At 42.3% G+C, this 144,179-nt stretch overlaps 2 protein-coding genes across 2 annotated transcripts; both read left to right on the top strand.

Moving 5' to 3' along the window:
* The first annotated feature begins 43,577 nt into the window (after positions 1–43,577).
* Positions 43,578–78,934, top strand: tmem47 (transmembrane protein 47). The gene is made up of 3 exons (XM_033033211.1): positions 43,578–44,051; positions 58,404–58,544; positions 77,824–78,934. The coding sequence occupies exons 1-3, from the start codon at positions 43,832–43,834 to the stop codon at positions 78,000–78,002; spliced, it is 540 nt and encodes a 179-aa protein (XP_032889102.1). The 5' UTR covers positions 43,578–43,831; the 3' UTR covers positions 78,003–78,934.
* Positions 78,935–95,455: 16,521 nt separating this feature from the next.
* Positions 95,456–97,930, top strand: LOC116980236 (the record flags this gene model as incomplete). Its single annotated transcript, XM_033032290.1, has 1 exon — positions 95,456–97,930. A coding segment is annotated over exon 1 (2,475 nt), but the record flags the coding sequence as incomplete, so codon positions are not given.
* Between the last annotated feature and the right edge of the window lie 46,249 nt (positions 97,931–144,179).

The following is a 144,179-nucleotide window of genomic DNA, read 5'->3' as shown; positions in this document are numbered from 1 at the left end:
TTAGAAAGAATGTGAAATCTATAGAAAATTGTTATGTTCAGCTTTGGATTGTTTTATCGCAGTTTTATCTCCATGTTTTTTCCATTGCATAATAAAGGAAGAGATGAATGGGAGAAGATGTTTGGTAGAATGCAATTCCTGTTTACAAGAATCATCAAATTTCTCAAACTCCATGATGGTATGGTATTTTATTTGTCACCTGTACTGAGGTACAGTGAAATACATTTTTGTATACAGTGCAGTACAAGTATCACCATATATAAGCACTTGAATACTTCTTAGATAAGCATCTCAGATACAGTACAAGTGCATAGCAGTAGTACACTGAGACAGTACACAGAGTCGACAGTTTTTGGTGCTATTTCTGGCAGAGTCAATTTACAAAAGATTGCTTTTCCAGTTTTAAGCAAGTAAGTTATTTGATCAAAATCAACAATCATGATGCCATGTTTCACTAAACGGTAGGGAAAGATTGTACCTAAGTAAAAAGGACATAATTTTTAAAATGCCTGGCAGATAAAATTACACTGGTAGAAAAATGGGTAGCACAATTTTTAAGTTAATTCTATTGAGTTTGAAAGAAATCAAACGTGTGACCTTTCCTCACTCCCCACTTACAGCCTCAGTGGAATATATATGCTAAAGCCAAAGTACTGAAGAAATTCATCGAATCCAACTAGTACTTGAGTATTGTTAAAGTCACTGAAACATGATAGAATTTACAAGCCTGTCAGCTGGCAGGTTCTCAAATAATTTTCCAGGGTTAAAACAGCCCAAACGTCATTTCCTAAGCACCATGGAGTTTTCAACCTGTCCTTGTATTCATTCCCCAGGAGCATATCTATAATCACGGAGAAATATTACGTTTTCTGCATGGTATAGTGCAGAAAATTATTCATAATATTGAGTTTGAATCATACATGAGAAATATCGCTCAATTCAGCACAAGTACCTTTCCTGGCCAAAAAAAAAATCAGATGCCCAAATGTTCTTTTGCTCCAGCCAAACTGCTTCCAGGAAAGGGAGCACAAATACAAGATTAATCTTGTCCTTTAATTATTGATTTTAACAGGTTGAGTTTCTTCTCATTAAAAATTGTGAAATGACAGGTTGTGCCTGAACTGAGGAGGGTGGGGATCTACACCCTGGCAGCGAGATTTGCTGGTGCTAATCGGAAGGGTTTCAGCTAGTCTGGCAGGGGAATGTGACCCAAAGCAACTGTGTGGGAGATGAGAAAGTTGAGAGAATAGGGCATCTTAAAGATCAATGGTGTTTTACGCAGGTGAGTGAGATCTTAAATTAGTAACACTCATCCGTCATTACCATGGAGAGGGTCCGTGGTGTCTTGAAATATGTACAATTTTAAATCTGTGTGTTTCTTGAGTCATTCACAAAAATGGAGGTAATAAAATGCAGCTCAATAGTAAAATAAAGCTTTACAGGGCTTTTGAGGGATTTCTGTTGACCGTCAGAAGCTATATTTAAGAGGGAGTTAGATGTGGCCCTTGTGGCTAAAGGGATCAGGGGGTATGGAGAGAAGGCAGGTACGGGATACTGAGTTGGATGATCAGCCATGATCATATTGAATGGCGGAGCAGGCTCGAAGGGCCGAATGGCATACTCCTGCACCAATTTTCTATGTATCTATGTACAGTATCTATGTATCTATTCTGTATAGCAATCACAAGAATCTAGCCAGCACCTAAAACAAGATCTGATCCTTGATTGTACCACTGTTTGAGAGACCTTTCTCTGTGCATATGGACTGTTGGTGTTCTGCCATTTATATCAGTGATTCAAAATTATTTAATTGGCTACAAAATGGTTTGTAATAACCCGAGGTTGTGAAAGGCAGAATATGAATCCATGCACAGTATATTTTTTAGCATGACACATTGTATTAAAAATGGAAAGTTTTTTTCCAAATATTTTTCAGGCTTATTGCAATTTTTCTAAATGAGTCTTGAGAAGACAAGGTGTAAAAGATGTAGGAATTTCCAAATATAGCACCTTGAAATATTCAAACTTGAGCATCAAACAGGAGGAACCGAGAGAGTCCTTTAACAATTCAATGCTTTGATGGCTCCTTATTATCACATGTACCAAGGTGCAGCGAAATTCTTTTTTTTGCATACAGTTGAGTCAATTATTGCTATACATAAACACAATCCTAGATTAAGTACAAAGTGTATAGAAAAAGTCCACTGAGACCATATACAAGAGTCATTTTGGTGCCATTTTCCAAATCCAAGTTGCTTTAAGTGCAGCTAGTCATAAAGGCTGTTGTTCTGGTGATGTTGCAGGGTCGGCCTGGCCAAGTGAAGTTGGAAGCATCCTCCACCGCTGTTCCACCGCTCTGTGCCGCTGCAGGTCATGTCCAATTCAGACGCTCAGTCTCCTGGTGCGACACCCAATTCAGTCGATCCCCAGGCTGCTGCAGGGCCTCCAGCCGTCGCAATGATCCGGATCAGCCAGCGAACCATCGACCCTCCCCTCGCCGAGCCACTATTCAGCCTTTGTGCTCTGGGGGAGTCTCCCGCAGCTGACCTTGAAGGCACGGAATGTATGAGCCCGGTTCCTCTTAACGGCCCTTCATTCTTGCATTCGCTGCCATTTTGACTCTCACCACTCTCCTCTTCAGTCCTCGGGGATGGCCAGGCACTGCAGCTTCTCTCTTCAGGGCGAGTTTCCCAGTTCCGTGGCGGGCGATTTATGCCTGCTGCCAGGGGATGACCGCGGCACTCTGGTCTTCCAGCATCTGCGGCCCATCATGTCTCAATATTCATATTCAGCTGCAAGATTAGATATATTGATTAGATAGATAGGTAGATACTACATGGATAGATTAGATAGAAAAATTAGATAGATAGATAGATAGATAGATAGATAGATAGATAGATAGATAGATAGATAGATAGATAGATAGATAGATAGATAGATAGATAGAAAAAAGACAATGAAAGATAAGGAAAGTTAGGAAGAAAGAAAGATAAGGTAATATAAAAGAAAGAGAGAAAGAGGTAGAAATGTTGATGGGTTTATCAATGTGTATAATGCAAATTCAAATATTTTAATCACATTATATTTCCAACTTAATAGTAAATGCAAATATAAAAAGAACAATGTTCTTTTCTGACAAAGATTATTTTTGCTTAGTGCTCTAGAATTATGCAAAGGTGTGTTGACAATTGCACTTTGAACAGAAGTGCAGAGGATTCCAATTGTAGCTAAATTAATCTATTGAATTTTTTTGGGCACAAAAACAAGCATACACTGTTTTTGTCTATTACTTTTGTCATATTACAAATATTAAAGTTGAAGCTGTTACATGTCAATACAACTATGATTTGGCAATTTTATTGTAACTTCTAAGTTTTCGAGCTTTTGCCAACCAATTAAAAAAACTTCCTATATGTTCATAAAATGCCAGTAAATTGTAGATCGATCAGTCAATTAGAGAAAAGCTACATCTTTTTACATGTACAGTACCACAATACTAAATAATCCCATCATATTTCTGGAAACAAAACAATGGATTCAAAAATTACCTTTACAGGTAATTGCATGCTGGCTCAGTGAAAGTCTTTTCACCCATGTTTCTGTATGGTTGTGGTTTCAAACCCCATGATGCCAATACTGGAATAACTATAATTGAGACAAATGTTTCAGTAGACTGCTCGAGAGCATTTCACTGACACTGCTGCATATTCGATGAGATTAGACTGAAGCATTATCTGTTTATTCCACCAATACTATTTTTTTTTAAAAAGAGCAAAAGATGTCTTTGAGCCAACAATTATCAGCCAACTAACCTCACTAAAACCAGATGAACAAGTTACTTTTAATTGGTGTTAGTGGCACTCTGTTGTGTCCAAGTTAATTTCCCATTCGCAAATGAAAAAAAACAGCGAACAACAAAATCAGTAATTTGCAATTATGTAGTTTACGATGTTATCAGGATGACAACTTATTCTAATCTTTAAAAATAGAGGCAAAAATGATGGAAGAAATACTCCAAAGACATATAGGTTGGGAGATAATTTAGCTTTGGTAAAACAGTAAATTGTCCCTAGTGTGCAGAGATCGCTGGTTGGCGTGGACCTGGTGGGCTGAAAGGCCTGTTTCCGTGCTGTATCTGTAAATTAAACTAAACTAAACTAAGCAACATTTGGTGCATCTGTGTCTTTGCAGCAGTAGTCAGCTTGGGTTCCATTGAGATCATTTGAGCTCAGATCTCATTGTAGCCCAGGTCCAAAGGTGGATATAAGATTCATTGGCAACATCTATAAAACCGGCACCGACCAAACCCCCCCCAACCTTCTACTCTCCCTAACTCCAGGAGAAGGATAGCAGATGGATGGAAAGAGCATCCTCAAATTCTTCACACACCATCTCAGATACTTATTGGTGTTCCTTCATGGATGTTAGGAATACTTTGGGAGGACTCCAAAGTGTTAAATTCCTCGCAACAACCTTCACAAAGAGAAACTAAACCAGACAAAATGCCAACTTAGAGAGAGAAGCCTACATTCTAACATATCAAAAAATAAAATTGTGTTTTCACAGATTACCTGTTAACTTCATTTGTGATTGACTATAATTGATGAGCAGATTGTTTAGGAAAAGGCTATACCTTTAATTACATCATTTAATGTATCTTTATTTACTAATTGTAACAGATGCTTATTTAATTTGCATCTTATTTCGTGATGAGAATAGCAAATTGATTCCCAGATATACACTTGCTAACAAATGCAGCTGGTTTTTAATACTTTGGTAAATTACTCATTAAAACGAACTAGTTTCTTATATTATTAATAATACAATTGTCATTAAATATTTTATCTCAAGGATATTATACCACAACTAAGAACATATGGGCAGTTTGTTGGAAAGAAAATCACAGTAACATTACTGAAATCCTCCTGCAAAAAAAAACACACGATAATTTATTTAAAATTTATGCCCATTCGTTACCAATTTCATTTGACTAATGCATGTTATACACAGAATACTTTAGAGAATTAAAGGATATGCTCTGCATTGCACTTATATTGTAGATTGCAACTCTATATGGAAAATGAATCAGGATTAATGCTTGTCAAGTGGGCTTAATGTGAGCTCATTGATATGACTGCTCTCCGAAACAAAGCAGTCAATTAACACTGATTGAGCAACTGGCACCAACGTATTGCAGCAATGGTCACTATTAACTTGGAACAAACTAGGATTGAGAATTTTACTAGATCTTTGTGAGTATATAACTATAATAACTAAAGGACTTTTCACTAACACTACAATGGCTTGGTTTTAGGTGTATTGTGGCTCATTAATTGGGTCTGTTTCAGTTTCAGATTGCTCTCTTTAGCATTACAGTGAAGTAGATATAAGGGCCTGTCCGACTTAGGCTATTTTTTAGGCGACTACAGGCGATTAGGCTGTTGCCACATGGTTGCCGTTGTGTCGCCTGTTTGGTCGTGAGTAGTCTCCTCAGTCGCCCAAAGAGTCGTAGCGTCTTTCTGGTCGCTGCTGGATTTTCAACATGTTCAAAAATTTGGGGCGACAGTGGGTTGAAGCCAATGAGCGTAGCTTTACTTCTCCTGACGTAGGTGCTGTTGTAGGTTGTCGCCAGGTGACGTAGGTTGTCGCCGGTGCTGACTTTGGTGAATTCTATCGGCGACTACCAACATCAACCTACGTCAACCGGCGACAGGTACTGGCGACTGAATTGTCTTCAATTGTCACCAACAGGGTCGTAGCTTGTCGTGGGTGGATGTAGGTTGACTTTGGTTGTCGTAAGTTGTGCCTGTGTGGTCATAGGTTGTTGTAGGTGGACGTCCTAATGGGTAGCCGGTTGTCGATAGCTTGCTGTAGCTTGACGTCGACTAGGTGGTAGGTTGTTGTAGCTTATCGGAACATTGTCGGAGACATTGTCGTAGGGGGGGTCCAGTCACCAGTTTTTCCGCGACCTACTATGACAGTCACCAGCAGTCGCCTAAAAAATCGCCTAAGTAGGACAAACCCTTTAGTTGTATTCAGAATAACAGTTTTATCATAAAGTTCAACATTGCAATATCTGGATACTTAATATGGTGACATAATCACAGTCTTTATCATTCAATTTATCTTTTGAGTGATAAGAAAAACGTATAATCTCTTTTACAGTATAGGCAAGGCAAGGCAAGGCAAGTTCATTTGTATAGCACCTTTCAACAACAAGGTAATTCAAAGTGCTTTACATAAAACATTATAAGCATTTGAAAGAAACACATATAAAATGACATTTATGTGTAAAACGATTATTAGATTATTCAGATAAAATAATTACAAAATTAAAAGCAATCAAAAAAAATATTTAAAATAGAATAAAACCAGGAATAGAAGTTACAGTGCAATATAGGTAATTAATAAATTGTATTGTTTACTGAAAGGCAGCGGCAAACAGGAAAGTCTTCAGTCTAGATTTAAAAGAGCTGAGAGTTGCAGCAGACCTGCAGTTTTCTGGGAGTTTGTTCCAGATATGTGGTGCATAAAAACTAAATGCTGCCTCTCCATGTTTAGTTCTGACTCTGGGGACACGGAGCAGACCTGTCCCAGACGATCTGAGAGGTCTGGGTGGTTCGTAGCTAAGCAGAAGATCAGAAATGTATTTTGGCCCTAAACCATTCAGTGCTTTGTAAACCAACAGTAGTATTTTGAAATCAATTCTTTGACAGACAGGAAGCCAGTGTAAAGACCTCAGAACTGGAGTAATGTGATCTACTTTTTTGGTCTTAGTGAGGACTCGAGCAGCAGTGTTCTGAATTAACTGCAGCTGTCTGATCGACTTTTTAGAGAGACCTGTAAAGACACTGTTACAGTAGTCGAGCCTGCTGAAGATAAATGCATGGACAAGTTGTTCCAAATCCTGCTGAGACACAAGTCCTTTAATCCTTGATATATTCTTTAGGTGATAGTAGGCTGACTTTATGACTGTTTTTATGTGGCTGTTGAAGTTCAGGTCTGAGTCCATGACTACTCCTAAGTTTCTGGCTTGGTTTGTTGTTTTTAGCATTACCATTTGAAGCTGGGTGCTAACTTTTAATCGTTCTTCCTTGGCTCCAAAAACAATTATTTCAGTTTTTTCTTTGTTTAATTGGAGAAAATTCTGGTTCATCCAATCGTTGATTTGCTCAATGTATCTACTCAGTGCTTGTATTGGACTATAGTCTCCTGGTGATATTGTTATGTAGATTTGTGTGTCGTCTGCGTAACTATGGTAACATATTTTGATGTTTTTCATGATCTGAGCCAGTGGAAGCATGTAGATGTTAAACAGAAGAGGCCCCAGAATGGAGCCCTGGGGAACTCCACATGTAATTTTTGCACGCTCAGATGTGTAATTACCTATAGACACAAAGTAGTCCCTGTCCTTCAAGTAGGATTCAAACCATTTTAATGCTGTGCCCGAAAGTCCCACCCAGTTTTCCAGACGGTCTAGTAATATGTTGTGATCGACTGTGTCGAATGCAGCACTGAGATCTAGTAATACTAAGACTGAAATTTTGCCATTGTCTGTGTTTAAGTGAATGTCATTGAAGACCTTAACAAGAGCCGTCTCTGTGCTGTGGTGTGGTCTAAATCCTGACTGGAAGACATCAAAACAGCTGTTCATTAACATGAAATTGTTCAGCTGCTTAAAAACAGCTTTTTCAATGATTTTACTGAGAAATGGGAGGTTTGATATTGGTCTATAATTGATCTGTAGTGAAGTGTCTAAGTTTTACTTTTTTAAGAGAGGCTTGATAACAGCAGTTTTCAGGGCCTGTGGGAAGACACCTGAGAGAAGGGACGTATATGGGTGTACTTGACTTTAGTGTGGAAATACTTTTATTTCAGTTCAAAAATAATACTTCCCTCTCCAGGTTACATCTTGAAGGATTCATTTCTCATCCTTATAAATCTGTCAATATTTTGAAATTAGAATTTGCGATTTTGAAATGTTATTATCAAATTAGGACAGATAATTAACACTGGAGGAGATTGAAAAAGTTGGGATTGGTTTTAATTGAGAAATGTGCCAGAAATTGTGAGACTATATAGTTTGTGAGGAGAATGCTCCATGGAAAATAACTCTCCAAATGGTTAGATGGGCTAATATTTATACATTGCTAAACATGTGATTTTAAAAGCCCTTGTAATTTTTGTAAATATAAAAATAGCACTCTCTCCAGTGGTGGAAATTCCAGCAGAGGGATTGTATTAATCTTAAAGCCCCTGTCCCACTTACGTGTCCTTGACACGCTAATTATGCAAACTCGTGGTCGCGTTGAGGCGCCAAGGTCGCGCCCGATTTCATGTGCCCGCACAGCCGTCTCGAGTGCGTGACGTCATTTGAAGATGGACACAAAATGCTGGAGTAACTCAGCGGGACCGGCAGCATCTCTGGAGAGAAGCAATGGGTGACGTTTCTTGTCGAGACTCTTCTTCAATCTGTCCCACTTTGGTTGTCATTTCCGCAACAGGCCGGTGGCGCGCGAAGATTTTGCTCGCTACAATATTTCGGAGCCCCGCGCGATACCGCGGACATACCCCTCCGCGCTTCTCAGTGGTACCGCCCCACGCGGCCACACGATGCCCGTGCGCCTCAACGCGACGACAAGGTCACGTAATTTGCGTGCCAAGGACACGTAAGTGGGACAGGGCCTTAAGTAGCCTGTAGATCTCCATGGGTATACTGTGAATAGTTTTGGTTTCCATATTATCAGGAGGCATTTGAATAGATGCAAAAACTGATGTCCAAGAATTATGCCAGAATGTATAAGTTCTACCTTGTGAAAGATTTGCAGCTTGTGGGTCTGAGATGGGAAAGTCCAATAAAAATCTTGAAGATGAGAGGGTTGATGTGAAGTGAAAGTTGGTCAATTCAATAACAGCCAAAAACAGTTGCAAAGGATTGCCGTACAATTACCCTGAACTCTTTGTTTCAATGGCAACAATATGCAACTTAATTTATAGGGTATTGTAACATAGTGACTATGTACTGAATTCACCTCATCTTCTCAAGATAACTTATTGCAGCAGTTAAGGAATTAATAGTCAGTTAAATAAAAAATGAATCTGAGATAACATTTTGTTACCAAGTTTCGTATCCATGAAGCTCCTGGATGTCAAAATAGACTCTGTGCTTCTACTTTCAGGACTTGCACTGTCTTAGATCGACACGTTAGGGCGGCGCGACAGCTCAGCGGTAGAGTTGCTGCTTTACAGCGTTTGCAGCGTCGAAGACCCGGGTTCGATCCCGACGACGGGTGCTGTCTGTACGGAGTTTGCACGTTCTCCCCATGACCATGTGGGTTTTCTCCGATATCTACAATGTGTAGGTTAATTAGCTTGGTATAAGTGTAAATTGTCCCTAGTGTGTGTCGGATAGTGTTAATGTATGGAGATCGCTGGTCGGTGCGGACTCGGTGGGCCGAAGGGCCTGTTTCCACGCTCTATATCTAAAATAAAACCAGAGCCAGAGTGATGTGCTTGACTTGTCAGCCACTCAGATGTACCAAGCTTCCAACAAAAACAATAATGACCAAGATGTTATGGAGGAATGTAATCTGTTCCATCAGGTCAATTTCCAGATAGTTCATTCTGTGCGATGTACTAAGCTAAGTTAGGATTTTATTAGACGGCCAGGTCAGTGCAAATGCTCTGCCAGTGCCAAGAAATTCTGGGTGAATAGGAGAATCAGATGAGCATCCTGCATCCACTGAAGCTGTGGGAATTGCAGAAAGCAGAAAGTTATTTTGGCTTAGAAAAATCTGGATAACTTCAAGAGTCACAATCTAGATAAACAGTGCTCTGCTGTAATCATATTCTCAGAATTGTAATTTCCAGCCAATGTCCCAGTTCACTGGGAGTTGATTGTGGCATGGCCTGCATTCTATAATAGGCTACAAGGTGAAGTCAGGCAGTATCACTGGTAACAATGCATACTTCCCCTACATGCTTAATGCATTATACTCTCCTTTTGAATAGAAGGTTACTGATAGCCTAAGGAGTATCTGTACCATGGTCACAGTCACAGGTGTTAGATCAGCCTTTCTGAGAATGAACCAGCAGAAAGCAATTGGCTTGGATGCAGTTCCCAAACATTTCCACGGAATTTCCATAGACCAGCTGGTTGGAGTATCCCTGGACATCTTTTAGATGTTTCCATTGTCCATTCTGAGGATACCATCTGCTTTAAGAAACCCACTGTCACTGTGGTGCCAAAGAAAACCTAGAGTCAAGGGTTTTTAATTTGTCATATGCACCAAAACAGAATAATGAAATTCTTACTTACAGCTCCTCCTCAGGTTTCTAAACACAATAGATAGCATAAAAAACAAGAACAAGTTCAATAAAAAAAACAAAACAATATAATGCAGAACAAAAAAGGCCAAGGTGCAATCAAGACTGTTCGTAGTTTGTAGGTTAGTTGATATTTGCAGAGATCAATAGCCTAATGGTTGTTTGGAAGAAGCTGTTCTTGAACCTGGAGGTCACAGTTTTCAGACTCCTTTTACCTTTTCCCTGATGGCAGGAGTAAAATGAGAGTGTGGCCATGGTGTTGTGGGTCCTTGATGATGCTGGCTGCTGTTTTCAGGCAGTGCCTTCCAAAGATCACTTTGATGAATATCTCTTTTTGTAATCTCCATCAATCTTGGGCATTTGAGTTGCCGAATCAGGCTCTGATGCAGCCAGTCAATATGCCCTCTACCATACACCTGTAGAATTTTAAAAGAGTATTCATCATATCGAACGTATCTCCTCAATTTTCTAAGAATGTAGAGGTGTTCATGGGCTTTTATGAGCATCTGTCAGCTGCCTCCAGGACAGATCTTCAGAGATATGGATACCAACAAACTTGAAGTTGTTGAATATCTCCCCCAACAACCTGTTGATGAGGACAGGTTTGTGGATCCTCAGCCTTCCTCTTCTAAATCAGCTCCTTGGTTTTACTGATGTTGAGAGCAAGGTTATTGTTCTGTCATCATTCAATCAGACAAACAATCTCCCTCCTGTACTCTGACTCATTATTACGCAAAATTCATCCAACAACAGTGATGTCATCAGAGAATTTAAAGATGGAGGTGGAACTGGGTCTGGCTACACAGTCATGAGTATAGAGTGCGTAAACAGAAGATTGAGCACATAGCATCCTGTCCAGTGGCTTTGACACCCGCCATCATGAAGTGCTTCGAGAGGCTGGTCAGGGTGCACATCAACTACAGCCTCCCAGACAGCCTTGATCAACTGCAATTTGCCTACTGCCACACCAGGTCCACAGCAGATGCCTTCTCCCTGGCACCATACTGACCCCTGGAACAAAGAAGATTGTAAAAAATGGTGATCACTGCCCAGTCCATCACGGGTACTGACCTTCCCACCATCGAAGGGACCTACAAGAATGACTGCCTCAAAAAGGTGGCCCCCATCATCAGAGACCCACACCACCCTGGCCAGACGCTCATTTTGCACCTGCAATCAGGAGGAAGGTATAGGGGCCTGAAAACTGCAATGTCCAGGTTTAGGAGCAACTTCATCCCAACAACCAACCAGGCTGAGTCTGGAGGTTCGGGCGTAGAAGGCCTTGTAATGTCTGCCGGAGGGAAGTAGTTCGAACAGTCCGTTACAAGGGTGTGAGGAGTCTTTATGGATGCTGACGGCCTTCCTGAGGCACCGTGTGTGGTAGATGCCCTCCAAGGCTGGTAGCTGTGTCCCAATAATCCTCTGCGCTCTGTGGACGACGTGCTGAAGAGCTCTCCTCTCCGCCTCCGTGCAGCTGAGATACCACACAGAGATGCCATACGTTAATATGCTCTCTGTGGTGCAGCGGTAGAACGTTGTCAGCAGCTGTTGGGGAAGACCAGTCTTTTTTAATGTCCTCAGGAAGAACAGTTGTTGCTGTGCCTTCTTGACCAGCGCAGCGGTGTTGGTGGACCATGTGAGGTCCTCTGAAATGTGAGTGCCCAGAAACTTAAAGCTGGACACTCTCTCCACACTTTCCCCGTAAATGGAGATTGGGGCGTATTCTCCATTATGGGACCTCCTGAAGTCAATAATCAGCTCCTTGGTCTTGGAGGTGTTTAGTGACAAGTTGTTATGTGCGCACCTGTCCGCCAGGTTCCTAAACACTACAACCTCCTCCTGCTTCTGCAAGTAAAAATTATTTGTACCATTTAGGGACGTGTGACAATAAAACATTCTGGACTCTTGACATCTGGTTAACAAAGACATCAATGTCTGATTCCTATATATTGATCACAGTGCTGCTTTCAAGAATCAAGAGTGCTTTATTGGTATGTGTCCCAAACAAAACCATGACATTCTTATATGATAGATACAAAATGCTGAAGTAACTCAGCGGGACAGGCACCGTTTCTGGAGGGGTCAAAACTATTCTTCAGACTTAAGCCCCTGTCCCACTTACGTGTCCTTGGCACGCTAATTACGCGACCTCGTGGTCGCGTTGAGGCACGACAGTCCCATGAAGGCCACGCGCAATTTCATGCGCCCGCACAGCCGTCTGGAGCGCGTGACGTCATTTTAAGATGGACACAAAATGCAGGAGTAACTCAGCGGGACCGGCAGCATCTCTGGAGAGAAGCAATGGGTGATGTTTCGGGTCAAGACCCTTCTTCAGTCTGAAAGAAGGGTCTTGACCCGAAACGTCACCTATTCCTTCTCAACGCGACGACGAGGTCGCGTAATTTGCGTGCCAAGGACATGTAAGTGGGACAGCCCCTTTACTTGCAGCAAGCAAATTCTTACTTGTAGCAGTACACCAAGTACTCTGTCTTTCAAGATTCAAGAGAGTTTATTGTCATGTGTCCCAGATAGGACAATGAAATTCTTGCTTTGCTTCAGCACAACAGAATATAGTAGGCCATGAATACAGAACAGATCAGTGTGTCCATATACCATTATATAAATATATACACACATGAACAAATAAACAGATAAAGTGCAAATAAACAGATAATGGGCTATTAATGTTCAGAGTTTTGTTTGAGTTGAGTTTAATAGCCTGATGGCTGTGGGGAAGTAGCTATTCATGAAACCGGATGTTGCAGTCCTCAGGCTCATGTGCCTTCTTAGAAATATAGAAACATAGAAAATAGGTGCAGGAGTAGGCCATTCGGCCCTTTGAGCTTGCACCGCCATTCAATATGATTATGGCTGATCATCCAACTCAGTATCCTGTACCTGCCTTCTCTCCATACCCCCTGATCCCTTTATCACAAGGGCCACATCTAACTCCCTCTTAAATGTAGCCAATGAACTGGCCTCAACTACCTTCTGTGGCAGAGAATTCCACAGATTCACCACTCTCTGTGTAAAAAATGTTTTTCTCATCTCTGTCCTAAAAGACTTCTTATCCTTAAACTGTGACCCCTTGTTCTGGACTTCCCCAACATCGGAATAATCTTCCTGCATCTAGCCTGTCCAATCCCTTAAGAATGTTGTACGTTTCTAAAAGATCCCCCCTCAATCTTCTAAATTCTAGCGAGTACAAGCCGAGATATCCTTGGCTATATTTCTTTATTCCATGTGATATTATGAAATAACTGGGTGACTTATAACAAAGAGTTTAGGCCCTGATGACATTCTTCTACCTGAAGATGAGTGTGTGGCCAGGATGGTGTGGGTCCTTGATGATGCTGCCAGCCTTTTTGAGGCAGTGACTGTGATAGATCCCCTCGATGGACGGGAGGTCGGAGCCGATGATGGACTGGGCAGTGTTTAAAACATTTTGTAGTCTTTTCCGCTCCTGGGTGCTCAAGTTGCCGAGCCAAGCCATGATGCAACCAGTCAGCATGCTTGGACAAGGAGAGATCTTCAGAGATGTGCATGACCAGGAATTTGAAGCTATTGACCCTTTTCACCATCGACCCGTTGATATAAATGGGACTGTGGGTCCCCATCCTACCTTTTCCAAAGTCCACAATCAGTTCCTTGGATTTGCTGGTGTTGAGGGCCAGGTTATTGTGCTGGCACCATTTGGTCAGTCAGTCCATCTCTCTTCTATACTCTGACTCGTCCCCATCAGTGATACGTCCCACAACAGTGGTGTCGTCAGCGAACTTGATGATGGAGTTCGCACTATGACCGGCTACGCAGTCATGAGTATAGAGTGAGTACAGCAGGGGGCTGAGCATGCTGCCTTGAGGTGCCCCCATGCTGATTGTTATCGAGGCTGACACATTTCCACCAACGGTCTTTCATTTCTGGTTTATAGTCTTTCGGCACTATAATCCCAATCAAATTCATCTCCAATCTCCAGGATTTACAATTCAGCATACCTTTCAGCAATTGAATCTCTGATTTCCTGACCCATTGACTGCACTCAGTAAGGCTGGGCAATAAAACATCCTCCACTGTAGTTCTCAACACAGGTGCCTCACCAGGATGCATTCTTAGCCCCTCGCCCTATACACTCACGGCTGACAGGTGAAATTGTGCTTTGTCAATTTACAAGATAAGGCAGTGTACTGGTAGAAGATTTTAGTTTAGTTTAGAGATACAGCACGGAAACAGGCCCTTTGGCCCACTGAGTCTGCACCAACCAGCGATCCCCACACATTAACACTATCCTACACACACTAGGGACAATTTACACTTATACTAATTATACAAACTCAAGCCAATTAACCTACAAACCTGTACATCTTTGGAGTGTGGGAGGAAACCGAAGATCTCGGAGAAAACCCATACGGTCACGGGGAGAACATACAATCTCCGTAGCAACTCTACTGCTGCATCACCGTGCCGCCCATAGAGGGCTTCGTAACAAAGTGTCAAGACGACAACCTCTCCGTCAATGTCAGCAAAATAAAGGAGTTAGTCATCAACATTGGGAAGCAAGGTGGAGTACGCACTCCAGACTGTATCAGTGATGCTGAAGTGGAGATGGTGGAAAGCTTCAGCCTTTAAGGTGTAACTATCATCACCAATTTGATCTGGTCCAACTACACTGGTGCTTGGCCAAGAAAGCAAAACCAATGCCCTACTTCCTCAGAAGATGAAAGAAATTTGGCATGTCTCCAAATACTCTCATCAATTTCTACTGATGAACCAGAGGATGCATCCTATCATGATGCATTGCACTTGGTTTGGGAACAGCTTTGCCCAAGACTGCAATAAATCACAGAGAGTTCTATACGCAGCCCAATCCCTCCCCACTCATTTTGAATGATGACATGGGTGCCAAAGATTAAAAACTAAAACATTTTCTTCAACCTCCCAATGGTCCAGTGTAACAGAAGCTAGTCCTTGCTTTATTCCATGTGACATTAAGAAATAACTGAGTGACTTATAACAAAGGGTTTAGGCCCTGATGACATTTGTTACACTGAACAGAAGACTATGTGCAAATCTGGCACACTTACTCAACTACAGCAACAAATTTGGCATCTACCCATCCATATGGACAATTTCCCAGATACTTCCTGTGCATTGAAAAGAACAAATTCATTCTGGCCAAGTGCAGCCTTTCAATATGTCCTCAGTAGCATTTATAAACAAAATGATGTAAATAATCATCAACAATGCTATCAAGTGATACGTGTTCATCAAGTATCTGCTGATCTATCTGATGTTTTTGTGGCTCATTTCCTGACCTCATTGCAACTTAACGCAAACATGAACAAAGACAAAGATTGAGATGAGGTCAATGTGATTCCCATAAGCAAAAAACAACCTGATCTAGGGTGGTGACAAGGGAAATTGAAGACAATGGAATTCAGGGAGACACTCTTTTTCTCACGCCAGAGCTAACAAAGGAATGATGACTACTATTGGAGGTTTATCATCTCAACCGCGCAACTTCTTTGGGGATGCATCCTAGGCCCAAACTTTCTCAGTTGTTTCATTCATGATCTTCCTTTAATCGCTTTGTTCCCGAATCAGGACACCATGTTTAATATCATTCAAAATATTTCCAGATAATAAAGCAGTTTGCGTCTGCAGTCACCACGACCTTGGTGAAGCTCCAACTTTGCTGATAAATGGTAAGTGTCAGGCAATAACCATTCGAACAAGAAAGAGTTTATGATCATTGAGTTGCTCTGCCATCAATCACCTGGGAGTCACCATTGACAGAGATTAAGTTGGCAACCAGATGAATACTATACATAAAGTAACATGGCAGGAACGGTCCTGTATTGAATGTCCCACCGCACGAGTCAGTAAAGCCTGTCAACAAACTACAGTTCACAAGACAAGAATGTGATATTATATACTCTACTTAACTGGTTCTATCGTATTGATACAATACGATAGAACTTTATTTATCCCAGGTGGGAAATTGATCTGCCAACAGTCATAAAACACAAAATACATGAAACATGAAATTAAAGCGATGAATGGAAAGGATTGGCGATGTGCAAACATTTAGGGGGAGAGGGAGGAGCTGGGGGGGGGGGGGGGGTCAGTCTACCCCATGAAAGACGGGGGAGGAGTTGTACAGTTAATAGCCGCAGGGAAGAAGGATCTCCTGTGCCGTTCTGTACTGCATCTTTGTGGAACCAGTCTGTTGCTGGACGTATTCCAAATGAGTATTATTCCAAAGAAGATCATCAAAAAAGGAGAACAATTAAAGGAGCTCAACAGGTCAGGCAGCATGTAGAGGGAAATGATTGATTTCGGGTTGAGGCCCTTCATGTCGACTGGCCACTAATCACAGCATCTGCAGTTTCTTCTGCCTCTGTACAAGAGGATTAATTCCATTGAAAATAAAGTGGCCTATATGTTTGATAACATATTCTCCATCTTTAACTGTCACTGTCCTTTGCCTTTGCAACTTTGCCGTAGTTTGCGCTGTTTAGAAAATGCATTCCAGCGACATAAGATTTCTTCACCGGAGCTTCTGAACTTGTGACACCAACTGTTTTAAAGGGCAAATACTTTAGGTACCAGTGGCTGTAAGTTCCACTCTAAGTCACATACCAATCATACTTGGGAATATATTGCCATCCTTCCATTGTTGTCTGGTCGAAACATTGGAACTACCTGCCCACCAATATTGTCTGGGTGTATCTTCATCAGATAGACTGCAGCAGTTTAAGACGATCATTCATCCTCCCTTTAAGTGTATTTGAGGATGGACAATTATTGTTGTCTTGCCAATGATACCCACGATTGCCTTTATCTTGTATCTGTACACTGTGGATGGCTTATTGTAATCTTTTTGCTGCCTAGATAGCATACAACAATAAGCTTTTCACTATATCTCAGTATACATGACAATAATAAATTAAACTAAACTTAATTTTAAAAATATGCGCGTCGTCATTTCTGCAATGGGTTTTACAATTTTTGAGCAGGAGAACTAACAGACCATGGAGACACAAGAAACAGCAGATGCTGTAATATTGAGCAAAAAACTAAGTGTTGCAGGAACTCAGTGGGTCAGGCAGCACATGACCAGTTGAGTGAGTCCCATCAGCACTTTGTTATTGGCAAATAAATAACAAAACAGTAAAGTCAGGTTGTATCAAACTGTTAACCTCATACATACTTCTATGCGTAGAGATGCTCGTACATAATTCGGTCAGTGAATGTAATGCCTGATCAGTTTTCCAGAGGAGCCATGTCATGTCAACTGAGCCAATGACATAAAATATGATTGGGTAGGTTCTACTGTCTGTAAAATGTAATGATTCTTTAGAAGTATTACACTCACTCCCAAATCCGCTATCAATTGACCATATGCAAAAGCACCACCTCCGCTACATGTATCTCTGATTCTATGTTTACAACAAAGAATCATGTGCAAGTTATGTCATTTATTACAAACATACCACAGGGAACAAGTTTCAAAAGACTCACACAGCGAGCGTAATCTCGAAACTTCCGAACCTTGGTCTTGGGACCTTCATCTGCAACTGGGTTCTGGACTTCCTGACTGGCAGAGCTCAATCATTTGGAAATGATCATAACACTTGCTCCACCCTGACCTTCAACACTCATGCCACTCAGTTGTGTGTTCAATCCCTTGGTCTATTCGCACTATACCCATGACTCTACGGCCAAGTACACTGTAAACTCGTTCTTTAAGTTAATTGAAGAACACACTGTTGCCGGCAGGATCTACAACAATGATGAGACAAAGTACAAGAAAAAGATCGAGAACTTAATATTATAATGTCAATATAATAATAAGCTAACCCTTAACGTCAACAAGACGGAAGAGTTGGTTATTGACCTCAGCAAGCGAGGGGGTGAACACTATCCTCTCAACAGCTGCTGGAGAGATTGGTGACAGCTTCATTTTCCCAGGCATTCATATCACCAGCATCCTAACCTGGTCCCTTCACACTGCATTGATCAAGAAAGTTTTCTGACACAGTCCAGTTGTGCACGGTTATAACAACTAATCTTGGCAAATTATTTATGAAGGTATAGTATTACAGAAGCAGGCCCTTCGGCCCACCATGTCCTAGCTGAACATCACAGTTATTGGTATTTGCCAAGATATATCCCAATATTTTAGGGGAGCTTTGTACTTATTTCCAATCTTTTGTTAATTATGCATCATTTTCAAAATTGACTATTTAGCACAAGGTCATGTGGAAGTTGGATTGAAAGAATATTTGAGGGTTATTTGTTGGCCGCATGATTCCTTTTAATAATTAATTGTACAGGCAATTCTGTCACTGTGCTCAACCAGCTTGGAGCTTAGCATTAACCAGAAACTCAGTTGGACTGGCCACGTAAATACTGTGCATTCATGACCAGGTCAGAGATCGCATATTCTATATCGATCTTCAGGGACCCAGAAGCATTTCAGCAGCTGTAATACACGTGTCTGTGATGGAATACCCCCACTTGTCTGGAACAGTGGAACTCCAAAAGTATGATAGACTCTGGACATAATTTAGGAAAAAAACACTAACACCACAACCACTGTAAATATTTGGTGTTTACCATCTTGCAAAAGTTCACCCAGGCTACTCCATCTCACTTCCCAAACCTACAGCCTCTAGCTTCTTGAAGGACAAGGGAATAAACAAATGGGAATACTTTCATCTCTGGGGTCCCCCTTCAAGATGCACACCTTCCAAAATTGGAAATATATTCCTGTTCATTCATTGCTGCTGAAGTACTGCAGCAGGTCAAAAGGATGGCTCACCGACATCTTTCAAAGCCAATTAGTTAGTAGTAAATGGTTGTGTTGGCTTTAATAGAGTGGCCCTGAAAGCTAAATAAATACAACTTTCTAGTTACATTATAATTCAATGCACTAATCAGTTCCAGAAATTGAACAGATGATCCAATATGTAATGAAATAAATTTTTATCTTGTTGAATTATTACAGAAATTTCAAGCACACATATTAACACCTTGGAGAAAATAAGCTATTACATATTCAAATTCATTTCTGTTTCTGAGAAAACAAAAAATGTAAGTCATCATTAATCATTAATATAGTTAAAATATATAGTTTTCCAGAATGATGCCTTCTGTAGTATTCCGCATCAATTTTTATCATGGAACTTTACAGCACAACACAAAAATTTTCAGACTCCACTCATTAAAAATTGACACAGATCAGGAAATAAGGCAACCAGACACAACGTCAGCCAGTCAGGCAGCATCTCTGGAGAGCATGGATAGGTGACGTTTTGGTTCGCAACCCTTCTTCAATCAGCCTGACTCATGAATCACTCCGACCTTCCAAATGGGTGTTTAAAGGTAAAAATTGAATTGCACCATCAAATGAAACCACCTTCTAATTAAAAGTCTAAGACCCCTTGCCACATCTTCCATTTTCTTCTAATTCTGATCTCAAATTATAGATCTTTGATCTTGTACGCTAGACACTGGGGAGTTTGCATCATGTTATTCCAGAGAGCTTCTTGAATGGATACAGCAACTGTTGCTTATGTTTCAATCAGACATGTTTAACGCCTTTACTGCATTTGATTCCAAGCATTTATCACTGAGCCCTGGTTTATAGTTTTGTGTTCCATTGCCCCACCTGTACTTCTGCTGGCCTTAGCATGGTGGAGTCAAGCATATGAAAATGGTGATTGTTTTAACAATCTGAGTAGGCTATTAGTTTAGTGGAGGGATTTATCAGGGTGAGGATTTTTTAATGAGATAGTGAAGGCATTTGGGGGATTTTGCTGCTACAGAGTATATATGTAGACCTCTCCATATAATGTCAGGGAAGGTTTGACGTCTCTGTCTGAGCTACTCATGACAGGATTTGATTGTGTTGTGCCATCTACTGCACAATACCTTCTGGAAGGCACTTGAAATCATGAATAGATTTTCATGTCAGTACAGCATTAAGCCTTCACACTGTCAGATCCTTCCAAGCCACACAAGAGAAATCCACCTTATCAGGCAGTCTGCAGTGCACAGATGTATTAAGCAAGTGACAAATGTTATGCTGGGGAGAGTATAATATACTTATCAATTTTCTGTGCAAAAAGCTGGGTAGTATTCTTAGCTTTAATCAGGAGCTGTTTCATTTCTGAAAGAAAAATTTCAGACTACAGTTATTGTCCATTCATCCCCTCCAGTCTATGTGGACATTAACCTCTCATATTCCCCCATATAACCCCCCTCTCCATTGCCCCACGTCCACACAACTTTAACAAAGAGCCCAAGTCATGTTTTGCTGCCTTGTTCCTGTAAACCTTCAACATTTGTCCTTCAGCCATTTCTCCAATCTAACCTGAATAGCTGACTCAAATGTGAGAAAGCTGCCTCAAATCTGAGAAATGAATCTCACGGGCTTGCACTCCTTATTTCCTTGAGCCCTTGACCATTGGCCACATTTCTCTCAGATATCTCCTATTTAAACCCTTTCATATTTTCAAATTACATGAACTTATTTTCTAAGGATAAAATAGAACCTATTTTACTTGTGTATAAATTGTCACGCAACCATCGAACACTGCATTCTAATTTCAAGGCCTTCAAAAACTGAAGGCAATTCCACTAAAATAATATTCAGGTGCCATCTAGCCACAGAGCCAAAATAATTCAAATCAGTCACAACTCTCTGGAAACCATCCATGCTGTAGAAAACGTGCAGTTTTGCATGAACGCAGCGTATAGCAAAACTATCTGGAGGACAGGCAACTCTCCCCCTCTCATAGCTGCTAATGTACTGAGGAAAAGCGCCAACAATGAAAGAGAAGTTTTTATGAAACGCCTTTTTGCTTTTTCCTTGCTGCTCATGTTCCTCATGTACAATGAAAGGGTGCAATCAACTCTGTAAGGGCCTGCCTCTGTTGTATGCATTAATAAGGGATATCTCAAAGTACAAAGTCTGATTCAGACCAACCAACACAAAGTTAGAACAAGTAGCTCCTTGCCTGGCAAACATATTGAATTTCTTTACGGAGGTTGGTTACAAACCAGGTGTATAAAGGTGAGACAAAGGAAGCTTTTTAATCTGGATTTCAGGAAGGCACTCTGACCTGAGATGTTTGTCCATGAAACTTATGGTAAATTATTCAACTGGATTTAGAGGTAAAACTTGGCCGCAAGGTAAAATGTGTAACATGGTGGCACAGCGTTTAGAGCTCCAATGAATCAGGTACAGTCCTGACTTCCGGTGCTGTCATCGGCTATAATCAGGAACTGCTTCATCGGTTATTTTCAGTATGTCTAAATATATGTTTTAATGTCTCTCTGTATGTTTTATGTAGGGGGGTGCTGAGGCAACCATTTCCAGTCACTTACCTCGACGGAGATGCGACTTCTCTCCGTGTCGCATTTTCGCCCCGCTCGCGGCCTAACAACTGGATTCGTGTGGCCTTTCCAAACCGGAGACCGGCCCAGAGCCCAGAGCTTCAGCAGCAGGCGCAGCGTGGACTTTAACATCGCAGAGCTGCGATCCTTTGCTGAGGATCGCTAGTGTTGGAGCTCCGACCGCGGGAGCCTGCTGACTTTAACACCGTGGGGCTTGGTCTGTGGAGCTTCTCACCTCAGACGCGGCGAGGACTTTAACATGTCGGAGCTGCCTGAAGAAGTGCTCTGACCGCAGGGCCTGTGGACTTGGCATCATGAAGCCGCCATCTCCGGTAGGAAGTGGCCGATTCGGAAATTCCAAGCCGCGGAGTGTTCCAATCTATCCCAACATCGGATTCTCGATCATCCCGGCGAGAGGGCCTGTACATCGGGCCGTCCGTAGCGGCGACTGCGGAGGGTTCAGGACCACGAACACGGATGAACGGGAGGAAGATTGACTGGACTTTTGTGCATTCAATCATAGTGGGAAGTATTGGTTCCACTGTGGTGGATGTTTATGTCGAAATGTTTATGTTGTGTTCTTTCTTTCTTTGCTAGGAGAGGACTGCTCATCCGCCTAGCTTACTTATGAGTAAAACTGTATCATGATGAATGGCCAACACAGCACCAGGGTTTCAGCCCCTGATTATACTACATCAACTCTCTGGTCAGAACTAGCACACTAGCTGGGGACGGAAGAGAATGGCAGGACATCATGAAGTAGATGGCACCACTCAACCCCGAGTTGGAGTGAATACCCTAGATAAATTTTCCCAACATCCCCTCTCCAGCATCCCCCAACCCCCTACTCCCCCCCTCCACAGCACATCAACAAATAGTTCAGTCACATTCTGCTGCCCTGTTCCTGTAAATTTTCAACATTTGTCTTTTAACCATCAATCCAATCTAACCTGGAATGCTGCCTCATACAGAGGGCGTCTGTATAGTCTCCCTTTGACCACATTGTTTTATATGATGGGCACTACCTTGCAGTCCTACATGGTCCACTGCGGATGGTGAAGTTCTTTTAAATCTTTCCTGTCAAATTCCAGGTTATGCTTGCTCATGCCTAAAATCAGACTTCTAACTAGCATGAATACATTCAAAGCTGGATATCAAGATCTTCTCATGTCAATCATGAATGCAAAGTATATAAGGAATAACAGTCTTCTATGAGTCGAAGGTTACACTTTCTGAAGAGGCAAACACATTGCCGATGCCCACTGTCCTTCTGATCTCTTGCACTGAGTTATTTCCTTTCCAAATAACCTTTAAAAAAATGAAAATTCTTGTGACCGTATTTATATCGTTTTGTTTTATGTGCAGCTATTTGCTAAGTGGCCGCTGATTAATTTATTTTAAGTGCCACAGTCTTAGGTTTCATGTGTCTCCTTTTATGCTGCAATCCAAACATGACTACAATAGAGAAGGGAATATGGTTTACTTATGTCAATAACCTGCCACATTAATTGCAGTGATGTCAGGTACTTCAATCAACATAATTGGCACATGTGCATTCTAAATGCTGGTTCATTGGCCTTGCATTCAGAGAAACAGTATTTTAATTTCAATATGGTGAGACTACTCTATCACAATTGTATCACAATTGCATCTGTATATAAATGACACTACATATCACTAGACTTTAAAAAGGAAAAAATTGGTACGAATTCAAAGTACCACAAATAAATCATAAGATCGACATGTTCAAAGGATATCGCTGGATGAAAGTGTTTTATTTATTTCGATCTATCCCTCGAATGAGGTGAAGCCAGCACCATGTTATTGAGGTTCAGAAATAGCCTGGAGCACAAAATAAACTGCTGGAGGAACTCAGTGGGTCAGGCAGCATCTGTGGAGACAGAGGGATGGTCAAAGTTTCAGATCAAGACCCTGCAGCTTTCCTGCTGCTTGAACTCTGAACTTGGCTGCTTGAGTTCTAGCAGTTAATTCTAGTCATTATTATTTTTCCTCCCGATTCCAGCATCTGCAGTCTCTTGTGTCTCCATTAAAGTGTGGCCTTTTCCCCCACATGCTCATGAGTATACTACAGGGCCACACGGTCCATATGTTAAGAATGTTCGCACTGTGAACAATCTTAACATATGCAACTTATCAAAAGAAAATGAGTATATTCAGAATGGAGGGTTACATTAACAGGGGTAATTATTCAGAAAAATAAAACAAGGTGGAAGCTACTGAATCTTCAAAATAATAATTTACTAATTACCAACATTTAATGCTGGATATGTTTTAATGAGTTGCTGGATAGCAAATATTTTCTGTTCATACCCAGTTAGTGGGAGCTGGTTACTTTTGCTTTCTTTATGTATTCCATTTACTTATGAATTTAATTAAATTAACAAAACAAATTCTTTAATCTCATTACTAGTCATGCCAGTGCCCCCCGATGCAGTGTAATGCTGGGTCACAAATCCCTGCAGGAAAAATCTTATCTAAGTGAAGCAGTAAGATAAGCGCAAGTAAATAATTGTGAAACCTTAGCTTGTGAGTGAAAAGAGGCCTATCAGTTTGGCAGATTGGAAGTACACTGATATAAATCTCACAGGTGGAAGAAGTGAGATATGAGAAGATGGACCATTTGCAGAAGATACTGCGGTTGCAGCTGCATTTTCTGTACCAAGTGCTTGATTGTCACATAATTCAAGCATCTCCTTTTTTCAGTGGGCATTTATTGATTTCTCTGCCTTTACACTGAGCCTGAATAACTGATTTCCAATGTAATCATATAAATAATGAACTGATGAGACAACACTCAAATGATTTGTCACCTTGTGTCATGCACGATGTTCATGAGTTCTAATTGGGGAATATTTTGGTCCCTCAGAGTTGTTGCTTTCCTCAGGAACACCTCGGGCGTCTCTCCATGGAAGGAGACAGTTCTGGGAGACTCCACAGGCAGATAGATCATCAATTTGAGAAAAAATAGTCGTCCTTCTTTTGGAATGCATCAGCCCATTAAGAGTTTCCGAAATCCGAATCGTGTGCATTCCAAGGCAATTCAATATTCCTTATGCATAAGAAAATTATGCATGACATTCATTGAAATTCTACAAATTACTGAGTTGGCTGTGTTTGGCAGCATCACACTGCTACTCTGCTGGCATGTGTGCAATTTGCAAGGGCAATCCAATGTCATTTGCCCAATTCCAGAATTGATCCAAATGTATCAACATTAAGAAGGTTTATTAATTTCCTTTATAGAATTTTAAAAAGCGAAACGAATGAGATCAGTAAACTACAGAGTGTTCATGTAAAGCAAGAGATACCACATCCAAAGACAGATGGCACCGAATTGCAAGAGCTGCAATATAATTATTTGAATACAATTTCTGGCTTAAAGTGGCCAGACAAAAAAATACATGACAACAGAGGCAGCAGTGGTTACAGATTGGAAATGTGTGAAGTCAAATATAATTTCAGATTGTCATTGCACTGATTAATGATAATAAGGAATTTATTTCGATAATTTAATTAAATACATAAATTAATGAATGCAAGGCTGTTTTAATGGATACACAAAAGACTGCAGATGCTGGAATCTGGAGCAAAAAATCAACTGTGAGAAGGACTCATGGTGTCAAGCAGCTGAGTTCCAAATTCAAGCAGCAGGATTAATGTTGATTCAAAGCGCCGACCATCCACAGATGTTGCCGGACCTGCTGAGTACCTCCAGCAATTTATATTTTTGCTCCATGCTAGTTTAACTTCTGAACCTCAATAACATGTTACTGACATCACATTACTATACGGACAGATAGGAATAAGTGGAAAACTGGTTCATGTAAGTCAGGCTTGAGATTTCTTTGTGGTGCTTTAAAATTGTATCTATTTTTTTTTCTCTTTTAATTGTAGTGATATCTAAGGTCAATTCTACTGATACAACTGTGACTAGTTACTCTTACCCTATTGAAAGTAAAATATTGATTCTTTGAATGTAAGGCTAATGAGCCAGCATTTGGAAATCTCATATGCCAATTATGTTGATTGAAGTATCTGACCTCAGTACAATTAATGTTTGGTTATTTACATAAGTAAATGATGCTCCCTTCTCTGCTTTGGTCATGTACAGATTGCATCACGAAGGGGGACTCATGGAATCTCGTCAGTGGCAATTAAAAGGCTCTCTAGAACTTAATCACAGACCACTTTTAGGTATATACTAAAGAGAGCCTACAGAGCCTTCACATCCTGTAATGGGGCCACCAGAACTCCACACAATACTCCAAACGTGCCTCACCAAACTCCTACAAAGTTGCAACGTGACTTCCTGACTCTTATCCTTACTGCCCCCAACTGATGAAGGCTTACCATCTGCCTGCTTTCCTACTCTACTTGTTAATAAAAGGGGAAGTCATTATCTGACCAATTCCAGAGCTATCAGGAGGAGTCATGCCATTCACTTTGCTTCTACTTCTGGGCATTTGATGGGTATCCTACACTGAGGAACACATCTCCTTACAACCCCCACAGTGTTGTTTCACTATCTATGAATCACAAGCCATGTACATAATGGAATACTCTCCATTTGGTTAGGTGAAAGCTTGTTATCTATATCAGCGATTTGGATGATAATGTACAAGGCATGGTTAGTAAATTTGCAGATGACACTACAATAGCTGATAACAATCATAGTGAATAAGGTTATAAAAAATTACAGTGGGATCTTGATCATGTGGGAAATAGGTTGAGGATTGACAAATGGAGTTGTATTCATATAAGTGCGAAGTGTTGCATTTTGAGGAAATCAAACCAGGGTGGGAATTTCACAATGAACGGAGTCGGGTCCTGGGAGTGTTGCGGAACAGAGGGAACAAGGAGTATAAGATCATAGTTCCCTGTAAATGGCATCGGTGGTAGACAGAATGGTGGGAAAGGTTTAGGTACACTGGCTTTCATCAATAAGGGTATTGAGCATTGGTGCTGGGGTGTTATGTTGCACTTGCAATAATTTGGAGAGGCTGCACTAGAGGTATTGTGTTCAATTCTGGGAAACCTGCTATAGGAAAGATGCCAATAAACTGGAAAAAGTGCAGAAAAGATTGATGTTGGCAGGACTCAAAGGACTAAGTTATAAGGAGCGGATGGGTAGACTGGGACTTTATTCCTTGGAGTGCAGGAAATTCAGGGGTGTTCTTGTGGAACTTTGTGTATTAAGGGGTATATGTAGGGTGAAGTTAAGCTGCCTTTTTCCCACAGTTCAGAATCAAGAATCAGAGGGCATAGGTTTAAGATGAAAGTGGAAAGATAAGATAAGATAAGAACCTGAGGGACAGCTTTTTCACACAGAGAGTGGTATGTATATGGAATGAGTTGCCAGGCTAACTTGCTGGGTCAGGTACAATAACAATATGTCACAGACAATTGGACAGGAAAATGGATAGTAAAAGTTCAGAGAGATACGAGTCAAACGTGGATAATGGGGAAATACTTGCTTTAATGGGCTCTTGGTTGGCATAGACAAGTTGGGCTGTTTGATGCTGTATGTCCCTCTGGCTTTAATGCAACTTCAAACATATTTTTAAAAAGCACGATCAGGAAGGTGTCAAGTTTGCAGCATTCCTGTCTCTTGCAATATGAAGGGTGGATGTCTTTAAAGTGAGAATAATATGGTGCTCCTGCAGTTTCATCCGTTGTGGAGGAGAACTCTCCATCCCTGGTTAATGAATTATTTTAAAATATAAGATTCCAAAATGAAACATCGACTCTCTGAATTTTTATAAAGTCCACATGCAGCAGAAATTGGTTTGCAAGTTTAATAAGGTTAATCCTTGAGCTTTTTAAATATTTTAGGCTCAGGTTTATTTCGGGTAAATTGTGTAGATCCCAGAGCATTCTTTCATAGTGGTCACGTTTCTTTCTGTGTGGAGATTGCCCAGAAGATTACCTGGAACTTGTAAACCAATTCCTGAAGATGGACTGATAAAACAAATTAGGTTAATTTCCCGTTACTGACTCACAGAGGGAAATTGCACATTCACAGTAATGTTGGCTTGTATTTGATGATTTATGCAGCCAAGATTCTTCATTCTCGTGAGTAAAGCTTCCCACTGGGAAACTGGGGTTGGAGAATGGTCTCCGTGAGGCATGACTAACAATTCTTTGAATTATCCTTATCTTTTGCTTGACTCTTGTATCAAGACAGAATGCAAGTTTTCCGAAAAGCTAAATAAAAACATTCATTGTTGGAAATCTGAATTCAAACCAGGAAATGCTGGAAATACTCCGCAGGTTAGACAGAAACCATGGGGAGAAACAGTGTTTGGACCTTCATCAAAATTGGGGCAAGTGACAAAGTAAGTGTGTTGTAAGGAAGAAGGATAGAGAGAATAAAGAGAATATTTGTGACAGGTTGGAGACCAAACAATTCCAGATGACACTGATGCTGTTGCTGCCATCTAAGCGAGGGTGGTGAAGGCTTGCTAACCACATCTGATCTATCTGAAGGAGGTACAAATAATGAGTTCAGCATACAGATGCAGAATACCACAGCTGCTGGATATCTAATATGAAACACAAACAAAAAGTTCAGGATGCCCAAAAGCACCTGGAGAATAAAAAGGGTTAATATTGCAGATAGACTTGTTGCAATGATGTGAATGGTTATGGATGCAGAGGTCAGAGTTAATAATAAATACTTTATTGATCCCCTCAGGGAAATGCAGATGTCCAGAAGCCCCCAACCAACAAACCCACAGATTCAAAACGAACGCAGACAGAAAATACATAGAATACAATGTGGACACTACCTGAGAGCAATAAATACTTAAAAAGACCAATAATTAACAATTAAAAATTTAAAATTGCAAAATGCATCCCCCTACAGCCTAGCGGTCCGAATTATAAAATCTAATGGCTGCAGGGGTGAAGGATCTCCTAAACAGCTCCGTTCTACAGGGCAGGGAGAGGAGCCGGTTGTTGTTCCGAGTGCTCTTTTGACTCTCCAGAATTACATGGAGGGGTGGCCCGGGGTTTTTCAGGATGGGGATAGAGGATAGAGCTTTAAAATTAACATGACAGTAGAAGTTCAGGATCACTCTTGTAGACTGAATGGAGATGCTCTGCAAATAATCTGTGCAGGTTTCACCAATGTAGTGAATTCACCCAGTTTCTCCACCTCCATCACAAATGTTGGGGTCAAGGAAAGAGCGTTTACGTTCCGGCCCTGTTTCCACCAATCTTTCCACCACCACGCACAAGAAGCACAAGACGGACATCAGACGGATGCTGAGAAGTGTGTCCTCTGGCGGAACAGTTTCTAATCTTGTGTGTGGACTCGACAAGAAGAAGATCACATACGTTGTGATGATGACTCCCAGTCTCAGTTGTATCTAATCTGATGACAACATTTCAATCACCAGTACTTCTGGGATGTCTTACTCTTTCCTTAAAAACATTGTCCCCTCTACCAGAACGAACAGTGCTCACAGCAACACCAGCACTACTTGCTAAACTTATGTTCTCAGCTCCTCACCTCCCACCAGGAGCAGGAATGGGGTTCTCTTTGTCCTCATCTTCTCCTCCGCATTCAACATTCATATTCTGCAATGTTTCTCACCGTCAGATGCATCTTCCCTTTCCTTTCCAACATTCGGGTGGGACCAATCCTTCTGCATCTTTCTGCATTAGACAAATCAACGTTCATTCCGCTGGGTTGTAAGCTGCCCAGGCGAAATATCAGGTGATGTTTGCAAACTGGGAGATCACGTCTGAACGCAAGTGTTCAGCGAAACAATCGCCCAGTCCGTGCACGGTCTCGCCGATATCTAGGAACAATGGATACAGTAGAAGAGGTTGGAGGAGGTGGAAGTGAACCTCTGTCTCACCACTCTATTTCTCAAATAAGAAAATATCTGCAGGAAATGGTACACCTGCCCTTTTACCTCTTCTTACAATTCAGGGACCTAAAAATTCCTTCTACATGAAGCAGCAACTCACGTGTTTCATCCAATTTAATGCACTGCATGAAGAATCCATAGGCATTTCAGAATATTGTTTCTGTTGACAAGGTGGACCCAAGTTTCCAGTTATCTGAAGTTTTAATTCTCCATTCCCTCCGACTCTGATGTCTCTGTTTTTCTCTCTCCAGATATGCTATTTCCAGCATTCTCTGTTTTTATATAAGCTTCTCTGCTGCAAAGGTTGGAAAAGGATCTTTGGGACATTTTGCTAGTATTTATAGATAGATATATATATATAAAACATACAGCAGAATAATCTTTGCTGTAGTTTTCAAGAGTATGATTTATCTCTAATGTGTATAACTGTGCTGTCATTGCACTGACCCAGGTGAAATTAAGATTAAAAGATGTGTTAAATCGTCTGATGAATAATGGATTTTTCGGGGTAACATAAAAATCACAACGAAAAAGAGAGCTGAATTTTTTTTTAATAAACTGCTTAAATATTCCCCTCAATATTCCCAAAATGAAATTTTATAGTGGCTACCTTTATTATTTTGTTGTAGGAAGGAACTGCAGATGCTGGTTTAATTCAAAGATAGACACAAAATGCTGGAGTAACTCAGCGGGACTGGCAGCATCTCTGGATAGAAGGAATGGGTGATGTTTCAGGTCGAGTCCCTTCTTCAGACTGATGTCAGGGGAGTGGGAGGTACATAGATAAGGAAGTGTAAGGTGTGAAAAACCCAGTATGGGAATGGGAAGAGGAGTTAAAATGGAAACCGGGGGATCACGTCAGCCAAGGTGGCCTGAGCGCAAGTGTTCAGCGAAATAATCGCCCAGCCTTTGCTTGGTATCGCCGATATGAGGATATCTTGCCAATATTGCTGAGCCCCAGCTTACACGCCAGCGAACATATGAACATTGACTTCTCTAATTTCAAGTAACACTTGCTTTCCCTCTCTCTCCATCCCCTCCCCTTCCCAGTTGTCCGACCAGTCTTACTGTCTCTGACTACATCTTATCTTTTTGCTTTGTTGTTACCTTCTCCCAACTAACAATGATTTGTTCAACATTTTCCTTGCTCCACATTCCATTTGATCTGTTTTCACACCTTACACTTTCTTATCTATACACTTCCTTATCTATGTACCTCCCACTCCCCTGGCATCAGTTTGAAGAAGGGACCCGACCTGAAACGTCACCCTTTCCTTCATGTTGCCTGTCCCTCTGAGTTACTCCAGCATTCTGTATCTATCTTTTATTATTTTCTTCATTATTTCCACACAGTACACTGATTCAGCAAATATTTTCTAAATAGATGCTTCAAATTGAAAATACACAGAAATGGAAAAGCAACAGAAGCTATGGAGATACTCGGCAGTAGGAGCTTACTACATTGCTCCTGCTCTTCTAAGAAATTATTATTTTAAAAAGAGCAGTATGGTGAAACATCTTTATAGTTAAAACCAGTTTGATTCTAAACATGTCATTATTACATGTTTCACTACATGAGGAGGTTGGCCAATTGAGCATGATCGACCGTTGGCCAAAGTGGAGTTATGAAGAGGTGGCATTCATAAAAGTACTTCAATTCCTGTTGATGCACGTATGCTTGTACTTTTGAAATGCTTTCCTGAACTATAGCTGACCCTAATTTGGGTTGGATTCTTCAATTTTTTTCTGACCGTGAAACTGATCTTAATGTTTATGTGTTTTATTGGCATGGGCTGAAAAATGTAAAGTTCACCAAGTTTCCTTATTCTGTCATTAAAAAATTTGGTATCATATCTGATCATGTTTCAACAGGCCATGAGGAATAAAAAAAAATGCTGAGAAATTTTGATCTCTGGACTCCCGTTGCATCAATCAACCAAGTCATTGAGATAATCACTAATGTCAATGCTGTAGGGAATCCTACAGAAAGAAGTTCAGATAAAAGGCCATTTCTTTTAATTGACATGAATAAGCAATCTTCCAATTTATAATCTAAAGGTGGTTTGAGTGCAATATGCATGAAATAAGGTCAAACTCACCAGCTTAGAATAGTCTAAAGTAAGACCCATTGCTCATTGGGAACTAAGAATAAAACAACTAAATTTAGTTTAGGCTTCTCATGCATATATATATGGTCAGAAACTGAATGGGGCCTGGTCAGATGCATTAATCAGCAGGCCAAAGGTCATTTTGTTTAAGGGTCAGTATCTGGAATATTTAAACAATGCGAGGTCCGTGTACTACTGAATAGAACTTGCCTAGTGAAAGGTATTTCCTATATGAATGCAAGCTAGCCATTCCCAGATGTACACAACCACTACAGAACAAAGATAATCAAATACTTTCTGGTCTGAGGAGCAAGGCAATTTGGTATTTGTGGAGGTGATGTGTGATTGGATTGAGGGATTAGAATAGTAGCAGCCTGGTATGATCTGCTGAGTGGGACAAGTTAGGTCAATAGGAGAATGGTTCCTGTGTAAGACAGAACTGCAGATGCTGGTAAAATCGAAGATAGACACAAATTGCTGGAGTAACTCAGCAGGTGAGGCAGCATCTCTGGAGAGAAGGAATGGGTGATGTTTTCGGGTTGAGACCCTTCTTCAGACTGATGTCAGGGGAGGGAGTGGGACAAAGATAGAATGTAGGCAGAGACAGTAAGACTAATGGGAGAAGTGGGAAGGGGGAGGGGATGGAGAGAGAGAAAGCAAGGGCTATCTGAAGTTAAATGAGAATGGTTTGTGCAGTGATTTGGAGCAGACAAGAGTCACAAGGGTATGGGTCAGACCAGAATGGTTGGGGAATGGTTTGGTTGGGATTGGAGAGATCATGGTGGACAAGGAGATTTGGTGAAGAGTTTGTAGTCCCAATGTAAAGTCATGTAATAAAATTAATTTATTTATCTGAGGCAGGTTCTTGATGGATGACTCCAAATCCTGGAAACCTGGTCAGACAATTCAATAAAGCTGAAGGAGACTGCAAGAGTACTGTGAAGGCCTCCTTTCGCACGAGTAGACTATGTTTGTCACGTGCCATTCACATTTGTCAGAACTCCCAGAGTGACGTCCACTGAATCCTGGCATCCAGCATCTGAAGAACCTTGTAGACTATGCAATTTGTATCCAACCAACAAATACTTGGTTTTCCTTGATGGGTAATCTTTATTTTATTGTATTGTGCAGCGCAAGTAAGCATGGCACCATATAATTCACCTTAAGTCATTACCTGGCTGCTATGCATAATACACGAATGTACACTAAGGATTATTAAAATATCCACAAAAAGGCAATTATAAAATGGAGATCGAATCAAATATAATTGGCCTGTGTCCAAACATTATTAACTGGTGGTGCAGCTCCCTATCTGTGCAGCATGACAGTAATCAATGACACACATTTTGTGACACTTTATGACACAAATATTGTCAACAGTAATATCATGTCAATGCTTATAATGATAACATCCTGATCAGCACTTATTTTGGTCAAGCAGCCTCAGTTAAATGATGAGGAAATCTGGAAGAATAGGAGGCACCGTGGTGCAATGGTAGTGACCCGTTTCGATCCCGACCACAGATGCTGTCTGAACAGAATTTGTACATTCTCCCCGTGGGTTTTCTCTGGGATCTCCAGTTTCCTCCCACACTCCGAAGACGTACAGGTTTGTAGGTTAATTGGCTTTGGTATAATTGTAAATAGTCCTTAGTGTGTGTGTGTAGATAGTGTTAATGTGCGGGGATCGCTGGTCAAGTGCGGACTCGGTGGGCTGAAGGGCCTGTTTCCGCGCTGTATCTCTAAATTAAACTAACCTAGATCTATTTTGGGCTTTGCCATACTTAATGGCGAATCTCATTCATGTATTTTGTCTCTATTTCGAAGCTGAAACCAGGCTGATTGTGAGACCGTCTGGTTGCCAGCTTGATGAATGTTTAGTTTAATTTAGAGATACAGCACGGAAACAGGCCCTTCGGCTCAACGAGTCTGTGCTGACCAGCGATCCCCTCACACTAACGCTATCCCACACACACTAGGGACAATTTACACTTACAGTATACCAAGCCAATTAACCTTTGGAGTTAAAATATTTAAGTAGTAACTGGCCTTTGAGGAACAGATTGTTGGCTTGAAAAGCACATACACTCTCCCTAGCCCACCTGCATAAAAATAGGTAGGACTGAAACAAAATGGATTGAAATGTTATCTTTCTAATGCTTTTACATCCCACCCGATACAATCCCACACAATTTATGGTGTTAAAGTCTCTTCAATAAGCAAACATTTTATAATGGTAAAATCGTTTTTAAAAAGTTAAATCGTTCCAAAGTTCATTTATCTTTATCCACAATCTAATAACAGGATGAATGTCCTGTAATGACAAAATTTCAATAAATTCAGATTCAGCGGCGTGGAAAATGTCTTTCCAGTGGGTTATCCAACAGGAGATAATACCCCTTTCCCTGATTTGCCCCCTACACGGTTGTTGAATTTTTCCTCTTTATGTCATTATGTCAGGAGTCACAACAACAAGCATTGTGTCAATGTTTTAGAATGCAGAACTCTAATTCAATTGCTCACTTCAGAATAGAGAAAATACTTTGTCAGCATTTGGAAACTGCAAAACCCTATTTCAGTGTTTCAGCATTTATAATGAATACGTGTGTTAACATTTTAACCTTTCAGTGAGTCAATATTTAAAATGTAGACAATATCTCACAATAGCAAAGATCTATTGCAACAGAATAGTATTTACAAAGGAATGCAGTGTAATAGTAGAATCTATTTAAACAGTATAATATGTGCAATGAGAAATAGCGTTTATATTCTATAATGGCAAACTCTACCTTGTTAGCGATGGAATATGGTGTGTCAAACCATCTTTGGAATGTGATATTCATCTGAAGCCCTGTCTACTCTCTTAATCAAACATAAAATATCCTATAGTGTCATTTCAAAGTGAAGTTATGGAGACCATCCCTGGTGCCTGGCCAATGTTTAATCTGTTGTCAACATTATTAACCACAGCAATCCAGCCACAAGATTAACAGCAGAAGGGCATTCTGGGGGCAGCATGAGGTATAATTTAAAAATGTGATGCCATTCTTGTGAACATTTACAGCCTACAATAGAGCTAAACAATCCCACAATCAAAGGAAAAGATCAAAGCTTTGCTGTCTGACTAGTTTCGAGTGGGTGGACAGTTAAACAGCAAATGGAAGGATGAGGCCAAGAAAATGCCCATTCTCATTCATGGCAGGACCCAATGGGTTGAGTGCTAAAGACAAGGCTAAAGTGTTCAAAACCTTGTTCACCCAGAAGGATGCACATGCATTTAGATGGACAAGGGATGATTATGGATAGTCAGCATGGTTTTGTATGTGGGAGGTCATGTCTCACAAATCTGATTGAGTTTTTTGAAAATGTGACACAACAGGTTGATAATGGCAGAGCTGCAGATGTTGTATATATGGACTTCAGCACAGCATTCAACAAGGTTCCACATGGTAGGCTGCTTGCATGAAATCCAAGAAGAGATAGCTGAATGGATAGAAAATTGGCTTCATGCAAGGAAGCAGAGGGTGATGGTGAAAGATTGCTTCTTGGACTGGAGGCCTGTGACTAATGATGTGCCAAGGTTCGGTGCTGGGCCCATTACTATTTGTCATCTATATGAATGATTTGTATGAGTAGCAAATTTGAAGATGATACAAAAGTGGGTGGTATTGCAGATAGTGAAGATGGTTGTCAAAAATAGATGCAAGATCCAGGTGGATTGAGGAATGGTTGATGGAATTTAATACAGAGAAATGTGAGATGTTGCATTTTGGAAAGTCTAATGTGGGCAGGACGTACACGGTGAATGGTAGGACTCTGGAGCGGGTTGTAGAGCAGAGGGATCTAGGAGTGCAGGTACATAGTTCCTTAAAGGTGGCATCACAGGAAGATAGGGGGGTCAAAAGGGTTTTGGCCTTCATCAGGAATGATTGGGTAGATGCACAGAGTCTCTTGCCCAGAATAGGGGAATCGAGAACCAGAGGACATAGGTTTAAAGTGAAGGGGAAAAGATTTAATGGGAATCTAAGGGGTAACTTTTTCACACAAAGGGTGGTGGGTGTATCGAACGAGCTGCCAGAAGAGGTAGTTTAAGCAGGGACATTTGCAACATTTAAGAAACGATTAGACAGGTAACTGGATAGGACATGTTCAGAGAGGTATGGGCCAAACGCAAGCTGGTGGGACTAGTGCAGATTTTGGTCGGTGTGGGCAAGTTGGGCTGAAGGGCTGTTTCTACACTGTATGACCCTATCACTCTGTTAGTTCTAAATAGACAATTCATCCCAGTTTTCTCTGTTAATTTTCACCATCACAGACACTAATCTATCGCCTATTTGATTCATCCCACTTGATAATAAGCCATGCCTGACAGCACTACCAGCTGTACAGCAGTACAGAAGACCTGCACTCCAGCACTACCCACAGCTCTAGCTAAGCTGTTCCAATAACATTGCAACATTGGCAACCACCCATCAATGTACAAAATTATCCATTTATGTTCTGTTCATAAAAAATAAATGTGAACCAGTTAATTACTTTCCAATTAGTGTACTGTCAATCACTAACATAGTGATGAAAGGTGTCATCAACAATGCTATCAAGCAACCATTACAGACTCTGTGGGTCAGGTAGCATCTGTGGAGGGAAAAGGTCAGTTGATGATTGGATGATGACCCATCATCTAGAGGGGAGGTAGCCTGTGTTAAGACACAAAAAGCTGGAGTAACTCAGCGGGTCATACAGCATCTCTGGACAAAAGGAATAGGTGACGTTTCGTGACGGGACCCTGTCCGACCCGCTGAGTTACTCCAGCTTTTTGTGTCTATCTTCAGTTTAAACCAGTGGCTGGAGGTCCTTCCTACACATTTAGCCTGTTAAGAGGGCTGGGGTGAAGGGTGGAGCGAGAATGACAAATACAGGTGAGCAGCGATTGATTGGCAAATAAGAGTGAAGTGAATGAGGGAAAGGTGGAGATAGCAACAGAGGCTGGAAGATGATGAGTGGACAACAAAAGGCTGCAAATTCTGGAATCTGTTAGGAAAGAAAGGTGAAGAATGGAACTGGAATGAAACGGAATGGAACGGGATATGGAAAGGTGATGGCCGATGGGAATAAAAGAGGGAGTGGGTGGATGAACAATGATGGGGAAGGGAATTCAATGGGAGCAGTAAGGGGAGGGCGGAGTGGTAAAGTGAAATTGTGATAAAGGGTGGTGGGGGATAAGGTGGGAAGATGGGCATGTGAGAAGACTAGGGTAGATAGAAGGAGGGAGATAGGGAGAGAGGGGTGAAGGTTACCTGAAATTAAAGAATTCAATGTTTATGATGTCAGGTCAGGTTCCTCTAGTTTGTGTTTGGCCTTAACCTGCTAGTGGAGAAGGCCAAGGCTAGACAAGTTAGTGTGGGAATGGGAATTAAAATAATTGACAAACAGGAGATTCAGGTGGACATGTGGATCAAATACATGTGTTTGGCAAAGCAATGGCCTAGTTTGCATTTGAACTCAGTGATGTAGAGGAACCCACATTGAGAGCACCAAATGCAATATATGAGGTTGGAGGAGGTGCAGGTGAATCTCTGTCACAGCTGGAAGGGCTCTTCAGGTCCCTGGATGAATGTGTGGGAGGACGTGTAGGGACAGAGGTAATATCGCCAATAGTGCTTGGGGAAGGAGAGAGATGGATAAGGAAGGATGAGTGAACCAAAGAGTCATGGCAAAAATGTTCCCTGCAGAAAGCAGAAAAGGTCAGGGAGATGATGAAGGGAGCATGTTGCAGCTGGCAGAAATAGCAAAGAAATCATGTTTCTGAGAAAGACATCTGTTTCTTTCCTGTAACGTGTAGAAGAAATGATGGTCTTTCACTAATAATTAAAGTATAGAATTCCCAAGATTCTGCCTTCACAATAATGTAACCCAATTATTGATTAAACTGTTCAGAAATTATTTTTCACATACATAGCTGAGGCTTCAACCAATTGCAAGCCCATCTGCTCGATAGTGTAATGTTATTGATGTGCTCCATTTTGCCTGTTAAACTGATCAATTTGCTATTAGACTTCAATCAAAGATTGATGCCAATATCTGTTAATTCTGATGCAAGTTGCATTAACATTGGTCAGATTGTAATAAACATTTTAAATATATAGATTTGCAATTATCAATTTCACAAAATACAGCTTTCAAATATTTTTGAAACGGCACCAAATGAACACACTAAAAAGGCATCTTGGAGACACAGAGAAGATTAACTTTACTACTGAAGCAATTCTAATGGTTCCTTCATGTATTTATTTATAGCACAGTGGTGTTCATAAATACTGATTGGTGATTACCAGTGATTGTTGAAATAAAAACAAAAAATATTGGAAGCACTAAGCAGGGCAGGCAGAATCTGTGGAAGGTGACAGTTAATGTTTCAAGTCAAAGACCTTTTGACATATTGGGAAAAATGGAAAAGCAGGTCAGTTTTAAATTAAAGAGAAGATTGGGTGCAGGATAGTACAAATTGAATGCCTGTGAAAGGTGAGGCCATAGGGATCAAATTGAGTGTGATAAGACAGAGTTCGGTGGGCCGAATGGCCTGTTTCCACACTGTACCTCGAAACGAAACTAATGCAGCCAAAGAAGTGTAAAATGTTGCAAAATGTTGGGCAGCCTGACATGCCCAGCAGGTTGGGCTGTGCGAGTGAAGAGAGAAAAACTGAACCAAAGTTAGAGATGAAAGAAAAACTGAGCCAAAGTTAGAGATGAAAGACTTATCCGAACAGGTAGCACGGCAGAAATACCAGTTCGGACACCGGCACAGAAGGTGAGTTACTGGATGTTGTAGAATTCAATACTGGGTCTGCAAGGCTTCAGTATGGCCAGATGGAAGATGATGTGTCATTTCCCAAACTTGCATTGTGCTTCAGTGCATCGATAGAGGAGGTCAGAGACAGAGACAGATGGGTCAGAGTGGGAGTGGTATGGAGAGTTAGAGTAGCAGGTAGCATGGAGCTGATGGTCACCTCTGCAGACTAAACACTGCTCCTGTTCAAATCAGATTATCCTAGCGATAGGATTTTAATGTCAAACCAATCCAAAAGAAACATAATTTAACACACTCATTCATAAAGCTACTACAGTATCGTTAAACATATTTAATGTTTATTTTGTAATGCAAACTATAAAAACTGCAAATGCTCAAACAGCTTCTATACAGAGAGAAAGAGTTAATGTTTCAGGTCAATAACCTTTCACAACTGTGCTAGCGCACATTGCAAGCTCTGCTGTCACAGCAGACACGTCATCCAAATTGAAAGACATAAACTAACATGTTTGCCTCTCCACTGTTTAAGAAGGTGGTATAAAATGGGCAAAATCACCTACAAAGTAAGTGGTGAACAAATGCAGCTAAACATTCAATCCCTGAAGGGTAGAGTGTTGCTTACTCTGTCATTCAATCATGGCTGATATCTATCCCTCCTAACCCCATTCTCCTGACTTCTCCCCATAACCTCTGATACCTATACTAATCAAGAATCTATTTATTTCTGCTTTAAAAATATCCACTAACTTGGCCTCCGCCCAGCCTTCTGTGGCGAATTCCACAGATTCACCACCCTCTGACTTAATACATTTCTCCTCATCTCCTTCCTAAAAGAACATCCATTAATTCTGAGGTTATGACCTCTAGTCCTAGACTCTCCGACTAGTTGAAACATGTTCACAGAAGGTGCTCCACATCCTCTCTATCCAAGCCTTTACTATTCTGTATATTTCAATAAGGTCCCCCCTCATTCTTCTAAACTCCAGCGAGTACAGGCCCAGTACCGACAAACGCTCATCATAGGTTAACCAACTCGTTCCTGGGATCATTCTTGTAAACCTTCTCTGAACCCTCTCCAGAGCCAACACATCCTTCCTCAGATATGGTGCCCAAAATTGCTCACAATATTCCAAATGAGGCTTTACTAGCACCTTATAGAGCAGGGGTCGGCAACCTTGGTCTGCATGTTTGTGAGCGGATGGCGGGCCACATCTATCACGTGTACACAAGGATCCTGCCCCCATCCCGCCCCGGATGGCTGGCATCAAATCACATGTTCACAGAAAGTAGACAAAAATGCTGTAGAAACTCAGCGGGTGAGGCAGCCACATGCAATCCTTGCAGGTCTCACCCGCTGAGTTTCTCCAGCACTTTTGTCTAACTTCGATTTTTCTAGCATCTGCAGTTAATTCTTAAACGTGTTCAGAGAAGGTGCGCGGCCGTGCGGTACAGCCAGAGCTCAGCCGCGCTCGGGGAGCGGCTGTTTGGGGCGCTCAGTCGCTGCTCGGGGCGCCCGGCCGCTGCTCGGGGCGCTCGGCGGGCCGGATGATTACGGTGGAAAAAATCCGCCTGTGGGCCGGATGATTTTGAGTTACGGGCCGCATTCGGCCCGGGGGCCGTAGGTTGCCAACCCCTGTTATAGAGCCTCAGCATTACATCTCTGTTTTTGTATACAAGCCCTTTTGAAATAAATGCTAGCGTTGAGTTTGCTTTCTTTACTACCGATTTGACTTGCAGATTAACTTTTTGGGAATCCTGCACCAGCACACACAATGCCTCTTGCATCTATGATTCCTGGATTTTCTTCCCATTTAGAAAATAGTCTATGCCTTTATTCCTCCCACCAAAATGCGTGACTCCACACTTTGCTACGCTATATCCCATCTGCCACTTCTCTGCCCACTCTCTCAATCTATCCAAGTCCTTCTGCAGAGTCCCTGCTTTCTCTACACTACCTGCCCTTCCACCTATTTTCGTATCATCGGCAAACTTGGCCACAAAGCCTTCTATCCCCTCGCTCAAATCATTAATATACAGTATTCTAGTATATCATTAGTGTATCCGCATATATCTCACACCTATTTCAACTAAACTCCAATAAGGAAGGAGCAACATGCTTTCAGAGCAATGCAACCAGTAGTGGAAACATTGCTTTATGTTCAATGTCACAAGGGATGGAAGAATGGCTTGCATGTTTCCTCTTGTGCAGGGTGCATAGAAACAAGGAATCACCCTTTGGTCTGGCATGCTGCCTCAGAAATAAAGGTCACAGTTGACTTTTGCAGGATGAATAGTTAGGGATAATCAAGAATAATGCCAAGTGTGGGGAGTGTGGTTTTGTTTTTGCTTTTGCTTGCAGACCTCGTGATCATTCAGGGAGTGAATTTTCTTGCAGCTTCTCTACACCTTTACATTCTTGTGTGGTGTCTTCAAAATGGTATGGGTGTTGTTATGAAGCCCTAGCATCACTGGGAAACTTGTGGCCTTTGACAATCTGTGGCCCTTGCGCTGCCAACAGCTCTCCAACCAGGGGGAAGAAGTTGAATCTGTATGTTTTTGGTATGTGTGTCAGTAGGGCAAGTAAATGCATGCTTTCATAAGCAGACTGAAGATTCACCGCAGAACCGGGATCAGAAATGGTTAATTAAAACATTGCAAAACAATGTTAAATCACGTGTAGAGATGAAACATAGAGGGAGAGAATGACTGATTTCAAAAAACAAATGATAAAGTATGAAAAATAACCTTTTACTAGGTGAACAACTATCAATAACAATGGAAGGAATGGTATTACCTGGCTGTTAAAGTCATTTTTCAGTGCACTAGAGGTGGTAATTAAGGCTCACAATATATTGGAAGAGTATTAGGGTCGATTAACTCCATCATCCGCAGACCACAGTCTGTTCAAATTGGCAGAAATACTTCATCCTCAGTAACAATCAGTATGTGAGCCCCTCAAGGCTACGTGCTCAGCCCCCTGCTTTACTCACTCTATACCCATGGCTGTGTAGCCGGGCATAGTGCGAACTCCATCATCAAGTTCACCGATGACACCACTGTAGTTGGGCAAATTACAGATGGAGTCTATACTCTATAGAAATGAGATCGACCGATTGACCAAATAGTGCCAGCACAATAACCTGGATCTCAACATCAGTAAAACCACATAACTGATTGTGGACTTTGGAAGGGGAAGGATGAGGACCCACAATCCTGTTTATATCAATGGGACGATGGTGGAGAGGGTCAAAAACGTTGAATTCCTGGGCGTGCATATTTCCAAAGATCTTTCCTGGAAACAGCACACTGATGCAATTATAAAGAAGGCACATCAGCGCCTCTACTTCCTGAGAAGATTACGGAGATTCTGTATGTCAAAGACTATTCTCTTGAACATCTACAGGTGCACAGTAGAGAGCATGCTGACTGGTTGCAACGTGGCCTGGTTCGGCAACTTGAACCTCCAAGAGCGAAAAAGACTGCAAAAAGTTGTGACCACTGCCCAGTCCATCATCGGCTCTGACCGCCCCACCATTGAAGGGATCTATCAAAGTCGCTGCTTCAGAAAGGCAGCCAGCATCATCAAAGACCCACACCATTCTGGCCACACACTCATTTCACCATTGCCATCGGGAAGAAGGTACAGGAGCCTGAAAACTGTCATGTCCAGGTTCAGGAACAGCTTCTTCCCGACAGCCATCAGGCTATTAAACAAGACAACAAATAAGCTCTGAACTACAACAGACTATTATTATTATTATTGCACTATATTTATTTAATTATTGAGTATGTGTGCATGTGCATATATACACACTGAACTTTTATTCTCCTGTTATGTACTATATTTACATATTCTGTTGTGCTGCAGCAAGTAAGAATCTCATTGTCCTATCTGGGACACATGACAATAAAACACTCTTGACTCTTGACTTGACTCTTGATTAAATTTTACAGGCAAGTTTAGTCTGCATTATAATGTCAGTACAGGAATTTTGCATCAGTCAAAGTGTGGAAAAGATTTCCAGATGGTGAGTTCTCATGTCCACTCAACCTCCACAGGAATGACACATCTCAGAAATAACGTACAGATTGATGAAAAAAATATTGCACCTTCCCTTTACACATTTGCACCATTAGCCAGCACAACATCTAATCCTAATTTTAAAAAGCCCAAATCTTTTGTCTTGTACTTGAAAGTACATTTACAATATAGATACAAAAGAGCAAAATTGCTTGTCTATTAATAGACGTGCTTCAGATGTTATTTCAAAAACATGCCGAACATTCACTGGAGCCATTTGCTTTGAAACGATAAAGAGTTAGAAAAAGATGCTTTGGTTAACATTCATCTTTCAACTGTATCTACTCAGGGATTAACAAGAAAGGAAAAAGGATTTATTGTGCCTTAGAGAATCTCAGCCATGGGCTCCATGCCAATCAGGAACCAACTTGCTGAGTAAACATTTTTTTTAAATATATCAGTATGGTATTAATTTTAATGATTTCCTAATTTTTCTCTTTCCCATAAATCTCCGTCCTGAAAACGGATGGTTTCCAAAGACCATATCCCAGGAACCCATGAAGAAGATTGCACACATCCTAACATAGTTGAAAAGTTCAACAAATCAACTTTTTCATGCCTGCTTTTTGCTTAGTTGGTTTAAAGGGTAGAAAGAGAAGGTCGATTTCTACGTAAAGGCATTAAAATCAGTGGGTGTCCACAAGCAGAATTCAACATCACTGAGCATGAATCCTGAAAGGTGGCACCAAACTTGAGAATTAACAGTGGGCGAGGGGGAGGCATTGGGGTGAGAAGATGATTTGGAGGAAGGCATGGTGGTGGAGCGATGGCTGGGAGGGTGATCACAAGGCGTTGGGTGCAGAGGATGACTTTGGATGGCATGTTTGAAACCAAGGGGGTGATTGAAGGAAAGGAGGCAGAGGGGCATGTCTGTGAGAGTGACCTGGTGGAGGACGATCACTGGCGGGGAGGGTACTTCCCAGAGCCATGTTGGGGAAGAGGCGTCAGGGCCAGAGGGTGGGACGGGGGAGGTGTTGACGTTCAGCGCCTTCCCACCAAGAAGCTGACTCACACGGTGACTGCAGAAAGTCCGAGAGATTTTGTGAGAGAGGTGGAGAAAAGCGAGCAAGGGAGGGAAAGAGAAAGAGAGAGAGAGAGAGAGAGAGAGAGAGGGGTTGAGACGAGCGGGACGGACTGACTGACGGAGTGAAGCGCCAGCCAGAGGCGGGAGCGTGCACTTTGGACCAGCCCGGGCGCCGGCAACACCATGTCCACGACGGAGGAGAGCCGAGTGACGGCGGTGACTCCGCTCAAACTGACCGGCTTGGTGTGCGTGGTCATTTCGCTCTGCCTGGACGTGGTGGCCTTACTGAGTCCCGCCTGGGTCACCGCCGACGGCCACTTCTCCCTCTCCCTGTGGCTGAGGTGTTTCCGAGCCAGCCCGCTCCCCGACGCCGACTGGCACTGCAAGTGGGCGCTGGACAGCGGTAAGCAGCGCGTCTCCCTCCCTCCCTCCCTCCTTCTGCCGGGGGACAGCAGGGGGGAGCCGGGGTCCCGGGAGGGGAGGGGAGGGGAGGGGAGGGGAGGGTGGGGGTCTGTGTCTGTCACCGGCTGGACGATCAACAGCGAATTTCTAACGGGTTTGGAGAGCGGCCGAAATGTTGCAGGAACTGAGAGGCGGATTGGACATTCGGGAACTAATTCGCGAACAACTGCGTGCAACAGAATACTCACTGGGCTGCGAGGAGGCAGATAAATAAATAGCTTTGCAGGGACCGGACATAAACAACTGAATCGGTGCCAGGCGGAGTTGAGTTGGGGCAGATTTCACAACCAGAAAGGAATGGTGTACAGGCGCTTCGAGCAGTTGGCGAGAACTCTTCGCTAGAAACATTAACCGTTAGAATTATTACCCAAAGGACGCTCTGAGGAGGAACTGTACGCAGGCAATGCAAATAATAGGCTCGTGTTGTGTTGTTGGCAGAAACCCTGACTTCTGCAGTTAACAGCGGAGAAACACAGGGCTGTGGAGGCAGGAGCAGACAGCATGGGGATTGCTGCATGTTGACAAACAGGCTCTGAACTCAAAGAATCGGAGACACTCGCTGTGACAGAAGCATCCGCTGGCATTCGGTTCGGAAACATTGTTGATTTCAAATATATTTCAACTTGTTAGATATTGGCAGCGAGAAGCGTCACTTGGACAGTTGTACATGGCACGCTATTTACAGGCAATATTGCAAACAAGTAAAATGCCGTTAGCTTCGAAAGAAAACAGATTGAATCAAAACAGGAATTAGACAGGAAGAGATGTTGCCCACCGATGGACAAATAAGGAGAAATGAGTACATTGACAGGTCGATATAATTAGACAGGTGTTAAGAAATTACAGACTGACATAATGTGGTCTTGAGATGGAAGAATCGTGGTGACAGTTGTATTCAGGGCAGCGTGCCAACAGACCAAAGGGAAAAATATTGATAATAATAATGGAAAATGCCGGAAGCACCCAGCAGGTCCGGCAGCAACTGAGGAAAGAGAAATAGTTAACGTTTCAGGAGTGGGACTTTTATTTTCAGTTAAGCATATATTATGTCTTATAGCAATCAATAAGTGTCTAATAAAATGTGGAAATTACTAAATACAATAAAGAGTTAGAGTAAACAAGTATACATACAAGCATACTCTCATAAACATTGTATTAACGCCACAGCTGCGCAGATGTGAAATTTAACACTGGCCGTAGACATATCTGGGTAGAGAGTAGAGATTGAGGGGAAAGAAAAAGAAACAGGCAGATAACACGTAGACTGTGAATGGCTTGAATGCAGCAGTGAGATGGGGAATAATAGAGCACAGGGATTGGAAGGAATACTCAGAAAGAGCAAGGAGTGCACACTGCGTGACTTGAAGAATGTGAGAACAGAATAGGTGAGCAATGGAGACATCTAAAATGCACACTAAATTCAAAGTAGAGATTGAGAAAATGAGAATCGTGGAGTGAAATAGTGAGGACAAAGCAATAAAATAAAGAATAACTATTTTAGAGTTAGAGTAGAATAGAGACTGATGAAAAAACAGATAAGGCTGAAAACAGAACTGCCCCCCCCCCCCCCCCCAACCCCCCCCCCCCAAAAGGAGAAAGAGAAACAAAACAGTACGGCAAGGCTTATACTTACTGCTTTGGTAACTCAGTATGGTGTGAACTGGCCTGCTAAAATGGGCCTGGAACTGTAGGACATCAGAATGCAAAAGAGTTTGTTATTCTGCCACTTTTTCTTGAATTTCAACCTTAATCATCAAGACAAAAGTTCGACTATAAAAAATATTTTAACTTGTAAAGACGAAGGCTCTATATCGCTCATTTATATTTGTAGTTTGCAGGATAATAACAGCTTAAGAGAAATATAGAATGATTGACTGAAATTCAGCAAAAGAGAAAGCAAGAATGCTGAAACCAATTGCTAATAATCATTGCCGATTGTCGTTCATAACTAATCCACTGCTGCACTCTCTGTTTTACTTGCATATTTGATATGTATTTTAGATTTTATGTCCTTATGAAAGTGAATTGTCAGCTAGTCTCTGAAAATAAATTCTTCTTCAGAGGAATTCAATAACTGCTCTTTCTTCTGTTTTCATTTTCACTTTGCACAGATGTTTAATGAACTGCCTTCATCAACAGTTTTATTTGTAGCTATTCATTAATCAGAAGTAACAGATCAGCAGTAAAGGTCCCTCAGAAAAATGTCAATTCATTTTGCATTTGCATTGACCATTTACACTCCCCTGTTGTTTACAACCTCACCTCCTGGGTTTGCAGGCGTGAACAATTGTGAGGCCTCTGGACCTTTCCCAGGCTGTGCATCAGACAATGTGGAGTTTAGTTAGAGTGGTGCAGCTTGTGGTTTCCTAGGAGACTTGCCATCTAACTAGCTCTGTTTATTATTTGTATGAAGTCTCTTGTCTGATAATACAAGTCACATAATGCTCAACAATTGACAAGTTAATGGTGCCCATTTGTAAAATATGAATAATCCACATCTACTACATTAAAAAAAACATTCAATTGCTGGGGGAGTGAAAGGAAAACAGCGGCAGGATGATTTGCGACAAATGTTAACTAGCTGTAAGGAAGAAGAAAGCCGTTTGCATTCCCTTTTTCCCGATATTTACAGGTGTCTTCTTTTAAAGCAATAATTGAGCTGCTTTTCAAAGATATTCTTGTCATAGAGTCATAGAGTGATACAGTGTGGAAACAGGCCCTTCGGTCCAACTTGCCCACACCGGCTAACATGTCGCAGCTACACTAATCCCACCTGCCTGCATTTGGTCCATATCCCTCCAAACCTGTCCTACCCATCTACCTGTCTAACTGTTTCTTAAATGTTGGAATAGTCCCAGCCTCAACTACCTCCTCTGGTAGCTTGTTCCATACGCCCACCACCCCATGTGTGAAAAAGTTATCCCTCAGATTCCTATTAAATCTTTTCCCCTTCACCTTAAACCTATGTCCTCTTGCCTTTGATTCACCTACACTGGGCAAGAGACTGTGCATCTAGAGTCTCTTGTGTTGTGATGCTCCTCACACAGCAGTGTGGCTTATAAATAGAAATAATGCTTCATTATTCGAAGTGCCTCCAGACTGAAGTGAGCCAAGGTTATTGAACTCTTGCTAGAAGTCAGCTTCTGAATATGGTCCTTGGTCCTGACATTTTTGCTGTTATGTTTTGTGGGAAATGCCAAGTTTTATTTTGCTGAAATGATGTCCAGAAATAGTAAGTAGACAAAAAATGCTGGAGAAACTCAGCGGGTGAGGCAGCATCTATGGAGAGATGGAATAGGTGATGTTTCGGGTCGAGACCCTTCTTCAGACTGATGTCGGGGGGGGGGGGGGGGGGGGTGAGGGGGGGAAGAAAGGGAGGATGAGACAGTAGGACAGTGGGAGAACTGGGAAGGGGGAGGGGTAGGAGGGAAAAAGCAAGGGTAATCTGAAATTAGTGAAGTCAATGTTCATACCGCTGGGGTGTAAACTACCCAAGCGAAATATGAGGTGCTGTTCCTCCAATTTGCGCTGGGCCTCAATCTGACCTTTCCCCTCCTCCCAATCCCAATCTGACCTTTCTGTCCTGGGCCTCCTCTGACAATGGAGGAGGCCCAGGACAGAAAGGTCAGATTGGGATTGGGAGGGGGAGTTGAAGTGCTGGGCCACCAGGAGATCAGCTTGTTTAAGACGGACTGAGCGGAGGTGTTCAGCGAAACGATCACCAAGCCTGCGTATGGTCTCGCCGATATAGAGGAATTGACAGCTTGAACAGCTCCGTGCAGTAGACGAGGTTGGAGGAGGTTAAAACGTTCATTAAAAATTATATGTTCTTATATGTTTTCCTGCTGAGTTGTATTGGGATAGTGATTATAATAACATTAAATGTGGACACTGTGCTATACTGGGTCATAGTGTTTTGATCAATCGAGAACATTCCACAATTTAGGGAGGTTTCCTGTCTCTGGACATTCAGTGAGTTGAACTCAGTTTCCAGTAAGAGTTGTTATAGAACATAAATCTTTGAAATAATTTGGCACTGATTACTAGCCTCAGAGAGACACTGTGATAGAGATTGACAATAAAACATTCTTAATTGTGCAATGAAGAGTACTTCTCCATAGTTAGGCATTTTGATACATTGGACCTGAAGTTAGACTGCAGAATGCAAGTTAAATAAAGAGAGGCTTTTCAGACAAACAAGAGTGTACAGCTTTCTATTGGCAGGTATTATTCAGGTATGCCAGGAAGAACTTTAGGTTGTAATACCCACACCATTTCTGCAAAAATGGACAGATGCTCATTGGAATCACCAAAAATCAAATTTTCATTAAAATATCTTAATTTAGTCTATGTTATTGAGATTGTGGCATTGAAATAAGAAATATTACAATACAGTTTATTGTTGGGTCTGTGGGGCACATACAAATTATTGACTTAATGGGAATAACAGAAGAGAACAATAGACAATAGACAATAGGTACAGGAGTAGGCCATTCGGCCCTTCGAGCAAGCACCGCCATTCAACGTGATCATGGCTGATCATCCCCAATCAGTACCCCATTCCTGCCTTCTCCCCATATCCCCTGACTCCGCTATCTTTACGAGCCCTATCTAACTCTCTCTTGAAAGTATCCAGCGAACCGGCCTCCACCTGAGGCAGAGAATTCCACAGACTCACAACTCTCTGTGTGAAAAATCCGAAGGAGCAATAATCTAAAGATAGACATAAAAAGCTGGAGTAACTCAGTGGGTTTTGGATCGAAGTCCTTCTTGAGACCCAAAACGTCACCTATTCTTTTTCTCCAGTGATGCTGCCTGACCTGCTGAGTTACTCCAGCATTTTGTGTCTATTTTCAGTGTAAACCAGCATCTGCAGTTCCTTCCTACACACTTGACTCTGGAGACCTTGGGATGGGATTAGCAGTGAAATGTCATCATTCAAATTCTAAATACCTTTGAATAGGTGCCTGGCAGCTGTGATGTGATAAGATGGATAGAAAGATCCAGCTGACTCAAACTGATCCATTAAAGCATGCCCATTTAGGGACAACTGTTGCTAAGCTTTTACTATCTAGCTGAGCTTTCAAACAATGAAGGCAAATGTAACTTCTGTATAATGAATGCATTGAGAATAACAGATACAGAATTGTATTATGACAATGATATGGTCTGGAAGATATTGGTCTTTGTTGAGGTCACAAAGTTTATGTAAGGAGTCCCAGGAGAACCATCCACTGTGCTCATGAACATTTTGCCCATATTTCTCCTTGGAAACATTGCTTACGGCAGCTGTACAGAGGGTTACAGTGAGTTTTATCCAGTGATTAACAGAGATACAGCAGAGATAATTTCAAGGAGATAAAGACTTTTTAGCAGTTGCGAGCACAGGGCTCCTTAAAGAGAAGGAATGATGTTAGTGAGATAGCCCACAGAAACATACATTGTCTGGTGAGGCCTGATTCAGTTGAAAATAAAACTAGCCCAGCATAGGGCTAATTAGTCCCCAAAAATACGTGTGTTAATAAAGATTAATTAAAACTTGCTTTCTTGGACGCAGGTTTGACATTTAATTCCATTTAGCTCCCAGCATTTACTTCTGTCATTGTCGACTGTTCCTATTTTTGAATGTTAGCTGTTCATTGCTTTTTCTCACAATTGTTGCTGTGAGCAATTTTGTATGGGTGTGGGCTGTAATTCCTGTGGCTTGACGATTTAATTCAGCAAGGCAAGTTTGCAAGGGTTAACAGATGCAGGTGAAATGATGCCTGAAGATTTAATCCTTCTAAAGCCACTGCCTTGGGAGTTGTACTTACAGACCATGGTAATCTTAAATTGGCATGGCAAAAAAAGAGCTGTCTTTGCTGTCTTTTACCTCGTAAGAGACGTTCTTACTGAGCTGCGCCATATGTTTCCGATTGACCCAGCAGATAGCTGCTTGAACAAGGAAGTGTCCTCCCTTGAATATAAAAATCATCAATGCAATGAGGTTATATGGCACTGCATTCGTCCATGCCCCAGCAGAAAACGTGACAGATCACCTGCTGTGCACAACAGTATGCCGCGCAGTGTCAGGCCAATGACAGATGCTTTGTTCTGAACCAGCGACACACTTATCACTTCTCCTGTGAAAATGTGGCATATGTTGAAGGAGAAATAAGGGCAAAATGTTCCTGAGTACGGTGGATGGTACCCCTGGGACTCCTCACACAAACCTTGTGACCTCTATGAACACCAACGTTTCCAGATTGTTATCATTGTCATAATACAATTCAGTATCTGTTATTCTCAATGCTTTCATAATGCAGAAGTGACATTTGCCTTCACTGTTTGAAAGCTCAGCTAGATTGTAAAAGCTCAGCAACAGTTGTCCCGAAACGGGCTTGTTTGAATGGATCAGTTTGAGTCAGCTGGATCTTTCTATCCATCTTATCACATCACAGCTGCCAGGCACCTATTCAAAGGTATTTAGAATTTGGATGATGATATTTCACTGCCAACCCCATCCCAAGGTCTCCAGAGTCAAGTGTGTAGGAAGGAACTGCAGATGCTGGTTTACACTGAAGATAGACACAAAATGCTGGGGAACTCAGCGGGCCAGGCAGCATCTCTGTAGAGAAGGAATGGTTGGTGTTTCAGGGTGAGAAGGGTCTCGACCCGAAACGTCACCCAGCATATTTGTGTCTCTTTCTCTCTAAAGTCAAACCTGTCATGTTTGCAGGGACAAAAATATCAGTAACCCCAATTACAGTATTAGAAGAGTCCTCATTAAGATAAGGCTACTCTGAAATTGTATGTAAGACAGACATTTACTCTGTATTGGATTTCTTTAGAAAGTAAGGAATTATTGAAATAAAATGCGGTGCTCACAATTATGCTCATTATGTCTTATTGAAACATAACACTGTCGTAATGTAGGAAACCTGGCAGTAATTTTGAATAAAACAAGTTCCCACAAAGGACATTGCACCAATGACCAAAGTAGCAGTATTGATTAACAGATAAATATTAGCCACAACGCCTCCTTTTATTCAAAATAAAGCAATGGAATGTTTTGTGACCATTTAAATGAGTGTAATGAGGTACTGGTTGTCTATCCAATAGAGTCATAGAGTCCTACACTGTGGAAACAGGCCTTTTGGCCCAACTTGCCCACAACATGTCCCATCTACACCAGTCCTGCCTGCCTGCATTTGGCCCGTCTCCCTCTAAACCTGTCCTTTCCAAGTACCTGTCTAAGGATCTGAAAGATAGCACCTCCAATGGTATAGCAGTCTATCCGTACTGTTCTGAAATGCTAGCCTAGATAGTTACATCTTGAGCCCGTAACTCCTTGGGGCAGAGAAGTGATACACATTCATCGATGGGAGTTGTGGCATGTTCAAGCTGCTCCAAAGGATGTCATGAGAATCTTTTGTTCTTCAATCAATTGTCTTCTGAAGTTAAGCCAACTAAGATATTGATCCATTGATCCATGAATCAATTTAAGAAAGGTGTCTGGTTGGAATTATTGGCAAAGACATCACTTTTCCTTGCTCTTCCTTATTTTTAATCTTGGACTTGGACTTCTTCCTTGTGCTCATTATCCATATGATTAAAATGGTTCTTCAGGAGAAAATAACAGGATTCAATATTAAGTGTCCGAATATTTGGCTGCACAAGCTATCTCAAGCCAATCTTTGGTAAACAAAATTAATCTTGGACTGATTTCTCAAATTGATTAATGGCTTTAAATTTTAAAATCTTAGCGTCATTATGCTTTTGCTTACATTACAGTTTGGCCTCTTTTGAGGGGAAAAAACACATCATCCAGTTGACATGTATTTTGAAGCAGTATGTTTAGATTCTGAGGCCAGTGCCAGTTCAGAACATCTAGCAGTTATCTGTCTCCCTGCAAACATGTCAATTAAAAACTTTTCTGAAATAGCATAGGAATATAGAAAGTTCATTGGTATGTTAAAGCATGGTAACGCCCAATGTTGAATCTGCCAAATGCACTCGGAGAAAGCATGAACCCAATGGTTCATCAATGGTAAATAAAGGTGGTTTACAATATCTCGAAATTCCAGGCCAATGTTTTATGGTCAAATAATCATTAACAGTGGATTTGAATAGGCCATCTGTTGGGAAAAAGTCAATGAAATTACTTCCCAGAATGGTAACAAAATGGTAACAAAAAGTTCCCACGCAAGACTCACGATACACTGTGTATCATGAGTCTTGCGTGGGAACTTTTTAACTCAGCGGGCAGGCAGCAGCAGATTGTCGCTCCCTTCAGTTTCACCCCACCTACACCCCTCTGCTTCCCGGCCATGTGTGTGACCCCTTCCCTCCCCTCTCCAGCTCCCCGCCCATTGCACCGGCGCGGGGGCTTTGCACTGTCTTCACGTCGGCGATGCCAGCAGGTCAGTGCCAGTCACCGGAGACGTCAGGACCAACGGGACACCGACCCCCAGGCCCACTGCAAGCACGGAGATCCCAGAGACCCACAGCCAGCAGCAGCCCAGCCCCGCTCCAACTCCAGAGGAACACGCTCCCTGTAGGGGCAGAAGCTGATGGTGTGCAAGGTACGTCTTGTTCTTGGGGTGGCGCAGCTCGGGCTGTGGGCGAACTGCCACTTGTCGCCGTAGCGGCCCATTGGGGAGAGGATTCCTCTGGAGTTGGAGGGACAGGGAGACACAGTGGCTTTTGAGAATGGTGGGCAATCACTTCCAAAGTTCTGCCCACACAGTCAGTACACCTCTCCTACACTTGTCTCCCGCACTAAGATCATCTCGCAGAGAATGATCCCAGCCTAACCCTCCCTATTCTCTCCTATTCTGCAAGAAAAAACTACATTGAAGACTCAAACTCGCGATCGAGTAACTGCCGGGATCGAGGCGCAAACTCGCGACCTTGCGGATATGAGCCGAGCACTCTACCACTGAGCCAGCCGTTAAAATCTACGCTAAAAATCTTCCATTCCGACAGCCGAAAAATTCCGAATTACGAAAAGTGTCTGGTCCCAAGGCTTTCGGATAAAAGGTTGTGCACCTGTACTATGTTCTCTGGTCAGAATCTCACTGTATGCCAATTAGCTGCCGATTTCCATACATTACAACAAGTAACTATGTTTAAATTAAACTTCATTGGCAATGAAATGTCCTGGGTTAGTTTAAAGTTAAAGGCAATATAATATCTTGTTTTCTAGATGAAAAATCTGACGAACAAGCTGTTTTTTCCCTGATTCAGTGCAGAACATAAACTCGGTATGCAAAATAATTGGCATTATCTGTATCTTGAGTTGCAGAAGGCCACTAGCCAAACAATCAGACAATGAAACCACCTGATGTACCTTTTGTTCATGTACTGTGCCCTCCAAAATGTTTCGGACAAAGACCCATCATTTATTTATTTGCCTCTACTCCACAATTTGAGACTTGTAATCGAAAAAAAATCACGTGGTTAAAGTGCACATTGTCAGATTTTAATAAAGGCCATTTGTAGTCATGTTTAGTATTTTGTTGCATATCCTTTGCATACAATGACTGCTTGAAGTCTGCAATTCATGGGCATATCTCTAGTGATGCTCTGCCAGGCTTGTTTGGGGGCTAGTCCCCTTCAGTTTTCTCTTCAGCATATAAAAGACATGCTCAATTGGGTTCAGATCAGGTGATTGACTTGACCACTCAAGAATTGGCCATTTTTTAGCTTTGAAAAACTCCTTTGTTGCTTTATCAGTATGTTTAGGACCATTGTCTTTCTATAGAATGAACTGCTGGCCAATGAGTTTTGAGGCATTTGTTTGAACTTGAACAGATAGTATGTGTCTATACACTTCAGAATTCATTTTGCTACTACCATCAGCAGTTGTATCATCAATGAAGATAAGTGAACCAGTACCTTCAGCAGCCATACATGCCCAGGCGATAACACCCCCACCACCTTGTTTCACAGATGAGATGGTATGCTTTGGATCTTGGGCAGTTCCTTCTCTCCTCCATACTTTGCTCTTGCCATCACTCTGATATAAGATAATCTTCGTCTCATCTGTCCACAAAACCTTTTTTCCAGAACTGTGGTTGCTCTTTTAAGTACTTCTTGGCAAACTGTAACCTGGCCATCCTATTTTTTGCAGCTAACCAGTGGTTTGCATTTTGCAGTGTAGTCTCTGTATTTCTGTTCATGAAGTCTTCTATGGACAGTGGTCATTAACAAATCCACACCTGAAGAGTGTTTCTGATCTGTCGGACAGGTGTTTGGGGATTTTTCTTTATTATAAAAATAATTCTTCTGTCATCAGCTGTGGAGGTCTTCCTTGGCCTGCCAGTCCCTTTGTGAGTAATAAGTTCATCAGTGCTCTCTTTCTTCTTCATGATGTTCCAAACAGTTGATTTTGGTAAGCCTAAAGTTTGGCTGATGTCTCAAACAGTTTAATTCTTGTTTCTCGGTCTCATAATGATATCTTTGACTTGCATTGGCACAACATTGGTCCTCATGTTGATAAACAGCAATAAAAGTTTCCAAAGGTGATGGAAAGACTAGGTGCTGAGAACTCTCTTATACCTGAATTAAGGAGGCAATTAAACACACCTGAGCAATTACAAACACCTGTGAAGCCATGTGACCCAAACATTATGGTGCCCTGAAATGTGTGACTATGTATAAACACAGCTGTAATTTCTACATAGTGAAACCAAAATGTATAAAAAATACCCTTTAATATAATCTGACAATGTGCACTTTAACCACATGAGATGTTTTTTCTATTACAAATCTCAAATTGTAGAATACAGAGGTAAATAAATAAATGATGGGTCTTTGTCCCAAACATTATGGAGAGCACTGTAGCTGTGCAGAGTTCTCCAATAAATTCTCTCATATGCCTACTATTGCTCTGTGACCATCACACAATGTTGCTTGCAAGGATTTCTGATTAAACCAATCCTGCATTTCTCACATTTGTTTGTTAGTGGAAATGATTAGCAAGAAAGATATGTGTTCTCATCTCTAGCTATTGCTCCCTATTTCAGGTGGCAGAATAAAAATCAATTTACATTGTTGCACCCCCACTCAATCTCCTCCTTATTTTTAACAAATTGCAGTAAAATGTTATAAATGTGCACATTAACTGTTCACATTTGTTTTATTTCATATGCTGATTACATCTAATTTTTTTTTATCAAGTCAAGCAATTTGTCTGTTAAAAATGGGAAACTGATTTCTAGATCAGCTGCTGACTTTGAAAAATCGTGTTGAAAATATCTATTTCAGAGATGTGTTGCTGTCATTTCCTTGGTGAGTTGTTCATTGTGGAAATAAAACAGACATTTTCCAAATGTTCATTACTGCACATCTGAGGAGTGATGAAAGTCATTTCATAAAGGGGAAGATTTAAAGCATTCTCTCCGCTTCAGACAGTTTACACAAAACAGCTGATACATAGTTTCATGCATTTTTACAAGTTAATGTAAACTTAACAAGAGAGGCAAGTTAATGTAACTTGCTGAATATATAATACCAGATTTGGTCTTCTCCTGTGAAGCACCTTGCCTCTCACTTGCGGCTGATTTTGTGGTTGGGTTAATCAGTGACTATCATCTGACTATTGTGATGATATCCTGGGCGTTTTTAGGGATTTTAATTTTACCTCTTTTGGAGATCATAGGTGATAGGAGCAGAATTAGGCTATTCGGCCCATCAAGTCTATTCCAACATTCAATCATGGCTGATCTATCTCTCCCTGCAAACCCCATTCTCCTGCCTTCTCCCCATAACCTCTGACACCCATACTAATCAAGAATATATCTTTCTCTCTGCCTTAAATATGAATGAATGAATGAATGAATGAATGAATGAATGAATAAGTTTATTGACCAAGTATGTTCACATACAAGGAATTTGCCTTGGTGCTCCGCTCGCAAATGACAATATGATATACAGTGACAAATAAGAATGACACATAAAACATTAAACATTAATAATAAAACATTATCGATTAAACACGTGAATTAAATAAAATACCAGAGCAAAAGGAGGCTACAGATTTTTGGTTATTGAGTAGAGCTACTACTCGTGGAAAAAAGCTGTTTTTATGTCTGGCTGTGGCAGCTTTGACAGTCCGGAGTTGCCTTCCAGATGGGAAGTGATTCAAAGAGTTTGTGGCCAGGGTGAGAGGGGTCAGAGATGATCTTGCCCGCTTGCTTCCTGGCCCTTGTAGTGTACAGTTCGTCAATGGAGGGAAGGTTGCAGCCAATCGGACGATTCGCTGCAGCCTCCGGGTATCGTGCTTGGTGGCTGAGCCAAACCAGGCCATGATGGAGAAGGTGAGAACAGACTCTACGATGGCCGTGTAGAATTGGACCATCATTGCCTGTGGCAGATTGTGCTTCCTCAGCTGACTGTGGAGTAGATGGTTCATTTAAGGTCCTTGGAGATGATGGTTCCCAGGAACTTAAAGGATTCCACAGGTTTGACTGTGGTGTTGTTGATTGTGAGAGGGGTGAGGGGAGGGGGAGCTCTCCTAAAGTCCACAATCAATTCCACTGTCTTAAGAGCGGTGAGCTCCAGGTTGTTGCGATGGCATCAGGACGCCAGCTGTGTCACTTTGTTTCTGTTGGCAGATTCCTCCCCATCCTGGATCAGTCCAATCAGGGTTGTGTCGTCCACAAACGTGAGAAGCTTGACAGAGGAGTCCGTGGAGGTGCAGTCATTGGTGTAGAGAGAGTACGCAGCCTTGCGGTGCTCCTATGCTGAGGGTCTGCGGGCCCAAGATGTATCCGACTAGCCTCACATGCTGCTTTATGTCTGTCAGGAAGCTGGTGCTCCACCGACAGAGGGGTTCAGGCACAGTCAACTTGGAGAGTTTGGAGTGTAGTAGCTCTGGCACAATGGTGTTGAATGCAGAGCTAAAATCAACAAACAAAATCCTCGCTTAAGTCCTCTGGCGGTCTAGGTGCTGGAGGATGAAGTGCAGGCCCAGGTTGACTGCGTCATCCACAGATCTATTGGCCCGGTATGCCAACCGCAGAGAGTCCAGCAGCGGGTTAGTGATGTTTTTCAGCTTGGCCAGCACAAGTCTTTCACGGGTCTTCATGACTACAGAGGTCAGTGCAACAGGCCTGTAGTCATTAAGACCAGTAATCCTTGTCTTTTTGGGTACAGGGACAATAGTGGAGACTTTGAAGCAGGCTGGGACAATACATGTTTGCAGGGACTGGTTGAAAATGTCTGTGCAGACCGGTGCCAGTTGTTCGGCACAGAGCTTGAGAGTAGAGGGGGAATCATTGTCCGGTCCTGGAGATTTCTGGTTTCTCTTTCTTCTGAACAGCCTCTCCACCTCCTCAATTTCTATTGTTGGTGATGGAGAAGTGGCCAGATTGATGTTGGATGATTGATATATCCACTGACTTGGCCTCCACAGACTTCGGTGGCAATGAATTCCACAGATTCACCGCCTTCTGATTAAATAAATTCCTCCTCATTTCCTTCCTAAAAGAACGTCCTTTAATTCTGAGGCGATGACCTAGACTCTCCAGCTTCTCCCAGCAGGACTCTGCAGCTGGAGAGCCTCAAATCAAGCAGATTATACACATACAGGAATGAACGTATCTCCTTAATCTGTTGAATATTTATTAAATTGCGGACGTGATTGTATCCATCCTCCCTGGATTTCCAGTCTCAAAACATGTCAGCTTACTAACACTCCTGGAATACAGCCAGCGCCATTGTGGACTCTTTGTATTCCATGGAAAACCTTATTATTATCCGCAGGGTACATCTACATTGATGTACATGGCGTTACTCCCTTTATCGTGTATCTATCTGCACACTGTGGATGGTGCGATTGTAATCATGTATAGTCTTTCTGCAGACTGGTTAGAATGCAACAAAAGCTTTTCACAGTACCTCAATAAACTAAACGAAACTGCCTTGGTGGACTACAACCCAAAACTTTGAATTTGGGGAATGGGTATAGATTTACTTCTACCTGCGACAGATAACCTCTGATGTTACATGCAGGCAATGAATTGAAAATACATGGGAAAGGGAAGAAGCATTGATAGGCGGAGGGGGGGGGGGGGGGGGGGCTGCTTCTCTTGTGTGTGACAGATTGACAGCGCTACCATGCTATATTTTGAACATTACAGTCTTAAACCTGCTGTTCAAATTTAACAAATTAACAGTGCAGCATATGTTTGTTTTTCCATGTATCCATATTTGTGCACTCATTTTAGTGAATGGTGTAGGTTTATATCAGGCAATTAACTGTGTCTTCAGGACTCTCAGATGGTACTGTTTATCTTTTATGTTACAGACTGGGAAATTGCCACAGTTGCCTTGCTTCTAACTGGAGCGGCCATTATTCTTATTGCCTTTCTCGTGGCTTTGATCTCAATCTGTCAGGGGACCCGCCGAAAATTCTACAAACCTGTGGCCATCCTGTTATTTTCTGCAGGTAATTTGTTTAAAAACATCTGAATGATATACATGTCAATTAATCATTTTGTGTTGTGTAAAAGGGAGAAAGGAGTTCAATAAAAAAATATATAATTTACGCGCAATGCTTTTTAGCACATTGCTTATTTTAACAACAAACATTTTTAGTTACGTGATTGTTAAGGCATGTTCAATGGATTTTTTTAAATGTGAAAGAAAAAATGGAAATATCCTTAATCTCTGTCGCTATCTCTTCCCTTTCTTCCCTTCCTGTGAATTACCTGTGAATCAACCCCCGCTCGACTGTATCCACCTATCACTTGCCCGTTCATGCCCTGCCCTTCCCTCAACCTCTTACATCTAGTTTCACAGTCTAGATGGGTAAGAAAGAACTGCAGATGCTGGTTTAAATCGAAGGTAGACACAAAATGCTGAAGTAACTCAACGGGACAGGTAGCATTTTTGGAGAGAAGGAATGGGTGACGTTTCGGTTCGATAGAGAACTGGCTGGCAAACAGGAAGCAAAGAGTAGGAATAAACGGGTCCTTTTCACAATGGCAGGCAGTGACTAGTGGGGTACCGCAAGGCTCAGTGCTGGGACCCCAGCTGTTTACAATATATATTAATGATCTGGATGAGGGAATTGAAGGCAATATCTCCATGTTTGCGGATGACACTAAGCTGGGGGGCAGTGTTAGCTGTGAGGAGGATGCTAGGTGACTGCAAGGTGACTTGGATAGGCTGGGTGAGTGGGCAAATGTTTGGCAGATGCAGTATAATGTGGATAAATGTGAGGTTATCCATTTTGGTGGCAAAAACAGGAAAGCAGACTATTATCTAAATGGTGACCGACTAGGAAAAGGGGAGATGCAGCGAGACCTGGGTGTCATGGTACACCAGTCATTGAAAGTAGTCATGCAGGTGCAGCAGGCAGTGAAGAAAGCGAATGGTATGTTAGCTTTCATAGCAAAAGGATTTGAGTATAGGAGCAGGGAGGTTCTACTGCAGTTGTACAGGGTCTTGGTGAGACCACACCTGGAGTATTGCGTACAGTTTTGGTCTCCAAATCTGAGGAAGGACATTATTGCCCTCGAGGGAGTGCAGAGAAGGTTCACCAGACTGATTCCTGGGATGTCAGGACTGTCTTATGAAGAAAGACTGGATAGACTTGGTTTATACTCTCTAGAATTTAGGAGATTGAGAGGGGATCTTATAGAAACGTATAAAATTCTTAAGGGGTTGGACAGGCTAGATGCAGGAAGATTGCTCCCGATGTTGGGGAAGTCCAGGACAAGGGGTCACAGCTTAAGGATAAGGGGGAAATCCTTTAAAACCAAGATGAGAAGAACCTTTTTCACACAGAGAGTGGTGAATCTCTGGAACTCTCTGCCACAGAGGGTAGTCGAGGCCAGTTCATTGGCTATATTTAAGAGGGAGTTAGATGTGGCCCTTGTGGCTAAGGGGATCAGAGGGTATGGAGAGAAGGCAGGTACGGGATACTGAGTTGGATGATTAGCCATGATCATATTGAATGGCGGTGCAGGCTCGAAGGGCCGAATGGCCTACTCCTGCACCTAATTTCTATGTTTCTATGTTTCTATGAGACCCTTCTTCCAGTCTAGATGTTGGGTCTTGTCCCAAAACGTAGACTATTAATTTCCCCTCCACAGACGCTGCCCAACCCGCTGAGTTTGTCCAGTAGCTCATGTTTTTTTTTTTGCTACAGCAGTCTCTAATGCATCCAGTGTTTGTCATAATTTCGAATATTCTTCATGGAGCATAGTTGCGTGGTTGCCAATGTCCAAAGGCAGAGACATTGAGCATTAGCAATTTATTCAGTTGCAGAGGAGTATAGCTCATTTACAACCTGTTCTCTGAGAGTATCCATGCATGCATGTTTATACCAAGAGTCAATATATTGAGAACCAAAGCATTCTTAATTCCCAGCCCTATTCTTGTGGCCTTTTGCTGCCCTTGCAGCTGAGAGGTAACAATACAAATTGTGCTGCCTGATTAAACAAGAAATCCTGAAAAATTGGCGGTTGTTTCTCGTCAGTTGTGCTGGATTTCCTGGGCCTTGCCTGCGTTTCTGAAAAAACTCCTGGGGCATGTCTTGAATCCAGTATTCAAACCTTGCAGATTATGCAAAATCTATCATAGACATGAACCCAAGAGAAATCAAAGCAAACATATTTGCTTATTCCACTGGCCATTATTTTATGCCTGTGGCAAAACTGCAGAATAAATTTGTGTTGCATAGTTGGATAATTGTTAAGCTATTACATGTGTGGAATTCATTATTTGTTTGCTTTGTAGAAATAATCCCAACCACAGTTTTGCTACATATCAGCAGGACTCTTAAAATGGGCAAGCATTCCATGTTTCTATAGTGGCCTTTGAACCCTTTCCGAGCTCAACAAACATTTTGTTGAGATGTTTCATATGTTTTCCTAAAGGCTCATATTTTCTCAGTTAAAGTATTATCGCTAGGCATTACATTCAGGGCAACGTTGAAAGTCCCTTTGAAAGCTGCAAGATTATATTGTTGTTCCTCAGCAATAATTGGCAAAAGAAAACAATGACCATGGCCACGTGGGCTTGGAAGTCAGAGAAGGAGAACAATTGGAAACCAAATGAAGAACGCCCAGCCATTATATGGCAAGTACAGAATAACAGATGATGAAAGATAGCGAAACCATGCAACGGGAGAGAGAGAGAGAGAGTGAGAGAGAGAGAGAAGAGATAATTTATAATATTGACATGAAAAAGTAAAGTGAACTAAAGAGAGTAAAGGGAAAAGTGTGGAAGGAATGTAAAACCACATTTAAAAAAAGGGACAATATGGGACAAATGCCGCCTGAATCTGTGGAGTTTAAGCAACCAATAGATTATTGAAGCATGTGCAAGGGCAAGCTCTTAGTGCGTCAAAGTCTCCCAAATACTGAAACAAGCCCTTAGCCATCACAGAGCAAAAGATGGTTAGGCATTAGTAGTGTTACGACATAAACAGACAAATTCCTGGAACAGGAAGTGAGGAAGGTATGCAACGGGCGATGACCTGTTAGAATCTAATTGATGAGATTAACATTATGTTGCCTGTGTTAACCAGTAAATCTCACTGATGTATAAACATTATCATGTTCAGTATGAGAGGCTTTGTTATGCTGGGAGCACATCACTAAATACATTGAAACAAATCTTGGATCACTTGAACTCCATGCAGTCATTTATTTGTCTGTCAAAAGGTTAATTTTAACAATGAGATATAAAACTGGAGATTTATTTTCCGCAACTGTTTTGAATCTCTTAAATATATGCTACTTCAAGACTCCAGCGTTACATCTAATCTCAGAAGCACTCAACAGTAGCAAGACCAATTTTGTCCATTTTAAGCATCAATCATACTTGTGGCCTGCGTGAGTGAAATTATCGTTTTGTGTCAAATCCCAGGCAATTTTGTGTCAAAACATATTTGATACAGGACCTTTACTGCCTGCAAGGAGTGAAGTGATTATGTTGTCAATCCAGACTGTGTTAAGTGACAGACCCATGAAGGCAGCAGAAACATTTTTTGTCACTCGGGCCCTTCATTACTCCGTGGTCACATTTTAATATTAAAAGAAAGGAACTCTTACGATTTAATTTAATTTACTTGAGTATTTCTTTCTTTTTAAAAACATTTTAGATGGTAAATACCTCCATAACAACACTGACCCAGAATAGCAAACACTGAAAATGGGGATGTAGGATTGGTATGGGTGGAAATGTTTGCAGTTAGGATCCTCTTCGGCTATCAAAAATTATTGTTTTGAACATTTCCAAAAGGCTTATGCCTTGCAGCCAACCAATTTGACTGGCTATCTAACTGTTGGAAGCCATCAGGGTCTTTGGAATATAGATCCGGACTGTGATCTTTCAGGATTGTGGCGGGTGAGATTGGAATCATCTGGGTTTAATTGAAAATAAACAGGTACATTTAGGATTTGTGTACAAGTTGTGAATGGAATTGTGATTGTTTGTGTTAAGGAGCAAATGCAATCTCTTGAGTTTTGGTTAAAAGTGATCAGGATCTTCTGATGAAGCATGAATACAATCTTTGAGGTTTGGATATTCTGGGTTTGGGCAGTATTTAGGTTAGGGAGTGATTGGATTGGGTTGCCTTAGGAATGTACATAACATACTGAGTTGGAATCTTCAGGAATTAGATTGAGATTTCAATAAGAAGTTGGGAATTTAGGATCTCATACAGAGAGGAATTGGATGATCATAGAGTATAGTGGTCTGGGTTTGGGAGTGATTGTGGTCCTCAGGATTTAGATTGGTGTTTGGATCAGGGAATGATTGACTATTTGGGGTTGGAGTTGGCGAAGACTGGATTTTCTGGGACAGGTTGGCATCATTGAGGTTAGGATCAATGGATGAGGTGCAGATGATTGTGAGATCTGTTTGCATAGGTTAAATATGTTTGCTTGCTTGGCCATAATGTCTGCTCCCTCTTGCCCAAAAGCAGTCAATTAAAGCATTTTGCTATGCTTTTGACCTTTCATATGGATTTCATGAATATCTGGACACTCCATGTTTTATCCAAGTGTTTAAAATTCACTTTGCGCACCATTTTATTGTATTTATTTTTCACTTGCATTTTTGCTTTTGCTTACACTTTTTGAAACAACGTTGCAAGTATGTTTGCAATTCGGTCCTTTACATTCCTTTTCTGCAATGCTGGGCCTTATCCAATATTCCAGCTTTGCATTATTTATTGAAATCTGCTATCACATTTCATTTTGTGCTTCACTTTGTTTATTTCCTTTTGCTGATGTTCCAATCTGATATTTTCTTTACTTTTATTAATAATTCCTTCAAATGGGCCCTGCTATTTTGATGCAGCTACCTGTTTGTTTTAAATACAAATGTTTCATAATGTTTGATTTATTTGATTGACATTTATTATTAAGGAAGGTAAAATGACATGAAAATAAACATATCTTTGCATATCTTTAATTCCAATATTTCATAATTTCTCCCTTGAATTGGGCTGTTTTCCTTTTCACTGACTTGAAATACTGACTTGACTTATACTGCCTATACATTCTAACAGAACCTATTCATATAGTTTGTATTTAAAAGTATTCAACTGTACTACAGGAACACCTGAGCAAGCAGCTGTCTGAAGTGACTGGATCAGTTTCAGTGACTGACATGTACAGGGAGGTGAATAATTCATTACTCAGCTGTTTAATGACCAATTTATTTTCTGGATGAGAGATTACCTTTTGCTGCCAACGCAGTTTTCAAATTGCCTATCAGCGATGCCGCAATTTGCTTGTAATGGAAATAGATCTAAGTTTTATATATTAAAGCAGTGTGCACTTGTGAAGGGAAATATGCAGAATTTGAATTGGATTGCAATATACGTTAAAAAAACGTGGATAAATTGGTGATGGTAGCAAAGTTATGAGAGGTATTGTGACCAAGTTGTAGATTGTAGTCAGTGGGCCGGATCATACTAAAGAATTGTAGGTTTGTAAGAGAAATGCCAGCTATGTCTTTCCTGCGGGTCACTTTCATGGATTCACATTGCACAGAAGCAGCACAGGTGTAGGAGGTCGAGGGCGTGGGTATCTGGCCTGCCGCTACAGGACTTGTCACAGAGTCCATGAACAGTTGTTGATTGTTCCAAGCTGAGAGATCTGATACACTTTGCATCCCCTAAGCTTTATGCTGCAGAAGCCCTGCATAACCTCATTCAGAGGTTGAAAATCCTCATAACAAAGATAAAAGTTTTCCTTTTTTATCATTGTACTTCATATTTATGTTTTCAGTTAATTGTCAGCAGCTTCATCTAGAGTCATAGAGCTATATGGCTCAGACACGGGTCTTTCGCTCTGACTAGTCCATACACACCAAGTTGTCTAACCAAGCTAATCCCATTTGCTTGCCCCAGATCCTGATCCTCTAGACCTTTCTTATCCATGGACTTGTCCAAGCATCTTTTGAATGTCATAACTTTACCTGCCTCTACCACTTCTTGTGGCAATCGTTCTAAATAAGCATCATCCTAGTTGTCCCTCAGGTATATTTGTACATATTTTAAATGTTCACATTTTATTTGCAATTTAAAAAAAAAAAATTTTTGTGTAAGTAAATAGATTACTAATATTTCTGATAACGTTATAATCAGTGAATTAAAGACAGTTGAAAGGGCATTTGACAACACAAGCTATCAGAAGCCATCAAGGTTATCCACAGCTTAGTCCTCATGTTCTGCCACCCAAGCCTAGATGCTTCTAATGAACCATTCAGCCTCACAAGATGGCAGCGGTGGCAAGGTTGCGATAACATTGTGAGCTGTCCAGTTGCAAAAGGAATGTATATTGGAGGGCGAGTCGGCACAAGTTTAGATCATGATTAATTCTCACTTGCGTTATTCGAGTCAGAAAACATCAATCATGTTTTTATCTTTTAAACAATCGTAATTTGTTTCTAGCCTGTCCACGCAGCAGTTGACACTTCACAAGCTACTAAGATTATTTTACAAAAAAAATTCCCCATTAGCTCAGGGATACAAAGCTATTTTGACAAATTGGCAATGAGAAGGGAAAGACTGAAAATGTATATGACAGTGGCACAGCTGGTAGAGCTACTGCCTCACGGCGCTAGTGATCCGGGTTCGATCCTGACCTCGGGGGGTGTTGTCTGTGCAGAGTTTGTACATTCTACCTGTGACCATGTAGGTTTTCTCCGGGTGCTCCAGTTTCCTTCCACATCCCATAGGCTTGCAGGTTTGTAGATAAATTGCTCCTAGTATGTATGGAGTGGGAATTAGGATAGCATTGAACTAGTGTGAATGGGTGATCGATGGTTGGTGTGGACTCGATGGGCCCCTAAGGGCCTGATTCAATGCTGTATCTCTAAACTAAACTAAACAATTGCTCAGATGATTTCTTCTCTCGCACCTACAGTGCCAGTCAGAGGAACGGTCCAAAGGTAGATCACTTTCCAACTATGTTCTTTCAAATTTTCTGCTCCTCCCTTTCCTAGCCATTATTCATGCAAGTTGTCTGTGCCTGAAAAGATACAGCAGCTGACAATTATATGTTTAATATTTTATTAGTTCAGCCCCATAGCTTTTCATTCTATGTCATCCAGGGTAATTTAGCTCATTTTGTTTAAGTGCCAGTGTTCATTACATTTTAAATAGCTACATTTGTTTAAAAAAGATTTACTAACCTTTCAGAATATTAATGTACTATCATGGGGAAAATGGAGCATAGTGGAAAATGTAGTAATGTATAATATTCTCAATGAAACAGATTGCTTTTGACTCCAGTACGATAGGGTTTTCTGTGAGGCAAAATTTTATCTCGCGTGAAACACTGCTTTATTTCGGAAATTAAACATTTCAGGAATCTATATTTTTTGCCCTGGTGATTTTCAAACTCCTATGTAATAGGGGTTATAGGGATCTCTAAAAATATTGACACCCTTTCAGGGAAATATTGAGGCACCAAAAAATAATTAGAATCTATTCAAAAAAATATAAAGATATTGCTAAATAAATGACTTGACGCTGGTACGGAGCAATTTTGTCATTGGGTCATGGTGTGAAATTGACAGCCAATTTTCCCTTTTTTCCAGAAATCTTTATAGTCTGTGGTTTCCTGTGCTGGTAGTCTGGTACTAATGGTACAGTTTATGATGCAGATCAAAGCTTGCTGCTGTGTCATTCATAGCTATGTAAGTGAAAACTTACTGGGCCAAAAGATATAATTATTTTGCGGTTCGAGTTCCACAGGTTTTGATAACTAAAAGAAACAAGCTTCCCTGTGATCTTCTGAAGTGTCAGATCCAAATGTTTCTTTTAATAATTTATTTGCCAGTCATCCTTCAAGTCTTTCTTTTATCTCAGTTGTATCGATGATTGGAAAAGCCATTTTCTCCTCCTCTCCTGGATTATCAGTGTAAGATTATAAAGATAATATTTTATCCACGTATCTTTAGTGCAAACATCAACCCCTTCAACAGTAAGAAAACCTACAAAATGGTACCATCAGCTCAAAATATATATTCATCTGTGGAAGAAATGGAAAATGATAATTGACAGATTCTTTTCCACTGTTCCAGTCACGGTTTTATAATTCTAGTATTGCTTAATGATTCACCTCAACACTATGAGCTGTCAATTGCCAAGCCAGCATAGACCAAAATAAATTCATGTTATAAAGTTTTGTATTATATGCCAAGTTGCAAGCAGTCATGTCAAGGATCTCATCAACATGTATATACATTTCACTAGAACATGATGAAAACTATAACCTCCACTCCATTCCACATGTAACATGCCTGTCAATTGGCCAATACTCAAGCGTTTAAGAAGGAACTGCAGATGCTGGAAAATCGAAGGTTTTAGGCAACGTTTCGGGCCGAAACCCTTGGTTTCGGCCCGAAACGTTGCCTATTTCCTTCGCTCCATAGATGCTGCTGCACCCGCTGAGTTTCTCCAGCATTTTTGTGTACGGCCAATACTCTAGGATCGCTTGACGTCTCTCGTGTGAAGACAGACTGAAGATCCGCTTCTCAGTGGAACTGCATTCACAGCCATTTTCTAACAATAATGAATAGATAGATAGTGAGTTTCAAGAGTTAGTTTTTATAATTATATTTTAAATAAATGATTACCCAGAATTTCCATTTTAAAAATAAGCGATGGAGGAACTCAACAGTTGATGCAGCATGGGTGGAGGGGAATAGACATGGTTTCAGGTCGTAACCTTTCAGATTTAGGTCTAATGGTTGATAGACAGAAACTAAATGATATAATATGTCATGCCCTAAACTTTGGTACCCTTTGCTCAAAGTAATAGTTTCACAATCCCGTTGTACAAAACATTTGTAGCATTTAGGATGATAACTATAAACCTTTCAATCAAGAAATTGGCTTAAGGTTATGTCCTATTTTATAGATAAAGTTTCATTTATATTATTAAGAAAAGTGACTTTGCTGAGGAGGGTACCAGTCTATTCCCTGCAGCAATGTGAATCACTGACAAATTGGAAACTGAACTGCCATCGTAGCTCAGCGATCCCACTAGACCATACCAATGCGTCTAAATTGTGTGGAGCATTGTGCTGATCTGCAAAAAGCAGACATAATTTGTAATTTGTCAGTGAATGGTTATTTCAAGAAAATTTGCGGGGCAAGGTGAATAAAATATATTTCACGGTATCAGCACGCCTTAAACTAAATCTGAAGTGGTGAGGTTCAATTTGTTCCACAGCACTAACTCCATGTCACTTCGATCTCTGCAGCAATGAGTCCATGTCACTTCAGTCTTCTGCAATAATACGGCCCAGCTGTTGCATTGAATTGATGACATGTCTCTGTTAAAGTGCCACCAGATTTTCAATTCCCATGCTTGCAGATGTGAATGCAGAAATCCTAAGCTCACTCACCACCCTTCACATTTTCAATGCTGCAATTGAATGTTGGACTCCTTGAAGGATGTGGGAGGGGCATTTCCCCAACAATTACACTGAGGAATTCACCTTTTGAATTTGGTTAGACCTTTCTCCTCTGTTTACTCGACTGGCGAGGAATGGCTCTGAGACACCAAGACAGGGGTGGCAGAAAATTATAGGCCTGTGTCTCTCAGTATCTCTTCTTTGTTGTACCTCTGAAAGTTTCTATCTTGGATATCTTCAAGTTCAAAGAAGCGGGTGCATCATGGATCACATTACTTTTAAGATTGAATATTTTAACCTTGGAGGATGCTGAATTTTGAGTAGTGATATAATAAATGTGGACCCATGAGCCTGGTAGTAATAGCTGAAGATGCATTCAGTTTGAACCTATTCCATTTAATGCATGCATCTTGTAATTCCACTTTCCCTTCTCAATCACAGGTTCCCAGTGAAATGGCATTGCTGAGAAGATGACTGAGAGGTTGAGGAGCATCCTAATGGGTTTAGACATGATAGATGAGTTGCCGCATTGAATAATCAGCAGCCTTATTGCACTCTCAAACAGCTATGAGCATGAGTATGGACAGAACGGACCCTCCTTGCAACAGCTGGCTAGTCAGGATTCCATCTGGGTTCTACTCTAAACTGGTGTTGTTTCTGAAGACTCAGTTGTTAGATTACAGGAGGAATCTATATGATTAGTTCACTCCAGATTGAAACTAGCTTCCCACACCAACTAGCTTCCCACAACCTCCCATTGTCCCTCCTTATAATGTAACATGATACCCTGGGAAATATCATATTTATTTGTGTTTAAGCCATGTTATCAACTGCATTCAAGGGCAAATGACAATACTATGAGGAAAATATCTTCTGATTTTAACTCTAGAATGGGCCCGCATGATTCAGGTTACAGAGCTCGAGAATCAACTTTCAATATTTTATTATATCCAGGAGAATAATATCTTTGCACTATTCTCCAAGACACCATGAAATAAATTACAATTTACATTTATAAAATCGCTGCGGTTATTCATGGATCGTGACTAATTTTATGTGATACGTTGTCTTCATATTAGGGATGCAAGTCAAGGGATAGGAGAAAAAATTGTTGGAAGATATCATTCAGTCATGGAGGCTCTTGTGGCTGAATGGTTAATTCCAGGTCATAACGTTCATACATAGGTGAGATCTATGTCCATTCAGAGACCCTGCAGCTTACTTTCTGAACAGATTTTGCCTTCTTTTCCCTTTGCTCATCAGTTGCCTTCTCACAGTCTCCTCAGTACCTTGTGTATTGATTGTTCCAGAACTTGTGTCCGAATATCACTGGTAGATATGTGTGTCTCCAGCCACGCAGCTCACTGTCCAGTAAAAAGCCGATCACTCTGTCCTGTGCATGAAACTGGTATCAATCTGATGTGGACTATCACATAGATTCCTCCTTTAACCTAACACCTGGGTCTGCAGACATACTGATCAATCCCCATAGCAGACAAACTGGCTATGGGGATTGAAATCTCCAACATCATGGCCTGGTGCCTGCAGTGTCAGAAGGAGATCAGGGCTTAGAGATTGGAAGGGGGACAAGGGAGATTGAAAATTATATTCAAAGGCTGGGTGAGAAATCAGAGGGTCAGAGCATCTACCACAAGGGATTGCAGCAATTATAAGGGGTTGCTGTCTTGTAATGGCAGGTACTTGAAAGTCCATGTATAGTTAAACACTTGCCAACAATTGGGTGCTACAGGACAACTGGGCTGCGGTGGTGAGGTTAATTTGTTGTCACTTGTCCATGTCACTTCAATCGTGACACACAGGCCAGAATTCTATGGCCAGCAGCAAAGTGACAGTAAATTGTATTGGCTCAAAGACCTACTGATTACCATGACATGGAGTTCCACTTTACTGGAGGTCTCTCTGGTGTTCATCAAAGAGGCGGCACAGTGGCGGAGCTGGAAGAGCTGCCGCCTCATGGCCAGTTCTCACGGTGCGACCTGAAGCAAGATGTCACCCGAGTGAAGTGGTCGTGGTCCAGCACGAGTTCCGCACGATATAAGGGGGGGTAGATAAAGAGTTCCCACGGTACTCGGCAATTCTGTCATTTGTGCGAGTGACTTGTCCGTCTCCCGATCTTTCCCGTTAATCGTGAATGAACATCGTGGACTGTAGTGTAGTTAATCACGTGGCACAAATGATGTCACTTTTTTTCACACACTATATAAATATCCTCCGTTCGTAGAATTGGCTCATTTGCAGACATGCCTATACAAAGTTGGTTCGAGTACAGGCTGGTTGTTATTTTCATTGACGTGCTGTATGCATTAGCGCAACATGTGCATCGAAAACGCTTGCGTGAAGGCAGAAGGGTGAGATTAATTAAAAAGATAATTAAGAGGAAGTCTCACTGGGTTAAGCCCATGTTTCAACGGAGACCTCAATTAGGACAATATGAGCAACTGCTTAATGTGCTGTGCGAAGAGGATAAAAGTGCATTCAAAAACTTTGTCAGAATTTCACCCGAGCTCTTTAATGAGTTAAATAATAATTTGGGACCTCTGCTGAAGAAGACTGACACTGTAATGAGAAAGGCACTGGAACCAGGGTTGCGCATAGCAATCACACTCCGCTACTTGGCCTCAGGCGATTCTTATAAAAGTCTGTCTTACAACTTTCTTGTCGCCACCAACAGCATCTGTGGTATTGTCAGAGAAACCTGTGAGGCGATCATCCAATTTTATTCAGCTGAAGTGATGGAATGCCCCAGTACACCAGATGCGTGGAAGAGAGTTGCACTGGGGTTTGAAAACAGGTGGAACTTTGCTAACACATGTGGGGCTTTGGATGGCAAGCATGTGGCAATCCGTAAACCACCCGGAGGTGGCTCAAATTATTTCAATTACAAGAAATTCCACTCAATTGTACTCATGGCGGTGGTTGATCATAACTACAACTTCCTGTATGTGGATGTGGGCACACCTGGAAGTGTTGGTGATGGCCGTATTTGGAAAGAAACCTGGCTTGGAAAGAAAATGGAAGGTGGAACAGCAGGCATGCCTGATCCAGAACCTCTGTCAGGAGAAGACAGCCCGGACATCCCATATGCGATGGTTGCTGATGAAGCCTTTGCACTACGGCCCTGGATTATGAAGCCATATCCACAGAGGAATCTAACTAGGGAACAGAGGATCTTCAATTACAGGCTGTCTACTTCAAACGAAGAGGGTGTAAAAGCTGTCTGCCACTACTTTTACATTGCAGCTGCAGGGAACAGACAGACTTATAAGATAAATTAAAGGTGACTGCAAAAACAGCACTTTTACATCTGTAGCATTGTATGTTTTTAAATCATGGATAACATTAAATTGTTCTCCTGTACATAAACTAATATATTGTTATAGTTACTCACATGAGCACCGGGGATACTCAGCAGCCTTCGTCTCCAGCAGGTTGCGCTTTCTCTCCCTATTTCTATAATCCTCTCTGGATTTGTCATGGAGAATCTCATTGCATTGGTACCACTCCACCAGTTCCCCCTCTTGTTCCCTGTTGAAGTTATATGGCCTTACCTTCTGCCATCTAACCTTTATGTTATCGTCTGCTGAGGATATTGTGGAGGCAACAGCTACTGGGGAGGCAATCTCAAATCCACCTTGATCACCCTCTCCCTGCTCCAAGGAGCCCATAGGCAGTGGTATCTCTGGCATCTCCTCTTGCCTCTCCACCTGTCTCTCTTGCTGAGTTTCCTCCTCATTTACCTGCATGGCTAAAAACTTTCTGACTTTCTTTGACCCCTTTCTTTGCGCTTTTCTGAGAGGCATCTCTGCAAGTCTTTTTACTGTGAAAAAGATTATCAAACAATGACAATTAGGTGGGACGTCCTCGATGGACACATGGTCCATTGGCGATATTGAGACCACCTTTTTTACTCACCTTATGTCCCTTCTGTCAAGCTTCTGGGTTTACCGTTCGCAGGAGTTCCCACGGTACCCGCAAGTGTCATTACGGATATCGCACGGATATCGCACTGGCATCTGCGTTCATACAATGTTGCAACGCTGCTCAAGTCACTCTTGGAGAAATTCAAAAATGTTTGAATTTTCTCCCGACCTTACCAAGTCACACGACTACCTGCCGTTAGCGCCACGGAGGTCCTCGGTGGTCCACGAATGCCGTACTGCTATCGCAGAAGGTTCCCACGATGTTAAATCGTGTTAAGTCTTGCTTCAGGTCGCACAGTGAGAAAGCCCTTTCACAGTGCCAGAGATTCAGGTTCAATCCTGACTTTGGTTATTGTACTTGTGGATTTGTACGTTCTCTCTGTGACCTCGTGGGTTTCCTCCAGGTGCACCAGTTTCCTCCCACATCCCAAAGATCTTTGATTTTGTATGTTGATTGGCCTCTGTAAATTGCCCCTAGTGTGCAGGTAGTTGATGAGAAAAGTTGGATAGCATAGAGGTGTTGTGAATATGTATGTGATCGATGGTTGACGTGGGCTAAAGGGTCTGTTTCCATGCTGTATATCTAAACTAAACTAAAAGTGATGTAGTTAACAAACTCATTCACATGGAAGTATTGCCCAGACATCAAACCATGAAGCAAAAACATTTTTTTTCCAGCATTTTACAAAAATGAAGTAATAGTTGGAATATATATATGAAATTATATTTGCAGGAAAAGCAGTTTAAATTCTAAAATGGGAAATATAATTTTAATCAATTTTAAAATTATGTAGTTTTGAAATATTTATGCATATGAATTAGACTTGACATATAAAATCTAGTTTGAAGCCTAGATTAAGCAATAACTGTGGCTCAGTGTTCCGTTAAACCAAAAGTTTTCTCATGGCAACATTTACAGGATTTTTTACTCCAGAAAAGTTTGTTCTTTGCTGAGGCTTACAGCCTACATTGCAGAAGAGTTTAGCAGCACATTTAGAAGCATCAGCAACTTCTAAATGTTTACACTTAATCATATGTGCAAGCTTCAGAAGTTGCTGTTTTAAAGTTTTAAACATAACTAGACCAAGTGCAGACCCGTTGGGTCTGCTCCCCCAATGGTGTGATCCCCCAACCCAATATTCCACCATGCACTCGTCTCCTCCAATGGAACTGAAGCCGTTCCCAAATGTAAGATTCCAGCACTCCCCTGCCTCCCTCAGCAGTGGATTAAAAAAAAAATCCAATTGCACCTCCCCTGCCTGCTGCAGCAGTGAAAGGTTCAGAGTGTTCCTGTCTTGCAAGTTTGTTTCGAAGTGTGTTGGAAGCTGATAGGAAGGAGCAGCCGTCAACAAATCAAAAGGCAGAAAGACAACGAATCAAAAGGCAGACAGGCAGCCGGACGGCAGCCGGTCGGATGGCACGAGAGTTTTAATAGTATATAGATAGATAGTGAGCATTAATAACCTCGCTGTTCTGATTGCACACTCTGGGCAAAGAGGACTAATGCAGAAGAAAAGACAGATTTGATGGATTCTGAAAACAGCCACCTCTTAATAGAACACAGGGTGCTGGAGTAATTCAGCGGGTCAGGCTGAGTTGCAGAACATAGACAGGCGATGTTTCGGGTCAGGACCCTTCTTCATACTTTTCTTCACCGCTTAATATATCTAGACCTTTGTTACAGATTAATATTAAATATAAACATATATATTTGTGGATAAGGATTTTCCATAAGCTTCATAAATGTAAGCCGTTATGTATTTTCACTGCTGTAGTCTACAAGTCTCTAACACCAGGCCATTAGTTATGTAACACCTCCGAAATATTAAATCATCACATGGTTCACCTGCGCAAAACTAGGCCTCCAGGCGGTGTGAGAGGATTTATGCCCCTGTCCCACTTAGGAAACCTGAAAGGAAACCTCTGGAGACTTTGCGCCCCGCCCAAGGTTTCCGTGCGGTTCCTGGAGATTTTTGTCAGTCCCCCTACCTGCTTCCACTACCTGCAACCTCCGGCAACCACCTGCAACCTCCGGGAACCGCACGGAAACCTTGGGTGGGGCGCAAAGTCTCCAGAGGTTTCCGTTCAGGTTTCCTAAGTGGGACAGGGGCATTAGTCGACATGACTGAAGGTGTGGTTTTGAGGAGATTTTAGGAGATGTGGGAAGAGTTAGTAAAGGTGAATTGCTTTGTGAAAGGCTTTACTATTTATCGCCAGGACCACTGAAGGCTGATGAATCACAGTGTGCAGATTAGAGAAAATTGGGAGGTGAGATGGTGAAGCACTTGCATGCTGCGATGTTAGGATAGATGGGATTAATGGGGTTAACATATGATGAGGGTTTGAAGGCACTGGGCCTCTACTCGCTGGAGTTTAGAAGGATGAGGGGGAATCTGAGTGAAATGTACCAACTAGTGAAAGGCCTGGATAGGATGGATGTGGAGAGGATGTTTCCACAAGTGAGATAGTCAGGACCAGAGGTCATAGCCTCAGAATTAAATGATGTTCCTTTAGGAAGGTGTTGAGGAGGAATTTCTTTAGTCAGAGGTGGTGAATCTGTGGAATTCATTGCCACAGAGGGCTGTGGCAGCCAAGTCAATGTATATTTTTGAGGAAGAGATAGATAGATTCTTGTTTAGTAAGGGTGTCAGGGCTGATGGGGAGAAGGCAGGAGAATGGGGTTAAGAGAGAAAGTTCAGCCATGATTGAATGGTGGAGTAGTCTTGATGGGCCGAATGGTCTATTTCTGCTACAATCACTAATGAAGTTATGAATGATGGAGGAAAGGATAAATCTATGTATGTGAGGAAGCAAAGTTTGAACTGAGATAACTAGCAAATCAAGATTATTGAAGGTAGTGAGTGGGGTTTAGAAGCGCAGTGCTTAAGACATGTATGGAAAATGTTAGTGAAGTAGACCTTGGGAATAAGGTAGGAATTAAACTTTGGTGGAGGTAAAATCTGGTGTTCTGACAATGGTGAATGTATGAAGTTGAGGCATATCTTTGCCTAAATGGAATATGGCAAATTATGCACAGCCTGAATCGATTTGGATAAATAATTTGGACTGAAATGAGACTTATGGACTAAGATACAGAATGTTCAACAGTTTAATAGGACGGTTTTTCAGTCAGACCTTGGCTAGGAAGGATCTGGATTATCCACAAAAAGAAACCACAGTGCTTACAATAGGGCGTGTGTTGGTTACAAGGAAGAAGTGACTGTGAAAGATTGCTCTTCACAAGTGATGATATCTGAAAAGAACTTGAGCATCTCTGACCAAGAATAGTCAAAACAAGCTTATAGAACATAGAACATTACAGCACAGCACAGGTGCAGGCCCTTCGGCCCACAATGTTTGTGCCGATCATGATACCTAGACTACCTCTTAACTGCCTGCACATAAAGCATATCCCTCCATTCCCTGTATATCCATGTGACTATCCGAAGGTCTCCTAATCACCATTATCGTTCCTACCTCCACCATCACCCCCGTCAGCGCATTCCAGGCACTCACCAGCCTCTGTATTAAATAAAACTTTCCCCACACATCTTCAAAATTTGCCCCTCTTACCTTGAAGCTATGTCCTCTCAGAAGTTATATTTCCATCCAGGGAGAAAGGTTCTGACTGTCTACCCTATCTATGTCTCTCATAATTCTTTTATACTTCTATCAGGTCTCCCCTCAATTTCCGACTTGGAACCAGTCCAAGTCTGTCCAACCACTCCCATCAGCAAATCCCGCCTAATCCAGGCATCATTCTGTAAAGCACCTCTTCACCAAAGCCTTCTCATCCTTTCAGTATTTAGACAACCAAAACTGCACTCAGTACTCCACATGTGGCCTTATAAGAGTCACACAAGGCTGCATCCTGACTTCCTGACTCTTATACTCAACACCCTGACCCACATGCCAACATTTCCCACATTTCCTTGTTGTTGCCATTTTCAGGGAGTTATGCCCCTGTCCCACTTAGGAAACCTGAACGGAAACCTCTGGAGACTTTGTGCCCCTCCCAAGGTTTCCGTGCGGTTCCTGGAGGTTTTTATCAGTCTCCCTACCTGCTTCCACTACCTGCAACCTCCGGCAACCACCTGCAACCTACGGGAACCGCACAGAAACCTTGGGTGGGGCGCAAAGTCTCCAGAGGTTTCCGTTCAGATTTCCTAAGTGGGACAGGGGCATTATGGACTTCAAGATCCCGCTGTACACCAATGCTGTAAGGGTCTTGCTATTAATTGTATATTTTCCCCTTGCATTTGGCCTCCCAAAGTGCAACACCTCATACTTGCTTGAATTAAACTTCATCTGCCATTTCTACGCCCATTTCTGTAGATGATCTATATCCCTCTGTATATTTTGATAGCCTTCCTCACAGTCCGTGACTCTGGTAAACTTGAAGTCATCTGCAAACTTACTAACCAACCCATTTATGTTTATGTCCAAGTCATTTATATATATAACAAACAACAGAGGGCCCAGCACAGATCTTTGTGGATCTCCACTAGTCATAGGCCTCCAACATTAATATAGTTGGGCTGAGGGGGGTACCCTGCGTGACTAGAGAGTTAGCAAGTAGAAACAAGGAACTGCAGATGTTGGTTTACAAAAGGAACTGCAGATGTTGGTTTACAAAAAAAGACTAAAAGTGCTGGTTAGGCAGCGCCTTTGGAGAAAGCCAGTAGATTGGATTTGTTTGAATGTGTAGGAAGGAAATGCAGATGCTGGTTTACAACAAAGATAGACACAAAATGCTGGAGTAACTCAGCAGGTCAGGCAGCATGTCAGAAAAAAAGGAAACGGTGATGTTCCGGGTCAAGACCCTTCTTCAGACCGTTTATACATTTGTTGGAATATGGGGTCCGAAGCAAACTGCCTTAGGATGAACACATCAGACAATGCTCCTGGATAATTGGAGCTGAACATGAAAATTCTTACCAGTTATCACTTTCAACAAATATGAACAGTGAATGGGAGCCTTTCTTTTCAGGAAAATATTCAGGTATGCGTGTGGAGTGCCACATGGTAGCACTGTATTACACTAAATCTCCAGAACGCTTCTCATCTGGACAAATCGGCAAAGACACAATATAGGCCATTGTTTCCTCAGGAGAATATGAACTCCAGTCTCCTTAAATAGTAAAGATCTATGAGATTCCATTTGCAGCAGTGACCTGCAGACTGTGGTATGTGTCATTTATCAGCTGCCGCCTGGAATAATCATGAGGTTGAGAAGTTCAGGCAGACTGTGACCCTTGCTTCAGCAGGCAGCGGTATCCAGGCAAGGGTACGGTTGCAGCTTTATGGTGATATGTCTCTGCCTTGGAAAACAATTCATTTTGGAGACATTGCTGCCCAGATGAGTAGAGGTAAGAGACTATTTGGGAATGACCTTTGCAGGCTAGGTGACACAGTGCAAAGTCTTTGATGTTTTTGATAAATGATTATAAATATTAAAAAGGAATATGGACTGCACATTTTTTAAAATCATTTTATGTGATGTACTAGCTTTCAATGAAGGAACTGAAAGAAGGGTCAATAATTATCTCAGAAAATGTTAAAAATATCCAACAAGTCATATAACATCTCCAGAAACATTAACACTGTTTTTTTTCTCCACAGATTGATGTGCTGAGTAACGCCATCATTTTATGCATTTGTTTATGATTTCCACCCTTTGCAGCGTTTTGCACTTTAATTTTCAGTTTGCAATTTTTATTATGTTTGCAATACTGACATATTTACTCATTTAATTACTACTGCAAATGAAAGGTGTGATGCAGATTAGACATGACTAGAGGACTAAGAACCTGCAATAGTAATTTTTTTCAGAGTTTACTTTTGTGGTCAAAGAAGCACATGGGCCTTGTTTTAATCACATGTTTTCCTTCACAGTCGTTCTCCAAGTTTGTGGACTCGTTTTGTACCCAATCAAATTTGTGGAAACAGCTACAATGCGAACATATCATGAGTTCAACTGGGGTTATGGCATTGCCTGGGGAGCCACCATTTTCTCATTTGGGGGAGCGGTACTTTACTGCTTAAACCCAAAGAACTATGATGACTACTACTAGAGCAGAACTAATGCCACCGAACATCGGCTCGACACTTTTGCTAATTTTCTGCTCTCTAAGTTGAAATGTGGTATTTAACCTGTTCTCTCAATGCACTATCCACTTTGGCTGTAACGAAAATAATTGCTTTAACTCCTGCACTATAAATATGGAACTCTGAAAAAGTCATGGCTGACATTTTGTATATTGGCAGTTTCCTATACAATGTGTTGGAATGCAGAATTTTGATAGTTTCATATCAGTTGGGAAGAATCACGAAAGAACTTGGTGTGCAGTGAAGAATGAGTCAAAAACTGCTCTTGCAAGAATGTTCAATTCAGTTTGCTGCTGGAAAGAACTCGCCCTGAGTATGATGGACAAGTGTTTCCGATATTGAAGTTGAGAATTAATGCCTCATCTTTTGATTAGATGGAGTATGTTAACTGCTGATTATTCTGCCGTAAATCAAGAAAGAGTGCATGCTTTGCATCCATTTTTAAAAGCTCAGCAACATTTTCAGTAAAATTCCACCGTCCTGATACAGAACATAAATATATTACTGCTGTTTCTAATTATTTCAAAGAACTGGGAACATAACACTGTTGTAAAGCTGTACTGAAGTTCCATTTGTATCATTCAATTAAAACTGCAGCATTTTCTTTATCATTTTCCTATACCTACAGAGGAATTTTATGAAATATCTTTTTTTTTAAAGCATAGCAAATGTCTGTGTACTTAGATACCACTAGATATAGTTACAGATGAGCATTTTATTGAGTTGAGAATATAGAAAGGACCTTATATGCTATTGTAAACATTCTAATTTATTTGAGCAACTACTGTATTTTTATATAGATCTCTGCACACTGTTTCCTGTATGATGTATACTATTCCTTATACTGTGCCTAAAAAGTTATTTTGACTTATATCTAAGATAAATTCCATATTTCCAACAATTTGTCCTCTCCTTATTTCACTGTATCTTTCGTTCTCTGTATACTACAATAATGCTTGAATATATTTTGCTACTTTAAGACAATATCTTGGGAAGGAAAGGAGGTGATATTTTAGCTGTACAAGGCAAAAGTACAATGAGTCAGTAGAGCTGTTCAGAATAAAAGGGGCCTGTACCTTAATTTTTCATTTTATTATTTCTACATGATAAATAAACTTGACATTTCACCCCACAGGGTTTGCGAATGCATCAGGTAAGAACCATTGCTGCCCTTGTGTGGATATTCCAGAGTAAGCTGCAAGCTCTTTTCAATATTTTTCTGACACTTCCGCATTGCTGAAAATTTGTTCTAAACATTTCTTTGGCAGGTGCATTGCCTCCAACAAACTGACCAATAGTTGTGATTTAAGATATGATAACTGCAGTGGTTTACTTGCCTGCTATGATATCATAATATCGTTGTTGGCCATATCCCTAGCAGTAAATCTGTCTCGCGTTTTATTGCAATCAGCATTTGGACAACTATTTGGTCGCATATTTGTGTGTAAAACATTATAACTACAGAGCAAAACATTTTTTTCCCAACCTAATATACACTTCATGGGCAGATCAAATGGAGAATAAGTCAAGATTATCAAGCCATCTGCCAACTCTTCAATCAAAAATGCTTAACACTCTGGGACATCCTCCACAACATCCTCCGAAAGCTCCATAAAAAAATATTTTGCCCTTTTATTTGTTGCCATACCTTGTCCGCTGGATGTGGCCTATCATTATTGAGTTCTCTTATTAAGAAGTATAGTTAATACATGAGTTTATAATTTGTTCCGGAGGGAACTGTCTCTCTGTGAAATGAAATATTTCCTGGCTTCTAATCTAAGTCTGTCTAAGGATTTTGTCTGCATGTTCATCAGTCTTACCATCCCTATTGATCTCAAATAACAATCCAGCTGGATTGAATCCAATCCTCTCTTAAAAACCTTCAGTCATGCCTCCTTTTAAGTTTGTAATTTTCTAAAACACTTTGGCATGACACTTCAGTTTCTCATTTTAATAAGAACTTGGTATTTCAAAAGGTCAAAATTCTTTACTAAGTGTAAATGCATCAAAGTCTTGCATGACGTATTTGTAAAGCTAGTTGTTAGTCCCGGTCAGCTACCCTTGCAGTATACTCTTGATGTAATACTTGCCTTTCCCATATTAGTGCCCCAAACAGCACCCGTATATTTAATGTTGTCAACTGTCCCTCTTAGATTTCAGTCATGATCATCAGTTGAATGGGGGAACAAGGTATATATTTTTAGTAAATTATATAACTCAAATACATTTATGCTCTTAAATGGAGGGGCGATTTTATAGAGGTGTATAAAATCATGAGAAGAATAGATCAGGTAGATGCACAGAGCCTCTTACCCAGAGTAGGTGGATCGAGGACCAGAGGACATAGGTTTAAGGTGAAGGGGATAAGATTTCATAGGAATCTGAGGGACACCTTTTTCACACAAGGAACAAGGTGTATGGGTGTATGGAACAAGTTACCAGAGGAGGTAGTTGAGGCTGGGACTATTCCAACATTTAAGTAACAGTTAGACAGGTAGATGGGGAGGACAGGTTTGGAGGGATATGGACCAAATGCAGGCAGGTGGGACTAGTGTAGCTGCGACATTTTTGCCGGTGTGGGCAACTTGGGCCGAAGGGCCTGTTTCCACACTGTATCACTTTATGACAAGAATATATTTGAAAAGCAGCTCAATTATTGCTTTAAAAGAAGACACCTGTAAAAATGGGAAAAAGGGGAATGCAAACGGCTGTCTTCTTCCTTACAGCTAGTTAACATTTGTCGCAAATCATCCTGCCACTGTTTTCCTTTCATTCCCCCAGCAATTGAATGTTTTTTTAATCTAGTAGAAGTGGATTATTCATATTTTACAAATAGGCACCATTAACATGTCAATTGTTGAGTGTTGTGAGACTTGTATTATCAGACAAGAGACTTCATACAAATAATGAACAGAGCTGGTTAGATGGCAAACCTCCAAGGAAACCATAAGCTGCACCACTCTAACTAAACTCCACATTGCCTGATGCACAACCTGGGAAAGGTCCAGAGGCCTCACAATTGTGCACGCCTGCAAACCCAGGAGGTGAGGTTGTAAACAACAGGGGAGAGTAAATGGTCAATGCAAATGCAAAATGAATTGGGCCGATGGGCCTGTTTCCATACTTTATCAATCGTTGACTCATGAAACGTATTTGGTTAAATTAAGAAATACCAAAGTGAACGATAATCACACAAAGTGTTGGAGTAACTCAGCAGGCCAGGCATCTGTGCAGGAGATGGATACATTTTGGATCGGGACCATTATTCAGACTGAAGAAGAAACCAGTCCTGAAACTTCGCCTAATCATTTTCTCCAGAGATTCTGCGTGACATGCTGAGTTATTCCAACAGTTTTTGTTTTATTCTAAACCTGTATCCAGAGTTCCTTGTGTCTACATTATGTGCACAGTAGTTTTCACCAGTGTTAATGTATTGCATAAATGAGCCATTGCTTTAGATATGAAGTATATACCATTATCAACAATAGCTACACAAAAATATACCATTCCTAAGATTGTACTAAGCCAACAATTTACAAAATTTACAAATTTTAAATTGAATGGTTCAGGTGCGAACAAAAAGTGAATGTTTCTGAGAAAGTCATGAAACATCTTAAGTTGAACCAACGATGAATGCTAGTCATGAAAATATAACCATGACATAACAATCTAATTTAAAAATTAATCTGATCTGATTTTTATGGAAAAATCTGTGTTTTTACATTAAGCCCTTTTTATAGTGATATTCTAGTTATTACAACTCTCTTTGAATTTGTGGATCGTTAATTGCTATTAACTATTTCAGATAGTGATTGAATTTTAATTTAATTGCACCCCTCGAGCATTTAAGCTACAGAGTATTATACAGTTACAATATTTCTCATAAGAATAAAAAAGATTGCAAAATAATGTCAATGAATAAAGTTGAGAATCAACACCTTCTTTCAAAGCTAAATGCAAACGTTTGTAATGGCTAATAATTGCTGGCTTTGCCTTGACAGGCAGGTTCCAAATAATGAATTTAGCAGAGGTACAAATCTTGAAGCACTTTACAAGGAAGTATTGGTATTCAATGTCAATGAATATATTATTATTCAGAATATAAATGCAAAGAAGAAACAATTTTTCAGGAATATCCTCTCAAGGTATCCTATCAATAATAAAGTTCAGTCATGGTAATTGATTTCAACACTTATTAATCCAACATGAACATACATCTATTTTGCCAGAGATGTATAGAATGAATAAATCTGCTGCAAGAGATTAAAAATCCATGTAAATGTCGTCTGCATGGAAGATGTGTGCCTCCGTGGTGTGCACCCTACTTAAATGTGCCTTTTCATTAAAAAAATGTTTCCAAGCACATCATTATGTAGACCCTTAATGTACATAAGGTAAGTAAATTTATGTTCTTTGAACCTTTAGGAATGACTTTCACAGTGAGATTTTAAAATACCACCTCTGGAAATTTAATGTAAATAACCTGTTTGCAGTTGGTCTCACCAACAACAGGGCTTGGATTTCTGGTGGCATTCATCTTTCATGCAGTTCTGATGAAGGATCATATTTAAAACATTGGGCCTCGTCTCACTGAGATTTGGCAATGGCTATTGTTTAACACTAATAAAATCATTTGCACCAGTGGGCAAAACCTCTACCTCAGTTTTGCATGGTGTAAGAAACGTCACAGATATTGCCAGGCATTGGCCCTCTGCACCTTGAGGCCTGTGGTTTGATTGATGATTGGATCATGTAGTATTGGTGGAATGATTGTGAGATGGGCCCTTTACACCCAACCCAGGTAAATGTGGAGGACAGGGACTGTGGTTGACAGTTTTGGCGGAGAGCCATGCAAAGCAAGATCCAACCCATTACCCTTAAGTTTAAACCAAAACCTTATTTTCTTTCAGATTCCCAAATATCCCGTCATTACTTATGTGCAGCACAGTGGCACAGCTGGGAGAGCTGCTGCCTCACAATGCCAGAGACTCGGGTTCCAGCCTGCCCTGAGTGCTGCTTGGGTGGAGTTTGCACATCCCGGAGACGTGCGGGTTTGTAGGTTAATTGGCTTCTGTAAATTGCCCCGAGTGTGTAGGGAGTGAATGGGAAATAGGGATAACATAGAGCTAATGGGAACAGGTTATCCATACTCGCCGTGGACTTTTCCTTGTTATATCGCTAAGCTAAAGTTCCCTATTGGAACTTCTTAATCGCCTTTCACACCTGAAACTAGCCAATGGATGATTACAATGCAACAAGACACATGGTCAGTGCAGGCTCAGTGTAACACACCTGTCTCTGAACCAGGCAGTAATGGCTTCACTTTCCAAAGCCGTAAGTGTATGATCAAGTCTAACATTTCAGGTTATTACTGAGTGAGCATCACAATGACATCTGCCCCTCTGATATGTCAATAACATAAAGCATTGAATACAAAAGCCAGAAGATCATGATGCAGCTTTATGAAACTTTGGTAATGTCACATTTGGAGTATTGTGCACAGTTTTGGTCAGCACATTGCAGGAATAATGTGGAGACATTGGAAAAGGCGCAGCAGACATTCACCGGGATACAACGAGCAAGAACATTTGCCTAGTTCAGCACAGAAGATAGACACGAAAAGCTGGAATAACTCAGCGGGCCAGGCAGCATCTCTGGAGAGAAGGAACGGGTGACGTTTCGGGTCGAGACCCTTCTTGAGACCAGGGCCACGCCTTCCGGCCCATGATGTCTATGCCGAACATGATGCCAACTTAGCCTTTTGCCTGCAGGTGATCCATATACCTCCATTCCCTGTATATCCATGTGTCTATCCATGCCGCCATGATTTTGTTCACAGTCACAGCTGGCAGGCAAGACACGGTCGAAATCGGGGCCTAATTATCTAAAAACGACGTAATTACCTGTATCATGTACGTTTCCACCACTACCCCTGGTGTACGTTTCAGACACCTACCACTCTCTGTGTATGAAAAAAAACTTGCCCTATACATCGTTTTTAAATGTTCTCCTCTGACCTTAAAACTATGCCTTCTAGTATTTGGCTTTTCCACCCTGGAACTAAGGTTCAGACTGTCTCTCCTATCTATACCTCCTCCCAATGTGGAAATGTAAAATATCAGAGGACATAGATTTAATACTGTATAAGAGGGGAAAAGTTTGAAGAAGATTTGTGAGGTAAGTTGTTTACAAATGGAGTAGTAGGTGCCTGGAGTATGCTGTCTGGGGGGTTGGTGGAAGCAGATATGATCAGGGCATTGAGACAGGCACATGAATATGCAGGGAATGAAGTGACATAGATCATGTGCAGGCAGATGACATTAGTTTAATTTGGCATCATTGTGGGATGAAGGGCCTGTTCCTATGCTATACTAACTACTATTCTGTCTTAATCAGCACCAGAGAAAACCTGGCCATTTCTCTCAACAGAGTTTGTGGAGAATGCAATCGATAATTCAGAAGTTATACTATCCTGAATTTCAACTACATTGAAAAAAATAAATTTATAACAAAACACCTGGGGGCTGCTGTGGTTTGAATGGTACTATACAAAGCTAATGCCAGTTTCTCTTTCTCTCTCCCCATTTTGCAACATTCTTATTCTGCTTCCAAATTATCTTGAAAAAATATGCAAATTTTCAATCGTATCCAGGCAAGTTCTCAAGCTGCATCGAAGGAGCAAAGCAAGGAAAGGAACTGATATTTCCCATCGAGACTCCACATTGGAAGACTGCAATTGTGAATCGTGACTGCAATTTCACCAGTGCAATGTAGCAGTGGTAGCTGCCAGCACTTTCATCCTGGCTGTGTGGCCAAAAACCCAGGCCAATTTGATTACTTAGCTTGGAGCTGGAGGCGAATCTCTAGAATTCTCTCACCCTGGCCAGGCAGCTATATTAATGGAAGTATTTAAAGAGGTGGTAAGATATTTTTTTGTCAGCTAAGGGAATTCAGAGCCAAGGGAAACTGACACTGACGAGAGTTGAGTCCTGGGACAGATCAGCCACGATCCTATTGATTAGCGGGGTTGGCTTGATGAGCCAGTTGGACCATTCCTGCTCCTGTTTTCTTATGGGTGACAAACTGACAGACCCCCCCCCCCCCCCGAAAACTGCCATGCACATTAATGCATGATCAATATCTTCATACTAAATATCTGACTAAAAACTATGTACTGTGGAAGCTTTTAGTCAGATATTTAGTATGAAAATATTGATCATGGATAGTCAATAACACAAAATATAGATCATTTAGATGTTCTTATGACATGATTGTGCAAAAAATAATGAATTTGATTATCTTGAGAATGGATGTTTGTGGATTATGATACAGAGATCAGATTGTGGCCACCGCCATGATTTTGTGCACAGTCACAGCCGGCAGGCAAGACACGGCCGATATCGGGACCTAAATAACATATTTCGCATCAACAGATTAAAATGAAATTACACCAAAAATTAGATAAGAAGTTAAATAAACGCCCGACAGTACATACCTTTTGTTTTGTCCTGAACATGTGATCCGTGATTTTGAAGGCGTTGAAGGGGCCTGATTTTCATCCAGCGATTCAATAGTTAAATAACGTTTTTTTTTTAAATCGCGAATGGGATGACAGAACAAAATTTCCTCATAAGCTTGTTTTACGAGGAAATTCCTCCCTGACAACCAATAAAAACTTGCATTTTACTAACCCCCCCCCCCCCCCCCACACCCTCTCGAGTCGCATGCACAGGCAGTGAGCAGACCAAGAGGCAGGAATTTGTAACAACACTATATGGAGGCCTTGGAGAGGGTACAGATGAGGTTACTGGGATATTGCCCGGATAAGAGGGTTCTCTGGAACACGGAGATCGAGGGGAGACCTGATAAAAGTATATCAAGTTATGAGAGGCATAGATAGGATAGATGATTAGAACCTTTTACCCAGAGTGAACATTTCAAAGGCTAGAGGGCATTTAAGGTCAGAGGAGAAAAGTTTTAAAAAGATGTGCTGTGCAAGTTTTTTTATGCAGAGAGTTGCGAGTGCCTGGAACACACTGCCATGGTTGGAAACAATTATGATGGTGGAGTTTGGGACTTTTAGATAGGCAGATGCAAATGCAGGGAATGAAAGGACATGAATCACATACAGGCACAGATCAGGCTGATGTGCTGCACCGTTCCATGTTTGTGTTACGTAAATCATTAAAACAGTGTTCCGCATGTTAGATCGGACGTGCAATAATTTCTCTGTTGACTGGAGACATCAGCAAATTGGCCTGTGCATTGAATGTGTAATTCCTTCAGTGTGGATGAGTTTCACTCAGTATCAGTCACCCACCTTTCTTTTTCCCCTCTGGCAGGGTTTTCTAATCAATCTATGACCTTTAGCAGTTCACTCACAAAACAGCAATGAGTATTTTGCATGGGGTTCAGGAAGGAGAAGGCGATTGACAGATCTACACTGTGATATCAATGCCTTGCTCACAGCATCTTCCAGTCTCTGCCTAGGATTATGTTAAATTATTCACTGCAGCTTCCTTCACTGATCACAGCCTTTTCCACGATCAGTGGTGAGCTACACATAGCAATCACCGGCCCATTGATGTGCCTGCACCTTGCAGTGGATCAGGGCAAAGTTCATCATCGGACTGGCGTGCCCTGACAGACAAAAGACTGTCACATCCCCTCTCTCCTACATTTTCCCTCAACTCCACAGAAACCTGTTGCCGCACTTTGTCCTGTGTCGTTTCCCGGCTGTCAGCCCAGCAATGACGTGACGACTAGAAGCTCTGCCCATAGCTCCTGCTAGAAGCCACACGTTTTATTTCATGGTTCCAAACATAGAAAATAAGTGCAGGAGTAGGCCATTCGGCCCTTTGAGCCAGAACCGTCATTCAATATGATCATGGCTGATCATCCAAAATCAATACCCTGTTCCTGCTTTTTCCCCATATCCCTTGCTTCCGTTAGCCCTAAGAGCTAAATCTAACTCTCTTGAAAACATCCAGTGAATTGGCCTTCACTGCCTTCTGTGGCAGAGAATCTCACAGATTCACGACTCTCTGGGTGAAAAGGTTTGTCCTCATCTCAGTCCTAAATGGACTACCCCTTATTCTTAAACTGTGAACCCTGGTTCTTGACACCCCAACATGGGGAACATTTTTCCTGCATCTAGCCTGTCCAATCCCTTAAGAATTTAAAAGCATTTTTTTTTTTTTCTAATTAGAAACAATTGTACAAGAGTAAAGCATGAGAGTTATACAATTTTCATACAGCTTCATTTTTAACATTTTATAAATTGATACATAAATAAAGAGAAAAAAAGGAAAGAATGCAGAAAAAGAAGAAAGATGTAAAAAAGAGAGAGAAGAAAAGACCACTGAACTACCAAAGAAGTGTGAGAAGAAAAAAGAGAAAGGAGGTAGAAAAAAAAACGGAGATATGCCCCACTGTCCTTCTCCTGTAGTTCTTGAAAAGAGACGAAAGTCCCCTTCTTATAGAGGTCTCCCACAGTTTTAATTCCTAGATTTTTCCATTGAGCAAACACCTTATCTTTTTTTTTTGTCTTTTTTTTAATTTATTTTACTTATTAGAAGTAAGTACAATACAGTGGTACCTTTTTTCAGGCGCCAAACATATGTTGACATGTTACATTCAATGTACAACTTCACTTTTTATTTTTTTTTAAGAAATGAGAGAGAGAAAGATAATAGAGAGTAGAAAAACGTGTAGTGTGTGTAAAAAGAGAGAGAGAGAGAGAGCGAGGAAGAAAAGTAAGAAAGAAAAAAGAGCAAGAGAAAGAGTAGCAAATTGGAGATAGGAGATGAGTATTTGTATTCTTGACCATCTTTCACCCAGACCTGACCCAGTTGGTTTTTACGATTCTGTTGCACCACATGCATCCAAGAAGTCAATAAATGGAGACCAACTTGTTAAGAATTGGTCTGGTTTATCTATTAGGAGGAGTCGCATTTCTTCAAGATGTGCTGTGTCCGACATATTTATAATCCACATTTTAAGCGTTGGTATGGGTGTATTTTTCCAAAATTTGAGTATGTTTTTTTGCTATTATTAACCCATAATTAAAAAATTAATTTAGAAATGTGTTTAATTTGTTCCCGTCTCCCGGTTCTCCAATACTCCCGTTACCCGCAAACACCTTATCTAAAGTAGACGGTTTAAACGAGGGATTGTTAGCAATAGGCAGAAGGAGAGACAAATTTCTTAATTTCAACTGTTTCCAGATCCGTAGGGTACTGTGCATTATCGGATTTTGAATTTTAAATGTATCTATAAGATATCCTCTCATCCTTCTAAATTCTAGTGATTATAAGCCCAGTTGATCCATTCTTTCATCATATGTCAGTCCTGCCATCCAGGGAATTAACATGGTGAACCTAAGCTGCACTCCCTCAATAACAAGAATGTCCTTTCTCAAATTAGGAGACCAAAACTGCACACAATACTCCATGTGTCTCTCCAGGACTCTGTACAACTGCAGTAGGACCTCCTTGCTCCTATACTGAAATCCTCTTGTTATGAACGCCAACATGCCATTTGCTTTCTTCAGTGCTTTCCAACATGCCAACATTTGCTTTCCAACATGCCGACATGTTCAAGGACACCCAAGTCTCGTTGCACCTCCTTTTTTCCTAATCAGACACCATTCCTTCTCTCCAGAGATGCTGCCTGTCCCACTAAGTTACTCCAGCATTTTGTGTCTACCATTCAGATGATAATCTGCCTTCCTGTTCTTGCCACCAAAGTGGATAACCTCACATTTATCCACATTATACTGCATCTGCCGTGCATCTTCCCACTCACCCAACCTATCCAAGTCACCCTGCAGCCTCATAGCATCCTCTTCGCAGTCCACACTACCACCCAGCTTTGTGTCATCCACAAATTTGGAGAAGCAGGTGCTGTTTTCAACGCTGGCTTTTGCCCAAGTTAACAATTCCACATGGGCAGCAAATTGAGAGGGTGTTATACTAAATGCAACAGCAAGTTTAGAGCACAAAGGAGGATGAATTTCAATTTCTAGGCAAACAAATTGCATTCCAGATGGGTGGTTTAGTTTGGAAGGGGCTGCCAAAGACTCTTTGATAAGTTACTGCATTGTAGTCGTCACTCAGTGGAGAGGATGCACAAGCCAATTGGTGCGACAGTCGTAATCAGGAGCAGGGCACGGTTACAAGGCAAGCCAATCTTTGCCAAAGAACACTGCTGAATCCTATTTATGATCAGGCAGGTGAAGGTGCAGATGTCAGAGGTCCAACCAACAACAAGAGAGCCTAGACAAATCACAGCAGCTGTGCTATCCAACGGCTTGTTAAGGTTCTGCTACACATGTCCGAGGATGAGGAAGAATTTAATTTCACCCTAAGCAGCATTCTGATCTGCCAAGCAGTTTACCTTTGTGTGTGATCACAGCACCAGAGCCCTGCATGGAGTTCTGTGCCATCAGCTCCACAAGTTTACTCCAAAGTTCATACCAGCGCCTCGTTCTCTCATGGTTTCAGTAATCTGCAGGAACACAGTAATGTGAATCTAAAGATGGTGGGAAAGTGTTTACCTTGCAGTCTGGGTGGTTCCAATGAAATGGTGTTGAATGACTGTTAAATCTGTGATGACTGCATAGTGTAAGTTCTGAGGTTTTTTTCTGTTCTTGGGAGGATTGGTCTTTGATCTGCTGCTGAGCAGCTTTTGGCTGCCTGCCGTGCAGGTCTCTATCATCACCTCACCTCTTATCCTTTGGATGTGGTTTTCTCAGTAGCTGCGGACGTTCAGTGATGGTTGCTTGCTGAACCGTGAGGTGACACAGGACGCAGCAGACCACAGACAAATAGCCGACACAATGCAGTCACTCTTGAAAAATTGACCCTAGAACATGAACCACCGCTTCAGTAAATCAGCAGCTTCCGCGATTATTATCCCAGAGCCCACCCAAGTTTTCAGCTGAAATCCATGGGTGCCAGATGGATGTTATTACTTACAGCAAGACCAGATAAGCTCAGCCACCTGACATCCATCCCATCACTAATGTTCTTGCTCAAGAAGCACAGAGTTGTGGAGTGATGTACAATGATTGCTGCCTGTGGTCTGGACCCGCCTGTACATCTTGTGTGCGCTGATATCATGATATCACTACACATTGTGTGGGCAGAAACTCTGGGCAATCTGTGCAAGCCTGCAATCCCCATTTCCCACACACCACCACAGTTTTTGCTGCTCCAAGCGCCCGCGCCGCCCTGGATAGAACCCGATGCAGAAATCTTCAAGAAAATAATAGTGTTGTCCTAGGGCTGCCCAATGGCAGATAAAGGTACAGGCTGTGCTGATGGAGGTTGCGTAGAGCTGCTACATTCTGATGCTGATGGGAACACCGGGTGGCACCACCAGCAGTGGCTGCCTCGCCAACAGTTTGTCTGTCCTTTCTTCTTTTTGTTATTTTCAGTATGTATTAAAAAGTATGTTTTAGTGTTTCTTGGTTTGTTTTACTTGGGCGGTGGGGTTGGGGGGAAACTTTTTTCAATCTCTTACCTCGACAGAGACGTGATATTTTTCCGTATCCTATCTCTGTCCCCACTGCAGCGTAACATCGCGGAGTTGGCGGCCTTTCCTGGAGACTGACGGGCGCTCCAAGCCGCGGGAGTCTGCGGGACTTTAACATAGTGGAGCTTGCATCCCTTTGTCGGGGACTTTAACATCATGAAGCGGGAACCTTAACAAGCAATTGTGTGGGAAGTCGGGATTGCAGGATTGGCACAGATTGCCCAGAGGTTCTGCCCACTCAATGTGTGGGTCTTTAACATCGTGAAGCCCGCGGTCTCTGGTAAGAAGAGGCCGATTCGGGAGCTCCATGCCACGGAGAGAGTTTCAAACGCCCCGACGCGGGAGTTTCGATCACCCAGACAGGGGCTTCGATCGTCGGCTGCGGGGGCTTTGATCGCCCCGACAACGGATGGTTTGACTGCCCCGACCGCAGGAGAACAAGAGGAAGAAGATTGAACTTTATTGCCTTCCATCATAGTGAGGAATATGGAATCTACTGTGATGGATGTTTATGTTAACTTTTATGTGGTTATGTGTCTTATTGCTTTTCACTTAGTATGACTTTATGGTAACACAAATTTCGCTGTATCTTAATTGGTACATGTGGCAATAAACTGACCCAGACCTCGAGCTTCTTAACGCATTGTTTCTCTGTGAGCTGCTGATCATTGCTTCTGTAACTTTCATATACATGTAGAGGATAGAGACATCGGCACATGCACCTATCCAATGTAGTTCTGTGGCAGCTACTAAATGCTTGCTGAGCCACTGCTCCTGCTCCTCTTATCACCGAACATTTACAACTGCTCTACTCCCAAGGGAATCAAATAAATTAATTTATTCATATTTTTCTTTAAATTGAGACTTTGACAGCACTGGGCCTGTACTCGCTGGAGTTTGGAAGAATGAGGGGGGGACCTCATTGAAACGTAGAGAATAGTGAAAGGCTTGGATAGAGTGGATGTGGAGAGGATGTTCCCACAAGTGGGAGAGTCTTAGACTAGAGGTCATGGCCTCAGAATTAAAGGTCGTTCTTCTAGGAAGGAGATGAGGAGGAATTTCTATAGTCAGATGGTGGTGAATCTGAGGTATTCTTTGCCACAGAAGGCTGTGGAGGCCAAGTCAATGGATATGTTTAAGGCAGAGATAGATAGATTCTTGATTAGTCTGGTTTTCAGAGGTTATGGGGAGAGGGTAGGAGAATGGGGTTAGGTGGGAGAAATAGATCAGCCATGATTGAATGGCATGGTTGACTTGATGGGATGAATGGCCAAATTCACTTATGATATTTCCTGCAGACAGATTTTCCATCCTGCTGCTTTACATATATCTTCATGACAGTTTTTGTGGATTTTCATCTCTGTGTGTCTATGATGAATTAACAGTTGCCTGGGCCAGCTAAAATAAATGTATTTTGTGACAGTTCAGTCAAGCAGATAGGCTCCACGGACACATATTCTTTAACTGATAAACATCTTCCCTTCCTTTGCATCTCTCAGTTAAGAGAGGAGGGAAGTTTGTTATGGATGCCAGCATTTTAAACCAGCCTGGCCAATAGAGTGAAAATAGCCGGAGACCCGGTCCTGACTATGGGTGCTGTCTGTACGCAGTTTTACGTCCTCCCTGTGACCGCGTGGGTTATCTCCGAGATCTCTGGTTTCCTCCTACATTCTAAAGACGTACAGGTTTGTAGGTTAATTGGATTGGTATAAGTGTAAATTGTCCCTAGTGTGTGTAGGATAGCATTAATGAGTAGGGATCGCTGGTCGGTGTGGACACGGTGGGCCAAAGACAATGTTCCGCGCTATATATCTAAACTAAACGAAACTGCAGTTACAATTGCATTTAAAATAATTGTCACGTTTTTATAGTTATATTCATGAAGGGTGCTTCATTGCATACCAGTGAGTCAATATCACTCAGAAAAGCCTGAAAGGGAGCTAAAGTAGGGTATGGAAAAGCCCCTTCTACAATGAGAATGATCTTCGGAGGCTGAAATATTCAGTTCTCACTGAGGTCGTTTCTGAGACTCTGTTACAACTAACTGTGTGATAATGTTCCTGGACTATTGATGGAGTGATACGAGTGTTCAAATTCCCTTCAACCATCTGGGAGAGTTAAATTTGTTCAATTAAATAAGCTGGATTGCTGCTAAACATAGATCTAATACTCGCCCATGAAACTACCAGATCGTCATGAAGCCCCACTGATTCATTCAATCTCCTTGGGGGGAAGGCAATCTGTCACCCTTACCCAGTCTGTCACTCCAGATCAACAACAATGTGTTTGAATCTTAAACAGATACTGGAACAACAGAGAATACTTCCCCAGAGTCAACAAACACTCACTCACATTTTGTAGAGGTGCAAGGGGCCATACATCAAAGATAGTTTAACAATTTTATGAATTTCACATTTATAGGCTATTCAAATATATTTATAAAAAATTAAAAATAAACTTCAAATATTCAAAAAATAAATATCATGAATTTATTTAAAATGAATTAAAACTGACAAATTAAAAACATATTGAAAAATAGAACAAAATAAGTGAAGACCTTCCATGCATGTATCTTCCTTCACAGAGTCAGCAACTCCCACTGAAGGAGTTGCCTTTCACCTGCCAGTCCATTCAGGTGCCATTTAGTTTTAGTTTTAGAGAGATACAGCGCAGAAACGGGCACTTTGTTCCACCGAGTCCGGACTGACCAGCAAACCCCGCACATTAACACTATCCTACATACACTAGGGATAATTTACACAAACACCAAGCCAATTAGCCTGCGAACCTGTACGTCTTTGAAGTGTTGGAGGAAATGGAAGATCTCAGAGAAAACCCACGTGGTCGTGGGGAGAACGTACAAACTCCGTACAGACAGCACCCGTAGTCGGGATCAAACCCATGTCTCCGGTGTTGTAAGCACTGTGAGGCAGCAACTCTACTGCTGAGCTACTGTGCCACCCTTATATTGAGTGCTAGCCACAGTGCATCGGAACCTCCTCTTCAGCAAGTCTCTGTCTGTATAAAAGCAACCACATCTGTCTGTATAAAATGAGTGAACCAACCAACACCACAAGTACTAGAGTACTTGAAGTGGGCCCACAATGGCACAACTAGTGTAGCTTCTGATTGATTAAGGCTTCATTGTGAATGGCAGTGTAATGAAAGGAAATGCTGTTTTCATTGTAAAGTTTGATTGGAGAAAGACATTCCCGAATGTCTTTGTCTGAACAAGCAACATCAATCTCTGAATGTTATATTTTTATTATTGGATTTAAACAATTAAGATTTTTTTGTGCAACGTAATGGCAAATAACAGGTTGAAAGTGGCCTTGAACTGTAATAGATTTGGAATAAGCTTCACATCTGCTCTGACTTTAGTGTAAAGTGGACTGCTGATGTTCGACCATCTGGTTTCCAGACCAATTTCACTTGCAATGACTTGACAAGGTGGTTTTTGTGGTATGTGACTGTGGGGGTTGAGTATTACTTTAAGTTTGGTGCAAAGATTATGTCGTGATTGACTATTACAACATAGTATTAACCAAGCTACTGGTTCAGATGAGTCCCAACTGTTACAAAAAGCAGACATATTACCCTTGGTACTCATGGTTTAAATAATTTTTATTTCCCCACAGCATAGTAACTACTCTCTCCCTACATAACCCATTACCCTTTTTTTGTCAGTGTAGTTGTACAATCTTGTTGGATTCTCCTTTACCTAATCTGCTAAGGGTATCTCATGTCCCCCCCTTTCCCTCTTTTTTTCATCCCTGTTTATCATTTCCCTGGAATTATTCAATATGTTCTTCAAAACACATAATATTGTAGAAATTACAGGAGAAAATGATGAAGAACAAATCCAGCATTTGTTAGCAGTGCTATTTGGTCCAGACACCTTGATAAGACTACTAAGCTATTGGCCGGTCAGAATACATATTCAGAGTCAGACTATTAATTTCAGTGTTTGAGTTACACATGTGTTCTTAGTTTATTTTGGCTTATTGATTAATTTATTTTAAAAATACATCTTGGTAACCATCCTCTGCTAACATTTGGTACACGGATAGGACAGGTTTGGAGGGATATGGACCAAATGCGGGCAGGTGGGTCTAGTGTAGCTGGAACATGTTGACCGGTGTGGCCAAGTTGGGCCGTAGGGCCTGTTTCCACACTGTATCACTCTATGACTCTATGACTATAATGGGCCCTTCAGCCCAACTGGTCTATGATGACCATGGGTTACCCTTGATTTATGTTGGCATTCTGGGCATCACATTTAATGCATTAATCTTAACAATAGTGCCAATCTCAAAAGACTTCTTCCTCACATGAACCCAGTTAAATGAAGCTTGGTAAATAAAATCATTCAAATCAGATCTCGCCATTCAATTCAAACCTATCATTTTACTCATCTTCCACCCGGTACTGGGCTACTTGCCTTTGGTGCAGGACCACCAAATCTTCAAAGATTTTCCACAGCCTGTAACTCATTCATAAATGGGATCGTTCACTCTCCTACATTAAGCAGATACATAGCTGGGCACTGAGCCATGAGAGGCATCTCTTTCAGAGAGCCATACAATTAGTCCCTCCCTTCCTCTTTCTACATAGTCTCATGAATCTTTTCCCCTAAAGCAATTCTCCAATTTTGAGTATTGCTCCCGTATGCACTTCCATCACCTTTTCAGGCAATGCAATCCTTATGAATAATAACTGAAACTCTTTGAAGTGCAGAAAACTGCTTTCCACGTCCCTTTGAGGAGGAGGAGGAGGAGTGGCTGTTCTGTTTAATGATTCCCTCCAATGCAAGCAGATATCTTATGGAAACTTTGCCTCCTTTGAATATGTGGCTGTTAAGTTGAACTCTTCTTCCCGAGTTATGTTCCTAAATGTCTACAGGCCACCTAAATACTGTGCAACCTTTTTTGACAAATTTTCTGAATTACTGTCTACAATCTGTATTGACTTTGACTGTGTAGTTATTGTTGGTGATTTTAACATTCATGTTGACAAACTCCATGACAAAGGGACTAAAGAACTGTATTGTGTCATTGATAAATATGGACTGGATCAGCATGTGACGGAGCCCACACACAACAAAGGTCACACTCTGGACTTAGTCATGTCCAAGGGTGTTAGCATTTCTAAGGTTGTTGTGATTGATGCTGCCCTCTCTGATCATTCCTGTGTTTTCTTTGAGAGTGCTATCTCTGTGCAGACTAATGTTCAAAGAAAAGTAATCACAAAACGGTACATAACAGAAAACACCTGTGGAACATTTATTCAGGCTTTCTCCTCCACGCCCACTCTCCCTTGGGTCTCAGTAAATGAGCTTGTCGATAATTTCAATGTGAAAATTACAAATATTATTGATGCCATTGCACCCACTAAGGTGAAAGTGGCCCATGGCAAAAAGAAGTCTCCATGGAGAAACGCCACATTGGTAAAAATTGAAAAAAGAGAGTGTCGGAAAGCTGAATGTATGTGGCGGAAAACAAATCTCCAGGTTCACTATTACATTTATAAAGAAAGACTTCGAATCTACAACTTGGAACTGATAAATGCAAGGCAATCCTTCTTCTCTGACATCATTGCCAAAAACAATAGTAATGCACGGGCCTTGTTTACTACTGTCGACAGGCTAACAAACCCTCCTGTGTCAGTAGCCCCTGAATTGCTTTCCACAAGGGCCTGTAATGAATTTGCCTCCTTCTTCACCGACAAAATTCAGAAAATTAGGCAAGCAGTCAGTGCCTCCACATCAGGTGCAGGACATGTGTTGTCCATGTGTCCACTTATAATCAATTCAAATACCATGACACAATTTTATGTTATTAACCATAAAACCTTGGAGGACATTATACAACATTTGAAATCCTCCTCCTGCTGCCTCGATATTCTACCAACAGGCCTTTTCAAAGATGTATCAAACTGCATGACCTCGGACCTTCTACAGATTGTAAACATGTCCCTTCTCTCAGGTGTCTTCCCACAGGCCCTGAAAACTGCTGTTATCAAGCCTCTCTTAAAAAAGAAAAACTTAGACACTTCGCTACTGAACAATTATAGACCAATATCAAACCTCCCATTTCTCAGTAAAATCATTGAAAAAGCTGTTTTTAAGCAGCTGAACAATTTCATGTTAATGAACAGCTGTTTTGATGTCTTCCAGTCAGGATTTAGACCACACCACAGCACCAAGACGGCTCTTGTTAAGGTCTTCAATGACATTCACTTAAACACAGACAATGGCAAAATTTCAGTCTTAGTATTACTAGATCTCAGTGCTGCATTCGACACAGTCGATCACAACATATTACTAGACCGTCTGGAAAACTCGGTGGGACTTTCGGGCACAGCATTAAAATGGTTTGAATCCTACTTGAAGGACAGGGACTACTTTGTGTCTATAGGTAATTACACATCTGAGCGTGCAAAAATTACATGTGGAGTTCCCCAGGGCTCCATTCTGGGGCCTCTTCTGTTTAACATCTACATGCTTCCACTGGCTCAGATCATGAAAAACATCAAAATATGTTTCCATAGTTACGCAGACGACACACAAATCTACATAACAATATCACCAGGAGACTATAGTCCAATACAAGCACTGAGTAGATGCATTGAGCAAATCAATGATTGGATGAACCAGAATTTTCTCCAATTAAACAAAGAAAAAACTGAAATAATTGTTTTTGGAGCCAAGGAAGAACGATTAAAAGTTAGCACCCAGCTTCAAATGGTAATGCTAAAAACAACAAACCAAGCCAGAAACTTAGGAGTAGTCATGGACTCAGACCTGAACTTCAACAGCCACATAAAAACAGTCACAAAGTCAGCCTACTATCACCTAAAGAATATATCAAGGATTAAAGGACTTATGTCTCAGCAGGATTTGGAAATACTTGTCCATGCATTTATCTTCAGCAGGCTCGACTACTGTAACAGTGTCTTTACAGGTCTCCCTAAAAAGTCAATCAGACAGCTGCAGTTAATTCAGAACACTGCTGCTCGAGTCCTCACTAAGACCAAAAAAGTAGATCACATTACTCCAGTTCTGAGGTCTTTACACTGGCTTCCTGTCTGTCAAAGAATTGATTTCAAAATACTACTGTTGGTTTACAAAGCACTGAATGGTTTAGGGCCAAAATACATTTCTGATCTTCTGCTTAGCTACGAACCACCCAGACCTCTCAGATCGTCTGGGACAGGTCTGCTCTGTGTCCCCAGAGTCAGAACTAAACATGGAGAGGCAGCATTTAGTTTTTATGCACCACATATCTGGAACAAACTCCCAGAAAACTGCAGGTCTGCTGCAACTCTCAGCTCTTTTAAATCTAGACTGAAGACTTTTCTGTTTGCCGCTGCCTTTCAGTAAACAATACAATTTATTAATTACCTATACTGCACTGTAACTTCTATTCCTGGTTTTATTCTATTTTAAATATTTTATTTGATTGCTTTTAATTTTGTAATTATTTTATCTGAATAATCTAATCATCGTTTTACATCTAAATGTCATTTTATATGTGTTTCTTTCAAATGCTTTAAATGATTTATGTAAAGCACTTTGAATTACCTTGTTGTTGAAAGGTGCTATACAAATAAACTTGCCCTGCCTTGCCTTTGTTAAAACAAATCTTTTATCTTCTGATACACTGTGTCATTTACAGCAGGTCTTTTTTTTTTTAACTTGCAAGCCTTTTACCTGCACTTATTCTGTTCTGTCTGCATCAATGCTGGGCTCAGAGCTTTTATGTATTCTTGCAATATGCACACTGTGTACAAGATGCTCAAAGGGAAAGATGCCAAGCCTTCTGAAGGATAGTTTGTGATACTGGGGCACATCTTTATGGATGGAAGATATGAACCATTTGCCTCCCCAGAGATACAATGCAATCAAGACAGCAACCATGAAAGGTCTGAGTGCCCTCTGGACAAAAGCACAGACAGTTTTGGTTTTTGGATAGGTTTTTGTCGCTTAACATGGAAAGTATATAGCCAATGAAGCATGCATCCTTGCTGCCTCTGTCTATATCTCCTGTCATGGATCTTAGCTGCCCAGAGGACTCTGAAAAATAAATGCATGTGAAAACACTGTGTATTCTGCTCAAGGGGAAATGGTGGCAGGCGCTGGAGAGCGGAGCATGTGTAAATCATTCAGGATCTCTGAAGACGAGGTACTGTGATACTTGTGAACTGTCATGTTGCTACGCAAAGATAAAAGATTAGTTATCTTAACGACTTGTTGATCAGAAACTCTGATTCTGTTCCACTTTCTCCTGATGCCGTCTGACCTGTTAAGGATTTCCAGCATTTTATTTTTTTATTATTCTGTACCCCTGATTTACCGAAAGCTTTGCGAAAATGTTCCACTGTGCCGAATCTCTCTGTGACGTTCTTGTAGAATTGTAGAAGACAGAAACTGGGCCTTTGGCCAAACTCACCTATGCTGTTCTTTTTGCTTATCCTCACAGATCCCCTTTGCCTACACCAGGATTGTAAACAGCATTGCCAGACCTGTTCAAGTGTCTTAAATGTAAGAATTTTATCTGATACCAAAACCTCCTCTGACATTGCATTTGAGATATTAATTTTTGTTTTACATTCTCTGCGTATAAACATACCACAGATCCCATTTAAATATCCTTCCTTTTACCTTGTAGTTCCATCCACTTGTTTTAGATGATCCAACTTGGAAACATCTGTCTATTACCCTATATACATACACCTCTCATATACATACATTCTTTGCTCCAGGGTAAACAAACTTATCTATCCAATCTCTCCCCATAACTAAAGTCCTCAAATCCAGATAGTATCTTGATGAATCGCCTCTGCACCATCTCCAGAGCAATGCCATCCTTCTCACAATGACAACCAGAACTGGACACACTGCTCCAAGAGTGGCCCAAACAACTTTTTTTCTGACATTTCAGCGTAAGTTTGAACGTAATGACTCGACTGTTACATCACTTACCCATGAAGGCAAATATGCCATGCGCCATCATCACCCAGGAATGTGTAGTTTAAGCTATGATGAGCATTTGTCGGCACTGGGCCAGTGCTCGTTGGAGTTTAGAAGAATGAGGTGGGGATCTCATGAAACATACAGAATAGTGAAAGGCTTAGATAGAGTGGATGTGGAGAGGGTGTTTCCACTAATGGGGGAATCTAGGACTAGAGGTCATAGCCTCAGAATTAAAGGACGTTCTTTTAGAAAGGAGAAGAGGAGAAATTTATTTAGTTAGAGGATGGTGAATCTGTTGAATTATTTGCTACAGAAGGCTGTGGAGGCAAAGTCAATGGATATTTTTAAGGCAGAGATAGATAGATTCTTGATTAGTACAGGTGTCAGAGATTATAGGGAGAAGACAGGAGAATAGGGTTAGGAGGGAGAGATAGATCAGCCATCATTGACTGGCGGAGTAGACCTGATGGTCCGAATGGCCTAATTCTGCTCCTACCCCTTATGACTTTATGACCAACCTATTAACCCGTGTTGCCACTTTAGGGGAGCTAGTCAAGAGTCAAAAGAGTTAAGAGTGTTTTATTGTCATATGTCCATAAATGCAACAATGAAATTCTTACTTGCAGCAGTATATCTCCATCTCTATATAACTAAAAGTCTTTGTCTTGTTAGTGTTTGTGCCCATGATGTGTCTCTGTGTTAATGGTTAATTCCTATCTTCTTCCAAATGCTAGGCCACAGCCTTCCCATTTTCACACATCTTACTCACATTTTTCCCGTGGTGGCGATAAACGTCTTCCGTCGCATTTCCACCTATATTTCCGAAGTTATTAATCATTGAAATTTTAACACCAGCCTGAAAACTCACCAATTTTGGAAAAAAATCCGAATGACGTCACAATGCACTCGCAAGGCAGGACGGTCCACTCCAGGAGGGAGGGACACTGCAGTGATCCAACGGCAAATCCCAATGACGTCACAATGCACTCGCAAGGCAGGTGATGCACGGAATCGCTCAAGCCTTCTGCAGTACCACACACGCAACATGTACGTTTTTACCTGGTAATAACCACCAACATCACTGCTGCTCACGGACAGAGAGAAGATACAAATGTTTTTTGTGACTGACTTGCGCAAGAGCAGCGTGCCGGCAGATTGAGGGCAACTCCCAGCCCATGACCGCCCGGGGCTGGAGGGTGAACCCGAGCACCAAGGGTCACTCAGACACCCGGTGTAAGCAGCGGAAGGAGCGGATGCCTCGGGACAGCCCTCATTCTCCCCCCGGGGTCAGCGCTGTCCGGCCACTGGACACACGGGGACCCAAGCCCGGCAACGTCCCCGTCAGCTGCAGCAGAGTTGAGGACAATCTGGTCCCTCTGCCCACCCAGAGTCACTGACCGCGTTGCACCGGCACCGGACCCTGACCACCACACTGGGATGATTTACTCCCCCCAACCTCCACCCCCACACGGGATGATTCACCCCACCCTGACCCCGACCCTCATATGGGGTGATCCACCCCCCTGACCCCCAGACCATGATCCTCATATGGGGTGATTCAACCCCCCAACCCTGGAACCCAACCCACGCATTATTTCACTGTGCCGCGGATCGGAGTGGGGAGAGGAGATGGGGGGGAGGAGAGAGGGGAAGAGGAGAGGGGGAGGAGAGGGGGGAGAAGAGAGGGGGTGGAGAGGAGAGGGGAGGAGAGGAGAGAAAAGTGGTGGAATATTGCGTTGGGGGAACGGGCTGTATTGGGGGAACAGGTGAGTGATGCAATATTGCGTCGGGGGAGCAGACACAATGGGTTTGCACTTGGTCTAGTATAGTATATATAACTCCTATTTTACACATAAAAATGCATCAGTTCACTTTTATTGGGGGTAAATTCCATATAGATTGGGACTAAATTCCATCTGCCAATGCTCTCCTGTTTTCTATCATATATATGTAGCCTTGAGTCAATTTTTCTCACTATCTATAACACCACCAGTTTAACATCATGTACAAATGTACTAAACTTGCTTCCTACATTCACAGCCGAGTCACAGTACATCTCTGGAGTATACCACTAGACACAGACTGCCTCCTATCACAAGGGATCCAAGGCAAACTGGCTAAGTAGGTCCAATTAATCAGCTCACCTCAGATCCCATGTGCCTGATAAAAACAGTTTTTATCCACGAGCAGTTGCTCTACTCAACAGCCAAAAATCTGTAGCCTCCCTTTGATCTGGTATTTTGTTGGTTCACATGCTTGATCAATGGTGTTTTGTCATTAATGTTTAGTGTTTTCTGAGTCATTTGTAATTGTCACTGTATGTCATGTTGTTACTTGTGGGCGGAGCACCAAGGCAAATTCCTTGTATGTGAATACTTGGCCAATAAACTTACTTACTTACTTACTTACTTACTTACTTACTTAAGTTTTAGACCAGCCTACCATGTGGGACCTTGTCTGGTGCCTTACTAAAATCCATAAAGATAATGTCTACTAGCCTGCAATCATCAGTCTTCTCTGTTACCTCCTCAAAAAAACTCAATCAAATTAATGAGACAGGATTTCCCCTGCATACAGTCATGCTGATGATCTCTAGTCAGTCTCAGCCTTTCAGATTCAGGAATAATTTATTCCCCGCTATTATCAGAATACCGAATGCTCCTCTCAGAAGTTAAGGTGTTGTCCCGATCTTCCTACCTTCCTCATTTCTCTGTGCTTTCATGGTAACTGTAATGTTTCTGTTCAAGTGTAACGCTATAATGCTATGGCACTGCTCTCTGGTATTTTCCTCTCTGTACTATATGTTGTACTTACAGTATGTATGGCTCGACTGCACCAACACATAGTAAAAATCTTATTGGATAGCAGCATACAAACAAAGTTTTTCACTGTTTCTCAATACTCGTGACTATAATAAACCCTTATCAATACCAAATGTACATAAATCCTTTTGTTTGACTCCTCCCATTTCCTCCAAATACAAGGCGTAGCTATGGGCATGCGCATGGGCCCTAGCTATGCCTGCCTCTTTGTAGGGGTATGTCGAACAATTTTTATTCGAGGCGTACCATGGCCCTATCCCAAAACTCTACCTCCGCTACATCGACGACTGCATTGGTGCTACCTCCTGCACCCACACACAACTCACTGACTTCATCCATTTCACCACTAACTTCCATCCGGCACTCAAATACACCTGGACCATTTCCGACATTTCCCAACCATTTCTAGACCTCACTATCTCCATCGCATGGGATAGACTACTGACCGACATCTACGATAAACCCACTGACTCCCATGGCTATCTGGACTACATTTCATCCCACCCTGCTTCCTGTAAGGACCCCATCACCTCCTCCAAATTCCTCCATCTACGCCGCATCTGCAGAATGAGGTGTTCCACACCAGGGCATCGGAGATGTCCTCATTCTTCAGGGAATGAGGGTTCCCCTCTTCTACTATACATGAGGCTCTCACCAGTGTCTCTTCTATACCCCGTAACTCTGCTCTCACTCCCCATCCCCCCCACTCGTAACAAGGGCAGAGTCCCCCTTGTCCTCACCTTCCACCCTGCCAGCCATCACATACAACAAATAATCCTCCGACATTTTCGCCACCTCCAACGGGATCCCACCACTGGCCACATCTTTCCATCTCCTCTCCTGTCTGCTTTCCGCAGAGACCGCTCCCTCCGTAACTCCCTGGTCAATTCATCCCTTCTCACCCAAACCACTCCCTCTCCTGGCACTTTCCCTTGCAAACGCAGGAAATGCTGCACTTGACTCCCCGCTTGACTCCATCCAAGGACCCAAGCAGTCTTTCCAGGTACGGCAGAGGTTCACCTGCACCTCCTCCAACCTCATCTATTGCATCCGCTGCTCTAGGTGTCAGCTGCTCTACATCAGTGAGACCAAGCGTAGGCTTGGCGATCGCTTCGCCCAACAGCTCCGCTTGGTTCGCAATAACCATCCTGATCATCCGGTGGCCCAGCACCTCAACTCCCCCTCCCATTCCGAATCCGACCTTTCTATCCTGGGCCTCCTCCATGGCCAGAGTGAGGCCCACCGTAAATTGGAAGAGCAGCACCTCATTTTTCCTCTATTGCCATTGACCTCTAATTTCAGGTAGTCCCTGCTTTCTCCTCCCCTTCCCAGCTCTCCCTCAGCCCACTGTCTCCGCCTCATCTTTTCTGCTCCCCGCCCCCCCCCCCCACCCTCACATCAGTTTGAAGAAGGGTCTCGACCCGAAACGTTGCCTATTTCCTTCTCTCCATAAATGCTGCCTCACCCGATGAGTTTCTCCAGCATTTTTGTCTACCTTCGATTTTCCAGCATCTGCAGTTCCTTCTTAAATAAATCCTGTCAGAGTTTTTTTCCATTAATTTCCTTACCATTGGTGTAAGGATTTTGTTACCTGGCTTATCCCTACTGTCTTTCTTTAATAAAGGAACCACTCTAGCTATCCTCCAGTCTTCTGGCACCTCACCTGTGGCTAAGATACAAAATCTCCATTAGGGCCCCTGCTATCTCCTTCATTGTTCCCTACATCATTCTGGGCTAAATCTCACCCAGCTCTTATCCACCATTATTCACCATTATGTTATATAACACATCTAACATTGCCTCCTCACTGATGAATTTCCATGAGCTTTCTGTTTTTATACACCAATTTTCCATTAATAACAATAAATAAATCAGTGGCAACGTGCTATTAATGACTTCCCTGTAATCTCGTACAAGGGAAGAATGTGTTCCTTTATAGTCCACACAAATATATAAATTTTAGGATTTTGTTAATGTGCAAGTTTAAAGTTATATGGGCTACTTTTATGTTCTTTAATTTTTCTCTGTCAACTCAATGCTTTTCTTTACTGCTTTTATTGAATGAATGTGCTCATATTATCTCCTCAGAGTTTCTTCTTGTTAATTTTTCAGACTTCTGTTTTCAATGGTTAAAGTGATGCACTGTCTGTAGGTTGCTTGTCAAGATCCAAGAGGTCATATTATCCTTGCTGTTCTGTTGTTTGCTAGCTTGTACGTCCCGCAACTTTGGAGACAAGAACTGATTAATAAAAAATAAGTGCAAATCCCACCGCCAGTGTCCACTTCCTCTGCATCCAAGGAGAAAGCTGATGATTGCATTTGTTTTGGAGATCTTTTGCTAACAAGAGAAACTTTAACCCATATTATGACCATTCTTACCCGACATTGCACAAGAGCTTAGAGTGGAGATATCAAAGCTGGAACATTGATCCAAGTCAATGAATGTTGGGAGTAATTCACGCCTTTGCATTCTGTTACGTAAAATCATGACAAAACATATTAAAAATTAATTAAAATGTGAGACATCATGATAATTTGTTCTACTGTTGCTAATTATTCAGATTCTGGGAACATTGTGATAAGTACAAGGCAAATGTGTTGTTGGAGATGAATGTGATAAAGAACGGTACACAGAGAAATAGGAGCTTCATTTGTTTATGAATATTTTGTTCAAAACACTTCCTCACATATTTAAATATATATTACATTAAGAATAATTTCATAGCATTGCCATTGGTTACAACCTAGAAACAAGCACGATGAATTTCAAAGATGTTTTAAGATTTAATTTAGCTTTTTTAGCTAAGGCTTCTCTAAGCAGAAGGGGAGCAACAGCATGCTTGGAAATGGATGGGGAGGCATCAATTTACAAGAGACCAGACAATGTGAAAAAACTGGAGTACTGAAGAGACAAGTGCAAGGTCTTCCACCTGCGAGCAGATGAACTAAGATTCCTGTTTTCATCTGCTGTGAGGACATTAGCAGCAGGTGAGTGTCTGGTGATTACATGAAGGAAAACACGCGGCAAGGGGAATGGAACAATGGCAACTTTGGCAGTAGAGTTCCAAGGAACTTGGGTGGCACGGTGGCGCAGCGGTAGGGGGGCACGGTGGTCCAGCGGTAGAGTTGCTGCCTTACAGCGCTGCAGCACCAGACAACCGGGTACGATCCCGACAACGGGAGCTGTCTGTACGGAGGTTGCACGTTCTCCCCGTGACCTGCGTGGGTTTTCTCCAAGATCTTCGGTTTCCTCCCACATTCCAAAGACCTACAGGTCTGTAGGTTAATTGGCTTGGTATAAGTGAAAATTGCCCCTAGTGTGTGTCAATGTGCTAGGATCGTTGGTCGGTGCAGACTTGGTGGGCCGAAGGGCCTGTTTCCGTGCTGTATCTCTAAAGTAAATTAAACTAAACTGCCAATGAGAGACAAAAACAAAAGATGCCAGTCGGATGGGTGTGTCACTCTTTCTTCGCATTGAATTCAGGTCCTAGTGGTTTGGACAGTTCCACACGTTCTTTCAGTTAAGAAATCCATCTCATCACTGTTAATGGATTGAGTTTGGGAACTCAAGGTTTTCCCCAGAGAAAAAGATCCACATCTATTTTCTTACCTGTTCCAATAGGATTCCCCCACCCCACCCCAAATTGTTAAATGTTATTGTTTGAATGTCCTACATTTGATGTAAGCAAGTAAAGAAAGAGCAGTTCAGCGTGTTTAAGTAATACAGCCACAATAATTTCCACTTACATTGCATTCTTCGCATTCTAAAGTGAATCTCAAGAATATTATCAAACATTTCTGATGTTGAATTGATCGGGTGAACAAGAATTTGGTCGATACCTACATTTTACAGCTTTCATTTTCTAGACTGATGAAGGTATAACTGCGGTGGTGGAATGATTAAAATGAGGGTTGTGCAAATGGCCAGACATGGACGACATTACCTGTTGTTGCACACTGGTGATGTGTTTTCACTCCTCTAGTTCACTACCCCATGAACGGTATGATCACTTTAACTAATCTGGTGTCTGCTTCTTGATAGAAAGGACAATGGTGCATCTTTAGGTGAGTGTTCTCTTCTGAAGTACCAGCTAAAGATGGAAAAAGATGTACAGTACCATGTTAACAGATGGAAGTCATCCATTCTTTAATACCCTATCTGATGTCGTATTTGTGAATGTGAACTATTGGCAGTGCTGTTCTTTTGGCATTACACACCAGAAAGCTATACTGGCACCTCTAAAAAGTTAAATGTACAACAGCCAATGGTGTCACCTGAATTATTACATGTGTACCAGTACCTTTTTGACTACAAAAAAGCAATGCTTAAATGGCTGAGGGATAAATAACACCAGATTTCACACCAAGATCAGACGCCAGCTTCTTCCCCAGTATTCAAGGTTTTTGGACAAATCTTGTCCATGGCTCTCCTTTGGTGAGAATACTAATGCTGCCAAATATTCTTCATTGCCTTTCTTTTCTTCTTTGCATTTTACAATGAACCCAGACCAAGGAAGTCAATGGGTGATATTGACCTTGTCAACCATCTTTAAATGGTCCTACATGATAGTAGCTTCAAGTTCCTGCAAATGCTGGAAATCATTCTTGCCCTGCCTTCATCCGTTGGGAACTCCAGGGAGACATAGAAAAATAGAGCAGGGATGAGAGAGACCTTTGAATCTTGTCACATGCCAATGTTCTTCATATGAAAATGAATGCAGTGGTTGCAGTCTTTCTTTAAGAAGTGAATACCTACTTCAAATAAGTTTTAAATTTGACATTTGAAAGTTCAACTCAACAGGAAAGTGAGCTACTACGTTATATTTGACATCTGCAATGTGGGAGGACCAGGTATTAGTCAAATACAGTGGCAGCCTTACAGTTGAAATCCCTTCACATATGGTGCCTTCTTGACCCCCCTATCTCTGTCCATTATAAAGGTTGAGATCAGGTCTTCAGAATTTAAAAAATCAACTGTCTTGTCTGGGATTGTGGAATTGGTCAAAATATCTTTGAGGAATTGAGTTGGAAATTGATTTGAGTGAATGTGAAGATAATAGTTGGTGGATTGCAAGATCGCAGAGGGAGATAGTCTTCTCGAGTCGGAGCTGAATTGTAGTAGACGGAGGGGCACTCTGCAAGGAAGCAGTGCGGTTGTCAGGTTAAATAATGAGATTCATGTTGGTAATGAAGGGAGGAGGCAAGAAATGTGAATTAAGAGGAAGAGATGGATGACCAAGTGGAAGAAGATGGATATTTCCAACTCTCCATCATTGATGGAGATAAGATAAGGCTTCAAAGATCTGTTTCATTGTGCATGTCTCAGACCCTAGGCAAGTCTTGTTGGCACTTACAAGCGACACTTCAACATTGCTTGCATGTGGCATCACCCAAAATCCCCAGCAGTCTGCCTGGATGTGCATCTCATTTCCAGAATCGGCATTTCAAATAATTTGATTGTTTGGTGTGTCAATACATTATGCTGCGTGACAGAATTTTTAACTTACTTTGTGTGGGTGTGCGTTCAATAAAATTGAAAGCATTTTCTCCGTATCTAGTATGAAGTATTTGTGATTAGTTGGTGTTGGATGATTCCTTTTGTCACCAACGATAAAACACAGAATTGAACCATTGTCTAACAAGCTGTATGAGTTATGTTATGGTTTATGTGACCTTTATTCAGAATATTTTAGTGAATGTTTCAAAGATCAGTGATCAATTGCTTCTGGAGAAGACACTGATTTGTTTATTACTGATCCTTTCATTAAGAATAAAGGAAAATGTGCTTTTTCAGCTAATTATTTCTTTGTTAAGAGAGCATGCAGCGGAGCCTCCTGTACAGATTCACTCACGTACATAATTCTGCTGGTTCACAAAGATATTTTGGGTAGGTCAGATTTTAGGCAAATGGGTATGGGTATAAATCAAAAAACATGATTCTTTAGGGGCTGTCCCACTGCGGGGACCTAATCCGCGAGTTCAGAAGACTGTCTTCGACCTTCAAGCTCGAGGGCACTCGCCTGAAAAACCTTGAGCTGGATTGACCATCAGTGATTAAACCGCGAGCTGGATCGACCGACCGCACACACACATACACACACACAAACACGTCGCTAAGGCGGGGGCCAGGGAAAGCGGGGAAGCGCCGTCTGAAATTCACACCCGCGATGAACAGGAAGGTAAAAGATGGCTGGCACATAACTTTAGGAGAGGGGGTGGGGAGGGGGGAGATAGAGGGGGGAGAGAGGGGGAGAGAGGGGGGAGAGAGGGGGAAGAGAGAGGGGGGAGAAGGGGGGACGGGGGGGAGGGAGGGGGAGGGAGGGGGAGAGGGGAGGATGGGGGTGGAGAGAGGGGGGGAGAGGGGGGGGGGGGGGGGGGGGGGGGGGGGGGGAGAGAGGGAGTGGAGACACTTTTAAGAAGCCAGACAACTTATAATAAAGTTTAGCGGGCATTTAACCTACCGGCCGGTATTCCTTGGTCCTGAAAACTCCAATGAGCCAATTAAAATGCCCGGTCAACGAAGGAGATTGCCTACGGCTGCCCTCGACTGCCTGTAACTACATAGCGACCCCACTCCACTGCACTACGAGTTCAAAAGAACCATGCCAACCAATTGTTACTCGCGGAAACATTTTCAACATGCTGAAAATTTTTCCTCGACCAAACTGAGGCCGTGATTATGCGGGAACTTTCCTCGAGCATGAAGGGACCTCCTAGGATCTTGTGTCGACCATGCTGCGAGTTTGAGTCGGGGACAAACTTTTCTAAACTCGCAGATTAGGTCGCCACAGTGGGACAGCCCCTTCACATACGAGAAAAAAATCCCATCTACTGACGCTTTCTAATTAGAGGAACAATCGGTATCTTCATGAAAATCTCCACATTCTCTAACTTGATAACTTGCAAGGAAGTTTAAAAGCTTTTCAAAATATCATCATAATAAATGTGACAGCAGAGATTGGACCAATTAACAGAATAATTCATCGCAATGCATTACAGACAGGAAATTTATGTTTGCTGACGAGTTTTATCACAAACCATTAAATTAAACATGCCTTTTAATTACAACTCATAAGAAAGGCGGGTGGTGTGTAAATGTGATCACAGATGATGTATTTCAAAGGTTGGACAAACTAGTTTGGCTAAAGGTTAGACAAACTGGATTGGCTCTGATAGAACCACTTCCTTGCTATTGTCATTCTTGCTTTTGAGGGAGTGCAGCGTAGGTTCACCAAGTTAATTCCCGGGATGGCGGGACTGACATATAATAAAAGAATGGATTGACTGGGCTTATATTCACAGGAATTTAGAAGGATGAGAGGCGATCGCATAGAAACATAGAAAATTATTAAGGGATTGGACAGGTTAGATGCAGGAAAAATGTTCCTGATGTTGGGGGAGTCCAGAACCCAGGGTCACAGTTTAAAAATAAGGGGTAGGCCATTTAGGACTGAGATGAGGAAAAAAGTTTTCACCCAGAGAGTTGTGAATCTGTGGAATTCTTTGCCATGGAAAGCAGTGGAGGCCAATTCACTCGATGTATTCAAAAGATAGTTAGATAAAGCTCTTAGGCACAATGGAATCAAGGGATATGGGGAAAAAGCAGGAACAGTATGATCAGCCATGATCATATTGATGATAGGTGGTGCTGGCTCGAAGGGCCGACTGGCCTACTCCTGCACCTATTTGTTTATGTCTCTATGTTTCCCTGTTCCATTCTACACATTTGAATCCTCTTTTATGATCTCGTACAAAGGTAGTGACCAAGAGATTTAAAAAATACACAAATAAACTTGTTATTTCTATTTGAACAGCGGTGTTGATGTTGCTCTGTATATTCACTGACAACCTATCTTTTTCTTGGAGCAACATGTCCCCTGTATTGTGGAAAAAAAGTTAAAGAAGCAGTATTGACTTTAAGTGTTCAAAAAGGAACTGCAGATGCTGGAAGATCGAAGGTACACAAAATTGCTGGAGAAATTCAGTGGGTGCAGCAGCATCTATGGAGCGAAGGAAATAGGCGACGTCCTTGCTGTCTCCTCCCCTTCCTCAACCCTCTAGCTGTCTCCTCCCACCCTCCCATCCGCCCGCCCTCGGGCTCCTCCTCCTCCCCTTTTCCTTCCTTCTCCCCTCCCACTCCCCCCCATCAGTCTGAAGAAGGGTTTCGGCCCGAAACGTCGCCTATTTCCTTCGCTCCATAGATGCTGCTGCACCCGCTGAGTTTCTCCAGCAATTTTGTGTAGTATTGACTTTGTTGCCTGGCAAAATCATACACAACTGTCTGCCGGGATTGAACAATATTAGTTAGATCATTCTCATATGTGCAGATTTAGCAAGGTCACTGTGGGTTACACGAGCCCTTTGGCAAAGCTTGATGCTTCTGGAATGTTGCTGCTATCATTGTAGTTGTTAAACTAATGTGTTATGGCCAAATAAATGTTGTGTGCATGGCATGAGTAGTTGGGAAATGTTCAGTGGTATTAATGTTTAATACATTATCCCTCTGGAAAAAAATCTTGATGTAATGTTATTGCTTGGTCTATTCTTGAAAATTACAAAATGAAAAGCTAAATGTTGGTGGATGCACTGGCTGAATTTACTTCCTGTAACTGATTACTGTGTGTTTTCCCATCGCTGGAAGGACATTGCCAGACTGCATTCGAACCATAAGTGTCCTCGTCAGCTTTCGATGCAAGAAAATGATGCCTCAAGCGTCCACATTATAACTGCAGCTACTCCTGCCTCATCCCTACCTCACCTCACCCGTTCCATCCTGGATTTATCTACGACTAAACTAGCCGAAGTTGATCTTGTCCTGCAATAGCATCTATACAGTCAAATTTAATTGGATTATAAAGAGAGTAGATTTCATCATATTTTTGTGTTTATTTCTGTATATCTCAGAAAATGATACAGCATGGAAACATGTCCTTCAGCCCATCTTACCAATGCCGACCTAGTTGCCCAACCTACACTCAAGTTCAAATTCACATTTATTGTCACATGCACCAATTAAGGTCCAGTGATATTTGAGTTACCATGCATCCATGTAAATAAAAAGAACACAATACACGATAGAGTTTAACATAAACATCCATCACAGTGGAATCAACATTCCTCACTGTGATGGAAGGCGATAGAGTTCAGTCAAACTTCCTCCGTTGTTCACCCGTGGTTGGGGCCTCGAACCCTCCACAGTCGCCGCTACGGACGGCCTGATGTGCAAGCCCTCTCGTCGGGATGATCGAAACTCCGATGTCAGGATGGATCAGAACACACTCCGCGGCTTGGAGTTCCTGAATCGGCCGCTTCTTACCGGAGACCGCGGCTTCACGATGTTAAAGACCACGGGCCAGCGGCAGGGATCCCAGGCTCCGCGATTGTAAGTCTGTGCCGCGCCCACGGCTAGAAGCTCCAAAGACCGCTGCAGTTAGCAGGCCCCCATGGTCGGAGCTCCAACACTGGCAACCCTCAGCAAAGGATCCCAGGCTCCGTGATGGTAAGTTCACGCCAGGCCTGCCGCTGAAGCTCTGGGCCGGTCTCCGGTCTGGAGAGGCCGCACTAAACCAGTTGTTAGGCCGTGAGGGGGACAAAGATGTGACAAGGAGAAAAGTCGCATCTCCGTCGAGGTAAGTGATTGAAAAACGTTTTCCCTCTATTCCCCTCCACCACCCCCCACATCAGACATACCAAGAAACATTAAAACATATATTTAGATGCATTAAAAATAACAAAAAAGTCAAAAGGACAGATGGGCTGTTGGCGAGGCTGCCGCTCACGGTACCACCCGATGACTAGTTCCACCTGCGTTTGGCCCATTTCCTTCTAAACCTATCCAATCTATATTTATCAATTGTTTGCTGTTAGTTTTTGCTCCACTACTACTAACCAATTGTAGTGCTTGTTAGTAGTTGCACCGCCTAATATGCGATTTATATTACCAAGCGCGTGCTTACGTAAGTCAGTCTGAGTAGCTGCTAGTTACTGTAATGTCCTGCAGACCGATGCTGTAAGTGGACTTTAATAAACATGTGTTTTATCTTGATGTGTGTCCGACTTGACTCATTACACCTGGGTCTCCGGCGCTACATTCGCTGTAAGGCAGTAACTTTACCGCTGCTCCACCGTGCCGCGTTTACTGTTCCAGATTCTGAATAAATCCTTGATAATCAAGGCCATTTCCTGCTCCTTTGACCTAATGAGCCAGGAAGATGAATATATCCAATACTGGTACCATCGGGTGAATCATATGCAGCATAACCTTCTGGGCTGCAAGGGTGAAGTGTGTCTTTACCTTTAGCAGTTCCAGCAGAGCTTCTTGTCGCTTCTGTCATTTTGTCGAGTGCCTGAAATAAATGATGAAGTACCCATTGCCTGGGAAGCCCTGGAGGCAGTAGATGTTTTTTTCATTAAATTTGGAACGTTTCATTGCGAGGGTTTAAGAGGTCAAGGTGGTTGGGCTTTCCTCATTCCTCTTGCTCCGGGGTCTCTGCCGGGATCTCAAGATTGGTAGAGGATGTCTTTGTATTTCTGGGGATGTTGTTGACAGCTCACCCTCTTATTACCTGTACATAGGTACAGGCACAATTGGGTCCTATAAAAGGTGGTCTGATTCCCCACGCAGTGAGACTAAAAATAACCATGAACCTGGTTGAACCTTGCTCAAATCCTTCTTTGTCACCCTGACTGTGTTGCGAATCCCTTGTCCTCATCACAAGAAGCTTGTTTGCCACAGCCACCCTGATGGAGCTGGAACAGGTTTTGTACTGAAAAGAGCTGTTAGATTGGTTTCCCAGTCGGCATAAGGATCCATGTATAAAGGAGGGTTGACTTGAAATGTCACATACCCATGTTCTCCAGGGATGCTGCCATAACATGCCGGGTTACTCCAGCACTTTACATCTTGTTGAGCACAAGGATCCACCTCTGCATCAGTAGGTAAGCTCTCATCAGGCAGCCATTTGATCGTGAAAAGTTCTTATTGTCATAGAATACAGATACTTAGAACAGCACAGAAATAGGCCCTTCGGCTCACAATGTCCGTGCCGAATATGATGCCGACATAAACTAATCTAATTTCCCTGCACTTGATCCATATCCCTCCATCCATGTGCCTATCTAAAAGCCTCTTAAACACGACTATAGCGTCTGCCTGCTCCATTAGATATTAGATAGATTAGATTCCTTTATTTGTCATTCAGACCTTTCGGTCTGAACGAAATTTCGTTGCCTGCAGTCATACATATAAAAATAAATAACAAAACACACAATAAACACAAATTAACATCCACCACAGTGAGTTCACCAGGCACCTCCTCACTACCCCCGGCAGCACATTTAGGCACCGACCACCCTCTGTGCAAAAAAGTTGCCCATCACATCCCACATGTCATCCTCATCCATTTCCTTGTGCTGTTCTCTCACATTCTTTGTGGATTTTGAATATTTATTTATCTAATATCTTGCAAAAGTTTCACCGAAAAAATATTCAAATGATTCGACTTTCTAAGTATCTTTTAGCTGTTAATTCCAACAAAGGTTTGTGATCCTTTATATTTTCATGATTTCCAAGGTTTGTGATTTAAATCTGCAGCCTTTTTCAGTTTTCTTCAGCAAGACTGACTCTAGTTCCTTTAGTTGTAAGGCTCATCTAACACCATTCCACCAGACAAATTACTATGTAAACAGAAGCAGCTGAGACTGGAGGGTATTTTTGAATGGCAGTCTCAAACTCTAAATAGAAATTCAATTTATTTCAGTACTCACAATGATAAAACTGAACGATCAAATAACACAGCCAGGCATGTGGAGATTCACGTCGCTGGCATCATCTTAATCTAAGGTCCAATAATTCCAACATTCCTGTTGAAAGATGAGTTTTCACTTTGTTGAAGATTATACTGTTTAAATTTCCACTTCATTATCATTACTGAATGAATGTAGCAATCACTTCTTCCGCAATGGTTTTCACTCCTACTCCCACCCCCATAACATCTGGTGCATTCGGATTCTGCCCTTGCTCCTCTTATTCCAATCAAAATCTTTCTGTTGTAACATTATTTGCAAGCATGTGGCCATCTTCCATATCTATATTTCAACACTCAGACCCAGTGTTGTTTGATCCACAGTGCGCAACATTATTTTTGGGTTTTAAAATTAGATTTTGTTGTATTTGTTTCGTGAGGACAATGAAATAGAAAAGGGGCTGGATGTAAAATGAGCTTCCTGCTCGATTGTGGTTTAAATCAAAATTACTCTTGGTGTTTGATGTACTATCTAGTTCCTGTTAGGTAATGATCTATGCATTAATCAGGCCCATCAATGAACATATGATGCCCTTGTATTTGCATTTCTTTGCAATCACATCAATAATCCTATTCCATCTTCCTTGTTGTTCATTTTGTCTCCTATTTGTCTCGCTCTCAATATTTCCAAATCTCAAATATCACCTAACATATCTGATCTTTATTTTTTACCATTCCAGCCCCTTAACAGCATCTTCCAATGGTATTTGTTTAAACTATTATTATCTGAATGGTGGCCGATTAGGAAAAGGGGAGATGCAACGAGACCTGGGTGTCATGGTACACCAGTCATTGAAAGTAGGCATGCAGGTGCAGCAGGCAGTGAAGAAAACGAATGGTATGTTAACATTCATTGCAAAAGGATTTGAGTATAGGAGCAGGGAGGTTCTACTGCAGTTGTACAGGGTCTTGGTGAGACCACACCTGGAGTATTGCGTACAGTTTTGGTCTCCTAATCTGAGGAAAGACATTCTTGCTATAGAGTACAGAGAAGGTTCACCAGACTGATTCCTGGGATGTCAGGACTTTCATATGAAGAAAGACTGGATATAATCGGATTGTACTCGCTTGAATTTAGAAGATTGAGGGGGGATCTTATAGAAACTTACAAAATTCTTAAGGGGTTGGACAGGCTAGATGCAGGAAGATTGTTCCCGATGTTGGGGAAGTCCAGAACAAGGGGCCACAGTTTAAGGATAAGGGGGAAATCTTTTAGGACCGAGATGAGAAAAACATTTTTCACACAGAGAGTGGTGAATCTCTGGAATTCTCTGCCACAGAAGGTAGTTGAGGCCAGTTCATTGGCTATATTTAAGAGTGAGTTAGATGTGGCCCTTGTGGCTAAAGGGACCAGGGGGTATGGAGAGAAGGCAGGTACAGGGTACTGAGTTGGATGATCGGCCATGATCATATTGAACGATGGTGCAGACTCGAAGGGCGGAATGGCCTACTCCTGCACCTATTTTCTATGTTTCTATGTTTCTATGAGGGATACAGCAGGTACAGGACTGGTAGACAAGTAGATCACCCTTTAACTTGAGAAAGAGCCTGATGCAGATTAGCTTGCAAAATATCTGCCTGTGTAATATTCTAGGTATCTATGTCTTCATAAGTGTGTCAATGCACGTGACTGCGTCTTAATGCACTTAATCAAAAATAGATTGTGCTTTATTTCCTTGGCAGAACACATAACGTACACATGTGGTAAGTCCACATTCCCTACATATGTTGGGAATGCCCTGTGCTTGACTTGACTTGACTTGAAATGGATTGACTTGACATGAAATGGATTTAAATGGATTGTTGGCCCTGCACTCACTGTGCTTGACTTGACTTGACCCACAACACCCATGCTAGCATACTGGAGCTGACAACTGGGTTTGGTGAGGCACCTAGGTTGGATCAATGGTAGAATTCAGCTGTGTGTTGGGAACCATCAATTTAAGATCAATTAAACGTATAATGGTGCGAAGCCCATTCCCAGAAGCACTGTCTTTCACACAAGATATAAATGAATGCCGCAGCCCAACAAGTACACGCAATTAAAATTGATCGACCGCTTGAGGGGCCTTGTTGTGAACACATCGAATGTTTGATTACCCAATTTGTTTTCTCCTTTCCTATCTTTTTCTCCCTTCTTTCACACTCTTAATCTTTCTCTTCTTTCACTCTTTCTCATTTGCACCTTTTAAAGAACTATTTTAAACTAAGTCCCCCGGGGACGGATGCCAATCAATAGTTGGCAAGATATCAAATTGTATCATCAAGATATCCTCACTTTTTAGTTTGTATTGGGCTAAAATCTCTGACTGGTTATGCTCCCTAATAATGCAAAAGGTTGAATTCCTTTCCAATCAGTGAGCGACATCACTAACTAATTGGATTATAACAATAACAAGATTATATATTGTCGCCGCTCGGAGTGCACATTAAAACAATGATTCGAATCATTTACTAAATGCAGTTAATGTATACTGCCCCTAGTTTAATGAGAAGCCAAAAATATCAAGCACTTCGCTGATAATTAGAATCTATTCCTGGTGTATATGATACTTCTCAACATGAACAATGAAATGACCAGTTGCTGCACATTGGAAAATGCCAATGGTCTGACAACAATTTCCAGCAACAGTTGTAAATGGAATGCACAATTGCAATTATTTATAATAGACACAAAATGCTGGATTAACTCAGTGGAACAGGCAGCATCTCTGGATAGAAGGAATGGATCGAGACCCTTCTCCAGACTGACCATACTCCAGCATTTAGTGTCCATCTTAATTTTAACCAGCATCTGCAGTTCCTTCCTACGCACTGCAATTAATCATATTTTTTGTTAATCATGAGGGTTGTAATATTGTCTAAAATATCAATAAAAGTAACTGAAATACAGTTTCCATGCAATCACGGACTCCAGTGGGTTTTGCGTGCAAAGCAGAAATTTGACGATAGCAAGTGTATTGTCGTAATTGTAAACAGTGTGAATTTATTTCCGTGTTGGTCATTGTCCGAAGTGCTGCGTGTGACTTCCCTTCTGTTCTCTTCATCTGTGCCAGCTATTTCATCAACGGCTCTCGTTCATTTTTGTTAATATTTTGCCTCAAGCAGCCTGGATATTGAAACAATGGTTATCCATTTGCTGGCATCTGTTTTTTTTTTTAAATAGCTAAAATAAGTTTCTGCAAAATTCATCCTGGAGCATTGTCATTATGTTTGCTTATCCAATTAAATTTATTTCCGTCAGAGTAATATATTACCTCCACCTTATAACTAGGTGCTCTCTCAGATAGTATTAGATATTTGAAGTACTTAAATCCATGTTCACTATCCCTGTCATATGGAATGATAAATACAGACCAATTAAAGGATGGCTGCTTATAAAGTACCATCAACTAAAATCCAAGGCTCTTTTGACCAGACCAATGATTCTTTTTGTTAAAGATAGATATAAAATGCTGGAGTAACTCAACGGGACAGGCAGCATCTCTGTGGAGAGGCAATGAGTGATGTTTCAGGTCGAGACCCTTCTTATCTCTCCCGACCCATGTCCAAGATACCTCACACGCACTTCGTCCCTTTAATGGCTTCTGCTTTCCGAGCCCCACTTGCTCATCTTTCTACGCTAGTTCCTTTTTGCTTTGTACATTTGTATTGGTCTTATAGCCTGAGTTGTTAAATCACTGCCTATTCTCCAGCAGATGGATTTAGACCAATAAAATATTGTGTCAGTTTAACTGTATTGAGAAGTGTTTTATACTGTCAGCTTGTTATTTAATAATGTGGGTCAATTCCAATTTTTCTCCATCATCAGCGACTCTCTTACTCTCTCACTTGTCTCCTTGAGGCATCGACTTGTTTGCTGAATTATGCATCCATGTAAGACCGGAATGCTCTGTTATCTTGCTTATGTTGTAATTTTTCATGTGCGAGCATAGGACACATTAATCTTCCAAAGTGGGCATCACACTGCAGGTGTCTCATCTGCTTGCACAGAAACTGCACTTGCACCCAGGATGATGTGTTCCATACAAGGGCATTGGTGATGTCCTCATTCTTTAGGGAACAGGGGTTCCCCTCTTCCATTATAGATGAGGCTCTCACCAGGGTCTCCTCGATATCACCCAGCTCCGCTCTTACTCCCCTCCCCATATTCGTAACAAGGACAGAGTCCCCCTTGTCCTCACCTTCCACCCCATCAGCCGTCGCATACAACATATAATCCTCTGACATTTTCGCCACCTTCAACGGGATCCCATCACTGGCCACATCTTCCCATCTCCTCCCCTTTCTGCTTTCAGCAGAGACCATTCCCCCCGTAACTCCCTGTTCAATTCGTCCCTTCCCACCCAAATCACCCCCTCCCGGGTGCTTTCCTCTGCAGCTGTAGGAAATGCAACACTTATCTCTTTACTTCCCCCCTCGACTCCATCCAAGAACCAAATCGGCGATCACCTCGCTGAACACCTTCGCTCAGTTTGTTCTTAACCAACCTGATCGCCCGGTTCTGATGTAACTGTGGCCCTCTGGACACCCCACAGAGTGCCGACTACTCCTTGATACTCTGCTGTTAAAACACTCTGTACATGTGGCTGAGAACCACCCCTACTACCATGATGGTGAGCCCAGGTGACCAGAATCTGTAGACCCTGTGGGCTTGCAACCAAGACTGTCATTTAACATCTGCTTAAAGTCACCAGACACAGAATTGCTTAACGGAGATTGTGAACGTGATTGCACTGATGATGTTTCAGTTGCTGCAACACATCTGCTAGCCTTTTGTCCATGTTGTACTGAAGCTACTGGTGAAGTATTCACTTTTGAATGATGTTTTTCAAGATAGTCCAACACTTATAAAACTGAGCGTGACAGCTCCTACAGATATACTGTGGCAAAGTGGAATCCTGCCTCACCACAACACCAACTAGCTTCTTCCCCTCTGTTATCAGAGTTCTGAACAGTCCTTCCAAATGCTAGGATTCTGCCTGATTCACCTCTACCCCATTGCAGACACCAGGAACTGGTGTGCTATAATGCTCAGAACTATATTCTCCACACTAACCTTTCCTTTGCTTTACCTATATTAGGTGAGCCTGGCTTGATTGCATTAATGAACAGTATTATCTGATTTTACTTCGGAGTCACGTGAGTGACTACGTGAAGAACCCGCTCAGTGCGCAGGCGCGGCATTACGCCAGCAGTGCAACAGCGGCTGCAACGGGAGTTAGGCGCTCCCGCTACAGAATGAAACGGACCGTCAGGTGAGTACCCTGAGGTCGGGTTTCTTTTACAGGTGAGCCTTTTTCTGCTTGTGTTTACAGGCAGAGAAAAAGGCTCTGGAACAAAACTGTCCCCCGTTCGAGGAGGAACGTTTCCCGTCGGGGAGGGGGGCAGCAACAGGCGGTAGGAACGACCCGGTGTTCCTCTATTCCCCGACACCGTGCTGAGCCCAGCCCGCTAGCACCTGAGGAGCGAGCTGGATGCATAGCCACCCGAAGAGGAATCCGGCAGGTGTTCCCGATTTCGGACGGGACGTCTCTCCACCTGCACGGGGGGAGAGAGAGCCGCCTGAGCCGCTGGAGCGGCTCACGGAGCAGGTGCCTGCGAGACGCGCTGCTTGAGGGGCGCTCTCGCTACTACAAGGCACAAAAGCTGCAGAAGAATGCGGTAGGAACAATTACCAGGCGCTCCGCTATCCCCATCACCGCGCCGAGCCCAGTCCCGCTAGTGCCTGAACTGCGGGCTGGATGTCTAGCCATCCGAACAGGCATCCGGCCGGTGGCATCCGATTCGTCGGACGGGGACATGTCTCCACCTAAATGGAGGAGAGACAGCCGCCTGAGCTGCATCCAACAGCTATTGGAGCAGCTCCAGCGAGATGCGCAGAAAGAGCTCTCTCGCGGAGGGAGGTCAGGCACCCCCTCCACAGTGTTTCATGCACTGCCCTCTGCTCCCTCTGTACTGGAGGCTAGCATTGGTGACCAGGGCTGGGCTGGTCTGGAACAGGGGCAGGCAGACGAATTCAGGAGTATGCCAGGGGTGCAGGAACAGGAAGAGCTGTTGGGTGTGATGGACCGCTTTGTAGGAACCCCACGGGCTGGAGCACCGCTGGAACCAAGAATGGCGGCCAGCATCAACCATCTATCCAATAAACCATTACTGGAAAAGGTGCTCGCTGAGGTGCTGAAACAACACAAAGCACCAGAAAACTGAGGCCCTCAAAGTAAAAAGTGTCAACAGCCAAATCTGGGGGCATGTGGGGTCACACATCCGGACCCAAGAACTCAAGCTACAGCGGATCCTAAGGCTCCTGACGTCGGCCATCACAGCCTTTGCTCGTTCCGTGGAGACCACGGAGATGGATACCTGCCAGCAGGATGTGCTGGCATTAATGTGTACCACACAATTTGAGATCAACAATCTCCGGAGGGAAACATAAGACCTGCCCTCAATCCCAAATTTGCTGGTTTGTGTAAAGCCCCAGCTGCGGAGACGGACGCGCTGCTATTTGGGAAAGAGCTCAATAAAAAACTGAAGGAGATGGAGGAAGCATCAAAAACCTTCGGCCTAATGAGGGCAGGCCCCGGGACGAGCAAACCAAGACCTCCGATACCCAAGCGGCAGCACCCCACGGCATCCACCAGTCGACGTCCGCAATATGGGACTGGTGAATGCTTGGGGTCCGCACATTATCCCCAAAGATATTTTTAGATCAGGGCCCGCAGCGGACCCTCTGGAAAATGCGCCTCCCCCCAACATCGCCAGCACGTCAGAACAAAATCTTCAGGAAAATGAAGAAACAGAATCGCCAATAACCATGGAGGTAGGTAGGTCTGGTCCCTACCAGCATATAGAGAATAAGGGTGCTTTATTAACAGGGGGGAGATTACACTTGTTTAAAGAAGCATGGGGTATGGTCACGAGTGACAAGTATATACTCAACAGCATTAGTGGATATAAAATACAATTCATGTCAGAAAAAACGCCGCCAGTTCAACAATGGCCCCAAAGGGTATTTCTCCCTCCATCTAAGAGAAACGTGAGGGACAAGCTGAACTGGTGAGACTTATCACAAAGGGGGTCATCGAAAAGACCAAACATGAACCTTTGGAATTTGTATCGAATATATTCACTAAAACCAAAAAAGATGGTGGCTGTCGCATCATCATTGACTTAACATCACTAAACAAATTTGTTAAGTATATACATTTCAAAATGGAGACATATGTTACTGCCAAACAACTGAATTCCAAAGGACACTTCATGGCAAGCATTTATCTTAAAGATGCTTACTATCTAGTACCCATATACAAGGATCATCGCAGATACCTAAAATGTATCTGGATGGTACAAAGCATTGCCCCATGGGCTAACTTCAGCCCCAAGATTATTCACCAAAATATTGAACCCAGCCATGGCAATACTAAGAAAACAAAAACATATTGTCATGGCATATCTGGATGATATTCTGATAGTAGGGAAAACGATGGAATTGGCTGTGGCAGCAGTATCAGCTACAAAACAGCTCCTCGAAACTCTGGGGTTCGTCCTACATCCAGATAAATCTAAGTTGAAGCCACCCACTATCATGGACTACCTGGGCTTCACAATTAACTCAGTCCATATGACTATTACCTTGCCAAAGGCAAAAATGGTTGAATTAGCACAATCATGCAACAATTTAATGGTCAACGAGCGACCAACTATTCGACAAGTAGCAAGAGTAATTGGGGAAATGGTAGCAGCATTTCCGGCTACACAATTCGGACCTTTGCACTATCAAAAGATTTACAGAGAGCAAAGGTACAGGCAATAAAACGACATACAGGTCATTATGATCGTGCCATGAACTTACCCACTGAAGCAATATCAGAGCTACAATGGTGGGCAGAAAACGTTTGGCATAGTTTCAGCCCTATCTTTATCACTAACCCTACTTTAGTTACTCAAACAGATGCCAGTGCTCAAGGCTGGGGAGCGACTAACTCCATATCCAGCACAGGTGGTAGATGGACTAACCTAGAGTCATCATTACTACTTACACTGGGCATTAACTATCTAGAGATGTTGGGCGCCTTTTATGGTTTAAAAGCATATGTATCTAATATGCAGCACTTGCATGTTTGGTTACAAATTGATAAATACTACGGTGATGGCTTATATTAACCATATGGGTGGCATAAAATCATTATCATGCGACAAATTGGTCAACATGATTTGGCAATGGTGTGTCGAAAGACATATTTGGCTATCAGCTACTTACCTACCAGGTAAGCTAAACACCCATGCCATGAGAAAATTAAACGCCTGGGTTGCAAGTTTGAACAGACCTTACCTGGAACTGGGATTGTCCAAACAAACCATCACCACCATGTCGGCATCCCTTCGAACATCCACCAAGAGGCAGTACTTAACCAGCATCAAAAAAGGGAGAAGTACTGCCGGGAAACAGGGACAACATACGCAACAGCTACAGCCACCAACATACTGGAGTTCCTGTCCTATCTACACCACGATGTAGGGATCAGCTACAGTGCCATCAACACAGCGCAGAGTGCTCTTTCTGCTTATCTCAAACCAGCGCCAGGACAACAGGCGATGGGATCCCATCCACTGGTGGTAAAACTGATGAAGGGCATTTACAATATCAAGCCCTAAGCCCAGGTATACCCATATTTGGGATATCAGTGTGGTCCTGACATATCTCAGGGAATGGCCACCAGCCAGATCCCCCGGCCTCGAGCAAGCTACACTAAAGACGCTCATGTTGATGGCACTTGTATCCGCTCAGAGGGTCCAGTCACTACACCTATTGCGACTGGACAACATGATCACAGCTCCAGACCAGATCTGTCGTTATCCAGCGACTGATCAAACAGAGCAGACCAGGAACACCTAATCCAGTCGTGGCTTACCCACCAGAACCACGGTTATGTGCCATGACCCACCTACTATCCTACATAGACACAACCAAAATATTCGAGGGAGATGAAAAGCCTTGTGGGTCGGGTGACGAGCCAAACCATTGCGAGATGGCTCAAGCAGGTGCTAGAAACTGCTGGGATAAACACTAACATGTACAAATTTTATTCCACCAGGGCAGCATCCATGTCGACGGATAAAGAATGGACATGCCTATAGACCACATCCTGGCTACAGCAGGATGGTGGGGGGGAAAAGACCGTTCAGAAATTTTATAATAAGCCGTTGGCAAAACCTGGTTTATTTGCAGTAAAGATTTACGAACTGCAAATATTTAATTTAAGCCCAGGGGAGCAACTTAATTCTTTGTTGTTATTGTTTAAAAAATACCATTGTGTTTTTCTACAAATAGACTCATTGGTTGATTACGATAACACTTCCTCTCTCAAGAACTTCGGCAGTGAGTGAAATGAAACTGTTACACGGTTTGAAATCACAGAGCTTTGAAATCTTCACGTAGTCATTCACGTGACTCCGAAGTAAAATAGTAAGATTAAACGAGAACTTACCAGTTTGAAGTTTGATCTGTATTTTATGAGGAGTTACGATGAGGGATTACGTGCCCTCTGCTCCCACCCTCATTATATGGATCAAACTAATAAATTGATGTCTCCTTATCTTTACTATGCTTACTTCAAAATAACTGTGTCTATCTGTGATTCCACACCGCTGCTTGGAAGTATGCCGCGCCTGCGCACTGAGCGGGTTCTTCATTTAATCCCTCATCGTAACTCCTCATAAAATACAGATCAAACTTCAAACTGGTAAGTTCTCATTTAATCTTACTATTTGATTGGACAGCATGCAAAACAAAGCTTTTCAAAGTACCTCAGTACATCTGACAATGATATACCTAAAACTAGATGTCTATAATCTTTTGACATTAAACATTGCCCAAACCAGCACAAGATTGCATTTATTCATGTTAATTCTTTGTGTCTTGCTGTCACTGAAAAAGGGTGCAAGATTCTTTAGACTCATCATTTAGCTGTTGAATAACTATTAACTGGGTTCCTGCTTAATTAATGTTTCTATACTTAGCTGACTTGATTTAATTTAAATAGGTTTGTTTTTATCTGTATTCTGGGTCAAGGGATGAACCATGGACATATGAACATTCAAATTGTGAGCCTTCTCGAACTGCTTCTCACATTGGTCACAAGCAAATTCAAGTTCAGCTTCTGCCTTGTGTTTGGTCATATGGTATTTCAAGGATTCTCTTTGCCTGCACTGGAAACCACAAACTTCACATTGCAAAGGTTTTGCTCCAGTATGGTGCATTTGGTGAACTGACAGGTGTTCCTGCTGTTTGAATGTCTGTCCACATTCATCACAAATGTAGTTTCTTTTCACAAAAGGAGTCATTATTTCTCCCAAGTTGTCCATCAGCGTGCGAAACCAGCATTCTTCTTCTTTCTCCATCAATGCCAACTGTCTGTCTGATCCATCCCAACTCAGCTCCTCACTTTGATCCCAGCTGGGATTTACCTCAATCCAGTTCTGTAACTGAGTCGCACTCCAAAATCAAGGCTTTTCAACTCCACAACCTGATTGCTCTCCTTCAGCTGCTGTGTGATGGAAGCGAGATGGTCATTTTCACACTGGGCATTGGTGAGCACATTTCTCATCTGTTTCAGCTAGGTCTGTAGCACCGGGATAAGCTGCAACCTTTTTCTGGTTACTTCAAGAACCTGTGGTAATGGATCCATCTTGGTTAGTGTTATAAACGTAAGGACAGTTGTCAGTCTTATTCAGGACGTCTTGGTGCAGGGGTTGTTCCCCAAGTCCAGCCCATCTGGGCCAACCTCAGGATAAAAAGGAGGGTCAATAACCCCATTGTCGTTTCTTGGTTCTCCTCCATTCACAGTCAATCGTATCAGATGTCTCCAACGGGGGTAATCTTCAATCTTCATGGTGGTTGGTGTCGTAGTAGCACCTGGTACAGTCCCCTCCAACATAGTCCCAATTTTGTCCGATCCCACTACCTTATCAGTACGTAGTCTCCCAGTAGTATGGACTGTGTCTGTGTTCAACTGGCAGTGGCTTCTACATTTTCAACCCATGTGAATGTAAGACTGACAAGATTGTGCTTAATTGCTGTGCGTATGTAATTAATTAATCGCTGAGGGCCTGAGGGTCATAACAAACTTCCACACTCTTTAGTGTCCTATTCATTCCCTCCACTAATCCAGAATTCTATGGGTGGTGGGGGATGTGAGATCACTCTTTAACTACCTACAAGGCAGACCCTTTAAAAATAGATCATTATTTAAAAATTGCTCTCTCTCTCTTCCATATTCCTTCTACGGGCAAAGACTCATCACTCAGTTTGGTCAATTTATAATTCAATATTCTATAATCCTTGTTGTTCTTATGAAACAAATAACACATGTGTTGTACAGCCTTTCCGTCACTCTTATCCAAATTATCTCCATGTCTATCCAATCTCCAAATCACTACTTACTTAGTACGCAAATTGTAACAAACTTTTTCAGCCTGTTATGCCCAATCCTTTATATTAGTAACAAATCTTTGCAGTCTGTAAAGCCCAATCCTGACTACTCTCTCTGGTAGCAAATTCACAACAGTCTTTTCAAAACACTGTCTCTTCAAGACACATTGTCTTTTCAATACACATTAGTGACAAAAACGTTTTAGTCTGCCGTGCCCAATCCTTTACTTTACTCAATTCAATACACAAGCCAATCCTTTACACAAGTGGTCTTACCTTCGCTGTCTGCTTCTAAGGATCTTGTCTGGGAACCAGATCAACCTCAGGCTGAGGGACCAAATTTGTCCGGGAGCTTCTTCAGTAGGTCAGACTCAAAGGGTCTAACTGGAGCTCAGTTTTCTCCCTTCAGATCCTGGTCAACTGCACCCTCTTACTCAGTCATCTGTTGCTGGTCCCAGTGAGATCCCTGCTGACTACAGCCAAATGTCAAAGTCGTCTCTTAAAAAGCAGACAGCAACAAACCGGTTAAAGGTAAACCAAGGTAATCTTTAATCGATTCGTCAGACGGGAGTGGCAAGATCTACAATAAGCACAAACGTTACTCAGTGTTTCTCGGGCTCCACTCACAGAACAAAGGAAAGTTAGCGCAATTATACATTTTTCTTATCAGTAAAACACTTTTACCAAGTCTGAATATGGCATGACAGAAAGATGCTATATGTCCTGGACTTCCCCAACATCGGGAGCAATCTTCCATATCCCTATCATAATATAGGAAAAGCTGGGTCCAAATCAAGCTCATCCGATAACAAGTTATTACTTATCTCTGGAGCGTCAGCTATTTTTTTCAATCTTGGCTTCTTTATGGCCTTGAAAGAAGCACATGTTATTACGCAAGTTTCCATCTTAATATCTTTATTAAAAAGACAACCTGTCCTCCATATTGTGTTCCATATAATTTGCAAAGTCATTCAGACTTGGCACCAAGACATTCTTTTGTTCTACTACTCCATGGTTTTGTAGAAGAATAATTGCATTTTGTAAACTATATTAGATTTGACTATTAGCCCTTTCAATGGGATGAACGTACAAACTCCGTACAGACAGCACCCGTAGTCGGGATCAAACCCGGGTCTCTGGCATAGTTAGGCAGCAACTCTTCTGCTACACCACCGTGACGCCCTGATAAAACAAGCTCAATTAACATGTTAGAGAAGTTTCAGCAAGACTGCTTTCTCTCCCTTGTAAAAAAGACTGATCAGAGGGTGAGATAAATACTAGAGTAGATAAAGAAGTGGTGAATGTTTTGTGAAAATGTTGTACCTCCTGCAGCCCCATACGATGTCCTGAGATATTCTCTATCTAATCGGGCCTGACTAGTGATGGAGTTAGGTCTAGCCAGTGAGAACGCACAACAGGCTATTCATATTCATGCAATGATTGGACATCAGGATTCAGTGAGGAGCTGTAAAGAATCTAAAAGATTATTTTTTTCAACCAAGAACCTGAAGACCAGCCAGAAGCTCTCAATGGTCAGGGCCATGGCTGGCAGTCTTTTGGGACAGGAGCCCAAAAGTTACTCCAGTTTCCTCTCCGATACCTCCAGTATTTTCTCAGAGATATAGACCAATGGTCCATCGGGTCACTGGCTACCAGCTGAAGCTCCCACACCCAGGCAGGTGGCTCAGGCATGGGGACTTTTTGACAATTACATTCTCACAGAAATAGATGGTCAGAGTTACTTTACCCATGGAGGACAATTTATCACCATGAAAGTAAAAATGTAATTTAATCTTTGAACAAGAACAAATACACTCCCTGAGTATTGTCCATCTACAGACCTCTAGCATTCAGACTGTTCAATCACATTACTTAAGGCCCTGTCCCACTTTCCCGAGTTACACATGAACTCTCCAGAGTTTTCTCCTTGATTCGAACTCGGGGAATGTCGGGTAATGTCGGTTGCGAGCTCATAGGAGCCCGATGGAATCCGTAGATGTTTTGTAGCGGCTCGTAATGACAGCCAAGGAAAACTCTGGAGAGTTCGTGAGGAACTCGGGAAAGTGGGACAGGGCCTTAAGTCGGGACGTTTTTTCAACATGTTGAAAAATGTCCATGAGTTAAAAAAATAGCCCCGAGTACCTACGAACGGCTATTACCGTAATTCTCCGAGTTCGAATCAAGGGGAAAACTCGGGAAAGTAGGACAAGGCCTTTAAGTACTCCATTAATATGTCGCTGTCTTTTGAAACTGCTATACCTGAACTTCTAAAGTCTAGATTTGCATTTTCTGCATTGTTGTTCTTTTACCAACAGAAGGCTTGCACTGCCATCTTGTGGACACACTTTCACAGTTTTTTTATAGGGTTCTTATGGAATTTTGCTGAGTGGGGTCCATACTTTCTCCTCACCAGAGAAGTCTATCAAAATCTCACACATAGCTTGTCCACGTCTGGAAATTTTATTTTGTTGTCTTAGACTTAGAACATCTTGGAGCCAAACCAAGGCACCCTGCGTGGTGGTATTGTTTCCTACAATATATCTGAGACAAAGGGTGGCACAGTCGGGCATCTCGTTGAGCTGCTGCCTCACAGACCCTGAGACCCAAGCACAATACTAACCTCGGGATGGATCCTAATATGCCCCTGTCCCACTTAGGAAACCTGAACAGAAACCTCTGGAGACTTTGCGCCCCACCCAAGGTTTCCGTGTGGTTCCCTGAGGTTCCCGGAGGTTTTTGCCAGTCTCCCTACCTGCTTCCATTACCTGTAACCTCCGGCAACCACCTGCAACCTCCGGGAACCGCACGGAAACCTTAGGTGGGGCGCAAAGTCTCCAGAGGTTTCCATTCAGATTTCCTAAGTGGGACAGGGGCATAAGACTGCGAGGATTTCCCTTCAGTGCTCTGGTTTCCACCAACATCCCAAACGTGCGGATTGGCATGTCAATTGGCCTCTAAATTGCCCTACGTGTGTAGACGAGTGATAAAATCTGATTGAACAGATGGGCTTGTGGGGAGAATAAAATGGGAATAATGTAGGATTAGTGTAAATAGGTGGTTGTTGATCAGCACGGCCTCGGTGGGTCGAAGGGCCTATCTCTGTGTTGTATCTTTCTATTATACTCTTTCACACCAGAGCAATCACAATCACAAAACCCTGTAAAGCTTTAAGGGATAAAAATGAACTGATTGAAAATGCTAAAATATTGCATTTAAAAATGATGTCACCAAAAGCATATTTTAATTAGAAATTTATCACTGCAAATATACATAATTAAAAATCAACTTATGTTAATTGAGCTTTTCTTCTGCATAGTTTTAAAATCCCTTTTGTTATGATAAGCCCACAGATCTTCGTCCTGATCCAATCTGTCACAAGGTCTGAGACTAGACTGCCTAGTATGTACGTAGACAGAAAGATTCCTGCAAGCTCCGACTTTACCAATGGATCCTCATAGTTGGATGTTCCTCATAGCACTTGTATGTTTCAGTGAGTCATCGGGCCATAACGTTGTGCAGCATGGATTCAAGTCCTTTGGACCATGTCAACCAAAGTGCCCACTTGTTCTAGTCCCATTTGCTTGCATTTGGCCCATATCCTTTTAAACTTGTCCTACACTTTTCCCATACCCTGCACACCACTAGGCCCAGGCCCCCAGTCTGAATAGCAACCTTCCACCATTACCCTCTGCTTCCTCCCTTTAAGCCAATTTTCTATCTATTCAGCCATCTCTCCTTGAATCCCATGGGATCTCATCTTCCAGAGCAGCCTACCAACTACACCCATATAACCTCACTAGACGAACTGTCCGTAATGTCACTTCCGATCACTACCATGACATCCTCTTTAACCAATAACACAACACACCACTCCTCTTATACCCTCACCTCTGTCTCTCCTGAAGAACCTGTACCCTGGAACATTGAGCTGCTAGTCCAGCCCCTCTTAACCAGGTTTCTGTAATGGCTACAACATCCTAGTTTCATGCCCTTAGATAATCTGCCTGACCCATCAGGCCTTTTGCATTAAAATAAGGACAATTCAAACCAACATCCCTTCCTTGCTCCCTGTCTTTCTTCTGCCTATTCTGTCCTCTATACTTTCGCTCGGCCTTGAGAAGTCCTCGACCTTGTGGAAAAAAACTATGACCACTCACTGTATCGGTGCCCATCATGATTTTATATCAGTTCACCCCTCAGTCTCCTGCATCCCAGAGAAAAAGCTCCAGCATATCCAGTCTCTCCTAACTCAAGCATTGCAGTCGGCCCAGTGGTGTCAGTTCCATGCAGAACTGCTGGCAAAGTCCAGCAGAATTCAGACAATATTTTTTTACTGATTTCTCCTTATATTGGATTACTGTAAATGTCTTTCCAAAAACTCATTACTTAATTGGAAACTATCGTAGCCTGTATTGAACCATATTTACCAAGCATTCTAGATTTTACACAACTAGAACATAGAATATAGAACATAGGATAGAACAGCACAAGAAAGAGCCTTCAGCCTACAGTTTTTCTGCCAGGCATGATGCCAAATTAAACTGATCTCATCTGCCAGTACTTGATCTATATCTTATATATCTTTTGATTTAATATACTCATATCAAATCTCCCATCAACCTCCGACATTCCAGAGAAAACAAGACAAATCTATCCAACCCCATGTGACTGAAGCCTTCTAATACAGGTGGCATTCTGGGAAACCCCCCCTGCACCCTCTCCAAAGCCTCCACATCTTTCCTCTAATGGGGTGACCAGAACTGCACGCAATACTCCAAATGCTGCCTAACCAAAGTCATGTAGAGCTGCATCATGACCTACTGTCTTATAGTCAATGCCCCGAGGAAGGAAGGCAAGCATACCGTATGCTATCTTAACCACCCTCTCTACTTGCGTTGCCACCTTCGGTGAGCTATGAAGATGGACTTCAAGTCAAGATCCCTCCGTGCATCAATGGTGTTAAGGGTCTTGCCATTAACTGCATACTATCTCCTTACATTTAACATCCCAAAGTGCAACACCTCCCAAAGTGCAACACCTCAAATGCTCGGATTAAACTCCATCTGCCATTTCTCCGCCCATTTCTGCAGCTGATCTATATCCCGTTGTATCTTCTGACAGCATTCCTCACCATCTGCAACTCCTCCACTTTTGGTGTCATCAGCAAACCTACTCACCAACCCATCTACATTTACATCTAGGCCATTAATATATATCACAAAACAGCAGAAGTTTCAGCACAGATCCCTGCAGAACTCCACTAGAAGAATATCGATTGTCATGCTATAGTGATTATTTATTTGTGTCTCCAGACTCTGTTATAGGGACTATCCTTCATTTACACAACAGACCTTTGGTCAATTTTATCGTGTGAGCTTCAGACCATTGGCCAGCAGAGACAGCGTGTGGGCTGATGGACGATGAGGCTGAATAGGATGCCATCAGTTGGACTTGCTGGCAGGTGAGGATAAGGATAAGGATTTAAGGATAAGGGGGAAATCTTTTAGAACCGAGATGAGAAAAACATTTTTCACACAGAGAGTGGTGAATCTCTGGAATTCTCTGCCACAGAAGGTAGTTGAGGCCAGTTTATTGGCTATATTTATGAGGGAGTTAGATGTGGCCCTTGTGGCTAAAGGGATCAGGGGGTATGGAGAGAAGGCAGGTACGGGATACTGAGGGATGATCAGCCATGATCATATTGAATGGCGGTGCAGGCTCGAAGGGGCCGAATGGCCTACTCCTGCACCTATTTTCTATGTTTCTATGTTTCTATGTGAGAGGTGGGCATTCAGCATAGCAGTGGCCCGGGTTGTCTTTCAGGACTCCTGAGGGGAGACCAACTAACACTGGAAGGATAAACTCTACCAGCCCTTTGGTTTGAGAGATTCTCTATCCCTATCAGGGATTTCATCAGTGGGTCTCATCAGTGACAATGATGAGTCGGCGTACAGGATGGAGGTGGAGCTGCTCACAGGATGGTGCAAATCCCACAACCTCATTCTCAACGTGGGAAAAACTAAGGAGATGGTGGTTGACTTCAGGAGGGCGGGAAAACAACACCATACACCTCTGCACATCGATGGAGCTGATGTGGAAAGGGTCAGCAGCGTGAAGTTCCTAGGACTCCACCTGTCAGATGACCTGACGTCCACGACCAACACCACAGCACTGGTCAAGAGAGCCCAGCAGCGACTACACCCTCTCCGAAGACTACGGAAAGCAGGTCTCCCCACTACACACCTACGAACTTTTTATAGGGGGACAATCGAGAGCACGTTAACCTACGGCATCACTTCCTGGTTCGGGAGCTGCAAGGCGTACCAACGGCAGCAACTAGACAGGATTGTGAAGACCGCCTGCAGGATTATTGGTGCTCCACTCCCTTTCCTGCTGGACATATACAGGAAGAGATGTATCAGCAAAGCCATCTCCATCATCAAAGACCCCTACCACCCATCGCATCACATATTCTCCATCCTGCCATCTGGGAAGAGGTACAGGAGCATTAGCTGCAAAACCAGCAGGATGCTCCTCAGCTTATTCCCGCAGGCTATAAGACTGATAAACAGACTTTTCCCCCTGCCAAAGTATTGCGCACCAACCATCAACCTGGACAGAGCCACTGTCGTGCCGCTGCCGATCGGAACGCCTGTTGATGTTTAGTAGAGAGTAGAGTGTTTAATTTGTTCATGATATATGTATTTTTATTTCTATTTATTTTTACTGCACACTGAATGGACACTGGTTGAGCAACGTTTTTTTGTTTCCTCTGGGTATGTGAGTACTCAGGAAAATGACAATAAAGATATACTATACTATACTATACTATACTATTTTTACACTGCTCCCAGTCGGAGGATGCTAAAATTCCACCCTCCCGACCCTTAGGTTATATTGCCTCCATGTTATATCGCCAAGCATCTGCGTGTTTTGAGTCCAACCAAAAGAATGTGCTAAAGTATGAGGTTATAGTTCATACACACATTGACTTTATTGGTCGCACGGCAGCATCTTCAGAACAAATAGTGATTGTATTCATCTTAATGTGCAGGAAAGCTGCTGATGAAATAGGATCTGGCACCAAGTTTCTACACATCATTCTTTGCAAAATGAAAATTGCCTCACAAATCTCTTTTAAATTTCTGCCTCTTAGCTTAAACCCATGGCCTATAGTATTTGACATTTCCACTCTGGGGGAAACAGACTAACTATTTGCCTGATCTATGCCTGTAATTTTATATACTTCCATCAGGTTGCCCCTCAGCCTTTGAGGCTCCAGAGAAAACAATCCAGGTTTGAGCAATCCCTCTTTCATAGCTAGCACTCTGCAATCCAGGCAACATCCTGGTGAACCTCTTATGCACTCTCCAAAGTCGCCACATCCTTCCTGTAATGCGGTGACCAGGACTGCAAGTAATAAACCAAATATGATCCAACTAAAGTTTTACACAACTTCTCCCAGAAGGTAAAATAAGGAAATTGGACTGGTCAGAGTGACAGGCATCTTTTACGATACTTGATGCAATGCATCATGAGGATGATCTGGATGGGAGGAAGACATGGGCTTGTGAGGGTCTGGGCTTTGTTCACCACTTCCAGCAGGTCCAGGCAGTCACGACAAAGCAGTTGCCGTACCACATTGAGATGCATCTGGTCGAATACTTGCACCAGTCTCCCAGACAATTTCAACCCCATACAGATTCAGATTCAATCTTTATTGTCATTGTGCAGTGTACAGTACAGAGACAACGAAATGCAGTTAGCATCTCCCTAGAAGAGCGAACATAGAATAATGAGCAATAAATATATATACGTACATACTACATGTCGACAGAAAATCATATGTCTACCGGGGACCCCACCTCTCTTCCACTACACTCAGCTCAGCTCTAGAAGATTTTCCTTGTATCTCAATATACGTAACAATAATAAACCAACATAAACACCAATATCATCTTGACAATAAGGACTACGGCTTATACTTCAACACTATAATACTGAATAAGAACATCTCTAAACTTCTGGACCTTGGCCTTAGGGCCTCCATCTGCAACTGGGTTCTGGATGTTTTGACAGAAGACCTCAGTCTGTTAGCATTGGTCATAACATTGCTTCCACCCTCAGGATTGTGTGCCAAGTGCCTTGCTCTACTTTCTATACACCTACAACTGTGTGGCCAAATACAAAACAAACTCATCCATAAATTCACCGAAGCCATGACTGTTGTCAGGCAGATCAAGAAGAAGAACAACCCCAGGAAAGAGACTGAGAACCTTGTGTCGTGATGTCTGAACAACACCCTAGCCCTTAATGCAAGTTGGTTGTTGACCTAAGTAATGGGGAATGGTGGGAATCGCAGGTGGTGGTGAACATAATCCGGTCCTGTTCAATGCAACTGCTATGGTGATGGTTGACAGCATCGAGTTCATGTCACTAGCAACCTAACCTGGTCCCTTCACACTGTTGCGATGATCAGCGCATATCATTTCAGATATGGTAATTCCATAAGGATTCTCGCAAACTTCTGCAGATGTGCTATAGTAAAGTATTCTGACTGGATGCATCACAGCCTGGGATGGCAACTGCTCTGCTCTTGACTACCTTAACCTCAAAAAGTGGTGAACGCAGCCCAGTCCATCACAGGCGCCCGGGTCTCGATGCTTCCTGGATCGCCGCGTAGAAGCCCGTGTCGGGGCCCGGCCGGGGCCTCGCAGGTAGAAGCCTGGGTCAGGCGAAGCGGCCGATGGAGCCCGCGGCTGGAGCCCAGGTCGGCACCACGGAGAAGTGGGGAATCAACAGGGGTGAGGCCTCGGCGGCGGCAGCGGTGAAGCCCCGCGGTCGATGGGGCCACAGCGGTGAAGCCTCGCGGTCGATGGGGCCACAGCGGTGAAGCCCCGCGGTCGATGGGGCCACAGCGGTGAAGCCCCGCGGTCGATGGGGCCACAGCGGTGAAGCCCCGCGGTCGATGGGGCCACAGCGGTGAAGCCGCGCGGTCGATGGGGCCACAGCAGTGAAGCCCCGTGGTCGATGGGGCCACAGCGGTGAAGCCGCGCGGTCGATGGGGCCACAGCAGTGAAGCCCCGCGGTCGATGGGGCCACAGCGGTGAAGCCTCGCGGTCGATGGGGCCACAGCAGTGAAGCCCCGCGGTCGATGGTCGATGAGAGCGTGGAGAACTACTGTGAGGGGGGAGGGGAAGAACAATGGAGGGCTTGGCATGGGGAACCACTGTGGTGTTGGGGGGGTGGGGGAGGGGGAAAAAAGGGAGGATCCGGCGTGCTTTGTAACTTTGTCAGCACCGTAGGTGGCTGCTATTTGTATACATTGTTTATGCTAGCAAAGAATCTCACTGTGCCTAGTCACATGTGACAATAAAGTATTCCTATTCCTCCTTCCTCCCATTCAGTCCACCTTCACAGTGTGTTCCATCCATCTAGGATAAAATACTCCATCTGACTGACACCATTCACGTAACCACCACAAGCCAAGCAGTGGTTGCAATATGTCCCATCCACAAAATACGCTGCAGTTACTCACCTGATGTCCAACAACAGTGACTTTGTTACCCAAGGCACCAAGAAAGTAAAGGGCATTGGGTGTACACAAAATTGCTGGAGGAACTCAGCGGGTGCAGCAGCATCTATGGAGCGAAGGAAATAGGCGACGTTTCGGGCCGAAACCCTTCTTCAGACTCTTTTGAACCCAAAGGGCATTGGGTGTCTGGGAACACCACTGTTTGTGATGTTCCATCCACTGACTGGGAAATATCGTACTTGTCCTTCATGTTGTTGAATTCTGGAATACCCTCCCTGCAACAGTGTGGGAGTACCTTGTCCAGAAGTGCAGCAGCATTCAAGACAGGGCCAAGTCAACATTTTCTCCAGGGCAATTAGGGATCGGGAATGAATATTGGCATTGCCACTAAAGCTTGCCCACCCCGCCAAAAAAAAGAAATAGAAAAAAGCTGTAAGTTTTCTTTTAGCTTAATTTAGAGATACATTGCTTAAACAGGCCCTTCAGCCCACCGATCCACACTGACCAGCGATCCTCACACACTAACGCTATCTTACACACACTAGGGATAACTTACACTTTTACCAAGCCAATTAACCTACAAACCTGTACGTCTATGGAGTGTGGGAGGAAACCAAAGATCTCGGAGAAAACCCACGCGGTAACGGGGAGAACGTACAAACTCCGTACAGCCAGCTCCCGTAGTCAGGAGCGAACCCTAGTCTGCGGCTCTGCAAGCGCTGTAAGGCAGCAACTCTACCACTGTGCCACCGTGCCGCCAAAGTTCTGAAAGTGAATGTCATGCATCGCAGATGAGATGCTTTGTTGGTTGCTGGAACAAGTTAGGGTAAAAATAAGAGTCCATGCCTTTGGTGCAAAAGGCATGGACATTTTAAATGGATTATCACTGAAAATAAAACTAAACCTGGAATTTTATATTGAAGTCTCGTGATGAGACTGCGTGAAGAACCCATCAGCCCGCATGCGCGTCAATACGTCGTCGCATGGCGCGCGATTCGGAGGCATTCGAAAATGCACCGGTAGATAAGCTGTTTTTGTTTCCAGGAACGCTGGCTCCGAAAATAGATGCAGCGGGCTTGGAGAGACTGACAGGCGCGACCTGTACAGCTACCGCCGATGAGGCTCCGGAAGGGAGCAGGCGGCCGGCCTCGGAGTAAACTGGCTGGTGCGACCAGCATAGTAAGCTCCACCAAGGCTCCGAAGGAGCAGCCTGTCGCACCAGGCTCGGAGTAACTGGCAGGTGCAACCTGCACAGTAAGCTCCACCAAGGCTCCGATGGAGCAGCCTGCGGTACCAGGCTCGGAGTAACTGGCAGGTACGACCTGCACAGTAAGCTCCACCAAGGCTCCGAAGGAGCAGAAGGCTCTGAAGGAGCAGCCTGTTCCACCATGCTCAGAGACGCTGGCAGGCGTGACCTGCACAGCAATGTCCATTTAAAGCTCCGAAAGGGAGCAGTTTGGCAAGTGTGGGGCCGACGAGGTCGACATGCACGGCCTGCAAAAGGAACTACGCTGAAGCTCCGATAAGGAGGTCGACCCAGGCTTGGTGACGCTGACAGGTAAGGTCTGCTTACTAACCTCCGGGAAAGCTCCCAAAATGGGGCAGCCTGGTGACCCGGGCTCGGAAACACTGGCAGCATAGTCTGTCTAATACCTTCCACTGGCTCTGAAAAAGAGCAGGTTGGCGACCCGGGCACAAAGAGCTGGCAGGGTGGCCTGCACAGAAACCGCTGAAAGTTCAGAAATGGAGCAGCTTGTTGGAACCGGGCTCAGAGACGCTGGCAGGGTGGCCTGCAAAGCAACCTCTGTGAAAGCTTCCAGAAGGAGCAGCTTGTCTACCCTGGTTCAGGGTAGACCAACTTGAAACTGGCTGTCCAAATGGATCATATTGGCCAGGGAAGCACTGCCTCAACGTCTATGATTGAGGTTATCAGGCTGCCCACAAGAGTGAGGAAGGTGCATTGCATTGATAGAGGCAGTTAAACTCAGATATTTGAGAATATCTCCTGCTCAGAGGCAGGGAGTTTGAGGAGTCCCTCAACACAGGCAAAATTATTTCAGCTGAGCTGAAACGAGTTGCCAGTAAGCTGGAACATCATTTGCCATCCTCTCGGGGATAGGTAAACCAGTAAAGGCCGAACTGGCATGTAGCATTTTTACCTGTCTTGCAGGTTCGTGTTGTAAAAAGTTATTCATCCAGGAAAGTCCATACTAGAGCCGGCATTATCTATTACATATTTAGGTGTTGTCATAAACTCTGCAGATATGTCTCGGGCCCTACCCTCAGATAAGACTCAGGGTATTTATCAGTAGATGTCTCCTAAGATAATTCGAGATGAGGCAACATGAATTATAGTAGTGCCAAATTGGCCTACTCAACCATGGCTTCCATTGTAAATAAGTCAGCTGAAAGAAGCTCCTATATTTGCTCGAAGACACGAGCGGTGGCTAGTTCAACTTATTTGTCGTGCATCTATCACTGCTTGGTTGTATGGAAAGTTTTGTGAAGAGACACATGTGAGCTACTTTTAAACAGAAGCAGCAGAGGTTTGTGGTTTTCTTTCAGTTTGGGTTTAAGAGAAGTGACTCCAACATCGAGGAGCTGTGGTCGCGGAGCGTCCAGCCGCGGACGGCGCTGGATTTGGAACACCGCGGAGCCTGGGATCCTGGGACTCGGGATCTCCAGAGTCGGGGTTCCAGCCAACGCGGTCTGAGAACTTTGGGTGCCGCAGTCTCTGGAGAGGAAGCGGCCGCTCCAGACATTTTCCAAGCCGCTGAGGAGTGTTCACCCAACGCCGGAGTCCCAGCTTTCCGGCAAAGAGGGCCTGAAAACATCGGACTGGCTGTGGAGGCCACAAATAGGCCCCGACCTCGGGTGTTTCACAGAGGAAGAGGACCTAACTTTTTGTTGCCTTTCCCCACAGTGGAAAATTTTGATTCTGTTGTGGGGGGACGTTCTTGTTGAATTCTATAATGTGTTGTGTCATTTTTCTGATTTTTAATTTTTCTATGGATGTACGGAAACTTTATTATTTCTTTTATTATTTCTTTTATGTAAAGCACTTTGGTTTCAACACGAGTTGATTTAAACATGCTATATAAATAAAATGTACTTACTTACTTACTATGTTATAGCACAATTAACACTGTTCGTACTGCTTTGTTGTTGCATCTAGTACTATAAGTGGGACAATAAATGATTGGTTCTCACCCACTGTTGACTAAGGTTATGGAAGGTGTCTTTTATATGAACACTCTAAAGCCTAGATGCAAAGTAGTGTGGAATGTTTAATCAGTATAAATGTTTATGCAGATTATCATCAGCTGTGTCCCTAATGTTGCAGCAGTTACTCTTAAGTTAGTCATGCTTATGACACTGATTTCAGCACGAAGAGCACAGTCTTTACACAATCTCCGTCTGGATAACTCGGTCATATCTGACAAGAGGGTAGCATTTTATGTGAATGAACATAAAGCAGAGCAGGCACGGTTGGGTACAAGTTGGAGTTGACAGCATACCCACCAGATTAGAGATTGGGGGTGTTTATTATGTTAAAAAGTACCCTGAGGTTACGAAGAACCTATCATATGAAGGAAAGGTTTTGTTCATAGTTATATAATAGTTTCACAAGAGATTGTTGTTGCAGACTATTTCAAGATGGATAGAGTGTAAGCAGCTGAAAGCAGGAGTGAATACAAATCATTTCAAGTCTCACTCTACCAGGGCGGCTGGCTCGTCAGCAGCCAATAGAATGGATATTCCCCTTTGATCACTTTCTTGCAACAGCAGGAGGCTCAGATAAGCGCACTTTCAGAAGTTATAACATTTCGTTGAACATGTTTGGACGGTTGCAGATAGAATTTTGAACAGTGTTGCATGAGCTATTGTCTAACCCAAAGGCAATTGGGACTGTGGTCCAATTAAGGGCGATGTACATGTATGTAAAATTAGCATCATGTTGTTCATGGTCCATGTCTTTTCTACCATTTATGGTTTATCTGTTTAGTGTTTTCACATACAGATTGGTTTACTGCATGAAACTACAGAGCTTCGAAGGCTTCACGCACTCATCACAAGACTTCGATATAAAATAGAAAGGTTAAACGAGAACTTACCGTTTGAAGTTTGATCTTTATTTTTTGAGAAGTTGGAGTGAGAGACTACGTGCCCTCCACTCCCAACACTTAATCTCATAAAGATCATTCGGTAAGTCAAGCGTTATTAATCTTTCTACAGTTTAATTTGGTACAAGTGGTCTGTGGTTTCATACAGTTGCTTTGAAGATTGACGCGCATGCGGGCTGGCGGGTTCTTCACGTAGTCTCTCACTCCAACCTCTCATAAAATAAAGATCAAACTTCAAACGGTAAGTTCTCGTTTAATCTTTCTATTTACAAGCCATTTAGTTTAATAGTTTTAATGGGGAAGGTTTTAGAAATAACAATTAACAACTATTTCGACAAGCATAGATGAATAAAGGTGAACTAGTAAATTTGTTCAGAGGAAATTTTGTTTGATTAACTTGATTGAGTTTTTTGAAAGTTGCAGAAAGCATTGATAACTTTATAATTTGATGGATAATTTGAAAGCATAGATAAAGTGCTATTTTAATTAACTGTCAGGAAGTAGCCCAACATGTAGTACCTATTCATGATTGTCCTTGGGCAGGTTGCACTGTTTGTCACAGTTTAACGGTAGGGCTGCCTGTTTGATGCAGCAGACCTTGGGATGAGCAACTATAAAATGACTTATCGAACCTTTGGCTGGGTCATTAAGACATGTCGCTTTTCCTCAGATCAGAGGGCCCTCCTCCTACAAGAAGACTATTTCAAGGACAAATTGTAGTTGGATAGAGAGAAAAAATATGGTGGGCAGAAAATGCCCTGGTGGGAATGAATATCCAGGACATACCTGGTTTATCTGAATAGCAAGGCTTCAGGTCAAATATTGTGCTTGCATTTCTACATGTTTTTAAACTCACAATTATAAAAACAAGGCTTTTCCCCTCAGAATAACCCTGGCAGAACTGGGGAAATGCCAAAGATTTCTAAACACTGATGTATCTTCCAGAGAGTTTCTAGATTAAATCTATGGTGGGTACTCAATGCTGCCAGGGTGTTCACATCAACTGAGGCTAAGAGAATTGGCACACATGGCTGAAATCAAATTATACATCTATTGTATATGTTTACTCTCAATGGCCCCAGAATCTCTGCTGTTTAGTAACTTGGAGCCATTTCATTGTATCCTTATTGTTTAGAGATACAGCGTGGAAATAGGCCTTTGGGCCCACCGAGTCTGCTCCGACCAGCAATCACCCCATGCACTAGTTTAGTTTAGTTTAGATTAATTTTAGTTTAGAGATAAAGAATGGAAACAGGCCCGTCGGCCCACCGAGTCCGTACCGACTAGTGATCGCCACACACTAACACTATCCTACACAAAAGGGACAATTTACAGAAGCCAATTAGCCTGCATGCCTGCTTGCCTTTGGAATGTGGGAGGTAACCAGAGCACCCGGAGAAAACCCACGTGGCCACAGGGAGAATATACAAACTCCATACAGACAGCACCCATAGTCAGAATCGAACCTGGCTCTCAGGCGCTGTAAGGCAGCAACTCTACCTCTGCACCACTGTGCTGCCCTTAAAGTAATGTAAAATGTATGTTCAATGCATGTTCATTAGAAGCTTTTGGAATTTTCAAATGTCTATTTTGCTAAAATCTAGGATATTTTCCCCTCATATCCAGCAAATAAAATCACTCGACAGAATATTCATCTCAAGGCAAGATCATCTTCTCTTACTGTGGAATCTGAGAATGAAATAGTCAGTAAATTCTAAACAAGACAGAATCATTAGATGTATTACAAAAAAAACCACGCTTTTAACTTAATTATCTTCAGAGTATTTGCGGTCTGTGTTATAATACAATACTTCTATTGTTAAGAAAATAAGCCAACTTTATTATATAGTTCATTCTATTCTTTTTGTACTGATTTAATGAATAGAATAGTTTTGTTAAAGGTGCAAGAAAGTAACAATATATGCTTTTACATTGAAGAATGCAATGTTATTTCTCCAATGATACTTGCTTCTAGAATTAAACTTTGCAAAATGAATCCAGATATTTATTGACTCAATATGCTGTTTGACTAGAGTATTGGACAATAGACAATAGATAATAGGTGCAGGAGTAGGCCATTCGGCCCTTCGAGTCAGCACCGCCATTCAATGTGATCATGGCTGATCATCCACAATCAGTACCCTGTTCCTGCCTTCTCACCATATCCCTTAACTCCGCTATCCTTAAGAGCCCTATCTAACTCTCTCTTGAAAGCATTCAGAGAACCAGCCTCCACCGCCCTCTGAGGCAGAGAATCCCACACACTCACAACTTTATGTGTGAAAATGCTTTTACTCATCTCCGTTCTAAATACCTTACCACTTATACTTAAACTATGGCCCTGGTTCTGGACTCGCCCAACATTGGGAACATGTTACTGCATACAATGTGCCATTGCCTAAAGCACTGCAACATGCAAGAGGAGAGTTAATGATGTCTGAAGTGTAGTGATAAACCACCATCAGACACAGAACAGATACCTTCATTCAAGTATGCAGGCGAGTGGTGAGGTTCTAGAAGCGGGGGATCAAGTTACCAACAATGCTGCTGCCTCACAGCGCCAGAGACCCGGGTTCAATCCTCACCACGGGTGCTGTCTGTATGGATTTTGTAGATTCCTTTGGCCGCGTGGGTTTTCTTCAGGTGCTCCCACATTCCAAAGATGTCCTGCTTTGCAGATTAAATATGTATGCAGGAACCGCAGATGCTGGTTTAAACCGAAGATAGACACAACAATTCTGAAGAAGGGTCTCGACCCGAGCGTCACCCATTCCTTCTCTCCAGAGATGCTGTCTGTCCCTCTGAGTTACTCCAGCATTATGTGTCCATCTTCAGCTTTGTAGATTAATTCGCTTCTGTACATTGCCCCGAGCATGAAGGGAATGAAAGTGGGAATCAGGCAATAAAATGGTCACAAATTAGCAGAGAAGAATGATAGTGGAAGGGGCTAAACCGGAAAGTTTTTGATTTAAAATGGAAAGTGAGAGTGGAACTACTCAGCCCAACTGATATATATGGGGCACAAATATTTGGTGCTAGCTGCACAAAAGAGCATTATTTTTAGAAAATCAAAATGATATTAAGGACAGAAAGGCATGAAAACCTGATTAGTATTATATGATCAATGCAATCCTTCTCAGCAAATGTTCTCACAAGTTCAGCACAAATCAGTAAACAGTCTGAAGAAGGGTCTCGACCCGAAACGTCACCCATTCCTTCCCTCCAGAGATGCTGTCTGTTCCCGCTGAGTTACCCTAGCAACAGTCTTTAACATTAGTCAAGAGAGAAAATGTTCAAATGGAATCCTTATAGGTTGGGGCATAACTCTTGCTAGTTATTGACCTGTAGAGTCATACAAACCAGAAACAGGCCCTTCAGCCCACTGAGTGTTTGCCAACCATGATGCTCTCACTTACACTGATCCTACATCAATCCCATTTTACCCTCCCCACGTTCCCATCGATTCCACCACTCACTAACACATTAGGCAACTTACAGAGGTCCATTAAACTGCCAATGGGAACATTTTAGGGATGTGGGAGGAAACCGGTGCACTCCGGCATGGTCATGGGGAGTATGTGCAAACTCCTCACAAATTCTACCCAAGGTAAGGATTGAATTTGGATGGCTGGAATTGTGAAGCAGCAGTTCCAACATCTGGGCAATTTGTTTCTATTTATTTCATGGGAATGAAATAAATACTCCTGGAATACACCCCAGAACACACCTGCATAAAATGTTCTGGATAAACGTCTCTGGGATGCATATTCTCTACCCAATCAGGATTAGTAGCGATGACCAATATAATTTAATATAATTTGAATGTATTAAAGAATCACTTCTTCTTCTTCTTCTTCTTCTTCTTCTTCTTGCATATGGCGTGCACAGCCTAAAGTTGTAGGACAACTTGTTCCATTTGATCTTATTTGATTGTGCACGCTGGGTTGATTGCATTCGTCGAAACAGGGCGGACCACGTGAAGGTTGCAATCTTCCACCCTAAAGAATCATTTTAATCCTAACATGTTTGAAACAATGCAAACTTGGTGGTGGTGGGGGTGGGGAAGAGACTGGCTTGCGTAGACTGAGCTGCATCCACAACTCTTGTGGTCTTGAGCAGAACCGTTGCAAAACCATGTTGTGATGCATCCCCATAGGATCTTTTCTACAGTGTAACTGTAGAAATTAGTAAGAGTCATTAGAAACATACTAATTTCCCTAATTGAGTTATGAAATTGAGGAAGTGTGAGAATATCCATATCAGATAGTCGAATGGACGCAACTTAGGTGCTGCTGAGAAGAATGATGGGGAAGGGGCTAAACATGAAAGTTTAAGATTGAAAATGGAGAGGTATTTGAAGTAAAGGAAAACTGTTGGGAAATCACGCAATAATTTAACACTGTCATTGAAACTTGTATTTTCATTTTCGTGTTCCAATGCAACTTTCAGTTTGAATAGAGTTCTCATATTTAACGGGTTGTACTAACTCACACCACATGATGGCACCGCAGCACAACAGTACATGTAAATATTCAGAGGTGCGCTTACGAAGAAATTCAAATGTATGGCATAATTTATTGGAAGTAGGAATCTCCGCAACTGCCCAGCTCCAAGCATACTTCACCATTTTGTTCAAAAACATTTTGAATGCATGTTACTGGCTGTGTTAGCAGCTAACAACACATCAAGGGCCACATGGTATTTGCGATCAGGATGAGCGTGGCCAGTCTGTCATCTAAAATGAAGGTTTTTGAGTATTGAGAAAGAAATGCAGGAACAACAGAGAAGAAAATAGGTGTATGGATGCCAAGTCAGGAAGACCAAGGCAAATGAAGGTAGGCTGGATAGAGAGTGGCAAAGGAAAATTAAGGAAAAACTGAAGTGCTCTTAAAGTACAATATATTGTCATCAGATAT

The sequence above is a fragment of the Amblyraja radiata genome, chromosome 14, assembly GCF_010909765.2.
Source record: "Amblyraja radiata isolate CabotCenter1 chromosome 14, sAmbRad1.1.pri, whole genome shotgun sequence".
NCBI lineage: Eukaryota > Metazoa > Chordata > Chondrichthyes > Rajiformes > Rajidae > Amblyraja > Amblyraja radiata.
This window is presented reverse-complemented; position numbering and strand designations above follow the sequence as displayed.

Coding starts and splice junctions, on each gene's coding strand:
- tmem47 (XM_033033211.1), top strand. CDS start 43,832: ATGTCCACGACGGAGGAGAGCCGAGTGACGGCGGTGACTCCGCTCAAA. Junction 44,052..58,403: donor CAAGTGGGCGCTGGACAGCG/GTAAGCAGCGCG, acceptor TTTATGTTACAG/ACTGGGAAATTGCCACAGTT. Junction 58,545..77,823: donor CATCCTGTTATTTTCTGCAG/GTAATTTGTTTA, acceptor TTTCCTTCACAG/TCGTTCTCCAAGTTTGTGGA.